This window comes from Populus nigra, chromosome 14 (genome assembly GCF_951802175.1).
Source record: "Populus nigra chromosome 14, ddPopNigr1.1, whole genome shotgun sequence".
In the NCBI taxonomy this organism is placed as follows: domain Eukaryota; kingdom Viridiplantae; phylum Streptophyta; class Magnoliopsida; order Malpighiales; family Salicaceae; genus Populus; species Populus nigra.
Window position 1 is genome coordinate 6,297,419 of NC_084865.1, and position 143,243 is coordinate 6,440,661.

Consider the following 143,243-nt stretch of genomic DNA (forward strand, 5'->3'; position numbering starts at 1 on the left):
AATCAAATTATAATTTGGTGAATGTGTGACAGTTACAACTTCACAATAATGCAGACACCTGGCTTATTGGAAAAAATTCAGCCAATATATAAGCAAGCAAATAAATATGCAAATTCAAAATGACTAAAAATACAAGAAACTAAATGAAAATGTATAGACCCAAGACCCTGTTTGATACAAGTAAATAGTGAAAGGTGAATAGAAATTACCAACTGCACCGATTGCATCAAGCCGATCAGCATCCTGCACAACCCTGAATTCTGGAGAAAATTCACCATTTGCATGCCCTGCAAGTTCCTCCTTAAAACCTGAAAATAGGAAAGCAACTGCACTAATTACTTTCAACATTCACTAATATAAGATCCCACTTTAACAGGCAATAGAATCAATAGACTGAGAAGTATGAAATCAATAAAAACCTTTCACGCTTGCAATCGACATCATAAATGTGTAGTCCATTTAGAGGTGTTTGGGATTAAAATAGTTTGTTAATTATGCTATTGTAGTCTTTAAAGCTAACATAAATTATAATGTCAACATAGACTGAGAGGAACCACAATTAAAAATTCATATAGATTTTCAGTACAACAGAAGCTATATGAATACTGCACAACATATGGAAGCAAAATTTGAAAAATCTGTAACTAAGTCAAAGGATCAATAGATAAGTAAGTAGAAGGCATGATTAAGAAATATACAAATTCGATATCTAACAACACCAATAATGAGTTTCAAAATCAATTAACTTTGTGTTACATAATAAATTAATCAAAGAAGTAATTTAAGTCAAAAGGTAAAAAAGATGAAATAATGGGCTGGACTAGATAAATGTTTCCATGTTAAACAAAGTCTAGGCCAAATAAAAACAAAGATAGACTTGGTTATGGGCTGAACCAAGTGGATCATGAAGTTTGGACAAATAAATGGAAGGATATAGAAAAAATGCAATCCAAACTTGAAAAAACAACTGCAAGTGAAGTTATGCGGTTTCAGTCGTTCATTCTCAAAACAAGGAGAAATAGAAGTGGATAGTTACTGGAAGTTATTTTGAATTTTCCTGTTTAAATAAGGATGCAAAGCACTTCAAAAGAATTCAACAAATCAACAATAGTTGCTACGCAATTCAACTAAGTTTTCAGGATCTTCAAAACCTGTTTATCAGTAGGCTTGTAATCACGTGGGCAATAATCAATAGGCATGTAATTTATAGGCAAATAGCTTGTACACTAATAGTTTATAAGTGATAATTAGTAGGCTTACAATTTCCATTGTAATCCAGTAGGCTTGCAATTTTCATTACCAAAAAAAAACAGAAAATACCAAATATATATATATTCATGTCAAGGAATTCCAATGCGTGTTTGTAATCAATTGAAAAATCATCTAATGAATGTAAATTCCTTAATCTTAAGTTGTAAAGTTATATTATACATTCAAAGCATTAGATGATTTGATTACTCCACATATTTTAATTTTCTTTTGCATATTAAAATACCATAACAATTTGAATACATTGTTACAAGTTTGGAACTATAAGTCTAGAGTTCTAAGAATAGTGTTTGGAGTTCAGATCATTAACATTAAATTTAATGTTTGACTTTGAAATTCAAAGTCCTCTTAGTTGAGACAATCACAAAAGAATCTGAAACACTTTGTGACAAAAATCAAACAGTCATTTAAGCTTACAATAATCAGCTTTGAAATATCAAATAATCATCTTGAATTATACTTTTAAAGAATTTAGCTGCAAATGATTAGTTATCTGACTGAATTTTACTACTGCTAAGAAGAATATGAGCATAAAATGAACTCAAACAAGAACACTGCTTCAGAACCATGATAATAGCTATCAAACTTACCCATCCCCTTAATGATTGCCAGGATCTTCATCTTTTTTACTTCATCTACTCCCTCTTCCTCCAGAAAATTCTCAACAATTTTCTCCTCAGATGGATCTCTACATGGCCAAATAGAAGCTTAAACCATCAGGGAATCAAAAAACAATAAGAAACGGTAACTTGAAGAGCAAAAAGAATATAAAAAGTGTTTTCAGAAAACAATATTGAAAGAGACAGGATTGAGTCGAAGTCAAACCACTATTAAATAGTCACTAAGTTCGACAGTTCTTGGACATAGATATGGGTTGCACTCTGAACTAATATCAACAAACAGAGTTGTGTGCAGGTGATATGGCTATATATGTGGCAAGAAAATAAGTCATGTCTATATAAGCACCTATGTGACGCAGCTATATATAGGTCAGTAGAGAATGAATAGAATTGAGAGTGGGTTCATTTTGTGTAAACCCAAAAATGGCATCATAAGTCAATAGAACAAAACATAAAGAACATGACACATCTGAGCATTACTTCATCAGGAATAGCTACACTACTGTGATGAAGATCTAATTATTTTAAAGGCATAAAAGCATAACACAAATATTTTGGCACCATATTGAACGGAAGGCAACAGAATCCAGGAGAATTACGAACCTTAAGTATTTGTAGTCACCTGCAGTAAGTGGCAAAAAACAAAATGATTAATTGTTTCAAAACCATGTTCAAAATTCACATTTACATTATTTTGAACTTATTGGAAGCCAGATGATTTGCAAGTCTGAAAGTAGAAGTTGGAATGAGGATGACCTATATCATGAAGAAGTGCAGCAAGCTCTACCTGCCATAGAAGACAAAATTTAAATAGAATCACAGAGATCAGGGGAAAAAAATAGTGGGAACAGTAAGTGCCCAATCTATTCAACTAACAAAACCAGTGAAAGTCCGATAATGAAAAGCTTTTAAACTATTTTCAATGTCCAGAAGACAAATTAACAGAAATCTACTCCTGACTACTTGCAACTGCTCAAGACATCTAACCCAAACTTGAGACATCTTTAAATGTCCCCGTCTCTAGATAAATGATTTTCCATTGTGTCATAGATAGCAATTAAAATTACGAAAGTGTATTCAGAAATGGGATTATCAAAGGAAAGGAATCAAGAACTAAAATAATGACACTGGATCAAATTACATTCTTTTTAACAGAACTCTTAGTTTCTCACTATAAAATTTTCAATCTATTCTCAGTATCCAGAAGACAAATCAGCAGAGCCTTACTCCCAACTAGCCGCAGCTATTCAAGACATGCAATTCAACCCCAATGATTAAAACTTGAGGGCATCTTTCAGTGTGGCAACGTCTTATATGATTTTTCTGTATCGTTATACAGAACAATTAAAATTTACAATATCACAGGAAAGGAATCCATGACAAAAAAGCGATGTCAATGAAATCAAGTTGAATTCTTTATGGCATAAATCTCAGTTTTCTATTATTAGTAATCAAGAAGATGGCTCTCCTTTCCCGTTCCATCGCTATTATTAATAATGGGATCACACCAAAAAACACCATCTTATACAAAAAGCTAGCTTTTTGCAAAATAGTACTTGAGCATAACAACAAGTATCATCCTTTGAAGGATCGTTTAATCACTGAAAACTCCCTCAACTGAACCACCTCATAACAAAACCAAAAACCCAAAATCAAAACTAGCAGCAAAAAAAAAAGCCAAATGACTCGTTTGAAACTAGAAATGCCAATCACAAGAAAAATCAAAAACTGGGTTCCACAATTTATAAGCGCCCAAAAGTAAAACAGGTCCAGACAAGTTCTAAAAGTAGAGAGAGAGGTTTAGTTTAAAGGGCTTTACTATTTCCATTGAATCAGAAGAGAGGCCTTCTTCTTGAGCAAGAGAGAGAGCAAGGTCTCTCACTCTCCACACATGAGCTGCATCGTGAGACGCGTCGTTTCCTTTCATGGTTCTTTCCACTAATTTCTCTGCATTCTTCACTGTTGTCACTATACTTGCCATCTCTCTTTCTCTGCAGAGACAAACTGATGTCTTCAAGAACAATTCTTTCTTTTGTACTTCGGAGCTCAGAGGTTTTTTTCAGTGATGCAAAATTCATGTTATAAAATATGTTTTTTTTTCCTACTTCCAATCTTCCATGGCTGCGGTCAAATTAATTAATTGACTGAACCTAAATTCCACGCGAAAACCAATGTAGAAAGCCGTAATTCATGGTAGATTGAAACAGCTGGGTAAATGCGTTTTTTAACATGTTACATTATCATTGTTATAATACTACCTAATTATTGTATCCTGCACACAAAGCACTGTAGATTAACAGTAATTTATGGTGCTTTCTCCTCTTTTGTTTTTACTAATTTTTTTTTTTTTCAAAATTACTTATTTTTTAACTTTTCTATTTTTTTTCATTTTTTTTTTGTTTTTTTAAAAATTATTTTTGTTGATTTTACTTTTTAAATATTGACCTGATTAAAATTTCTGCTTTGTAATTTTTTTCTTTAAAATACTGTGGATTGCTGTGATGTTTTTCCACATAGTTTTTCTATTTTATTTCTTTATTTTTTAAAATTATATTTGTCGATTTTTTTAATATGAAGCTAATTAAAAATTTAGTTTTGTAATTTTTTTTCTTTAAAACATTGTTGATTGCTACAGTGTTTCTCCGCATGGTTTTTTTATATTTTTCTCTGAAATTATCTTTTGTTATTTTATTTTTTAATGTTGAGCTGGTTAAAAATTACAGTTACAATATGTGAGGAAAGCACTGTTACTTTCCTCGAAAATTACTGTTGATTGCTACAGTGTTTTTTTCCATATGGTTTTTTCTGTTTTTGTTATATTTTTCCCCAAAATTATCTTTGTCAATTTTATTTTTTAAAATATTAAGCTGGTTAAAAATTACAATTACAAGTAAATACAAGTTTTTCCTCACAAAACACTATAAATTGATACAGTTTTTCCTCACATGGTTTTTTTCCAGTTTCTTTTGTGTTTTTTTTTAATATTTATTTTCAAAATTATCTTCGTCAATTTTATTTTTTTTAATATTGAGTTGGTTAAAATTTAATTTTGTAATAAAGCTTAATTATGTGGGGAAAGCAATGTAGCTTTGCTCATAAAATATTGTGGATTGCTTCAATGTCTCTCCGCATGGGTTTTTTTGTTATAATTTTTTTCAAATTATCTTTTTCAATTTTATTTTTTTAATATTGAGTTGTTTGTGAATTATAATTACAAGTCATTACAAATAAGGCTAAACATGTAGGGAAGCACTGTAACTTTCATCACAAAACACTATGAATTGCTACAGTGTTTCCAACATGATTTTTTTTCCTTTTTTTGGTGTTTATTTTGTTATTTTTTTTCTAGAATTGTCTCTGTCGATTTTTTTTTAATATTGAGCTGATTAAAAATTTAGTTCTGTAATTTTTTTTCTTTTAAACACTGTGAATTGTTGCAGTGTTTTCCCATGTGATGTTTTTATGATTTTTTCAAAATTATCTTTGTCGATTTTTTATTTTTATTTTTTTTTTAATATTGAGTTGGTATTAAATCATAATTACAATAAATCTAAATCATATGAGAAAAGCGTTGTAGTTTTTCTCACAAAACACTGTGGATTGCTACAATATTTCTCTAAATGGTTTTTTATTTTATTTTATTGGGAAAAGCGCTATAGTTTTCCTCACAAAACATTGTCAATTGCTGCAAAGTTTTTTCTCATGGGTTTTTTTCCTTCCAAAATTATCTTTGTTGTTTTTTTTTAATATTAAATTGGTAGAAAATTTAGCTTTTTAATTTTTTTTGCTTTTTATTAACTGAAAAGCTAAATCATGTGGTGAAAGCATTGTATCTTTCCTCACAAAACACTGTAGATTGCTACAAATCATTTTGTTCAGTCTCTAAGTTTTTTATCACCACCATAACTTTTTTTTCGTCATGAAATATTTGCTCCATTATACCTTTAATTTCTACTACTTATCTAACGCTGGTTCATAATTATAACACTATCAAGTGCATTTGTTTTATAAGCTTGCGGCAGCGCGCGGGCATGTTATCTCGTTTGATTGACTCGGTGTTTTCGTTGGTGTAGGGATCTATATAATATTTCACTTTGACATCAGTCATAAAACATTGTATCACATTTAAAGGATTGAAGTGAAGACCAATGATCTCTCCAAACACTTTATATTTCTTTCACTTCCACATATACCATTATATATAGCTTTTAAAAACTAAAGGCCAAGGGTGTCCTTCATTATTACAACTATTGGATGATAAATAATCAATTATCTATTCCAAACATTTTGAGGTAAAAGATAATCCCGCAAGGCATGAAACAATGTCTCTATATCCATGTTACAGTGGTGACAATAGGGATGGTCCACAATATGTCGTTGAAATCTATTATCATTATTCATAAGGCTATTGTGTGCAACAATCCACATAAATACCTTAATCTTCTCAAGACCATTTCATTTCCATAACATTTTCCAAAGTAGATCCACTTTAGAATGTTTAACTTTAGAAATTTTATGAGATTTATAAGTTGACCTCACATAAAAAGTTCCATTGGCAAAGTTACGCCAATAAATGGAATTTTCACCTGAACCAGTAGATTAAAGAGGGTAGCTTGCTTACACTATAGTCACTTGCATAAACAGAAATCTAGCAAAAGCCTCTCAGTTCCATTACTTATTATAAAAGCACCATGTCAGCAACTGATAAGCATTTCTCACTCTCAAGAACATTTTGTATAATATGCTGAAATAAAAGGCCAAACACGTTTACATAACTATCTATCCAGATACTAATCTTATTTACACTCCCAATTGCCCAGTCAATCCCGCTAATAACTTAGGGGCAAACCTTCCAAATAGTTTTCCATTGAGGAGAATCTTTCCCTTCAACTTGAACTTGAGGAATATTATCTGTTGTTTTGATATATTTTCGATGCAAAACTCTAGCCCAAAGGCTACTGTTGTCATTAATAATTCCTCATCTGAATTTCATGATGAAAGCTTTGTTCATGGGATGTATACTTTTATACCTAACCCTCCATCTATCTCGGCTTGATAAATTGATTGCCATTTGATAAAATAGATCTAGTCATTTCCATCATTGTTCTTTATATGAATCTATGACAAGTTTTCTCAATCTCATAGCAGATAGATTTTGGTATGAGAAAGGACTGCATAAAGTATAAAGGAACAATTGTAAGAACAGATTTGCAAAGAGTAATTCTCCCTTCAAGAGATAAGCTTTTCCATTTGTAATTGGAAAATTTTTATTGCATGTTTTCCAGGATATAGCTATAGGTCTTTTTAATGATTCCTTGATGCAAAGTAGGAACACCAAATAACTTCCTAAGGTTATTAGTTTTGGAGAAACCACTAGCACGATTAATTTGTCATGATAAACTGGCTAAGACATTCTTTGAGAAAAATATTTTAGTATTCACATTGCTCACTTTCTAACCATAAGCCTCATAGAAAATATTCAAACAGAATAGCACTTGACTAAGTTTCCCCTTATTAGCCTTGACATCAACTAAGCAAATATGGGAAGTAGAAGGACCTTCATTGGCAACTTGAAAGGGCTTCCATATTCCTGCCTCTATGATCTTACAAATAAGTTAAAATAGTTTTTTAAAACATGACACAAAAATACAAAGGGATAAAGGATATCCCTGACGAATTCCTCTCGTAGGTGTAAAACTAGCTGAAAGGCTACCATTCCACAGACCTATAAGAGAAGCTATCTTAATGCATTTTATGATAAAGATCATCATTATCTGAGGGAAACCTGCATAATCTCATCTTAACTGATCATATGCTTTCTTTAAATTAATTTTGATGGATATATAACCTTGCCTACCTTTCATATTTCTCATAGAGTTGATGGTTTCTTATGCCACTACTATATTATCTGTAATTTATCATTCTGACACAAAACTATTCTGATGTTGCGGGACCAACTTCAACATGAGGCTCTTAAATCTGTTAATGAAAAGTTTAGTGAAGACTTTATAGTTAATATTACACAAAACAATAGGGCGAAATTGATAAATGAGATCAGGTGTTGGAATTTTAGGGATTAACACCAGATATATCTAATTGATATCAATAACATTAATTGAATCGCCTATCAACTGCCTTATAAAATTACAAACTACTTTTCTAACAATGCTTTATTAAGACTTATAGAAACATGGTTGAAACCTATTTGACCCTAAAGCTTTAAAAGGTTTCATATCAAACAAGGCTTTTTTAATCTCCTTATCTGACATTGAATATAATAAATGGTCTATATGGCATTGATCAAGCATCAAGAAAACACCTTGAAAAGGAAAACTTTGAATTGTATCCGTTACTTTAGTGAATAAAACCTTGTAGAAATATACAACCACAAGTTTCAAGGAGTCATCATCTCATACATACTGACCATTGTTATCCTTGAGTGTTTTTATTATATTCTTATATCTTCTAATCACTATCTTAATCAAAGTAAGATGAATTTTTATCTCTAAAAATAATCCATTAGCATCTAGACTTTTAAAGCCAATGCATTTCCTCCTAAGTTAAAATGAAGATTGTATTCCTTCGTCAATGTCTTTTATAACTCATAAAAAAAGATTATCCTCTTTAATTATGGCTCTTTAAACTTCTCCTAGTTTATCCAAAAACCTTAGAGCAAAAATGTTGTCAAAGACCTATTTATTCCACTCTAATAGTTTAACTTGCAGGATACTAAAAGAAGAAATTAAACTTACTTTATTCGACCAATTAAATTATATGAAATCACTAAATGTATCATGAGAGATCCAACCAGCCTCAAATCTGAATACACAGTACACAAATTTTCTCCTGTTATCCAAACTATTTAGCTCAAGGGAAATAGGGTGGTGATCAAACTTAAGTCAAGGAAAAACATTGATACACTTATCAAAAAACTAAAGTCTTCATGCTTGATTGTCGAAGCCTCTATCTAATCTCTCATAGAACTTTCTATATCGTCTGTAAATCTAGGGTTAATATTTCTAAGATCAATCAACCCAAAATCTTGAATCTAATTTTCAAATCAAAGACATCTCATCATATTTACTAGAACACCTCCAATTCTTTCTGAATTTGAGATAATCTCATTAATGTCCTTTATCACAATCCAAGAAGTCGAAATGGAATTAGCAAGTAAATTGATCTCTTCAAAGCATTCATGTTTTAGTTTCTTCTAAGGGTTTACATACACCACTTTACACGGCCATGAAACTCTACCTCCATCATCTATCCTATTCTTTTTTCATAGTAACTATAGTCCTCGAGATTTACCATTAGCTTTTACCTGAAAACTAGCCTTAAATTTAAGTTTTTCCACCATTTTATTTGTCGTTTTACCACTCATCTTTGGTTCAATGATTAACTAGATTGTTTAAAGTACATTAATTTCTGGAAATTAATTAAACTAGTCGATCAGTTGGGAATAAGTTGACCAGTTGAGACAAAAACTAGGTAAAATAAATTGAAACAGGTTCTAGTTGAGAAATGGTTGACCAGTTCAGTCAGCTGAATATAATTCTTATTCAGATTAGGATTTTCTTTACTAGTTTAATTTCTTGATTGTCTAGGACTTTGTGTCTATAAAAGGCTTGTAATTCAGCATTATTAAGTAGCATAAAAGAGAGAGAGAGAGAGAGAGAGAGAGAGAGAGAATAACTAAGAGAGCTTAGAGAGAAACACTTAATAAAAGTATATCTTCCTCTCAATCTTCTTCTTGTTCATGAGTTTTTTACTTTGCATTACTATTTTAATCTTATACCACCCCTATCCTTCTTCCAACAAGTTATATCAGAGTTTAGGTTTGATTATTTGACATGGTCAATCCAAACTTCTCACTTCAATATCATAGGTTGACAAGACGACTATGAAACTTGGTGTATTCTAGTAAAAGCTTGGCTAAGTTCCTAAGATATACGAGAGATGATTGAAAAAGGCTTTGAGGAACTTATAAAAGGACCAACGTTGACTTTAGCCTAAAGGGACCTACAAAAGGCAAGAAGGAAGTATGAATAAGCACTCATAATCATTTGTCAATGTCTTGATGATGCCACTTTTAAGATAGCGGCCAACATAACCACCGTCAAGAAAGCATGAACAGTTGCAACAATCAAATCAAGGAGCCAATAATGTGAGAAAGGTATGCCTACAAAGCCTACATGGTGACTTTAGAAAGTTACATATGCTTAAATCAGATAATATTTCAAAATACTTTACAAGAGTATTAGCTATATACAATCAAATGAAAGATGAAAGAGACACGTGTGGTAAAAAAGATCATACGTTCGCTTCAAAAAAAGTTTAATTAAATGGTGGTCGTGATAAAGGAGTCCTAAAATATGGATGTTTTTTCAATGAGATTTCAAGAGGATGTGGGTGTACAAACACTTTTATCAAAGTAAGATGGTTCTAGATATTTTTAAAGAGGTAAAGAATGTGGACAAAGTAAAGGAAGAGGAAGAAAAGGTAAATTTGAAAAAGAAGGTCATAGTAGCCTTAACAGGTTAACTGGTTAACTGTTTAAAGTAAATCGGTTGCTTGATTCAGTTGACAGTGGCAATTCAAGACCCAAGTTTGACAAATCAAAAGTTAAATGCTATAATTGTCAAAAGGTAAGTCATTATATTAGGGATTGCTGAAGTCCAACCAAAGAGGTTAAGGAGGACGCAAATCTAGTGATAAAAGAGAAAAAGAAAGCCATCATATTACTAATGCATGGTGAGAAAATACAAGACAAAAAGAATATATGGTATCTAGATAATAAAGCCAGCAACCACATATATGGAGACACAAACAGGTTCATAGGGCTTGATGAAGCAATTAGAGGTAATGTCACCTTTGTGGATCATTCAAAGGTTGTCATCAAAAGAAAAGTTACTATTTTGATTAAATTGAAAGATGAAAGTCATTAATTTATTAGTGATGTCTATTATATACCAACGATGAAATGCAACATATTGAGCTTAAAACAATTGTTGGAAAAGGAGTATGAGATTAAAATGAAAAATCATACTTTGACATTACTTGACAATAAAGGAGTTATGATTGCAAAGACAACCATGATAAAGAATAGGATGTTCTTGCTAAACATAGAGACTGGTGTGTTTAAATGCCTAAACGCATGTATGAATGATGAGACTTGGTTTTGGCATATGAGACTTGGGCATATAAACTTTGATAGCTTGAAGATGATGGCACAAAAAGAGATGTTGAAGAGTCCATCATCCATTATACACCCAAATCAGTTGTGTGAATGATGTTTAGTGGGTAAGAAATTTTACAAGAGCTTTTTAAATGAGTCTACATTAAAAGCAAGTCAACCCATTAAGAAATACATGTTTATGTTTATGGTCCTATCAAACTATGTTTGTTTGGTAAAAATCAATATTTTATACTTTTTATTGATAATTATTGTAGAAAAATTTGGATATACTTCTTAAAATGATTCAGATTCAATCAAAATAATTAAGATGCCTTTGGGTAGTTATAGTTAAAGGAAATCGCAGAGATACAGGATTTCAGGTCAACTAAACTGAAAACAAGAGTCACTGAGACGACAAAACCACCAAAAAAACAGTTACATAAGAGAAGAGTTGTGAGAATATGATTCTCCTAGTAATAGCAAAACCAAAGCTCTAGTTGAAGTGAATCGCTGAAATACAGAATTTTAGATCAACTAAACTAAAAATAAGAGTCATTTAAATTACAGGACTCTACCAGAAATACAGTTGTATATGAAAAGAGTTATGAGAATATGGTTCTCCTAATAACTACAAAATCAAAGTTCTAGTTTAAGAGAATTACTGAGATACAGGATTTCAGGTCAATTGAATTGAAAACAAGAGTCGTTGAGATGACAAGACTGCCAAAAAAATTGCACATGAGAATAGCTCTAAGAATATGGTTTTTCTAATAACTATAAAACCAGGGTTTTAGTTGAAGAAAATCATTGAAATTCAGGATTTCAGGTCGACTGAACTATAAACAAGGGTTACTAAGACAATGAAACTCTTTTCTAAAGAGGAATAGTTGAAAACAAGGTTTTAGTTGAAGGAAATTGTTGAGCTTTAGAATTTCAGGTCAATTGAGCTAAAAATAAAAGTTACCAGGATGACAAAATTCATCTCCCGATTAAAATAGTTGAATCATAATTCTTGTTGAGGGGGATCGCTACGAAAACAAAGTTTCAGGCCAAACGAATTAAAGCTTTAAGAACATCATGTTTGAAGATAAGTTTTTTTGTCTTTACAAACTTACTAAGAAAAGCACTTGACATGTCTTTACAAACATATATAAAAAATTATAAAGGAGAAAAAAATCATAAAATCATAAAAAGGAAATAAAAAATAAAAAAATATATAAAAATATGTTAGTGGAGAAAACATGAAGAAGTCCTATAAAATTGCTAAAGATTGTTGAGAAGGATCTAAATATACAAGATTAGAAAACTTGGTAGCCTAATATAGACTGGTGAAAGCCCTTTAAATTAAAATTTTGAATTTGGGAAGGAAAATCTAAAATTAGATGTTGACAGACTCAATTGGAATTTTTCAAGGTTTTATTGAGTTATTGAGGGTTTAATTGCAAGAATATTGTTTTTTTAGTTCAATTTAGACTTTAATTGGAAGACATTAAAGTTTGGGGGTTAAATCGCAAATTTAAAAAGTTAAGTTGGTTAAATGAGGGATTTAATTGCATAAATATTACAGTTTCATAAGGAATTAAGGACTTGATTGAAAAAATTTAAAACCAAGGATCAAGACGTAAAAGGTACTAGACTTTAGGGACTGATATTGGTTTTTATCAGGGATTAAATTGAAGAGATTTAGAAGTTTGATTATCAATTAACGGTCAAAATGCACAAATTGTTAACCAAATACTGAATTGGAAAAAGTGTTAAACTTTAGGGTTGCCAATAAAAGGTACTAGACTTTAGGGACTGATATTGGTTTTTATCAGGGATTAAATTGAAGAGATTTAGAAGTTTGATTATCAATTAACGGTCAAAATGCACAAATTGTTAACCAAATACTGAATTGGAAAAAGTGTTAAACTTTAGGGTTGCCAATTGAGTTTGGTATGGGAAAAATTGCATGAAATTAAAATTTATAAGGCAATTATGGATACAATTAAAAGAAATCAAAAGATCAGGGATTAGATTGAATTTTGGACAAATCTCAAATTTAAACCATAATTTCTCAAAGGTTAAGCTAGATGAAACATTATCTAGTTCATGTTCAAAACACATTGTTTGGAATAGAGGGCGAACGACATGTCGTTTGCCAACTATCCATCTTTTGTTTTAGGTAATTTTAAGCTGATCGAGTTAGCATCTTCATACGGATAAATATGAAGCTACAAACCTTTAAAATAAGTAAGGTTGGTTCCAAACAAAAGGTGGGAACCTCCTCTACCAACTTCAGATAGTCTTCGATGATGTTAACATCAGAGTTACTGAAGCAAAGCCTAGAAATTGATCAACTCAGTCAACCTTAACTGTGACATCTATTTTGCAAAATCACTAGATTTTTTATATGTTCACACCTCAAGCTTTCAATAGGTTCTTGTTGAGGGCTAAACATCTTCCTCTCAAGTTCAGAAGGCTAGAAATGGATGTTCGGTCTTTAAGTTTAGCAAAACCACCAAAATCTTCAAAACCAAGTTTGTTGCAAAACCACCATTGAAAAACCAACAAGGTATAGAGCTTTTAGCTATTAAAACATACCCAAAACCCTTCTATTTGGATCAGAAGGTTAAGTATTGATCAATTATGATCAAACCTTGATCAAAATCCTAGCTTGAAACCCCATAAATATCCCCTGAAAATCAGAGAAAGAAAAGGAAAAGAGGAGAAGGAAAATCTTAATAAGAATGCTAAGTGTGAAGGTTTAAGAGCCTAGCATAAAGATTTTTTAAGCTTTAAGTGTGGTAAAGATAAGCTTTGTAAAACAAAAGCATAAAGGGGTAATAGTCATTAGTGAGCTTTGAAGATATAAACTCCCACTAATCTAAAAGGTGATGTCCATGAGGCATACCTTTAGCTCTGTCGCGGGGTGCGCGACGTCGCGGCGATCGTCCACCCTTAGGTGTGTATGGGGGGATATATCTATCTGGTAAATATGGAGAGACAAGGAGTTCTTTGTCTCTTAGCAATAAAAAAATGGTGTGGGAGTCGCCACCTAGTATTTTGGTCACTAGGAACCCTAACTGGTCTCAGAGATCGGGCACGGGGACTGGTTGCGTAAAGGGAAGGTATTAGCACCCCAAATACGCCTTACCTAGGGTAAGCTGCTTTGTTTGTTTGTCTGATAAAATCAAGGTCCCGTTGTGTTTCCTAGTTGTTGGTCCATCTATGGTTCAAGAAAAGTCCTCCTCAATAAGGAGGTCCTTATCTTATCGGGTAAAACCTAACCGTGCTAATGTCTATGACAAAAAAACATATTTAATATCAGGAAAAAGTTTTGTGTACAAATTCATAATCCCATATCTAAAAAATAAAACAAAAAGATTTTTTAGAATTTTTGAAATATTGGCCTAGTTCTCATGGCTTGAATAAACTGGTTATTAAAGCCAAAATGCATGCTAATACATATATCGTTTTGAATTTTTCTTTGTTGTATGAAAAATATGATGTTGTAATATTTATATATATATATTGGAGAGACTAGGCCGTATTTTAAAACAAAACATTTTTTAATTATGTATATATATTTTTTTTTGTTGTTTTGACGCAAATCGGGTACTTTAATACCGGGTTGATATTCTTACGGTATAAAAATATAACCAAATATTAATCCACTTTGATAAAAAAAAAATGCTGAAAAATCAACAATATTTTTAAAAATATTTAGGAAATTTTTGAAAAGTAAAAGACATTTTTTTGAAATCTTTGACGCTTTGACGAAACCGGGTATTTTAATACCGGATTTGTATCTTTACAGTATAAAAAACAATACAATGTTGGTCAAACTACAATAATAAAATTACAGAAAAAGAAACATATTTTTTTAATAATTTTTGCAGAATTTTCTCAAATTTTTTCATATATATATATATATATAACTAATATAAAAGATAATATATATAATATTAAATCGGGCTGGGCCGGCCCAACCGACTGGGTTGGGCCGGTCTCAGCCCCAAGTGTTGGGCCGATTTCGGCCCAGAATTTACTGGGCCGATTTCAGCCCAAAAAAACTATTACTTTCTTCTGGGCCGGACCCGGCCCAGAAGATTAGGCTGGGCCAGGACTAGCCTGGCCCAGCAACAATGCTGGCGGGGGGGAATTATTTTCCCCTCCACCCTCCTGCATGCAGAACGTTATTCGTTCTGCATGCAGGAAACAAACACCAAATGCAGCAACGGAGGAGAAGAAAAATTACCTGGCGCGGAGCAGGCGGCGGCTTGCTGCGTTTCTGGCGGTGCTGTGGCGGAGGCCGGTGGCGGTGTCGTGGCTCACGGACGGCGGCTCCAGGCAGCAGCGGCGGTGCTCTGTTTTTCGGTATTTTCCAGTGACCCTCCCCGGTTTGGTTTCCCTCAAGTTTTCAACTCTTCCTTTGCTCTTTCAATGTTTCGGTCTTTTTTCTTTCTTCCCTTCCCTCTCTTCTCTCGGTCTGTTTTCTTCTTTTTTTTTTCTCTTTTTTTTTTTCGCCTCTCTTGGTCCTCTCTCTCGGTCTTCCCTTTCTCTCCTCTGTTTTTTCATTTTTTCTCCCTCTTTCGGGTCTCTTCTTCCTCCTTCCTCCCCTTCGGTTCAGCGTCCTTGGATCCCATTTATAGAGCCAAGGGCATGGCTTTTTACAGCTCACATGGGGGGGGCAGCCGGCTGGTCGGCCATGGGCGCGGCTGTCGAGGTTCGGCGGGTGGTGCGCGGTGGGTGGTCGGCCATTGTGTTCGGTCGGTGGGCTCCAGGCGAGAGAAAGAGAGGGGGCCGGCAAAAATTCAAAAAAAAGCATCGTTTTCCCTCTTCCCCGCTGTCTGTTTCGGGGGGAAGAAGAAAGATGAACAGTGTCGTTCAAAACGACACCGTTCTGCCTTCTTTTTTTTTTTTTTTTTGAACGGATGAAACGGCGTCGTTTTGGAGAAAACGCGTCGTTTCATTTAAAACCTGCAAAACGCCAAAACGCGTCAATTTACAAAGCAGCCCTCAATCATCTTTTGTCCCTTCAATTGCATCCCTGCCGAATTCGAACCCCGTCCCTATATTTGGCCGCGTTTTTCACTTTGGTCCTTGGCCTCTGAATTATGCAATTGAGCCCTTAATTGATCAAATAACTTCCAATTTCTTCAATTAGGCCCCTGAATCAATTAATTCCAGCCCCTATACTTACGCGCCTTCTTCAATTTGGTCCCTGGTTTCGGATTTCTTCAATTAAGTCCCTAATTGGCCCTTAAACTTCAATATTTATGCAATTAAGCCCCTGATTTGACTTAATAAATTCCTAAAAAATATATTTTGGCCCCAGAACTTAAATTTCTTCCAATTAAAGCCCAAATTGACTTAAAAATCAATTTTTCTTGCAATCAAATCCCCTATAAAATCATTTTGACGAAACCGGGTATATACATAATTAAAAAATGTTTTGTTTTAAAATACGGCCTAGTCTCTCCAATATATATATATAAATATTACAACATCATATTTTTCATACAACAAAGAAAAATTCAAAACGATATATGTATTAGCATGCATTTTGGCTTTAATAACCAGTTTATTCAAGCCTTGAGAACTAGGCCAATATTTCAAAAATTCTAAAAAATCTTTTTGTTTTATTTTTTAGATATGGGATTATGAATTTGTACACAAAACTTTTTCCTGATATTAAATATGTTTTTTTGTCATAGACATTAGCACGGTTAGGTTTTACCCGATAAGATAAGGACCTCCTTATTGAGGAGGACTTTTCTTGAACCATAGATGGACCAACAACTAGGAAACATAACGGGACCTTGATTTTATCAGACAAACAAACAAAGCAGCTTACCCTAGGTAGGGCGTATTTGGGGTGCTAATACCTTCCCTTTACGCAACCAGTCCCCGTGCCCGATCTCTGAGACCAGTTAGGGTTCCTAGTGACCAAAATACTAGGTGGCGACTCCCACACCATTTTTTTATTGCTAAGAGACAAAGAACTCCTTGTCTCTCCATATTTACCAGATAGATATATCCCCCCATACACACCTGAGGGTGGACGATCGCCGCGACGTCGCGCACCCCGTGACAGAATGGCGACTCCACTGGGGAAAAAGGTTGTGGACTAAGCTTTGTTTTTGTCTGATTTATTTGTGTTTTCATGTGTTTATTGTTAATTTGCCTTTCCTTTTGTTATCTGCTTATATGCTTTAAATACTTTTACGCAATATTGTTCATGCATTTGTATAAAACTATCACATGCATCACATATTTTGATTATTGAGAGCACACACAAACTTTAAGTTAAGTGGGGGACTAACAGCTTACCTTACGACTTTTAGTCAAGGTTTAAGTTTGTGTAAACCCCAACTCTTCGCTGAGTGCTTAGACTGGTAATGGTTGGTACATGTGCCATCTCATTGCCTACAAGCCCCCATATTGCCTCCACGAGGGCAATCACTGGGATAGCAAGAGACCCTTTTTAGAGACTGAATAGCCAAACTACCATTATCAAGCACAAAAGATTTAGAACCGGCTATAGGGTGTATGCTCCACAAAATACATTTTGCATAAATCAATCTAAACCATAAAGCATTTGGTTTTCAGGTATTTTGAAACGATAAGATGACCATCATTACCAAATTTTCTACTGTGGAATATGGGCAGAATTCTGAATTGTCACAACTATCAGAAGGAAACTGCTCTAGATATAATGCAAGGAAGCTTCCAGTAGTCAAAGATCTGAATTGCATAGCATATGAGATGAAGAAAATATTGGGCCATAGTCAGAGCATTGATGAGGCAGCATTTTTTGGGAAGTATGGGCGATTGTTAGAAATTGCAAGGATAGAAGTATTGAACCCAGCAATCAAAGCCTTGATTAATTTTTGGGATCCCGATTACAGATGCTTTTCCTTTGGAAATGTGGATTTGTGTCCCACTATAGAGGAGTATGGAATGTTGATGGAGTTTCCCAAACACCTACACCGGGTTTATTTTCCTTTGAAAGATGACAAGGTGATTCCTGAATTGTCGAAATTATTGAAGATTCCACATCTGAGCAGATTTTTAGAGAAGAATGGCAGCGGTTTAAAGTGGAAATTTTTGGAAGTTGAATTAGAAAGGAAAAAAGAACAATACGACTCAGTGCTGGAAAGAGACAGGTTAATCGCTCTGGGGATCTATGGTCTTGTGTTGTTTCCAAGCTTAAAAGGGGTTATAAGTCTAGAAGCTGCTGCTACATTCGTGGAATATGAAAATACTCATGTCAACCCTACAACTGCCATATTAGCTGAGACTTTGCTGACCCTCAACCATTTTAGAAAGACAGGGAAAGGCGCAGTAAGATGTTGTACTCAGATATTATACATTTGGATGGTAAGCCATGTTGAAACCAAGAAGCCGATCTTTAATAATTTTTGGTGGTTTAACCAAAAACCCTTGAAGATGGTGGAGGAAGAAGAATGGGGAATCCTGGGTGATCAGGGTTGGATGAAAAAACTGCAAGAGTTACCCAGTAGCAGCTTCAGTTGGAAGGCCCCTTGGGTTAAATCAGTTGATGTCATAGTAAGTTGTGGACAAAAATGCTGGGTACCTTTAATTGGGATCACAGGTTATGTCAGCTATGCTCCGGCTCTGGTGATAAGACAATTAGGTGGCATACAACACATCCCAAGAACTGTGGGACTTGCTGAATTTTTTGGGTTTTTCAAGGATCAATCCGCAAGAGAAGTTCTTGAAACCATCAAACAAGATTGGTGTCATTTGACTGTAATTCAAAAGGAGTCAGAAAGTTTGAGATACCCAAGCTCAAGTGAAGGATATGGAAAATGGAGGAATTTGACCCCGATTGCCGCTCTGAAAAAACCATGTCCTGAAGATGGGCCTTCACAAATTGAAGAAGGGTCATTAAAAAGAAAAAAGATCAGTAATGAGGAAGACCTTATGGAGCAATTAGAAAGGCTCCAAATAGAATTGGGAAAGAGTAAGGGAGATAAAGCAGCATTAGAAAGGATGATGATGGAAGGAGATAAAAGCAGAGTGTTTCTAAACGAACAGCTCGAATCCAGAGATGCGAAAATAGGGGTGTTGGAGCTGCAATTGAGCAAAGGAAAGGCCGTAATAGAAGAATCCGAGAAAGAAAAAGGAAAACTGATTTTAGATTGGATGCAAAGCAGCTCTGAATTGGAAGCATTGAAAGCCGACTTCAACGGCTATCAAGAGAATATCGAGGACAAATTCTTGCATGTTCAAGCGGAGTTGTTGGACCGAATTGAGAAGTATGAGGAGTTAAACAAGAAATACGTGATGAGAGAGAGTCACCTAGCTGAATTACAAGAGTTCGGAAGAAAGGGGAATGAAGAGGAGGTTTTGAAGGCAGGTTTGGCAGCTAAGAAAATTGAAATTAGAACGCTGAAGATGAAGTTTGACAAAGAACGAGAAAAGGTGAAACAATTGACCAAAAAGTTGGAAGTTTCAGAAAAACATAAAGAACAGATCGACACCAACAACCATACCTTGAATCGTAACAACATGTTGCTTATAGAGAAGATGGCCAAAGTAGATGAGCAAATGGATGAAGCTGCCATTCACGCACGGATTATTAGAGCCAATGCTCGAAGGGTAGGAAGGGACATTTTTCGTTATCGACGAAGCTTGGCTGAGACGGACGCCTTCTTAGAGAAAATTGAGAATCGAGGTCTCGCTTTTCTACCAGTGGCTAGAGATATGAATGAAGAGGAAGATTGATGTATTTTTCTTTTTTATTTTGTACCATCTTTTTAAGAGATGTATTAGCCAATATTAATGAAAAGGGGCTTTGACCCATCTTTTGTAAAAAATATAAGCCTACCAAAGCAGCAGCTTGAGCAGAAATTACTCCTGATAAGGAATGCGACAAAAAGAGTCCATGCCCATTACACAAGAGGAATGTTGGCCATCGATCGTTTTTTTTGAAAAAAAAACTCATATGCATTCATACATTGTTTCTTTATCATACATTCATTTACATTTCTTCATACATCCCAGACCGTGAAACATAGGTCCCACATCCAAAATCCACAACACCCGGTCTCGAGCAAGAATGGAGAACGAAGAGAGAGCTCACTTAGAATCACATTATCAGACCGAGTTAGAGTCCGTAAAGAATGAAGTTTCTCGGCTAACCGACTTACTAGAGCAGCTTCTAAGAGCTAAGAATGGGGAGGGAACATCAGCACAACAGCTTGAAGGAGCACCAGCAGTTCACATTCCTCAAACATCTCAAAACCAGGGGGCAAACTCGGCTAATGGGCAGCAGTTTGTGCCTATTACTCCTATTCTACCAACTCATGCTCCAATCACTGTTGACTTAACAGCAGAAGGAACCCCGGATAATAGGTCTCCCAGTCTGATGGACCAGAACAAGTTGTTTGCTTTGGAAGAAAGATTAAGGGCAGTTGAGGGTAATGATTGGTTTGACCCTATGCGAGCAGCTGAAGTGTGTCTGGTACCAAACATCGTGGTACCAAAAGATTTCAGGATACCAGAGTTCATTAAGTACACTGGTTTGGAATGCCCAAACACTCACCTTCGTTCCTACTGCAATAAAATGGCAGAAGTGATCCGCGATGATAAGCTGCTAATCTATTTCTTTCAGGATAGTCTCTCAGGGTCCGCATTGAGTTGGTACATGAGGTTAGATAGTGTCAAGATCAAAAGCTGGAGAGACTTGGTGGAGGCTTTCCTCAAACAGTACAAGTTCAACATGGAAATCGCTCCTGATCGAACAAGTCTAATGGCAATGGAGAAAAGGAGCCAGGAGTCGGTAAGGGCTTATGCGCAAAGATGGAGGGATGAGGCCATGCATGTCCAACCCCCTTTGATAGAAACAGAAATGGTGAGCTTGTTTGCCAATACCTTCAAGGCACCTTATTATGAGCACCTAATGGGTAGCTCCTCTCAACATTTTTATGATGCGGTACGCATAGCTGAGAGGATAGAACAAGGGATTAAAGCTGGGCGAATAGCAATGCCAGTAGAAAAGAAGGGTTTTATTGGAAGAAAGAGGGAAGGTGATATTAACCACTTGGAAGGCGGGTATAGGGGCAAGAAAGTAGATTCCCACAATCCACAAGTACCTACCTCTCAAATCTCACACATGAACTTTAACCAACCTTTTTCCCCCAATCGAACAAATAACCAGTCAAACAACCAAAATCACTACCAAAGACCCTATATAAGATACCCTTCAGAACAACTACCACCACTACCCATGCCTTTGAAGGACATGTACGCCAAACTATTGAGCATTGGGCACATCGCTCCTATCCTTACACTACCATTACAACCACCATTCCCAATTTGGTACAAGCCCGAGTTGACTTGTGAGTATCATGCGGGTAATCCCGGGCATGGGATTGAAACCTGTTACGCTTTCAAGAAAAGGTTGTTGGAGCTTATTAAGATAGGATGGGTATCCTTTGAAGACAAGCCCAATATTAATTCAAACCCGTTGCCTAAACATGCCTCAAGCAGTAGTGGAATAGGCATGATAGAGGTGGGAAATCAATGCAAGATGTTGAAGGTGTCTATGGAAAAGATGTACGACATGTTAGTACGATCAGGATTTCTAGAGGCGAATGTGGGAAGCCATCCGGCGGGAGGTGATTATTGTGAGTTCCATGGAAGAGATGGACACCATATTGAAGATTGCATCGAGTTTCGTGAAAAGACTGCAAAAATGTTAAAAATGGGGCAATTGAGAATTGAACCCATGGAGAGCAGGGGTGAGGTGAGCATGATGGAAGGTCAGGATGAGATGACAGGAGTATGCAGGATCCAACAAACGGCTAATGGGCCCCCAAGGCTAATCTTGGTCAAACCATCTTACACCAAAGGGAATCACAATGCCATGCCTTATAATTATGGTTATACCTCTAACGTTCGAGCCCCTCTTCCTTTGTTCCAGACTGAGATAACTGGTTTGACCAGGAGTGGTCGTTGCTTTACGCCTGAGGAATTGAGGAAGGCAAAGGGCAAAGAAGTGGTAGATTTGGACAAAGCACTAGAAGTTAATAAGCCGGTAACGGAAGAGGAGTCGAATGAATTCTTAAAGTTGATCAAGCATAGTGAATATTGCATAGTAGATCAACTAAAGAAGACTCCAGCTAGGATTTCCCTAATGTCCTTGATACTCAGCTCTGAGCCGCATCGAAACGCCTTGCAGAAGGTACTGAATGAGGCATATGTACCCCAAGACATTGAACATAAAACCATGGAGCATCTAGTGGGGAGGATCCATGCAACTAATTACCTATACTTCACGGCTGATGAACTTGATGCTGAAGGTACCGGACATAACAAGCCCTTATACATTACGGTTAGGTGCAAGGACTGCCTCATAGGAAAAGTACTCATTGATAATGGCTCGGCCCTTAACATGTTGCCAAAGCACATCCTGGAAGAAATGCCGATCGATGAATCCCATATAAAGCCGAGTACTATGATGGCCAGAGCATATGATGGCTCACCTAGGCCAATAATTGGGACTTTAGAAGTGGAGTTATATGTGGGACCATAAATTTTCCTGGTAACACTTCAGGTTATGGATATCCACCCTTCCTATAGTATGTTGTTAGGAAGACCTTGGATTCATGCAGCAGGGGCAGTAGCTTCGTCATTGCACCAATGCCTGAAGTATATCATGAACGGGATGTTGGTAACTGTCAAGGCCGAGGAGACAGTATCCATGATAAAGAATGTGGTTGTGCCTTTTATCGAAGCAGGTGATTGCAAGGATAACAATATCCATGCCTTTGAGATTGTGAACACTGACTGGGTGCCGGAGAACACAGTGTTAAGAAGGCCAAGGATCTCAGAAGCAGCAAGGATGGCAAGTCTATGCTTTTTGGACCACGGGATCCCATTTCAGTATAACCTCATTATCGGGATACCAGGAGGGGTTAGTCCGACAATGATGAAAAATGCTGCTCAAAGATTTGGGTTAGGGTATCAACCTAACCAGGAGGATTATCGGTGGGTTGCTGGTCGACGAAGGGCAAGAAGGATGGCTAGAATTAAAGGAAGAGAGCTTGAAGAAGAAAAGCTAGAAATCCCTCCCCTTAGTATGTCATTCCCAAAAGCTGCATACATAATGCAACATGATAAAGAAGCCGAAAGCCTTGATCAAGAGCTATCAAACATGAGCATAAATACCTTGGGAGAAAACAAGGTAAAAAGAAGATGACATGAAGACGGTAGCAAGAAGGGGAGATGAAGCACTCCCACAACTGACGGTCTACACCATAGAAGAAGTCTCCGCCAAGACCTTTGTGCGCAAGTTGGCTCCGGACGAGAAGTTTCAGAACTAGGTGATCCAAGAAGCTCCAGTAGTTTTTAAAATGTAAACCCACTTTGGTCGTCTTAACATGCTTTTGTCATTGCTTTGTTTGGTTTTTTCTCTCTAGTCGACAATCAAGGCTCAATTGTCGGCTAGATTTTATGTTTGTCATGGAGCCCACCTTTTCTTTAAATAAATTATAAGATCATGCACTTTTCACAAATTGCCTTCTTTTCTTATGCATTTACACCAAACACTTCCCGCTTTCAGGAATCCTGAAAGCGGATCTCCTACAACATCACATACATTTAGCATCAAGAATAAATGGCCAAACTTGAACGAACATGTGATAGCTATGGAAGAAGAAGAGTTGGATGAAAGCAATATCAGTGAATTCACCAAGCTAGTAGAACAACAGGAATAGACTTGGAAACCTGCTGCAGAGGAACTCGAAACCATCAATGTAGGCAGTGATCAGTTCAAGAAGGAGTTAAAAATAGGTACCCTAATTACTTCTGAGCAAAGGATAAAAATGATTGCCCTATTACAAGAATATTCAGATGTCTTTGCTTGGTCCTATGAAGATATGCCTGGTTTGGATATAAATATTGTAGTACATAAGATACCGTTGGAGGAAGGTTGTAAACCAGTCAAGCAGAAGCTGAGGAGGGCCCACCCGGATGTCTGGATGAAGGTCAAGACAGAACTCGAGAAGCAATGGGATGCTGACTTTCTAGAAGTAGTTAGGTATCCACAATGGGTATCTAACATTGTTGTGGTGCCTAAGAAAGAGGGGAAGATTAGAGTGTGCGTGGATTTTCGGAATTTGAATAAAGCTAGTCCCAAGGATGATTTTCCTCTACCACACATAGATGTTTTAGTGGACAACGCTGCCCGGAGTTCTACATATTCCTTTATGGATGGTTTTTCAGGATACAACCAGATAAAAATGGCTCCGGAGGATAAGGCGAAAACAACTTTTGTCACACCTTGGGGAACATTCTGCTACAAGGTCATGCCATTTGGATTGAAGAATGCAGGAGCGACCTATCAAAGAGCAATGGTGACTTTGTTCCATGACATGATGCACAAGGAAATTGAGGTGTATGTAGACGACATGATTGCCAAGTCTAAAAGGGGAGAGGATCATGTTGAAATTTTGAGGAAGTTGTTTGAGAGGTTGAGGAAATATGAACTAAGGCTTAATCCTGCAAAATGTTCATTCGGAGTTAAGTCGGGCAAGCTGTTAGGATTTGTGGTAAGTGATAGAGGTATAGAGGTGGATCCAGATAAAGTAAGGGCCATCCAAGCCATGTCATCCCCCAAGACGGAGAAAGAAGTAAGAGGATTCTTGGGAAGGTTAAACTACATTGCTCGGTTTATAGCTCAGCTAACAACAACGTGTGAACCTATATTCCGACTACTAAGGAAAAAGAATCCTGGAACCTGGAATGAGGAGTGTGAGGAGGCATTCAATAAAATCAAGCATTATTTACAAAATCCACCTTTACTGGTTCCTCCGGTATCAGGAAAGCCTTTAGTATTATATCTCACAGTAACTGAAGCAGCCATGGGATGTGTATTAGGACAGCATGATGAAACCGGAAGGAAGGAAAGAGCCATTTATTACTTAAACAAGAAATTCACCGAATGTGAGTCTAGATACACGGAGATAGAAAGACTTTGTTGTGCATTGGTGTGGGCGGCAAAGAGGTTGCGACATTATATGTTATACTATACCACTTGGTTAATTTCAAAAGTGGATCCTCTAAGGTATATTTGTAACAAGCCCTTTCTCTCAAGTCGAATTGCAAGGTGGCAAGTTCTATTAGCAGAATATGACATAGTATATATGACAAGGAAAGCCGTGAAAGGAAGTGCAATCGCGGACCATCTGGCCGATAATGCTGTCGAAGATTACGAACCGTTGGATTTTGACTTCCCTGATGAAGATATATTGTCAATAGAGAAAGAAGAAGAGAAGACAGATTGGTGGACGATGTTTTTTGACGGTGCAGTGAATGTATATGGTAATGGGGCCGGTGCGGTAATAATCTCTCCTGATAAGAAACAGTATCCAGTTTCGGTTAAACTGCATTTCGAGTGCACCAACAATACAGCCGAGTATGAAGCTTGTATCCTCGGCTTGGAAGCGGCATTAGAGTTGAAGATAAAGAAGATAGATGTATACGGAGATTCAATGTTGATTATTTGTCAGGTTAAAGGGGAATGGCAAACCAAGGAGGAAAAGTTGAGGCCGTACCAGGAATACCTATCCAGGTTAGCAAAGGAATTTGAAGAAATTAGATTCACCCATCTGGGAAGGGAAGGGAACCATTTTGCAGATGCTTTGGCCACGTTAGCTGCTATGACTACCATTGATCCCAAGTGCAAGGTACAACCGGTACACATTGACATTAGAAACGACCCAGCTCACTGTTGCTTAGTTGAAGGAGAGATGGACGGACAACCTTGGTATTATGATATCAAGAACCTTGTGCAAAATCATGAATATCCGGTGGGAGCTTCCAAAACAGATAAGAAAACCTTGAGAAGGTTGGCTATAGACTTCTATTTAGATGGAGAGATTTTGTACAAAAGATCATTTGATGGAACCCTGTTAAGGTGTTTGAATGAGGAAGATGCTAGAAAGGCATTACGGGAAGTTCATGAGGGGATTTGCTCAACCCATGCTAGCGGACATATGATAGCGAGGAAAATCCAAAGGGCTGGCTATTTTTGGATGACACTAGAGAAAGACTGTATCGACTATGTCAGGAAATGTCATAAATGTCAAGTTTACAGTGACAGGGTCAATATGCCGCCAGCTCCTTTATTTAATCTGATATCTCCTTGGCCGTTTGCAATGTGGGGAATCGACGTGATCGGTCCTGTTAACCCAAAAGCTAGCAATGGTCATAGATTCATCCTTGTAGCTATTGACTACTTCACAAAGTGGGTGGAAGCCAGTTCATATGCCCACGTAACACAGAACGTAGTGAAGAGGTTTATAGAGAAGGACTTGATTTGTCGATATGGTCCTCCAGAAAAGATAGTGACAGATAATGCGCAGAATTTTAATGGCAAAATGATAGCAGAGTTGTGTACTAAATGGAAAATCAAGCATTCGAATTCTTCACCATACCGACCAAAGATGAATGGTGCAGTAGAAGCCGCCAACAAGAACATCAAGAAGATTATTCAGAAAATGGTAGTCACATATAGAGATTGGCATGAGATGTTGTCATTCGCCCTTCATGCATACCGCACTACAGTCAGGACCTCGACGGGGACAACCCCATATTCTCTGGTGTACGGTATGGAGGCAGTGATGCCTTTGGAAGTAGAGATCCCGTCGTTAAGAGTGTTGATAGATTCAGAATTAGAGGAGGCCGAGTGGGCCAAAGTGAGATATGAGCAACTGAACTTGATCAGCGAAAAGAGGATAGCTGCAATATGTCATCACCAACTTTACCAGAAACAAATGGCCAAGGCATATGATAAAAAGGTTAGACCGCGGTTGTTTCAAGAAGGGGATCTAGTACTGAAGAAAATATTGTCGTTACCTGGAGACGATCAAAGCAAATGGGCACCGAATTACGAGGGTCCTTACGTAGTAAAGAAGGCATTCTCAGGAGGAGCGCTGAAGTTGGCTAGAATGGATGGAGAAGACCTAGCTCGACCTGTGAATTCTGACTCTGTAAAAAGATATTATGCTTGATGTAGGCTCCTAAATCAATAAAGCAAAGTTTGGCCATTGACTTCTTTCTCTTTTGCATTGATCTCACAACAATCATTTTTGCATTAATCCCAATAGTGCATGTCTTGTTGTTATCACACCTAAAAAGTTTAGCATCGGCTGAACGAATTTCTTCTCCATACAAAAGCCTAGGCTATAATCACACCCCTACACTGGGGGCAATAAGAGATGTTTTCATGAAATTTTTTCCGTGTTTAAAATGTACGGAAGCCTATAGATTTGAAAACCAAGCTAAAGCATTTGACAAAAGCATGACAAAGAGGCAACGACAAGTCATACGGACTACTTGAAGAAAGTCAGAGACAACACTAGAGATGAATCCAGCATACGACGTCAAAAGCAAGCGGCCAAGGAGAACAAGAAGAAGAGGATGGGGCCTATGTTTCAAAACCAGGTACGAATGCATGCATGACATCTAATCATAAATCATTGCATATATGCTTTCTGGATCATTACAGGAGGAGTTCTTAATACATTCCAGCAAGATTGGAGACGAAGAAAGAATCATAGTGGGCGATAGCAAAGAATCACGGTTTCGAACTATAGTGGATTCTGGGACAACAAGAAGAACAAGACAAAGAGAGAAAATGAAAAGTTTTGAACCCTGCCATCAGGAAGAACGACATCGACATCAGCTTTGGTAATAGGGAATCGCCAGACGGGATTCCAAGTTGTTTGAGATCGCCAGAAGGGATCTCGTATTTCGATATTTGTCAAAGGAGGTCGCCAGAAGGGACCTCATATGTCAGCTTTGAATAAAAGGAATCGCCAGATGGGATTCCAAGATTGAAGGAGATCGCCAGAAGGGATCTTGTGTTTTACTATTTGGAGGTCGCCAGATGGGACCTCGTATTTCATTTGAATAAAAGGAATCGCCAGATGGGATTCCAAGTTAAAAGAGATCGCCAGAAGGGATCACGTGTTTCGCTATTCAGAGGTCGCCAGATGGGACCCCGTATTACATGTTGAATAAAAAGGAATCGCCAGATGGGATTCCAAGTTGAAGGAGATCGCCAGAAGGGATCTCGTGTTTCACTATTTGGAGGTCGCCAGATGGGACCTCGAAAAAGGAAAAAAGAAAAAAAAAAGAAAGAAAAAAGGGGAATCGCCAGATGGGATTCCAAGTTAAGGGAGATCGCCAGAAGGGATCTCGTGTTTCGCTGTTTGGAGGTCGCCAGATGGGACCTCGTACTTCGTTTAAATAAAACGAATCGCCAGATGGGATTCCAAGTTAAAAGAGATCGCCAGAAGGGATCTCGTGTTTCACTATTTTGAAGGTCGCCAGATGGGACCTCGTTTTTTAATAAAAGGAATCGCCAGATGGGATTCCAAGTTAAAGGAGATCGCCAGAAGGGATCTCGTGTTTCGCTATTTGAGGTCGCCAGATGGGACCTCGTATTACATGTTGGTTAAAAGGAATCGCCAGATGGGATTCCAAGTTGAATAAAGGAGATCGCCAGAAGGGATCTCGCATTTCACTATTTGGAGGTCACCAGATGGGACCTCGTAAAAAGAAAAAAAAAGAAAAAAGGGAATCGCCAGATGGGATTCCAAGTTGATTAAAAGAGATCGCCAGAAGGGATCTCGTATTTCGATATTCATCACAGGAGGTCGCCAGATGGGACCTCATATTTCATGTTGGTTACAAGGAATCGCCAGATGGGATTCCAAGTTGATTAAAGGAGATCGCCATAAGGGATCTCGTGTTTCGTTACTTGAGGTCGCCAGATGGGACCTCATATTACATGTTGAATAAAAGGAATCGCCAGATGGGATTCCAAGTTGATTAAAGAAGATCGCCAGAAGGGATCTCGTGCTTCACTATTTGGAGGTCGCCAGATGGGACCTCATATTTTCATGTTAGTAAAAAAGAGAAGATAAATAAAGGAATCGTCAGATGGGATTCCAAGTTGAGATTGTTATAAAAGACAAGCATCAGATCAATCAAGCTTCAACCAGATCAGTTCTGGGAGTTCTGTTTTGGGATTTATCTTTATAAAACTTACTGCGCAAAATCTCTGCTCCGTAAGCATTATAAAGAGGGGGCATCTGTTGTAACCCATTTTTGGGTCCCCCACAAAATATATATATATATATATATATAGCCAAAGGAGGTTAAGAAAAAATAACAGGAGGCAGAAGCGCTCAGAAAATTGTCGGAAAATTGTTCAATGAGGTTAAAAATACGAAGATTGGATTTTTGACAGTATATTATTGAAGGAGGAGAGCCCTGTTGAGAAGGAAAATTTGGATTGGAGGAGAAAAGCCCAAATTTGGATGTTTTTGGATTTAATTGGATTTTTAAATGATTTTATAGGGAATTTGATTGCAAGAAAAATTGATTTTTAAGTCAATTTGGGCTTTAATTGGAAGAAATTTAAGTTCTGGGGCCAAAATATATTTTTTAGGAATTTATTAAGTCAAATCAGGGGCTTAATTGCATAAATATTGAAGTTTAAGGGCCAATTAGGGACTTAATTGAAGAAATCCGAAACCAGGGACCAAATTGAAGAAGGCGCGTAAGTATAGGGGCTGGAATTAATTGATTCAGGGGCCTAATTGAAGAAATTGGAAGTTATTTGATCAATTAAGGGCTCAATTGCATAATTCAGAGGCCAAGGACCAAAGTGAAAAACGCGGCCAAATATAGGGACGGGGTTCGAATTCGGCAGGGATGCAATTGAAGGGACAAAAGATGATTGAGGGCTGCTTTGTAAATTGACACGTTTTGGCGTTTTGCAGGTTTTAAATGAAACGGCGCGTTTTCTCCAAAACGACGCCGTTTCATCCGTTCAAAAAAAAAAAAAAAAAAAAAGAGGGCAGAACGGTGTCATTTTGAACGACACTGTTCATCTTTCTTCTTCCCCCCGAAACAGACAGCGGGGAAGAGGGAAAACGATGCTTTTTTTTGAATTTTTGCCGGCCCCCTCTCTTTCTCTCGCCTGGAGCCCACCGACCGAACACAATGGCCGACCACCCACCGCGCACCACCCGCCGAACCTCGACAGCCGCGCCCATGGCCGACCAGCCGGCTGCCCCCCCCATGTGAGCTGTAAAAAGCCATGCCCTTGGCTCTATAAATGGGATCCAAGGACGCTGAACCGAAGGGGAGGAGGGAGGAAGAAGAGACCCGAAAGAGGGAGAAAAAACGAAAAAACAGAGGAGAGAAAGGGAAGACCGAGAGAGAGGACCAAGAGAGGCGAAAAAAAAAAGAGAGAAAAAAAAAAAGAAAACAGACCGAGAGAAGAGAGGGAAGGGAAGAAAGAAAAAAGACCGAAACATTGAAAGAGCAAAGGAAGAGTTGAAAACTTGAGGGAAACCAAACCGGGGAGGGTCACTGGAAAATACCGAAAAACAGAGCACCGCCGCTGCTGCCTGGAGCCGCCGTCCGTGAGCCACGACACCGCCACCGGCCTCCGCCACAGCACCGCCAGAAACGCAGCAAGCCGCCGCCTACTCCGCGCCAGGTAATTTTTCTTCTCCTCCGTTGCTGCATTTGGTGTTTGTTTCCTGCATGCAGAACGAATAACGTTCTGCATGCAGGAGGGTGGAGGGGAAAATAATTCCCCCCCGCCAGCATTGTTGCTGGGCCAGGCTAGTCCTGGCCCAGCCTAATCTTCTGGGCCGGGTCCGGCCCAGAAGAAAGTAATAGTTTTTTTGGGCCGAAATCGGCCCAGTAAATTCTGGGCCGAAATCGGCCCAACACTTGGGGCTGAGACCGGCCCAACCCAGTCGGTTGGGCCGGCCCAGCCCGATTTAATATTATATATATTATCTTTTATATTAGTTATATATATATATATGTGAAAAAATTTGAGAAAATTCTGCAAAAATTATTTAAAAAATATGTTTCTTTTTCTGTAATTTTATTATTGTATTTTGACCAACATTGTATTGTTTTTTATACTGTAAAGATACAAATCCGGTATTAAAATACCCGGTTTCGTCAAAGCGTCAAAGATTTCAAAAAAATGTCTTTTACTTTTCAAAAATTTCCTAAATATTTTTAAAAATATTGTTGATTTTTCAGCATTTTTTTTATCAAAGTGGATTAATATTTGGTTATATTTTTATACCGTAAGAATATCAACCCGATATTAAAGTACCCGATTTGCGTCAAAACAACAAAAAAAAAAATATACATAATTAAAAAATGTTTTGTTTTAAAATACGGCCTAGTCTCTCCAATATATATATATAAATATTACAACATCATATTTTTCATACAACAAAGAAAAATTCAAAACGATATATGTATTAGCATGCATTTTGGCTTTAATAACCAGTTTATTCAAGCCATGAGAACTAGGCCAATATTTCAAAAATTCTAAAAAATCTTTTTGTTTTATTTTTTAGATATGGGATTATGAATTTGTACACAAAACTTTTTCCTGATATTAAATATGTTTTTTTGTCATAGACATTAGCACGGTTAGGTTTTACCCGATAAGATAAGGACCTCCTTATTGAGGAGGACTTTTCTTGAACCATAGATGGACCAACAACTAGAAAACACAACGGGACCTTGATTTTATCAGACAAACAAACAAAGCAGCTTACCCTAGGTAGGGCGTATTTGGGGTGCTAATACCTTCCCTTTACGCAACCAGTCCCCGTGCCCGATCTCTGAGACCAGTTAGGGTTCCTAGTGACCAAAATACTAGGTGGCGACTCCCACACCATTTTTTTATTGCTAAGAGACAAAGAACTCCTTGTCTCTCCATATTTACCAGATAGATATATCCCCCCATACACACCTGAGGGTGGACGATCGCCGCGACGTCGCGCACCCCGCGACAAGCTCTACTTTGTATGTTTCAATGATATTGTAGACTTGTTTTGGTGTTATATTGTATTCTTAGATTTTGATTAATGCATAAAAATAGTTTTTCTTTGTTCAATCTTTTTTTAAGTTTATATGGCTATATTATTAGATGTTAAGAAGATATGTTTCTGATTGTTTTTTATAGAATGAAGTAGTTTTTGAATCTTTCAAAAGTGGCAATAGGCTTTAGAAGTTTGTTTTGATGCATGCCCTTGTTTTTTCTAGGTTTGTGTAAGTTCTATTAACTGTTAAAATACAAATTTAAATATTAAATTATTAAATATACCTGTTTAGCTTTGATGGTTTTAAAAATTAAAACCTTATACATGTTTTCTATAATTTGTTTTTTATTATTATTTATTTTGATTTAAACATGTGTAACTATGGCAACGTGGTTTTAGGAACAAAAGGCCAAAGGTTAAGAGGCCAAAAAGGCCAGTTCTTGGTTGAACAACATTTCTAAGCAGATTCTGTGCAATGTTATTCGTATGAACATTGTCTTAGCTACTTGATTTTTACCATTTTTTCTTTGCTTATTTACATCAACGTCTTCGCATGAGTTCATTAATCAATAATTTAGAGTTAGTTTGCATCAATAATCATGATTTTTTAGTTTTAATCCTAGGGTTTTGTTTTTGTATCGAAATCTGGTTTTATCAAATCGTGATTATTAGGTGATAATCGTTTATGTTTGATACTTTATTATTGTTCAGTGATTGATTTCAAATATGTCTATGTCTTTAGTTTATTCATACGTAGTTTGGATTTTCGACTTATGTTGTTGGGCTTGTTTTTTATGTTCTTCATTTGTTATTCGTGTTCTTGAGTTTTTTGGGTTTTGATTCATTTGTGACAAAAAATTTCATGTTTTTTACAAGTTTGATTTGTTTTGCGTTTTGGTTTTAGTTCTGGTTCGGTTTATGGTCCAACCAAAGATTTCAAGTTAATCTGATTAGGTCAAATTCAGGTTAGAAGGGTAAGGCTTTGTTTTGTTTTCAACTTTTTTTATAAAGGAATTTTTTTAGCTTAAAGGCGTATTTGACAAACATGCTCATATGCCTACTTTGACAGTTTTATTTAAAGAAAAATGGTTTTTTATCAAACAAAACTTTAAAAAATAATTATAAAATATTTCTTTATTAAATAAATAAACTATTTTCTTGCATATGGCTAAAAATCATTAAAAAAAATAAATATTTAAGCATGTCTAAAAAATATAAATAAACAGTTTTCTTATATATGACCAAAAATCCTAAAAATATATATTTAAGCATGTCTAAAACATAAAAATAAAAAATATTTGTGCATGTGTAAAAATACACAAAGTATTGTATGGATTCAAGAACCAGCTTGTAAAATCCCAAAGAATTCTAGCCTATATTTTAAAATATTAAAAACTTATTTTTGGCAAAGAAATATAATATTCACTTTTGATATAAGAACAAAACAAACCTATAAAGGGTAATAAACAGTATATTTTTAGGAATAATAATTTATTATTCACCTTTAATATAAAGATAAAAAAACTTAAATAGAGATTAATATCCAAAATATTATTAGAAGTAATACAACTCATTCACTTCTAATATATGGATAAAAATTACAAAGAGTTTTATCTGAAATATTATTTGGAATGACACAATAGCCAAAATTTCCAAGTTTATCCTAGAAAAAAACCTCAACAATAATTGGAGATATTTTAACTTGTGTCTCATAGTACAAAAGTCATAGACATCAGAAATACCAAAGATAAATGAAAAAAAAAATCATTGAATCTCTTTGGATTAGTAAATATGGTTTCATTTGTGGTTAATAAGCTATGAATAGACTTATTTTCTTTAGACATCTTTCAGACCCAAATTCTCGACCTCAGAAACTAGAGTTTATTTGTCATAGCAATCTCATCTACACTTATAGAAATAGAAACATCATTAGACTATAGCAACCACAAACAAAGAAAAATAACGCAACTTACCTCATGTAAGGTGTACTATGGGTGCTAATACATTCATTTTACGTAACCAGTCCCTTGCCTAGAATTTATAAAGACCAGTTAAAGTTTCTAACAATCATAATATTAGATGGCAACTTCTTATCCAGCCAAAGACCTCTTAACCAACCTAAAAAGGGTTGTCACGACATTGTGCTCTCGCGAAGGGTACGACATAGAGCAAGGCTTTAAAAGCAAATTACATCCCTTTATCTTTTAGTTTTTATGTTATTTCACCATTGTCATCATCTAGAATCTAGTTGCGATAAAATTAAAAATAAACAAGAGATTGGTTGATTATTTAGAAATAAAACTTGTGAGAAAGAGTTTGCTCTTACTTGGTTTCTCATGGAACTACTCTGACTTATCGAAGAATTAACTAGGCTTCGTGGTTGATTATTTTTTATACTTCTCGTTCGCATCTGTTTATAGATGTTAGGTGGGGATTTGTTTTCTATAGTCTCGGTGCCTCAATACAAGTTTGTTATATCAAGCTCAATTATAAGCCTGGATTTAGTTTTCTTGAAAAAGATTGATTTGACCATGAGTTTTTGAATTTTCATATCCACATGGTTCGCATCACTAGATTTATGGGCAACATGGCAATGATATTTTACTATGGCGGAGTACAAATTACAAATCACTCAATCTCTCTACCATTATCACAAAACAATACCCAGAAATATACTATTACTCTTGTATTTCAAGAATTTATACAAGAGTTCACTTTATACTTTTCACTGGTGTTTTTCTTTCCTTTTCACTAGTGATTTTCTCTTTATTAACAATACTCTAAAAGGTGTGGGGAAAGTATTGTAGCTTTCCCCACGCTTTGTATTTTCGTTGTAAATGCATCAGTGTTTCACTATGCACTGCACAGTGAAACTTGAGCTGTATTTTTTTTGTTTGTTTTCCAATTTTTTTTGTTTTTTATGCCTTTATGTTTTTTTTTTTGCTTTTTTCTGTGTGTTTTTTTCTTTTAATGAATTTTTTTTGTTTAATTTAGTTTGTTAATGTTAATTTTTTTATTTAGTTATTAAACTTTCATGATACGGATCTCGGGTTTAACGGGTTAACCTGGTTTGATGAGTTAACCTGGAATTTTTTTTATTTTTTTATTTTTAATGAATTTTTTTCTTTTAGTTTAGTTTGTTAATGTTAAATTTATTCCTATTTAATTATCAGACTTTCATGACACATATCCTGGGCTTTACGGATTAACCTGATTTGACTGGTTAACCTAGTTAATTCTGGATTAACCCATCAATTTTTTTTTTCTATTTAGTTATCAAACTTTGATGACGCGAATCTCAGGTTTGACAATTTAACCTGGTTTGAAGGGTTAACCCAGTGAATTCAGATTTTTTTTCTTTTTCTTCATTAGTTTTTTTTCTTCCTATTGGTTTTTTTCTTTATTTTTTTCTTTTTAATTGATCTTTTTAATTATCACACTTTTATGACACAACTTTTTAGCCAAACCCACATCCAAGGCTCTTGGGTCCGGTGTTGCAGCCAGACTCGCTTCAACTTGAGTCATATAAGTTTAATAATATTATTAATATTATAAATATTACTCTTGGGTCAAGCGTTGCAGCTAGACTCAAGGCTCTTAAGTATATCTTTAAAAAAAGACTTAACACTCTTAGATTTTAGCCTTTTATATTTTTTATGCAAGAAAAAAAATTAACCCGTCGCGTATGCTTTTGTTTTTTTTCCTTTCTTTTTCTTTTCCTTTTTAAACCTTTTACTATGGATTACACTGTGCAGTCCACAATAAAAAAAACTGATGCCTTTGGTTTTTTTTTCTATAGTTTCTTAATATTAAATTTTTTCTATTTAATTATCAAACATTCATGACACGAATCTCAGGTTTGACGGGTTAACCTTGCTGATTCAGATTTTTTTTCTTTTTCTTCATTAGTTTTTTTCTTCCCGTAGGTTTTTTTCTCTTTATCTTTTCCTTTTTCATTAATCTTTTTTTTTAATTTAGTTCGTTAACATTAAATATTTTTTCTATTTAATTATCACATTTCCATGACACGAATCCAAGGTTTGACGGGTTAACCTGATTTGGCGGGCTAACCTGGTTAATTCAGATTTTCTTTTTTTTCCTCATTAGTAAAAAGGTTGATGCCTTTTGTTTGTTTTTATTTTTTTTTCATTTTTAATTAATTTTTTCATTTAATTTAGTTTGTTAATGTTGAATTTTTTTCTATTTAGTTATCAAACTTCATGACATGGATCTCAGGTTTGACGGGTTAGCCCAATTAATTCTGGGTTAACACGTCAATTTTTTTTCTATTTAGTTATCAAACTTTCACGACACGAATCCAAGGTTTGACAGGTTAACCCAGTTAATTCAGATATTTTTTCTTTTTTTCATTAGTTTTTTTTTCTGTTGGTTTTTTTCTTTTTTTTTTCTTTTTAATTAATCTATTTAATTATCACATTTTTATGACACGACCTTACAGCAAGACCCACATCCAAGGCTATTGGGTCTGGTATTGCAGTCAGACCCACTTAAACTTGGATCATGCAAGTTTAATGTTATTATTAATATTATAAATATTACTCTTGAGTCAAGCGTTACAGTCAAACCCAAGACTCTTGGGTATAGTTTTGTAGAAAGACCTAACACTTTTAAATCTTAGTTTTTATATATATAAAAAATTAACTTACAACATCGCGCGGGTCATATAACTAGTTTTTTACGAAAACTTGTTGCTCAAAACAATAAATGAGTGCTCTGTAAATAAGAGCTTCACGGACTTGGCACAGGGACGAAATTTATAATTGTACAGATTTGTTAGGTGCAAAAAAAAGGTAGATTTCATGGTTCGCCGCTGCATTAAATGGCGGTGGCTGTTGGCATAACATGGCTCCATTGGGAGCCAGTTCCTAACAAAATTGAATATTATGGATTATGGATTACGACACCCATTCCTTCCTGCTCATCCCATATCCTTATCGCTGGAAAAAAAAAATTAAAAAAAAATCAATTAAAACACTTAAACAATCTTGAGAATTCTTTTTTCCGATCTGGTCAAAAGTAAGCCATCGTTACATATACTTGAGAATTCAGAAGGCATTAGTTTTCTCTTGCAATGGCGGATCTGACCAGAATCTAGGAAGGCAATGTCAATAATATTGTACTATTCATCGTATTGTTCATGGACGTAATATTTTATTTACAAATTGATCATTTTTTAATCAGATCGAAAAGATATTTGATGTGCATTAAGTGTTCTTAAGCAGTATATGACTATCATGTTTCCATAAAGTCACCTAATTAAATAAATTTGGTCACCGCTAGGAACAAGATTGTAATTTTTAAAAGTCTATGGGCCAAAATGTAATGTTATTCAAAGCACAGAGGGGCTACCGACCTCCCGTCTTCCGCTGTCCCTTCAAGGATCCGCCACTGTTCTTTTGACCTAGCTTATTTTAATTTACTAGAGATTTTGGTTAATAATTTACAGCATAAGACAAGTATTTAAAACTTGTTCTGCGTATCCTTCACAGATAATGGATGTCGAACCCTCGTCACCCTGGTCGTCACGTCGAGGCAACTTTTCCGGACAGGATTTGGAAGGCTTTTTCTTTATTTAAGGTACTGGTTTTCTTCAAAGAATCTAGGCACAGAATGGGTCATATAAAAGAAATATATTAACATTTTTCATATCCCTTACTTCATATAGGTTACATTGTTTTTTTTATTATATGGTATGATCCCATTATATTTATTTCTACTAACCTACTATAACAGGTTTTTTATGATGAACAAACCCTAGTTTTATAAGTCAAGAACTTGATTTGAAAAGGTAAAATATCCTCTTTTATTGTTAAGGATTTTTTAGGGGTAAAATTAGAATTTTAAAAAAATAGACCACAATTCTTTGAAATTTTAAAAACTTGTTGTAAAATTCTTGTAATTTTTCAAAAAATATGCAAAAATATTTTAAATTTTCGTTGAAAAAAATGCTCAAATAACTTTAGGAATTTTTGGCCATATGCAAGAAAAAAAAATAATTTTTATTTATATATATATATTTTTTAAAATTTGTTTGGCAAAATCCCTTTTTTTTCTTGTAATAAAATTACCTAAAATAAGCCTAATGGGTGTTCGTTAAACACACCTTTAAACCAAAGACTCTTTAATAAAAACATTACTAAGCAAACAAGGTATTAAAATCCTTGAACCCAGATTTTTTTTGCTAGGTCAACCTGACCGAGTTGACCTAACCAGGTTGACCTGAAAGTTTTTGTTAGACCATAAACCAACCCAAAAATCTTAGTTTGACCCCAAAAACAAAACCAAAGTTTTTTAAAAAAATAAACAGCAAAAAAATCAAAAATTCTTGAACAAAATGGATCAAACACAAAAAAAATAAAAAAACACGAAGAACACTAAACATAAACCCAGCAATGTCAATTGTAAATCAAACCAGATTTGGTCAAAATGAAGGTATATGAATATTGCAAATCATACAAAGATTAATAATTTAGCATCCAATCACTTTGATTTTCACATAAACATCACGATTTTTTACTTGATCTTGAGGGAAGTGTTGTAAACCCTTGATAAGGACACCTCGAAAAGGCTTTGTATGTTAACACACAAAAAATAGATTGGTTTTTACATAATAATTGCATTGACAGGGCTAACTAGGTTGCCCACTTTCGAGGCCTCGTCACAGCACTTCTGATGTCATCGTCGCCTGAGACCACTTGAAATTTGTAGAGAGTATGCACATCTTTTATTTAAATCCAACCGTGCTCAATTTGAAGTTATATAGCTCTACATTCATGCGTTTGAAGTTGTCAACTCGATTAACCAAAATAATCAAAAACAAGGGCATGTCAACTGAATAACGTGTCACTCACCTTCTCTTCTTTAAGCATGAATGATGCGTCGTATAAGGTTATTGATTTGGGATTGAAACAATTGAATTCTTCCAATTTCTCTTAATTGAACTCATAATCGCCTCCAAACTTTTAATTTCATGCAATTTCACCAGTGACAAACTCATTTATCAGCCTCTAAGTTGGCTGCCCTTTTCATTTTGGTTCTTAATCCTGAATTTGTGCATTTTAACTCTCAATTGACCAACAAATTTATAATTTTTTTCAATTTAGCCCTTGATTTGGTCAATTTAAAGCCCCTATATTCACGCACCTTTTTCCAGTTTAGTTCTTGGTTTTGGATTTCTCTAATCAAGTCTCCAATTGCCCATAAAACTTTAATATTTATACAATAAAGCTCTTGATTTGATCAAATTTACTCCTAAAAGTTGAAATTCAACCCCCAAACCTCAATTTCTTCCAATTAAAGCTTAAATTGATTTTAAAAATTATTTTTTCTTTCAATTAAAACCTCAATAAATTCAAGTAAACCTTGAAAAAATTAATTAAGTCCTTAAACATCCAATTTTAAATTTTCCTTCTCAAATTGAATTTTCGTTGCCAACAGGATCTTCATCAATCAAAAATACATTGCTAAATTTTTCAATCTTGTATATTTGATGTTTCTCAACCAGTTTTCAGCAATTTTCTAGGCATTCTGACACACTCTTCCCACTAACATATGTTTTTTATTTTTTTTTAATATCTTTTGATTTTTTTGTACTCTTTTTTTTTTCTAGAGCTCCAGAATAGATAACAACAACCATCATGTCACAATTAAACAGTAGGATGGGGTCTGTCAAATAAATGCTATGGTCATGTTTTGTCTGAGATACAATATTTAAAATGCATGATACCCAGAGTAAGCACTGCCTGCATCCATTAATTAATGTTCGCTAAATCCTTCAGCTCAAGTATGAATTTATGGAAGCCTATTCTTCCATGTTTTGTTGATAATTTCTACTTGAACTAGTCTTTGTTGGGAATAAATAAATAAATAAAGGTTGAGATTCAGGAAGTTGAAGATCTTCCCTTCTCTGTTTCACTTTGATTATTATTATATTTTTTCTGTGGCATCACCTGACATGGTTGCTACTACCTTTTCATTCTAATCTGGCGATTGACGATGTCTAAGACTATTATCTAGTCTTCAGAATAAAAGGAAATTGAAAGGTTTTTCTTTTATTATTAGAGAAAGAGAGAGCGTGTTCGAGTAGGTAGAAACCAACCAAATTAATACGTGATCAACACTGGTTTGGATGTCAAATCATGCACGCATATTATAAATTTTTGGTGAAGGGGTATAATTTAACTAGTAAGATCTCAAATTTACTTTTAAAAAATTATTAACTTGAGTCTTATAAATCTTACAATCACTGAAAATTTATATGATCATTAACTTTAGAGCTTATGTAATTAGTTAAAATGCGTGCAAGCTCACTGGATATATATGTTAATCTATATAAAAAAAATCAATAAATCTTAAATTTAAAAGTAATTACGTACCTATCTTATTTTTTTTTTAGTTTAGCGTGGATGTCCGGTCCAGCTTGCGCGCACCTCGACTAATCCCACGGGCCCTGAAGTTAACGACCATGTAAGTCTCTAGTGGCCATCATATGAGCAATTACAGGGCTCGAACCTGAGACCATAAAAAAAACAAACTTTTTGATTCTAAACTTTTATCACTGAACCACCACGTTACGTACCTATCTTATTTCCATGGCAGCATGTGAGTCACGTTTCTATCAACTGTGCAGAACCTGATCTTTCCATTGCCATCATTGTCTAGTGTAACAGAGCCTGCTTAAACACAAAATTATTATATATTTATAATTGGAATATGTGGGCTATGAGAAGACAAGGAAAAGATTCATCATATTTGTTATTGTTAATCATTTTTTAGCTAGATCAGCGACTTCGCGTGCTCCGGATATCTTTTAGTGCCCATCAAATATGCATTCATACCTCCTTAAATTTCTATATACTATCTGTCATGTTTCAATGGGCCACTATGCTAATAATTAAGATCCTTCATTTACAGCAACATTTAATTATTGATTAACCCTAACTGGATTCAACTAGTTTTTTACTCGCAGTAGAAAGTTTCTTTTAACCTTATAAAATATAAACACGTTAGAAAGTAAAAAATTAGATGTCAATTGGCTAAAATACTTTTAAAATATTTAAATAGTGACATGTTAGAGAATATATTCTTCTAAAACAATTTTTATGATTTTTTCAAGAGACAACAAACAAATCAAGAAAAAGAAGGAAAAAAAAAAAGCTAATTGACACCAAACCAGACTAAATTACCATGCACACGCCATAAAAAAAAAGATGTCTAAACAAATCAAATGATACAGTAGAAGCATGATTTTGACCACCTGAGTCATCAACATATACTGTTCGAATGAGACAAAGCAGCTCACGTGTTGACGCATGTCACACACGTGTTAGTAGTTTTTTCTTATTTTATTTTATTTTATTTTTAAAAGCATGAAAATACCTCTAGGATTAAATGATAATAACAAAAAAAAAACTATCATGAAACTACCAATAAACCCTTGAAGTCAAAGTTTAAAAAAAATGATGGTAAGGTCAATTGAGTCATTACAATATTTATAATAAAATGAAGTTCCTATAAAACCTCTCGGGTTACTTTTTTTACTTTTAAAGACAATTGATTTAATTGTTACAAAAAATTAATTGCAAATTAACCTAGTTAAAAAGACTATTTCACCCCTCAAGTCTAATTCATCTTAATTGTTTTTTATTAAAGACAAGATTGTAATTTTATTGTCATAATATTCATTGCAAATCACAGAGGAATATGTACAGTGCTTTTTCCATGCAATTTAAGTTTATGTAATTAATTACATATGTCAGCATTACTAACCAATCGTTGTCTACATTAACTAGCAAATTAGTTATGCTCTCCTCTCGAAAGCTTTGCCTCTCGAAAGATTTGAATTTTAAGTTTGGATTATTATAAAAATAATTTTCTCCTAATCATATAAATCCAATGTAAAAAACTGTCTAGCATTAGAGTTGGTTTGGATATATGGAATTTAATTCGAAACTATCTTTCATGGCAGCAGTAGTGTTTCTTGATGCTAGAAAGGATAAATTCTTCCCCTTCCATATGAAATCTATAGAATCTCTTAACTTATTTTTTTATTTAACTCGGGTTTTAAATTGAATTGAGTGAGATTTTCTCTTGCATGGCTTAGTTAATTTGATGAATTTAAAAATAACCCGAACAATCTGTAAAAATATAGTTTGGCTTTAAAAAAATTCAAGATGATATATTATTTTTAATATTAAAACTGTAACTAGATTAACTGGGGTTAACTCATCAAACTCACAAGGCTTACGGACTCCATTTAGTTTAATAAATTTGTTTTTTAGAACTATTTTTTATTTAATTATATGAAAAAATAGACACTTGTAAAATCAAGCATTAATCCAATATCGTGATATTTGTTTGAGACAATGATAACCCCATAAAAAACAAATAAAAAAAATTATGAAACACTATTTCCAATCAATCAAAGTTAACCCGCTAAATTCGTTATCTGAGTCATGCACTCCATTAGGTTAATAACTTAGTTTTTCATGAAACTATTTTTTATTAAATTATATGGCGCCAAGAATATAAGCTTGCAAAATTAAGTATCAATAAAATGTTGAAATGATTTTTTGAGATTGTAATAGCTTCATAGAAAACAAATCAAAATAAATTATAAATACCGATTCAAAATTAACCAAATATTAAATAATAAAATTAAAAATAATAATTAAAAATTTAATAAAAACCAAACAGTAGAGGATAAAACAAAAACAATAGTCCATGTGTACAAGCCTACGTGACCAACACGCCTAGACCTTTACAACTAAACCCAAGACCACACACATTAAACATATTTTTTCATATGAAAAATGGCTGAAAAATCAAAGTTGGGTTGGATATGAAAAATCTATTTTTTTCATATTTTGATCCAAAAACACCAAATACACATTATTAACACCTAAATAAATCAATCTCTCAACCCTAGAATCCTAAATTGCTCCAAAAACACTAAATTAAACATAAAAAAATCTCTTCCGACATAGATCTACCTTTTTAGATAAGTGAAAGGTCTAAAAACACCACAAAAAAATTTTCTTTATCGAATGAAACCTGTTGACACAAAAAAAAAAAATTAATGGTCGGATTGTGGTCAAACAACAATTTCCTCTCTTCTCAATCGTTTTTCGATAAATTTCTCTCTCATCTCTCTAACTCATGGGCTAATAAATGAATAAAATAAACTTTTAAATGAAAATAAGAATTTAAAATTTTTGAGAAATGTCATGAATTTTCTCCATATTTTATATGTTGATCCTCTCACTTTAAATTTTGACTTTGTAAGATGAAAACTTCATCTCATTGAATTATTAGATCCAAAAATAATAAATCAAAAAATAAAATAAAAAAACTCCTTGAATGTTTAAATAAAAGGGTTTAAAAATTACTATTTATATAAATAGTGAAACACCATAAGAAAACCCAGATAATTTAGTGTTGTAAGAAATGATCAACCTAAGAAATCTAGTTAAATAACATTTTCTTGCGGTCTTTCTTTTTTTCTTCTTATTTTTTGTATATTCTATGGACTATGATGTCACGTTCTGTTTAAAAATAAATCTACCCTCCAAAGACAACATGCAGCAAATTAAAGAGTTTATACAGAAAAAAAATAAATAATTGGAGCTGATGATCGCATCAATTTGCATAGAAACTAGTCGCCGTGGACCTGGCAAAACCGCGTCCTGTGCCACGAAGTCCTAGCCATCCAATGAAAAAACCATGCATACAAATTGCTAATACAAGAAATTATACCACCAACTAATTAATCATATGATGTAATTGATGATGTCTTTTTCCTTACAGACCTATGGTCATCAGCCACCTTTTTAATTAATTAATAGAGACTTTAGCTAATAATATATATATTATTTATAGCCATCTAAATTAACTCCTTTTGTACATTAAACATAACTAATTATATCATGTTTGTTTTTATGTTTTAAAATTTTTTTATTTTTTTATTTTAAATTAATATTTTTTTGGTATTTTTTTAGATCATTTTAATACGCTAGTATTAAAAATAATTTTTAAAAAAATAAAAAAAATATTATTTTAATACTTTTCTGAATGAAAAGCAACTACAACTATACTTCCAAACAGCCGTTTATAATATATTAATTTGCATGCTTTGCCTATTAATACAAGCTCTTCCATGAACTAATTGTCTGACTGTTGTAACTACCTTCTAACTATAAATCACTCGACTATAACACGTGCTTATTAATCCAACTAGCTTCTGTTATTTACATGATCACGTGATTGATTTATTTGCGAACCACTTCATCTCTTTCATCACCATTTCCAATTGTGACTTTTTCATCCGAACTCGCTGCTGCACAGTTTCCTCCACAGTAGCCATTTTAGGCTGCCATTTTTCGAAGATAACCTAATCGTAACTCGATCGGCAGATAGGACGAAAATCTAGCTAAGATGTTTGTTCGAAGAAACGTTATGGGCCCACCGATCGATAACGGTGGTCCGACACTCTCATGTTTGTTCACTTCGTCGAGTGAGCTTGTGTTCATGTCAGGACACTGTGCTTCTAGGTTTGTTGATTTCTACGTATCCTGTGAACTCATCCGTGAGGATATTTTTTAGCATCATTCCTACCATACGAAAGTCTCTTCAAATATATGTGAGTGTTACGAAAATAATGTGACTTGCGATACATAGAGGTATAAAACTCGGACGAACTTGACAGATTAATTAAGACTTAGTTGATTAAGTTGTTGGCTAAGTCAAGTTTTTAAAAAATTTATATGAAATTAACTTGTTTTTGACTCATTTAATTCAGTGGGTTAGTTCCTATGTTAGCTAAAACTTAGTTTGATTTTTAAAAAATTAAATCAAAATAATATCATTGTTATTTTAAAAAAATAAAACAGCTTCATTTTAATTAATTAGTGTCTGTATGTATGTCTATATATATATATATATATATATATATATATAAAAAAAAAAAAGGGAGGATAGAATATAGTTCCTGCGGGCAAGTAGCTAAACTGATGAAAAATAATTAATAAGGGAAGCCGTATCTGAAGTTAAAGCTCTTTCAAACCGTTATATACGAATGATCAACCAGCCGTAATCAAATGAGAGTGAGAAGGCATGTGATGATGGCTTCCAGATTAATTAATATCCTTATCCTCTTCCGTCGAGAGTTTGACAAGATAAACAAGACAGAATATATATATATATATATATATATATATATATATATAGTGCTTTATTTTTATTTTGGAAAAAAAAGAGACTAGTTTGTGTTTTTTTTCCCCACAGAAAGAATAATTATGTGTAAAATGTAGAATATGTGAGTGCTAGCTAAATTAAAAATTTAATTGGTAAGTAATTAATATAATATGCATGTATCCTAGCTAAGATTATGCTATTGTATTGTTTATTTTTATATTTTAAAAGCGTTTTAAAAAAAGTTTAAATTTTATTTATTTTTTTCTTTGCTTCAAATTAATATTTTTTTTAGTGTTTTCAGATCAATTTGATGTAATGATGTCAAAAATAATTTTTTAAAAATAAAAAAATATATTATTTTGATATATTTCTGATTAAAAAACACTTTGAAAAATAATCGTAACCACACTCTAAACACGCTCCATTGGTTGATTCTCCATGGGTAGATTACTGTGGACTTAGCTTTAGTATATTTAATTTAATTTTTTTTAACTATTCACATTTAAATTGATAAATAACAGAAATTCTCAAATTATGTCCATGCCATGCCCATTAAATTATACTTAGAGACAAGTGCAGTGTTTTTCAAGGCAACGTAGAAGGTGAAAACGTGCAAGACCAAACCACTAGGCACGGAACCCCATACCAGATAGGATAAAATTTGGAAACAAATATTTAAAATTATTTTTTATATATTTTTAGAATATCATGATGGCCTGAAATTAAAAATATATTTTTAAAAATAATAAAAATATTATTTTAATATATTTTCAAGTAAAATATATTTTAAAAAACAACAATTCTCCCAAACACCCTTAAAATCTAAAGTCATACCAAACAAAACGTTTTTATTAAGAAAAAAATCATCAAAGATTTCCTTAACTACTAAGATTTAACTATTATATTTGTTTCTTTACTTGATCATCAAGGTGCGCTACTGGAACAATTGTTTAGAATAAATTTGTAATCACAGATATAATTATATTTTGGGTATAATTAATAAGGATACATGAGAAGGATTTCCATGTAATTAAACCAATCAGTTTAAACTTTATATACTAATTAATCTTGATGTCTGTAAGAACGAAAATATTTGGAAATAAACAAAAAAAAATGATTCATACTGTTCCTCGAGCAAACTTTTAGACACTAGACTAAGATTACAAAGAATTAAATAATGAACAGCGTATAGATTTAATTATTTTGACCATTAAAGATTAATACGGTGATTATTTAAGTAACAGTGACCCAAGAAAGAAACCACCCATTCCAGCAGCATTCAATCAATGTTCGAAACTCTCCACATGCCGACTTGATCTTGTCTCCGTCTCTCCCATGGAGCCCGCCTCCTGTCAACGCAAACCCAAAAAAACAAGAACAAAATTCACAAGTTTTCTCGGTTGTTTTGGATTTTCCAGGAAAGCCATTCCATCTCCCGAGAAGAAACCGCAAACAGGTTTGTTTTCTTGGTCTTGGGTTTGCGTCAAGAACTCAGGCGCCAAAACTGTCCCCATAGACTCTACCGTGCCTGGCAGTGACCGAACCTCTGGTGCCTCGAAGCCAAAGCGTCAAAAATCCTTAACCAAACACGAGACGCCACGTCAAACTCCTGCGAGAGTCAGTTCAGATCGAGCACCCAAAGAGATGCCTGGAGAGGTATGTGAAGAATACTGCTAACAAAAATTAACATTTTTGTTTATAAAGCGTATTTTAGCATAATTGAGCAAACTTTAGCGTATTTTAGCATAATTGAGCAAACTTTGGCGTAAGTTAGCATCACTTGAAGGTAGCTGATTATCGTCCTGTTTCAGACATGGTACAGGTCTTCTGAACAAGACATCATCCTCGAAAATGGGAAACTCTCGGATCACGTGGAAACTACAAAGGACGCCACGTGCAAGAAACGATTGTCCTTTTGCCGGAAAATAGACGCTATAAGAACCGGCACTAACCAACCCAGCTCGCCCGAAGTCAAGGAAAAGCCCATTCGAACTGTGTCGATAATAACCCGATCAGAATCCTCCCCCTCACAGCCAGTTGAAAGACAGGCAACAAAAACACCAAACACGGCGGCGAGGTCCCGGGTCACGATTAAGAGGCCTCATAAAGAAAACGATCATCAAAATGGGAAGAAAAGTGACCACCCCTTCGTTGGTATGTCAATCATTATAATGACCATGGTTTTAATGCTGGTATGGGGTAAATTATGTGCCATTCTCTGTACTTCTGCTTGGTTCTACTTCGTTCCTCGACTAAGGAGTGAAGACAGTGTGAGCAATGGTTTGATTTCGGCGGAATCATTTTATGATTCGGAGGAATATAAGAAGAAAGTAGTCATGGATGGATTCCTCGAACGAAGCCGCCGCTCTATATCATGAATTTTGATGTCGTCGACGAATTATCGAATTCTAGATAGCCGCATCAATTATGATTGTTCATATTAGTAGCCTTCAGATTTTTCAAATGTTAGTAGTTATGGCCTGTTTTTTTATTCTTGATGGTGGCATTTTGTGTAAATCGCTTATAGAATATGTCTAGATTTGGCAAATAATCAGTCAAAGTTCTGGAAGTCTGGATAGTTTCTCCATTTCGCTGTTTTCTGATTGGCTTTCACAGGTGTCCCGTGATATGGTTTTTGTCCGTATGGAGAGCATGCTCGCGGCTAATAATAATACATGGCGGTCAGTTCCTGCTGTTTCTTCTTATCGCCAAGCAATTACAAGATGATTTTTTCCGGTGAATGACTCCATTTTAGTCCTTTACAGGTTCCTCTATGATTGATTAGTTAACAAAACGTAGGGCATGGAGATCAGCCCCTGTTTTCCCCTTCATCTTTTCTCTACAAGCTCTTAGAACAAACACAAAATCTGGGTACTTTTACGCATCCATATACTTAGACTTGAGATTCTTAAAAGCATAGGACTTGCATGGTAAGGTTTAAAATATGGAGCCGAAAGAATAGGTTTCTCAATATTTGCATTATTTTACTGCGTTTGAGCTTTGATAATTATATATATAGAAGACACGAGGCAATGGCTTCTCCGCTATCCCTTTTCATGTCATCTTGATACAGAAATCAAATCAAATGATCAGAGAGATAAGAAAAAAAGCCTGCTGACCTTTGAAAGCTAAGCAACGTGACGAGGGAGATGAACAAATTAAGACAAGAAATTAAGAAATGCAACTGCGCGTACAGGTGGAGTCTTCTTCTTCTTCTTTTAATCTTTAGCTGGGATCTTAAGTGCCTCTGTGCTCTTTGCTTATAATGATCAAGATATAACCTAAGATGGATCTTTAAAAAAATATTCTTAATCTCGTGCTATCTGAAGTCACTCTCTTGTCTCTTGCATCTCTTGTAAATAAATAAATTCTATGAAAAAAAAGTTTTCACGTGCAAAAAATTAAATGAAGAAAGAGTCTTCAATTAATCGCTTGTAAAAGAAATGAATACCCTAAACTGATATATCTGATTCCTGTTTGCAAACAGAGAGAGAGAGAGAAGAGTTTGTCGGTAATATATATATATATATATATATATATATAAATATCATATTTTTTTCTTTTTTTAAAAAGAAAAACACCATTTTTTCAAGTGAACCAAAAAAACTGAATTGGTAATAATTTGGCCCAGGCCCAATGGTCCCTTTCAATTCAGGATCCATGATTTGGCCCATAAGTTGCTGTTTAAAATAGCTCTAAACCCTAATCTGCTCTTTCCATTCACCTCCATTTCCTTCGCAGCCGAAGTCTACCACTTCTCTGCCAACAATGGTAACCTGCTCCCTCTCTCTGATTCTCTGTACTATAACATCTTTTTTTGTCGATTTTTACATCTGGGTTTTCTGTTTCTTTCATTTTTGAGGTGGTTTACGGTATAACGATGGAAGCTTTAGTTTTGTTTTGTTATGATTGAAACTGCGATTTATGAAGTTTAGATTCATTGGTTTTAATGTCATCTTCTTTGTTAGAGATTTAGTTTTGTGAATATTTGTTTCTCGATCGTTAACTGTATTGTCTAGTGAGTAGTGCGTGTTGTTAGAGATTTGGTTTTATACACATTTTACTTGAAGATTAGCTGTGTTTATAATGATTTGTGTGTATGAAAGTTCTGATGTTAGTGAAGGTTTGGTTTTAAGATGAATGGAAACTTTTGGAAATGGAGGGCTTGTGGGATTGGAGGTTGCGAGTATTATGAGTTGCGTGATTGAGATGAATGGGTGGACGAGAGAGACATAGCCGGTGGTTTTAGCTGACCTTTAATATAGTAAGAGAGAGTGAATTTAATGTTTGAGTTCCTGCTTGTTTGATGGAAGCATGTTTCAGTTGCATATTGTATTTGTTATGGTACTTGAGAATTTTTCCATAAGGTAATTTATTTATTTTCTTTGTTATTTTGATTGATTAATGACATGTGTATTACAGGTGAACGTTCCTAAGACAAAGAAGACCTACTGCAAGAACAAGGAGTGCAAAAAGCACACCTTGCACAAGGTCACTCAGTACAAAAAGGGGAAGGATAGCCTTGCTGCTCAGGGTAAACGTCGTTATGATCGCAAGCAATCTGGTTATGGAGGTCAGACAAAGCCAGTGTTTCACAAGAAGGTTTGTTTTCTTATTCCTTGCATAAACTTGGTATACTTAAAAGTCCCTCGAGGATTTAGATCAATATTTGAATTTTGTTTGTCACTATATTGTAATTTGCATGTATTCAGTGGCTGTAAAAAATACTGCTAAATGTTTGATTGTGAAGTCTTGATAGTATACATGTTATCACTACCATAGAACATCCTTTTGTGGTTTCAGAGTATATACTCTCAGGAGGCCTATGATGATTAAATTTGCCTACATTGTCTGATCATCTAATGAATGACAGAGACATATAATTAGTTCTGAGGCTTCCTCCTTTCTTTCCTTGTCCTCATGGTTGATATTAAAATGGAAAGCGCTTGCATTTTACTTGTTATACCACCATAAATTATATTTTTGCTATTTCTGAATTCTCTTTTTAGAGGCCTGTGATGATTTGAATTTGCCTACATTGTCTGATTGTCTAACAAATGACAGAGACATATAATTAGTTCTGAGGCTTCCTCCTTTCATTCCTTGTCCTCGTGGTTGATATTAAAATGGAAAATGCTTGCATTGTACTTGTTATACCACCATAAATTATATTTTTGCTATTTCTGAATTCTCTCTTTAGAGGCCTATGATGATTTGAATTTGCCTACATTGTCTGATTGTCTAACATATGACAGAGACATATAAACTAGCTCTGAGGCCTCCTCTTTGTTCTTCACCTTGCATGGATATCTAGTCTTCATGCGTAGTTGAATTTTGATATTGATTTCTCTTTTGTTAACAGGCAAAGACAACCAAGAAAATTGTATTGAGGCTGCAATGCCAGGCATGCAAACATGTGTCTCAGCACCCAATCAAGGTTAGCCATGCAAGCCTTTTTCTTGTTGTGATTTTCGTACCATTTGATTTCAACTGTGCTAATGTTTTCTGTTACTGCCAATGATTTCCACAGAGGTGCAAGCACTTTGAGATTGGTGGAGACAAGAAGGGAAAGGGAACATCTCTGTTCTAAGTGCATCATTTTGTTCTTTCAGGATAATTTTTAGGTGTGTACTGTTTCTAGAACTGAGAAGGCATTGTGGGATAATTTTGTTTGATTTGTTCTGTTCAAGATTATGTATTGATGAAGTTTAAGTCGTTGTGGAAGATTGATTATGATGTTAACCAATGTTGGCCTTGTAGTCTGCCTTTGTTGCTTAATGAAATGGACCCAGTCGTTTCTTGAGTGCTGATTTGGAAAGGTTCCAGTTGACCTCGAGACCGCTAATCCTTTCAATTCTGCTTGTTAATGTGAGAGTCTTGACAGGTGACCCTGAAGCTTGTTCCTCCCATAAGGAAGTGGTAGAGGAGAGGAGCCACCTGATCTATATATCATATCCGATTGCATTGCCGTGCCTATTATTACTGTATTCACTGTCAGTAAAGAAACTGGGCAAATCTGCACAGTTATGAGCTCTGGGCTTCCCATCATTTTATCATGGAAATCAAAACCCTGTTCCCAATCCCATCTGACAAGGGCCTAAGCGCCCCCCCTCCTTCCCAATTGCGGGTTCAAATCTGAGCTCTCATTTTCACGAACAAACCAGAATAACCAGCCTCTTGTAAGTTAGATTTGCTCCCATTTTTCAAAATAAGCTTCACAGATTTACGAATTCCAAGCATCAACCATGTAGAAGATGAATGCAGTCCCGTAACCCATGAATGCCGGAACAAGAACTTCTTAACCTTGAGGAAACTGATGGCCATTAATCTAGACTCTAGTGTCGAAACTTGCTCCACCAAAATTATAGGGTATTTTAGGAAATATATTAAAATCATGTTTTATTATTTTAAAAAAGTTATTTTTTATATCAGTATATCAAAATGATTTAAAAATATCAAAAAAATATATTAATTAAAAAAAATTGAATTCTTTTAAAAATATTTTTAAAACAAAAAAAACAAATAGGTTATATCCAGCATGCTGATTTTGCTCATAAACCATGGAAGAAAAGCTAGAAACAATTCTCCCGTGAACATGTAAGAAATCGAACTAGTATGAAATTCTTTGTGGTCAAATTCTTATAATCGAGATTCCAGCACCAGAGGTAACAAAACGTAGCCTATTTCTGCTAGGATTATAAATTGAGAGACCGTTTGGGAACGCGGCTGCGGCCGCGTTCCCAAAAAATTTGAAAATTTTTTGTTTTTTTTTTTTGCTAAAATTTAATATGGTTTGTACGTTTTGGATCGTTTTGATGTGCTGATGTTAAAAATGATTTTTAAAAAATGAAAAAACATTGTTGGCATGCATTTTGGCATGAAAAGTTATTTGAAAAGCACCCGCAACCACACTGCCAAACACGCTCTGAATCAGCAATAAATATTACACCGCGATTATCATCTTGGACACCATTCTTAGGCATTGGCAACCAATAGAAGGGCTAAAAGCCTAATATTATCCCTATTTTCAGGTTTAATAGTATAGAATTTTATAAGTTTTGTAAGTAGATCAATTTAACCTATAATGATAGATTTATAAAGATTTTTCTTTTCAAGAATATAAATATTCTTTATAAAGATAAAATATTCAGACTTGATAATACTAATATTGCCCAATTTATTTAGCTTGTGAAATAGATTCTTGTATTTTTTTTTTGTTCTTTAATGAATTAAACTGACTTATGAAAAATTAACTGGTTTCATGACATCTTCATTATACTTCTCATTTACAAATCGATATTTGTAGGGTGAGAGTTATTATTCCAATAGTGCTAGTGTCTTTGAATATGTTTTTATAGTGTCACTCTCTTATTAAACATGTTTTGGCTTTTCAAGATTTGTTCTCAATTTTGTCGTGGGTTGCGTGATCACGAGATTCACATCACAATTAACATAATTTAACTCATCAAACAAGTGATTCATGTCATGGACTCTAGTAAGTTTAATACAGTTGTTTTACAAAGATTGATGCTCAAAATCTTAAGCTCCAACCATATATCAAGATGTTTTATTTAAAATTATGATAACCTCATAAAAAGTAAACCAAAACAAATTATGAAAACCAATTCAAATTAACTAAATGTTAAAGGATGAAATTGAAAAAAAAACATGCTAAAAAATTCAATAAAAACTCAATGTTGAAGGAAAAAATTATTAAAAAAATATAAAGAAAAACTTGTGCCTTTAAAAAAAGTTATGGCGCATAAACCTTCCTCCCTAGACTCGTTTTAGTTTTTCTTCCTCCTCATAATCAAATGACTCTTCGTCCTTTACTCTTTTTTTTTTAATAGGCGACATTTTCTATAGTGGAGGTAAACGACTTGTCAGTGCTTGAGCCTCCTCTCCAAAATCCATCAACCATTATGGTGGTAAGAAAATCAAGAGAAGAAAATCACTAAGAAAAATAAAAATCAATTACATAAAAAAATCTAAAAGAACCTCGGTATACTTTTTAGGCATCTTTATAGGTAAAAAAACATTATCATCAAACTTCTCTTATCAAATGAAACCTCTTAACACCAAAACCAGTTTTTTTCACTATAATATGGACAAATTGACAAAATTCTCTCTCTTTACTATTTTCAAGCAACTTTCTCTCTCCTCTCTTAAATCTAAGAATTGGAATGTTAAGAAAAAGAATTTTCATACCTAGATTAAAATTCCAACAATTATGTCGAGGTCTAAACAAAACTTTTTTTCTAAATATGATATTAATCATAGAATTTCTTTTTATTTTATACTTTGGTCATCTTTTGTTTTTTTTCTTAACAAAATTTTAGAAATTGGTCATTAATTTGGACATTGAAGGCTACAATTTTTTTAAAAAAAGTTTGATGACAAAATTAAAAAATATAGATATTATGGATTGTTGTAGTAATTTATCTATTTGTTTTAGTATATTTTATATAGAGGGCTACAGTTTTTTTTAAAAAAAATTTGAGGATAAAATTAAAAATAAAATAGATATTGTGGATTGTTGTAGTAATTTACCTATTTTTTAGTATATTTTATAATGGTCATTTTATTTTCTACGTTATTTATTTTTTATTACATTGAAAAACAAGATTTTTTTATATACTTTTGAAAAGCAAGAAATCTATTTTCATTACATACGAAGAATGCCCTATAATAATCTTACTTACTTGTATATATTGAGAAGTGATTTCTTTTTGTACGCAAGTGTTCATGTGTGCGTGTCTAAGAAACTCTAAAACCTGTGTGCATTTCGTTGTAGCTAAAAACACTATGGAGTCTCTCACATTATCACCATGGACTCACAGTTCATTTTTTTTATTTTTTCATTTTGATCCTATAACTTTTTTTTTTTTGAGTGATTTCACCTTTTTATGGTCAAATTAAAGGGCAATTGCTTCAAATCGTTGAGTAAGGGCAAGATTGAAAGCATGAGACCAAAGTGAAAAGGGTACAGAAAATAGGTGGTGATTTTAAAATTTGGTCAAGAAGTTTAGTTTGATCCTCGTACTTTTAGAATTATAAATTTTTTACCCCCAAATATTTCTAAATTTTGCATTTACAATAAAATAATGTTGAAAGAGCGTATTTTTTTGTTGAAAACATTATCTGGCTCATGGCAAAGCATGAGTCAAATTTCTAGTATTAACAAAGTCTAAAAGGCGTGGGGTTTTCACTAAAGGAATCCATAGTGAAAACCCCATTTTGCCCTTCCAAAATAGAACCAATTAACTTACTATTAGATGTAATTCAATAATTTAACAAGAGTTTATTTGTCATTGTCAAATTTAAAATGAGCAATTAAGTATTTTCACTTTTAAAATGACTATTCTATCGTTGGATTAATTTTTTTAAAAAAAAGTTGATGTGGGCATTTTGTATTTTCAATTTCTTAGGAACAATAAAATGACTTAAATGCCCTTTAAGGTTGACTTTTCTTTAGCTTAAATGCCCTCCAAGGTTGACTTCTCTTTAGCTTAAATTTAGGGGTATTTTTGTATTTTTGCTTGGTTTTTTTTGTTATTATTATTGGTGTAAGAGTAAATTTATAATTTTAAAAATATAAATATTATTAAAATAAATGTGTCACATTTCAATGTGTCGGCCTTTGCACATTTCAAGTGACGTATATGAGGTTGTTCGATTACCAAACACTACTATTTACAACAATGTTGAAACTGTCTTGGTGTCCCCTCCATGATGAAACGGTGTGTGTGGCTAACAACCAGTCGGTTTGGCACCAATGCTTTTTCTTTTTTTCTCTCTTCTTCTCAATTCTCCCGCATTTCTTTTCAAAGTTTCAAAGCATCCCTTCAATATTTTATTTCATTATATTTGGTTTTTGTTTTTTTTATTATTGTTTATTTTATTTGGAATAATTTATAATATTATAATTCTTTTTCAATTTCGTCCATTTTAATTTTTTTATATTTCAAATTTGATCCTCATTCTTTTGATTGCTATTTGTTTTATTTGAAATAAGTTTTAAAATTATTTTTTTTTTACAATTTCATCTTCTTTAAGTTTTTTTCCAATCAAATTTGATCTCTATTTTTTTTATTGTTATTTTATTCACTTTGACAATTTCTTTAAATTGTTTTTCTCCCTGATTTCATCCTATAAGGATAATTTGGTTGGGAATTGTGTTTCTTAATTGATTGAAGGTCTAGAATTTCACAAGTTATGAATTTTAGAGATTAACTAAATTTTAAGAGGTTTGTTCGAGTTTGGTTTTTTTTCTTTTCTTTTTTTTTAAGATAATTTTTTTTTCCAGTTTCAGACTTTAACATTTATTTAATTGAAAATTGAGCTATGTTGTTTTTATTTATTTGCTTTATATAGAATTTGTCACTAATTTTGAAAATGATCTAATTTATCCCGGTTCTTTTTTTTTGTGGTTCTTTGTTGAATTTACTTTGACAAATCTTCTAAATTGATATATTTTTTTTATTTTATCTTTTAACATTAAATTGACTGAGAATTAAATTTTTTTTTAATTTTAATCATCAAGGTGGAGTTTTTTGATATTTAGCTTCATGATTTTCTTCAATTTTCTTTTTATTCATTTATCTTGATGCCATCACTTAAACCGCATATATGACGGGTTAACTTGAGTTGACTCAAGTTTTTTTTTAAGATTGTTTTTTTTTTAATTTAACTTGTTACATTTAGTCCTTAAACATTGGGTTGTTTTGATTTTGAATGCCATAATCTTTTTCAATTTGCCTTTGCAATTATCTGTCTTATTAGGATTTTAAAATATTAAGTGCCCACGTGCGTGGATTGTTTTCGAATCAAATATCTTGATCTATATTTGTATTTTGAGTTTTCTAATTATATCTTGAGTTATCATTAATGACTTTTTATTTATTTATTAATATAAATGATTTTCAATTTATTTAATTAGATACATATATAAGTTTTTTAATTTGCATTTAAAATTTTTATATAAAATAAGTTGGAAAAATCAGCATATTTATATTTTTTTATTAAAAAAAATTGGTATGTGTCAAAGTGCATTTCAGGTGTGTTTGGGAGTGTGGTGCAAACCGCATTTCTAAAAATTTTGAATTTTTGTTTTGCTTAGAATAATTTTTTTATATTTTCAGATCGTTTTGATATGTTAATATTAAAAATAATTTTTTAAAAATAATTTTTTTTTATTTTAATATATTTCTAAATAAAAAATACTTTAAACAATTATTACAATTCTAAACATGCTTTCAAATTGCTTTTACAGATAAATCTTGTTGGAACTCTCTGTTTTTCTAATATTTAAAAATATATTTTTTAATGGTGTTAAAAAAACAAAATTTTAAATATACAGTAGTAGATTATAAAATAAAATAAACTTTTATAAATAAATTACACTCTCTCCTAAAATCCAGTAATCCCAATACTTGGACAATCATTTCTTACAAAACCAAACATACCCTGATGGCCCTCTCCTTAACCACAGAACTCAATCCCCTAAACGCCAGCAAAATCCCCAATTCCTCTCAAACCCTAAAACCCCGTTATCCCTCTCTCAATTTCTCCAAATCCAATCCCAAACCCAAATCAACAGCCATGAAAGCCCTCTTCTCCTCCGCCAAGCTCATCTCTTCAACAACTAAACCAAAACCCTCTTTTCTTTTGACCCCAAAAATCTCAACCACTAGAGCTTACAGTCTAATCCCAATGGTCATCGAACACTCATCAAGAGGAGAAAGAGCTTATGATATCTTTTCTAGGCTTTTAAAAGAGAGAATTGTTTGTATTAATGGTCCAATCGATGATGATACTTCTCATGTTGTTGTTGCTCAGCTTTTGTTTCTTGAGTCTGAGAATCCTTCTAAGCCTATTCATATGTATCTGAATTCTCCTGGTGGACAAGTCACTGCAGGTGACTTGATACTTAAACTTGATACAGTTTTGATTTTTCGAGATGGGTTTTGTTTTGGTTTTTGATTTGGGTTTAGTGAGCGTTTTTTGGTTTGTGGGGGCGGGGTGGGGGTAATCTTGGTGTTTAGTTGCAAAGTTTTTATTTCTTTTTTTGAATTGCTGTGAATTGATTGGAATGGGTTTTGATTTGGTCTTTGTTTAGAGTGTTTGTCTGCATTGGATTTTTTTACATTTTAGTGTGATAGATTCATTTTGAGTAATATTGTGATGCATTTTAACATGGATTTCGTAGGATTTTGATTCTGTTACAAAAGTCTGATATTTGGATTATTGTGGAGTAATATGGAAATTTTGAGCTGTAGATGCCTGATTTTGTTAATAAGCGAGGAGTTTGTGATTATGCCTTGATCATTGAGATGGAGGTTGTGCAGAAATGGAAGTAATTGAGGTGTTTAGTATGATGAGCTTGGGATTTGGGGCATTTTGTGAATCATGGAGGCCATTTATGTGTGCTTTACTTTGTTGGTGGCTAATAGTTCTTTCTCTGGTCCTGTGGAAGAAAATGGAAGCATATGGTAAAATGCTATGTAAATTTTTGATGGACCAGCATAGCTTCAATGATATATGTTTGATAGATTGAATTGATCTTCAAAAAAGTGTAATTGGGCTTTTAGGTTCTTTGTTGAGTGGTTAATAGGGTTAGTGAAATGGCTGACTCATTTTTTGAGTTCAATTTAGTGGGCGTTGCTAAGTGAATGTAATCATTCCTGATTTCTTGGATGAAGGGGGTGACGATAAACAGTAGTCAGATATTATAATTGGAGAGGATAGCAGGTCATTTTTTGGGTGTACACTTTATTTGTTTGCTTTACAGTGTCCATAAAGAAAAGAATTGTGATAGTCAAGAGCTTGTTTCTGGGTAATTGTTAATATTTGAAATACCATTGAAAGTTGTATTATCCACTGGAGAAAGATTCTTGATGTGCTGTTGGATGTGCTCAACTGAACGATTCAACACTATATGATGTCGGCACAGCCTTTCTTATTGAAGCCAATTAGTTTTGTATCATTATTCAACTTATTTTTCTCAAGGTCCTTATGGTTATGGTTGTACAGAAGATATTGAAATTATTTGCATCCTGTCTATAGATTTATGTGCAAGTATATGGTTATGTTGAGGTCACTGCAAGAGCAGTTGAAAGGGACAAAATCTTACTGTTTGCAAATCCTGAAGTAAATGAATATTATCAGTTCATGTGTTTTCATTTCCCCTTAAATCCCTCCCTTGTGAGAAAGAACTGTTGAATTGCTTCTTAGAATGCTCTGTTAATGTTTGTAATGCAATAATATGTGAATGCCAATCACTCTAAGACATGCAGCACATGCTGATGACTAATTATTTTTCTCAAGTTTTCTTGTCTCTGGCGCCTTTCAATTTTGAAGTTAAAAGTAGTCTTGACTATGATGCATATCATTAAGAGCATACAAAGCAAAAGGACGAAGATTGTGTTGAAAAGCGGAAGATCAAACATTGATAACTAATTGAACTCATTCAATTTAATTACAAGCGGTTGACAATTCTATCTAGACATGGCAATGAAGAAATACTGAATGCCATCCAACTTTACAATAGACTATAACTGTTTTCTTATAGCAGGTCTATGCTGTTATATGTGGTATTGGATTACCTGTAGTGGAATCTAGTGTTATGCTTTTGTCGATTTAATTTTGCCTGGATTATGTATCTTGTTTAAATATTTTAACTTTCAAGTCAGTTAATCTTTTAAGGCATGGTTGAGGTTATAATGTCAACTGTTGTGCTGTTTTATGCAGGCCTTGCCATTTATGATACAATGCAGTACATAAGGTCTCCAGTTACTACCATTTGTTTGGGTCAGGCTGCATCTATGGCTTCCCTCCTCTTGGCTGCCGGGGCTAAGGGCGAGAGGAAGGCACTACCAAATGCAACAATCATGATTCATCAGCCATCAGGTGGGTACAGCGGACAGGCAAAGGACATGACAATTCACACAAAGCAGATAGTTCGGGTCTGGGATGCTCTGAATCAATTGTACTGCAAGCATACAGGGCAGCCACTTGATGTAATTCAGAAGAATATGGATAGAGATTATTTTATGACCCCAGAAGAGGCAAAGGAATTTGGAATTATTGATGATGTGATTGATCAAAGACCCATGACTTTGGTGACTGATGCTGTTGACGATGAAGGCAAACAAAAGGATTCAAGCTAGGACTAGAGGGTAAGATCTCAGAAGAAAGGCATTGCAGTCATGTTTTTTTGTTGAAACTTTTCCTGATTTATCTGATTTTACATTTCTGGATTTTGTTGATTCTGAAATATGTTAGGTTCTTTGTTTATCATGATTCCTGTTTTTGTGTTTGGATTTGGTGACAAAAGAAGTTAGTTAAATGGCTATTTTAGCTTTTAGGTACATAAATCTCGAGGAATTCAATTTTCTCCAGTATTTGATGTGCATAGAATGATCTTAAATAATCTTGTGCTTGACTGGTCATAGAAGCTACCAATTCTTGTTGCATCTCTCTCTCTCTCTTCCTCTTCCACAGTTTCTGTCACACCTGTTTTTCTTGGCTTTGTTATGGTGCATTTTTCACACTCATCCATCATTCTCACGTAAATTTAGATCATTGATTATATGAACCAGAAGACAAGCTTTTCAAATATGAACGTATTATGCCGCAGAAGTTCAAATGTGATGCCAGTTCTCTGAGTTCAGCATTAGATGATTAGGGAATCACGGATCTAGTATGAAGAACCAGGTCATACTAGCAATTCTTTTTGTGGCTGTTCACTAGAATGCTCATTGGGCTATATCATAAAGTCCGTTGGGGTCAGTCAGTTAGCTGATTTCATAATTGAAGGGTTGGCTCTTGTTACCTACTACAAGACATATTCAACTTTCTAATGAACCGATAAAAAGATGAAAAGTATGCAGGCAATACGCACACATGCATTGGTGAATAAATATATGATGAATTAATGGAGTAAAGTTTGATGGATTAGCCTTCTTTGATCGCTAATTTCAAGGATTAGTTTGAATGATCAAGGATAGAGGTCGCTTCTTTATGGTTATCCGTTCAAGTTTATGATCTAGCTGAATACAACGTGGCAAATTGTTAGTAACCTTATTCATGTTGTGCCATTTGTTAGAATTAGACTATTCCTCAACATAAATTCTTAAGAGAAAATGTTTGTTTGTTAGATTTTGGTTCATGTATGTAGTAAGTTGATTCTCCATGTTGTCATGTTCATTTCGAATCTAATGAGAATCTTGATGTTTTATAAATTTAAGGATTAAAATGAGGATGTCCTGTGAAAAATTGGACTTAATTTTGATGTGATGGATGCCCACCTAAAAACAAGGAAATTTTTTATAAATTTCATGCTGCTTAGAGAGTAATTATTGATATTTTATGCATGTTTAATATTGTGATGCATGGTATATGTTTTGCTTGAAAATAAATTTAAATAATTTTTTTTATATTTTTGACATTAGCTTTGTTGCACCTGACATCGCGACGCTCTTAAAAAATAATTCAATGAAAAGAATAGATTTTGACATCTTGTTTTTTGATGGAAAAAAAGGTGGTGTTTAAAGAGTCGCCACTTAATATTATGGTCATTAGAAATCTTAACTAATCCACAGAGATTTTATGGTACGGGACTGATTACATAAAATGAAAGATATTATCACTCCTTAAATGTACTGCATGAGGCAGATTGAATTGATGGTTTTGTTTTAAATTGTTAACAGTTTGTTGGTTTATGTTATGATGGTTTGCTTGTAATATTCTTGACTCTGACGTCAGTGAATATTCAACTACAGATACTTCCAACTTTGGCGTTGGTAAATATTACGTAGCCAAAAATAAAATAAAAACGAACAGTATTCCTGATTTTGATGGAAGTGAATAAACCAATAAGATGAATTTAAATATATGCATGAATATTCTTGACTCCTTTTCCTGGTTTTTTCTGTGTTCTCCCCTGGGTTTCTCCTCCGATTTTTTCTCTGGTTTGTGTTCTTTGGCCCCCCCTCTCGGTCTCTCTCTATATACTCTCTGTCTATTCTCTCCTTCCTAGTATGTGTGTCTGTCTCTCTTCCTTTTTTTGTCCTTTTTTTAAGTCTGTCTACGTGTTACTAAGTTTTTCTGTTCTCTCTAGTTTTCTTGCCTTTTTGTTCGCTCGTTCTTGGTTCTCTGCTTTCTTGTTTTCTCTCTGTCTCCCCTCTGTATTTTTACTTTTCATCTCCCTCTCTCTCTACTGGTTTATTTCACTTTGGTTCTCTATTTTTGTTGCTCTAGTTCTTCCTTGGGTTCTAATTGCCTTCTCTTTCTTTCTTTGTCATCTCTTGTCCACCCCGGGCCCCCGCGCAATTCTCTGTGGCTTTCTCTAGCTTTTAAAAAGCTAGAGGATGGCCTCTGTTCATGTGTTCGTGCCTCATGATTGTGTGGCACAAACTCCTCTGTTTCTTTGAGAAGAAACAGGAAAATAAAAGTTCTGCTATTGTTGGACTGCTCAACATGGCCTCTAAAAGATAATGGGCAGCTAAGGAGACGAGGTCCAAAATGGTTTTGGTTTCTTGTTGAATCGATCCTTGGTTTGGAAATGAAGAAGGCGATGAAAAGTGGTTCGAACGACGCCGTTTGTATCACTGGAAATGGCCATTAGCCCCTGAACTTCTGACATTTAACAATCGGGTCCCTGATTTCATTAATTAAATTGATTGCAAATTCAATTAAGTCTTTAAATTTATCAATTCTTTTAATTTTTGACCAAGTTGACTCTCAAATTTATAATTCAATTCTTATCAGTCCCCAAACTTTCAATTTGTGTTGTCTTAATTTTTTGTTCATTCATTTTTATCTTCTTATTTTTTTTAGAATTCAAAAATTAAGTTATGACAAGCTTATTAAAATCATAAAAAAATCAAAAGATAAACATCAATTTGATATTTTTTTATGACAAATATTTTTTAAAAATATTCAAAAGTAAAAGTTACTGTAATTCCAAACAAGGTTTTATATTAGTTATTTTTTAGGATTTATTTTTTTAAAAAGATAAACGTTAAAAAATATATATATAAAATTCATGATTTAAAATTGAGAAGAATATTTTTATATAATTGATTTTTTATATTTTTATTGTGAAATTCAAAAAATAAACAATAAAATATCACTAATTATAATTTAATAATCATTCAATGGTTTCAAAAACTATTTTTTTAATACCTATTGTTTTCAATTGGCTTATTACCTAATCCCTTCATCAATTATTTAGCATTTGTTTTTTCTTTTGGAAATACTAGAACGAAATTTTTTTTTTGATATTTTATAAGGTAGTTTTAGATTGTTTTTTTCATAAAAATATCAAGACCACACAAAAGCACTTGATTTTTTTTTTAGAAACATTTTTGTAAAAACGCATTACCAAATAATTACTCACGTTAAAATGACAAAAAAATTCTCGAAAAAGATCCTGCTATAATGGAAGTGCATAATAATCTCTCAAGAAAATAGGAATTTGATTAGGAAAGGCTCAAGAGAATATTTAATTATTTACTTATGGGGACTAATAGATTAGTGTTAAACAAATATAAGGACTAAGCTATAATTAACTCAATTAATTTCGTGGAGAACTAAATTTATTTCTTTATTATAATAATAATAATAATGATAATAATGATAATGATGATGATATGATATGATATGATATGATGGTGGTAAATATTAATGCATTAAAATAATATGCTTTTTAAAAATTAATTTTTAATATTATTATATTAAAATAATATAAAAAAAGTATTTAAAAAATTATTTTTTAAAATATTTTTGCACCGTAAACGTAAAAATAAAGAAACTGTTACTAACTCAAAAAAAGCCCCAAACTCTCTCTATCTCTCTCTCGACCCCGCCACACCGCCTCAATCTCTCTCTCTCTCTCTAAAGCCTCCCCAAAATTGCCAAATGCACGACCACAGCACTCTTCACTATCCTCCTCCGATACCGTAGCACCCCTATCGCCGGAACCCTAACGGCACTCGCCCGCCGGCAAATATGCGGCGAGAATTTTTCGTTGGACGTCCTTCTTTGTTGGACTCGATTCGAATTCTCCATTCCAATTGGCTCCCTTATTCCTCCTTTTCAAATTTTAGGGTTTTTTCGTGATCAATAACCAAACCGCTAAGAAGAACTAGAGCGACACAAGTAACCGCCTATGGCTCCGGGGCGTAAAAAGGGAGCGAATAAGAAGAAACTTCAGTTGCGTTTGGGTGATCTTGTTCTTGCTAAAGTCAAGGGTTACCCTTCTTGGCCTGCCAAGGTTTTTTCCCCTAATTTTCGATTCATTTTTTTTCTAACTTCACTATCTGTAAATATATTATATAGTTAATCTTATGAATTTGATTCATTCTTTCTTCAGTTTTTTATGTTTTCGGATTAGTTTCGTGGGTTTTAGTGATGGGTTTTGAAGATTGGTGGGTTCAGTTTATTTTGTTATGTGAATCAATTTGTTTTTCGTGGTGGGTTTTACCATTTTAGTAAGTCGTAAATAATTACAATTTAAAGATGGGCTCAAATATTGGTGAAGGGGGTTGTTTTTGTTGCTTTACTGATTTTAGTTTAACTTGATTTGGTTCTTTCTGTTGAGCTCTTAAGTTTTCATGCTTGTATGTGTATACTTATACTTTAATTCTTTCTTGTAATTTGATTAGTTTTGAGGGCATGAAAATTAGGATTAATTGATTCACGGGTTGGTATATATGTGTGCATTTGATTAGATGATGATGGTATAATGGTTTTTTTCTGTGTTATTTTTTTGTGGGTTTTAAAGTAAGGCTCAGTTGGCTTTGATTTGTGTCTTGGTTAATTTTGGTAGTAAATATGTTGTCCCCCATATATTTGCTTCTTAGCTATTCTCTTTTAAGTGTTTATACTATTGTTAGGTTGTTTTTGTTCTTTGGTAATTGATTGATTGTTGCTGTAATTTTTGTGGGTTGTGGTAATGAAGATGTTGGTATTAACTGGGTGAAGGCTTCTTCCTGCAACGGTTGTGATTTATTATGTTGAGCTTTTGACAGTTTGTCCTTTTGGTTGTGTTTGAGCGATTTCATGGGTTTTTGAATTTCAGATTAGCCGGCCTGAAGATTGGAAGCGAGTCGCTGATGCTAAGAAAGTTTTTGTCTATTTTTTTGGAACTCAAGAAATGTAAGTTTCTTTATGCATTTCTTGTTCAAAATTTGTTCATGCATGGTGAAGGGTTGAGAATGTGGTTATCTTATTGAGTAAACTGTGCAATAATATGGGCCTTTATATTTCAAGATACGTAGAGTACACAACCTGTGTGGTATTTCTCAGAAACATGGAATTGACAGTTTTCTTCCTTCTAAACCATTTTGGTGTGATTAATAACTGATAGTTTGAGGTCTTTGAAAATGAGAATTTGGGACTGACTGTTGGTATTATTACTACACAACCTGGGAAGCTTGTCTTCAACTAAGAAATGCTCAGTTGAGTACTATTTTGGAGTATGATTTAACATCTAGACCTATTGTAGCTTGTCTTCAACTCTTTGCTCTAATGTAGTAAATAACGGCTATTGAGAAATGAAGGAAAGTAATGACTAGGTTTTTGGATGGGATGGCAATAAAATTTGCTATGTTTATTTGCCACCACACTTGACTTGATTGAGCCAGAGACTTGATTGTGTGCATGGATTAAGTTAGTTGCAACTTGTATTAGAGCTTATTACTTCCCATTTCTTGTTTTTCCTCTTGCAGTGCTTTTGTTGCCCCTTCTGATATTCAGGTATTCACAAATGAAGTGAAGAATAAATTGTCAGCTCGGTGTCAGAGTAAGAAAGATAGGTTCTTTTCCCAAGCTGTGAAGGAAATCTGTGCAGCTTTTGAAGAGTTGCAGAAGGGAAAGTCAAGTGGATTGGGAGATAATACTGATAGATCAGCACTAGGATCTGAGGGTCAATCTGTTGACTCAATGGAAGAGGATGGGGCAGGGGATAACTTAAATGAGAGGATGGGTAAAGTTGGACAAAGTGGAGTGATGTGGGATTCAGGACGTGAATTTAATTCTAAGTTAGAGCATTGCTCCAGTAGACGAGGTGAAGCGGGCTCTGAAGGTATGAAGCCTTCTGTTTCATGTGACACTGATGACAGTTCATCCCCAGGTATTTCTTCTGAAAATAAGGTTAAAACATTTGATGGTGAACAACCACAAGAGGTATTATCTGCTTCCAGTTTGGATAATGTTTCCTTTGTAAAGGATGAAGCCTCTTGTAATGGAAATCTGGATGTTAATTGCATGAATAACCTGTGTAATGGTGAGGAGGCAAGGACAGATCCTCATGAGTCTAAGACAGTGGTTTCTGGGGCAGACAGAAAATTGGAATGTGATTCTAGGGAGCAAGTGAAAGGTGGAGAAAAAGGCAAGCATGCTAGTGGCAGAATAAGAGATTCCCCCCCAGGTCCTCCTAAATCAGATTCAGGAGCCAGTGGTGGTGGAAAAGCAGAACTATCAAAAGCCAAAAAGGATACTATTATGGTGTTCAATGATATACATGAAAATAAGGTCTTTCAAAAGAAAAGGCGTGCCCAACCTGAACATGGAAAATCTGAGCTTGAAACGACTGAAACTACAAATCCTGCTAAGAAATTAAAGCGTGTAGACATGGAAGATGATGTTACCAAGGGACCCCTCTTAGAAAACATGAGCATTTCACCAAGCTTGAATGTAGTCGATGACAAAGCAGTCAAACAGCCTGTGGCACATGGGAAAAGAGAAATCCTTTTGGCATTAAGAGCCCAAAGTGGTAAAGTTAAATCTGATGCTTTTGCCCAAATAGGTAAAGTGAAATCTAATCTTTCTTCTCAATTAGGTAAGTTTAAACCTGGTACATCTGCCAAGACGAGTAAAGTTGATTGTGATGCATCTGCCCAGACAGTTAAAGTCAAAAGTGATGCTCCTGCACAATGGGGTAACACTAATACTGATGTATCTGCACAAATAAGCAAAGTTAAACTTGATGCATCTGCCGAAATTGGCAAAGCTAAACCTGATGCTTCTGATCCAATGAGTAAAGTTAAATCCGATGTTTCAAATGATGAAACTGTGCTGCCTGTATTAAAACGCCGTAAACGGGCAATGGAGGCAATGTGTGACGCTGCTGCTCTCAATTCCGATGACAGAATGGAGAAAAATGCTCTTGAGCTAAATAGTGATTTAGCTTCTATCAATACGAGAGTTTCTGTCACCCAACAGCCCAAAAGGCGAAGAGCTGTTTGCCTTTATGATGGCGACAATGAAGATGAAGAACCCAAAACTCCTGTTCATGGAGGAGCTGACAAAAATGTCAGAGCACATGTGTCTGTTTCAGACACTTCCAAGAGAACTAATGTGCACGTTGAAAGTTCTGTTAATCAAGAACACAGAAGTTCTATTAATGCTCAGACAAGTTTGAGGGATTCTACTGGATTAGAGAATAGCCATTCCAAGGAATCATCTTTGCTGATGCAGAACTATCCTCTTTCACCTAGCTGTCCAAAAACTGCAAAGAGGAATGATATTCGTGTCTCTCCAAGTCCTGGCAAATCAGAGTCCGAGCAGATACTGACCAAGGAGGCCAAACCAATCATAACTACTCCTAAGAGGTCTCCTCATCTGCTTCCTGCCACCAAACCAGTTGTGGAACAGCATAAAGCTACCAAGCCCTCCATTAAAGTTTCCACACTGGGCATTCAAAAGAGGGCCCAGGCTGGACCTGGCAAGGTTTCAGGTCCTGTTTTGGATAGTTCAAACACCTCTCAAAATCATGTGCCAAGTCAAAAAAGTAGAGCAGCTTTTTCTGGGGATAGGCCAAAAAGTACTCCTAAAGCAACTTCACAAATGAGTGATCCTACTGTTTCAATGTGTGCTCCATCAGAGTATGATTCTTTTCCTGTTGAAATGTATCTATTTTTACTACATTTTTTGATTCATTTTATAGAGATATTTTCTTGCATAATTGCAGACTGGAAGTTGGTATGGATGATAGAAGCAGCTTTTTGGTCGATTCTAAGACTCTAGATTCTGTTACATCTATGAAACATCTCATTGCTGCTGCTCAAGCAAAAAGGAGACAAGCTCACTCACAACCTTTTCCTCATGGAAACCTTGCTTTTATAGCTCTTAGCGATGCTCAGGGAAGGAGCCCAAGCTCCTCACCGGGCCAAATTTTTTTATCTGGTACTAGCAATGCTGTACAGGCAGATATGCAAGGCTTCTATCATAATACAAATTTAATTTCTCCATCTTCACATGGCCACCAATCAGCGTCACACAGCCAAGTGGAAGCTGAAGAAATTGAGGAGCAAAGAGTTAGTTCAGGACAGAGGGCTGCTGGAGGTTCATTGAGTGGAGGTACTGAAGCTGCTGTGGCTCGTGATGCTTTTGAAGGGATGATAGAGACTTTATCAAGGACAAAAGAAAGTATTGGACGTGCAACTCGCCTTGCCATTGATTGTGCCAAGTATGGCATTGCAAATGAGGTGGTTTGTTATCCTTCCTTTTATTCTGTTATTTTTCTTGATTGGTTCTCAGAAAAAGAAGAGTTGGTTATTTAAGCTCCATGATTCTTGCTCTTAGTTGTCTTTTCCTCGAAATGTTATTTCCATTGTATATGCTTGTAGTTTTATTCATCTCTCTGCAAGAAGGCTGCTTCATATTTTCTTTTCTTTGAGCAAAAAGACTGCCAGATAAATTTGCCTCCCCTTATATATGGGAATTGTTATGGTTGGGATACAGTTATCCTTTATGGTATTCTTTACATTGCAGTCAGGGGTTCTTAGATGCCCTCTGTATAAAATGAGTTAAAAATTGTCAGGACAGTTATAAAATAAGTTAAACTTAATTCATTTTTTTTGATTGACTGATTCTTTAAAAATTATATTTTATAATGATTTTCCTAGGCTCATGATGTTGTTGTTCTCTTGCCAAAGTTTAATTGAATCAGCTATGGAAGGGTTCCATGATTTGGTGCTGAACAAGCTAAAATGGTTTTGCAGGTTGTAGAACTTCTAATCCGAAAATTGGAAAGTGAGCCTAGTTTCCACCGCAAAGTGGACTTATTTTTTCTTGTAGATTCCATCACCCAGTGTTCACATAATCAAAAAGGTTGCTTTCTCCTGCTCAACAAGGACTCTATCAATCTTGCTCTTTCAACCCTTGTATATATTAGAGGATCAAAGAATGTCATTCATTCTGTATCAACAATAATGACAGCTGCCGTGGTTATGTTTCTGATTTTTTTCCTTCATTCAGGTATCGCTGGAGCTTTGTATGTCCCTACGGTGCAAGCAGCCTTACCACGCCTTGTTGGTGCTGCTGCTCCACCAGGAGCCAGTGCTCGGGAAAATCGTCGTCAGTGTTTAAAGGTTATTTTCCTTTTTATGTCACCATAGAGCTGGTTTGTTTTCATTAGAATAAAAGTTGATCTATTGTTGCTGTCAGGTTTTAAGGTTGTGGCTTGAGAGGAAAATCTTTTCAGAATCTGTTTTAAGGCACTATATGGATGGTATTGGAGGTTCAAATGACGATGCCTCTGCTGGATTTTCCCTTCGACGTCCATCCCAATCTGAGCGAGCTATAGATGATCCAATCAGGGAAATGGAAGGCATGCATGTAGATGAATATGGCAGGTGTGTTTTCTTCCATTTTTATTAATTTTGTTAGTGGCATATTTCTTGTCCCTTGAGGAACCGTTTGCATGGTCCTACACTGTCATGGAAATTTGATACAGGTATGGTCCATGACATGGTTATATTAAAGAAATAGTTTTAGAATTGGAACAAAACATTGGAATCGACTATTTCTGTTGGAAAATGTAATATGCACAAATGCATGTGAATGTTAACACAATTATTGCCTAGGGAATTGAACTGGATCCTAGATATGTGATCTGCAGTGTGCCACTTTATGATAAAAAAACATAGGGAGCCATATATTTTCATGCATTTCTGCTTTATTTTTTTTCCTTACAGAAAGGACTGTATTTATAGAACAGATGTTAAGCATTTGCAATAAAAAAAGGGGGGGGGGGGGTTCTAGAATAACTGTCAATCATAGGTTAGTCTTTGCACAATACCATGTTGAGTACTATTGGAGAGTGGAAGCATGTGTTTCCACTTGTGTTCTTTGAATTATATGGCAGTCTTCTTGGAGGCTTTTAGAGGTGATACATTTGATTGGACTCTTCCTCTTTTATCCCAATGCTTCAAGGGTTATACTTTGCTGTCATGTGTTAGATCCATTTCCAATTTGTGGTTTTGGGTTTGATAAGTTGCCTTCTGCTTGTCCCTATTGCTATTATTTATGAAAATTGTAAATTTGACCATAAATCAGCTTTGTTTTTTTTGTAACTTCACAAAAGAAGGGCAAGTATGATTGCCACAAGTATAAATGAACCACAAGCACAAAATTGACTGAACTTATAACTTTTCACTTAAGTTGATACTCTTAAAGAAATTAAATAATCCTGGAGTATGAGGTGATGTAGCAGATGTTAAGGTGCTAGATGTCATTCCTAGAGCCTAATGTGTAGAAGTGTGGAAGACAATTAATACTATAGGTAGTTTTGTATGATTTTGAATACGCATGAGCTTTTGCTCTTTATTTTTGTTTGCTGAAGTCATCTTATTATGTTATGAAACCTTCTGTTATTATCAGCGCAAATTTGTGGCTTGCCATATTACATGCATTTCTTTGGTCAATAGAGTTTTATTTTTAGATGAAATTTGATTTTGATCAATGGAGAATTTCTTTAAATTTGGGTATTGACTTTAAGATCCATATTGGTTTTCTTGGCTTTGGTACCAGTAATGCCACATTTCAGTTGCCTGGGCTTTTATCTTCTCATGTGTTCGAGGATGATGATGATGATGACTTTCCGAGCAGTCCTTTTAAGGAAGTTAATGTTGTGTTAGGAGTTACAGAATCAACCCATGCTCTAGGAGAGAGAGAAACATTTACTGCGACTGCAAGTGACAGGCGCCATTGCATCTTAGAGGATGTGGATGTTGAACTTGAAATGGAAGATGTGTCTGGACACCCAAAGGATGAAAGACCCTCATCCATAGGTGTTTTTTTTGAAATGGAAGCACAGCAGCATTACTCAGATAGGTTACCAGAACCAGCATTAAATGATTCTGTCCATTTGTTGCCTCTACCAGATGGTTCTCCACCACCGCCTCCTGATTCTCCTCCTCCACCTCCGCCTTTGCCTTCCTCTCCACCGCCGCCGCCGCCGCCACCACCACCACCACCACTTCCACTTCCACCTCAACTCTCAACATCTTTGTCACCGCCGCCTCCGCCTCCACCTCCACCTCCACCTCCTCCGTCACAACCACCACCTCCTCTTCCCCCAGTGCCACCTTCAGCTCCTCTTCCTACTGTGGTACCACAACCATCTGTACCAACTCAATCTTCGTTACTAGCAAAACCAATACGACCATCTCAGTCATCTGTACAGTCCTCTCCTCATTTGGCATATCAATCAGCTGTACCTCATGAATACTGTACTACACCCAATGTATGTATTTTGGCTGTCCATTTACTTACATGCGAATGTGTTAAGTTTGTTTATTGTGACCTAAAATTTCTGTTCACAGAGTAATCAAATTGTCCAAATGGCTGGAAGTACTTCTCATGGGAATCACATGTTCTTAAATCCTCAAGCTCCTCAACAAAACCCACATTTTCAGCCAGTTAATGCACCTTTTGCACAAAGATCGCCGCATTCAAACCTACCACAAAATGCATCAGGTCACTTCTCATTCATGGCGCCTCCAATTCAGCAGCTTCCTTATCCCTGTCCATACTCTATGCCATCACATCCAGATGGTCGGCCACGATTTTCCACTGATGAACAGTGGAGGATGCCTTCAAGCGAATATGCAGATAATCATCCTGGTGCATGGATGGGTGGAAGAAATCCATCTTATGCAGGCCCTTCTTTTGGCCAGGAAGGTATGTGCAACTGTATCCCTGTAATTATAGAAACACTTGATCTTGTATTTTTAAATCCTCTTGCTACCTGTGCTTGCGTGCATATGTATTGCTTAGACCTTGATCTTTTTTAGTTTTTTTAAAATAAAATTGAATCAGACAGGAAAGTTACCAATTCATATTCTCTCTGTAATTATACTGAACAGCCTGCACAATCCATTCATGCTCTTATCTGGGTGGGATTGAATGATTATGGTTTGAGGAGGTTATTGTGGATGCTAAACCATATTACAATTGATGAATCAATATTTTATTTTAAAAAGCAAATTAACTTCTTGAAACCTATAATTATGAGAGACAAAATGATAACTTACCGTATACTGTTTCTCTCTCTTTTTCTAATTCATTATTTTATCTTTAATGCACAATGTCTCTTAATGTAATGATCTTGTATCATTATTTACCATTAATGCTATAGATATCATACTATATATTGAGTTTGCACGTGCATACTTAAAAAAAAGAAAAGAGAAGAAGAAGAAGAAGAAGAAGTGATAGCAGATGCTTGCTTTCCATCTTTGCTCATGTAGGTTACTTTTCCATGTTGCTTCCCATATTAGTGATTCTTTTGGAGTAACCTTTTTGATTGGATGCTTGATTAAGCGTTCAAGTTATCATTCACTAAGATTTGTGGTCTGGAGAGAAAACATAGTTGTAAGGAAGCTTGATTGATTACATGTTATGAATTATTTTTTACCAATTTAATTTAGTTTTGTCTTCGCTTTAAAACTTGATACCTAAAGTTCACAATCAGTGCTTTGCAGAGCGAGGATGCAAAATGCTTTTACTAGTTTCTAGCTTGTGCACATTATATGTATTTAAAGTTGTTTGCCATGCTTATGTGCAAGCATTGCAACTGAACCCGGGAGCTTGTTTATTTCTCATTTGGCATGTTTATGCATGTCCTGCAATGTGAGTTTAGGGAAGTTTGTTTTATTTTCTGTGTTTGCTTTGGGATGTACTTTTTCTTTGATACACAGGCTAATAGATCATAAATTTTTTTCCTTGGCAGGTCACTTTCGGCCACCACCTCCAAATAATATGGGTTTTCAGGTTGCTCCCTCCAACAAGGTACCTGCTGGAGCTTCCATTCCAGGTGAGCTTGCTTTGTAAAAGATTATCTCATTTTGCTCATAAGGGACTTTTGTAGTACTTGAGTAAATTGACCTCCAATTTGAATCTAATAATTGATTTCTAATGTTGTATTAAAGGTCATGGTGTTACACAGATGTTGCCATGTAGACCAGACATGCCTGCCCTTAACTGCTGGAGGCCAGCATAATAAAGAGCCTAAGGGCATCTTAAGTATTTGAGTAAGTTTATGTTCCTTCTCATTTGTGTTTTTTGGCTAAATTTCTGAAAAATGTTTATGGTCCTCATAAATTTGCATTCCAATTCATTTCAAGAACAGGTCCTCAGATATTTTGCCATAATTTCTGTCACTTATTGTGATAATTGAACCGAAGTGGCATCAACATTAGCGAATCATCTGTCATGTTTGGTGTGATTATAAGTTGAAGTTTATCCTGTATTTAAAGGGTTTCAAATTCATTTCTTTCCTATAATTTCTCACTAAACTTCTAGTAAAATGTTTTTGATTGATCATTCAGTGCAAATTCTTGTGCAATGGCACCATCTAGGGACTGCAATTATTATGATAGTTTAGTGAAGCTTAGTACATCTCTCTCTCTCTACATATATATATATATGTATATATATATGATGGGAGGATAAATCTGTGGTTAACTTTTCCAGCTCTGTGATCCTGAAATGAGAAAGTGCGCTTGCGTTATCATGCGCCTCAAGGAAGGTTCCCATTTTGGACAAAATACAACTACCTCTTGAAGGCAGTGTTTGAACCTTGTGGAGACTCTTGGCAGGGCTCTGTATAGTGTAATTTCGTGACAAATGTATCCCAGGAACATCTGCTTCTGAGTGTAGGGCCGTGTTTCTTACTTGGTTAGTATATCTGTTTAATTACACTGATGTTAGTATATATAGAGATTTTCTAAACCACAAGTTTGACAAGTAGTGAATTGATTGATTCTTCTAATGCGTAACTTTTTTATCTTGTTTTTCTTCTCTATATAATATTTTGTTCTGTAAGGTTCATTAATAATACAGCAAATGCATTCACTTTCATTTCCATCTTCCATCTGTGGGGGGCATGCATGGTTCAATCAGAGAACTGGATGGATAACTGAATGCCTTTTGGTGCATTGTGTCGCTCATAGAGCTTTTTATTTAGTGAATGTTGGTCTATCATCTACCCAAGGCCTTGTGCTTGGGAGAATAAGAGACTTATGTAGGACAATTCGGAAGTCCATTTGGTTTCCAAGGCAGTCAAACAGGGCTTCTTTGGTCAATTTTTGACGATGACAAAGAAATTTGATTTGGTTGGGTGTTTCCTTTTATTTTGGAGGAATTGGGACATGGCTGTAAATGAGTGGCTGGGTTATGTTTTTCATGAATTGACCTCTAGATTATTCCTTTTTGTTTTTTATTTTGGTTTGGTTATATTATGTAAATAATTGAACTTACAATTGAAAAAAAATTGTATAATGTGGTGGCAGCATGAAAGTTGCAGGAATCCTTTTTCCCTTTCTACTTTTATTTCATAGGTGAACTTTTAACCCCCTTTTAATCATAAGTGTCAGCTCCTTTGTTATTTGAGTCCTGCTATAAAAGAAATTTCCATTTAGTTCTATAAGCACCATACTGTTGAAAGGCATTCCAGCTTCAGAGGCAGGTGAGCCTGGAAACTTTAGAGATTCAAAATTCTTTCATGTTTGATAATCAAGTACTCAAATTTCAAGTTTCGCATCTAAAATCAGCAACTTAAATTTGGTCTAGTTGTTAATTAGCTAAATTCATATGTGGGCTGTATCTACTGATGTGAATACTTATGTGTAAACAAACTGATGCGGTATTCACTTCAACCAAGTAAAAAATCGAGTGTTGCATTATCTTGAAAAGATTTAGAGATAAAAAATTATGAATAACCAAAAAGAAATGAGATCCCAATATAACACAACGAAGGGAGTAGATTAACACAATGAAGGGAGTAGATTGAAATTGATGCATGGATCATAGCATGAAAATTATGATCTTAAATTTAAACTGACAGACTAACAACTTGCAACATGCGAACCTGAGCTGTCTAGTACTTTATCATACTTTTTACCCTTAAATCTCTCAGATTTTTTTTTTTTAATTTTCCCCCAGATTCTCTGTTGCTTAACTTCTCTTCAACTCTCTTAAGACCTGACTGCTTCGTGAGGCTTTTGATCAGTGATATCTCTCTCCTCATGTCTTCAATTTTAGTTCATAACCCAATGGTTTGAATAGTGAATGAAAATTGGAAAGGAATACAGACATGGTTTTACTGTGGTTCAAAATTAGCCATTGAATATTAGGGTGAGCTTCCTTGGTTGGTGTTCCATGAACAGATAATTCTGTTTTTTTTTTTTTTTTGCTTTGTGGATCAACAGATGTCGAAGATCATTCTACTAGCAACACATTTCTCTTCTATTGTGTTTCTTTCCCTCAATTTCACAGACTTCATATCTTGTGCAATGCCTGTATTTCTACCTTTTCTTGGGAGACTGATTTGGTTATTGGAACTTGCTGTTTTCTGTTCATATTCTTAATTCTTTTTTCTTCTCCCTCGGGTCTTATATTAGATTCTGGACTTTAGAGGGGTAAATTTTCTTGTAGCTCGCTTTTTTTTAATCTTGCCAGGCCTTCACCTCCTACTTGTTTCCTCTTGGTCATTATATGTGGAAAGCTGAGTTTCCATCTCAGATTCAAGCTTTTATCTGGAGAGGTTTTTTCAACAAAATTAAAACTAATGATTTAAAGCCAGCTAGGAAGGCCCGCTGTTACTCTTTCTCCTGATATGTGTTATGGGTGATGGTGGTGGAGCCGCTTCTTCTTTGTCATTCATAGGGGATAGGTGAGGTAGTTTCTTTGGGATTTGTAGGAGACTACGGGTAGTTTCAGGCTCAATGGATGACATTTCTTCTTGATGTTCCTGGAAGGGTTTGCTAAGAACAATGACAGCAAGATCCTTTGCAATCATGCTATTTGTCTGTGGGGTGTGTTATATGGCAGGAGCGGGGTGCAATCTTTAGCGACCACTAATTTTGGAGCAGATCTTGCATGGTGAATAGTTCTTTTAGCTTCATTACACTCTTCTGCTCATAGACTCTTTAAGGGAGTCACTAACTGATATCCAAAGAGACTGGAAAGCTCTAGTGTTGCTGAGTTTAGTTAGCTTCTAGTCTCTCGTTCTCTCCACCTTCTGGAAGGTGCCTCATCTTCCTTTTTATAAACCTCTTCTTTTATCCAAAACAAACAACAATATATTTTCTTTGCTGATTGATTTAACTGTATGTTAATTTATGATAGATTTAGAATCACTTCTTTGATGTCTTGTTTGGTTGCTTAGAGAATTTGTGGAAACTGACCTACTGAAAAGTGTACGTAGTAAACCTTTTAACACTGGGTGATTAGAAATTGTGGTGGTTACAGCTGTGTTCTCCAGAATCAGAGAGTACTGATGGTTTCTTTGGTTGTCATTTATAATCTTAGGTTGTCAAGAAATGTACTCCTTTTAGAATTCACATAATTAGTAAATGGCATTCGCTCCATCTCAGATTCATGCACAGTCAATATATGCAATGTATGCATCTTGACAAGTGACATCTAACTAAGGTTGAGAACTAAATTTGGACTATTTGATTTGCGAGGCTTAATGACTTTATATGTTGCTTTTTTTTTGGTGTGGAGGTAGGCGGATTTGACTATAGACCTATATGTAACTCTGCCCCTACGTTTGACTACCAGTTTGAGCATGATTCTTAAACTCAGTTCTGATTTTGTGCATAGAAGCTGCCTGCTGCAAGTTTTCTTGGTAAAGGTGGTGAGTTTCTGCTGTCATCATGGATGCCTCAAATTATCTGTAAATCTTTATTCTTGCAGAAGTGGCTAGAAGTTATGGGCCTCTACCTCTTCTTGATCATGTATATTATAGGACGTTCTCAAGGTCTTTTTGGATCTATGCTCACCCCTGTTCATTTGAATTTTATGTTACTTTTAGCTGGGTGGCTTTAACAACTGAGCTACTCTAGGTCTGTTGACTCTTTTCTTCTGGAATTCTGGGTTAGAGAAAATGTTGCAGACTTTTTCATGCATGTTAATCCAATCTTAGCACCTATTTAACAGCATCACTTGAATGTTGCCATTTATTTTCAAAAATAATTTCACAAAATCTTGCACATTCAGAGTTTGATTTTGTCAGGTGAGATTCCTGTGGAGACCTAGAAGTTAGAAATCATAAGAAGGAATTGGCATTTGCTTTCTTCTTGAAATTGTTCATTTTATTTGTAAATAATTCTTGTTTATCTTTACTTAAGATATTCTGAAAGCTCCCTTGACTCTTATAAAAGATGCCACAGGTTTCTTTTAGCAAAATTAGCAGTCCCCAACTAGCCATTATTTTAGATGTTTTTTTTTGTAACTATGGGTACACATTTCAAAATGATTCTCATGGATGTAACAAGAAAGAAGGAAAGAGTTGATACCGTGACTGCTGTGTCTCTTTGCTGCCTTCTTTTCTTCTTGATTTTGTAATTGGAATCCTCATAATGCCTCATAAGGCTTGGACTCGTTCTGGCTTTCTGCTGCTGGTGAAGGGGATTAGTCCTCTGAGCATAAAGCCTATCTGTAATCTATATCATGCAGTATAATTTATCATGATTGTTTCAGGGGCTGTTCAGTGTTAGAATTAAATGATAACTGCAAATTGTACTGTTTCAGGTTGAGGCAAAAAATTAAGGTGCATCTGCTGTCATTCATGACTTACTCATTTTGGGGAATAAAGATCAAGCTATATCTGGTAGAGAACTTCTGCAAAATCTGAGGTAAATATTTGACGTAGACTCTCAAAGCCTACAATGCTCATAATTTTGAAATTTTTAGTTAGGGATAGTTTTTCCGCCAAGTATCTTTCTTAAAATAGTAAAAGTGTTCAACAAATGCTTCAAATTTTTTTTTTTTTTTTTGAAGAAATAGCTTATTAGTTTACAGTGGTTATTTCCATATGTGAATATATTTATGACCCTTACATGCTGTATCATCATCACATTGTGAACAGTTGATCATCTTGAGAATTCAATTCATTTTTTGTTACAATCATTTATTTCTAGTTATAGTACTTTTTCACCGTGATTGTCTGCTATTAGTTGTTTTCTATGCTTGCTTACTATCTCTCACCACCAGTTATGAACATCAATATTACTACATATGCCCCCAACGAATTGCTGCAATTGCCAAAATTCACTCTTTACAATTAGAACGTTGAACTCATATTAGGTCATTTCCACGAGTTTGGAAAAGTAATGTGATTTTTGGCTATATTTTAAGGGTAATCCCAATTTTGCAGTATGGAAGAGTAATGTGAACCTGATATTTTCTTTATTATATTCAAGGGTGATCCCTATTTTGCAGATTTTTAATATATGCTTGAAGTTTGATTGTTAGGGATTGACAAAAAAAATAAAATGAAAATAACAGAGAGAGAGAGCTGAAATGCAAAGTAAAATGAGGAATAAGTAAAATTTAATAGCTTGATAGGTTTGTAGAGATGTTTATTTGTTAGCTGGTGAAGGTCACAACTGGTAGTGCCATGATTTCCATGTTAAGATTCATGTTGCGAAATAGAAAGTGGTATATAAAGTTGATTACAAGATACTGTTATGATTGCTAGAATGAATGGATCTAATCAGCATATTGTTGAAGATGGAGAATTCTTCTTGGAGATACAGTGAACATCAAGTTTCTCTCCGTGAAAGTCTGGGACATAGTCATGGATGCCTGTAATATTGTATAAGCTAATGTGCGAAACAAAAAAATAAAATGAGAACCATTCTGGGACTTTCATGGTGTTAGGTTCTGTCGGATGGGGGGATAGTAGGATAGTTGATTTGGTGGTGAGTATGATACAATTGTAATATATTATGGATGTATGCGGTAGAGAGATTCTGGAACAGCATCTACCGGTGGAGAATCTTGAATTTATGCTCAACAGTAAGGAAGTGCGTGTATATGAAGAGATTCGGATTTTAGCTTTCTTTTTTTTTTCCCTTAAACTCTTATTTCCTGCCTTTAATCCTCGGTCCCTCTGCGTCTTGGGCTTTAACATGCAAAAGAGATGGAAAATTTGAAGAACAAGTACAGGGACCAAACCTTAAAAATAGTGAGAACCTAGTTTTACCCGAATGAATATGGAATGATATAAATATTGAAAAGAGAGATGATGGCTGGTAACTGTTAGCTTATCTGGGTTTCGTTGTGATCTTGCTTTACCCGCAAGAACTTGATTCTATTGTTTTGACAGGTAAGGAGTTAGTCTCCTTGGCCGTTGGGCAGATTGTGAGATGTAAAATTCACATGAATGTTCTAGTCCTGACAATAGAACAGGTGACTTGTGGATTTCACTTGAAGATGAAATCAAAAGAAAAAATAAACTTGCTCAAAATTCCCTTTTTAATTCGAGGTGCAGCAAATGAAGCTTATACCACAATGCTTGGTAACTGAAACAGCAGAATATGATAGCCAAGTTATGTGTGTTTGTCATTGTTATAGCCTTTACTGTTGCGGTCTGAAAAAATAAATTACTGTCACCTCACTACCTTTTTGTCAAGGGCTGAATGAACTTTAGTGTTATGACTTCTAGTCAAGTCAACCAAATAACACTAATCCTTGTACCACTGACCAATTCCATTGGCTCAAACTTTGGAGGGGAAAAGAAGCAATTATTCTGACATGACGTAGTTGCGGGGACTGTAACCCTCTTTAAGACAAATCAATGACAAAAAGCGTTTGTGCTGTATTATCACATCCATTTTTCAGGTACAGAAGGGTGGATTTTGATGCTTCTCACCAAGTTAACAAAAAATGAGAAGTACAAGAGTGAGAAAATGTATCAGCAGTTTTTTTCCACATAAACTAACACGATCCCCCCCCCCCCCCCCCCCCCCCGTCCCTACCTTCAAGAGCTAGCTAGCTAGTCAACAGCAGACAAAATGTTGGATCCAAAAATCGAGTAAATTGAATGTGATCTCATATACTGAACTAATCGAGCGCTGTTTTGTTTTTCCGACCAGTTGGTTTTGGCAATCCATCAAAGATTGGTCTCGTTATGGTTGAAGCAGACAAGGCTTGCAAATCTGGCTTCAAACTCCACTTCGATGTTGGCCAGATGGAAGAACTAATACTGTCTTGATCATTCAAACTAGGCGTGCTTGATGACTTCCTAACCATGGGAAATCCATCAGCCACATCTCTGGGATCTGATTGTGCAGAGATCAAACCAGCTGCCTCAACATTTTTTGTGGCTCGGTTTCCTGCTTTGGGTCTGAGGGCTAAGCATTTTCCAGTGATTGTCGAGAAAGCAGCCCCGCTGTTTTCCTCTCTAATCAGCAAGTCAGAGTAGATGGAAGTGAAATCAGTTTCTGATTTCTGACGACGCCTCACCAATTTCTCAGACTCAATTTCCTTTGCTTCATCACGGAATAATTTGTTAACCAGTTCATTGTTCTCGTCAAGTAACTCATTAACCCAGCTTCTAGTTTTCCGATGGAGGCACAAAGGCGGGTGGGAAGCTGGTGATGGTTTAAGATACAGACCACCTTCCAGATGATGAGAATATTCATTCCTGTTGACTGCCATCTCAAAACCTTTAGATGTGTTCTTTTGATCTTTCGGCTTAAGCCCGTAGTAACCTTGTAAAGAGCTCATAGCTGGAGAAACCTTAAGCTGCGAAGATTTGGGATTCAAATACTGGAATGAATCAAAGAGATCAGACTGCAAACCTCGTGGTGGGGTCTGTTCATAACTGCTCTGCCTGCAGAAAAAGTTCAGTGTCATAATCCGTAGATTTTAGGCTAAATTTGGGGCTGATCTCCACCCCAGAAGATTCTCATGTTGAAAAATATTGTCAGCTAATCAAAAGGAACACTGAATGCTGTAAGGTTTTTAGCTTTAAGTGCATTTTCCTCTCAAATCTAAAAACCATCTAGAAAGACCAACTACACCAGCTGACTTAATCAAACTAATCTGGAACAGGCTAGGAGCTTGGATATTAAATTACATCCTCCATTCAATTATTTTGACTTGTGCTAATTATATTTACTATACTAGCCAAAACTAACTAAATATATCAAATGAATAAAAGTCATGGAGATGGCATATCCTTTTATCCGTAAAAATAGAATTACCATACACAACAAAAGAGACCACAGAAATCTTACTCAGTTTTACGTGAAAACCGTGATAGAAAGAGACCACCAGAGACTCCAGACTGCACAACACCCTCCCTCTCATTTCTCATGAGATTCTCACATGCATTCCCTCGCTCCCCTAGATCTGACATTGGTCTATTATTTCTCCATATCCAATCCTTTGCTTTCTCCGATCTTATTTGAATTCAATTCAATTAGAACACAAATTGACATCTGATATTCAACTATTTCATTGTCTTACATGGATTGGATTAAATTCAAACATACAGCAGGGAGGAGGAAAGGGTCCGGAAATGCTTGAGAATTACATCCCAATCAATAGTCCATACTCCCCAGGCCCCCTCCCACCCCCTTCTCCCCCCCTTTCTCCCACCGGTCACTCCAGCACAGCACACACCTAGATCCTAGTCCAGCACTTCAGGCTCCTCCCAGTGCCACTTATTGCAACAAACCTGATGAGTAGAGCCCCGTCTTTTAACACCACTTCCTTTAAACGTCACAACCACCACTACCACAAGAATAAAACTCTCCTCTCTCCTACCAGCCAAAATGTACATTATTGCATCGCAATCAGCATTACCACATCATGGCATCACCTTTATATCCAATTCTAGCTTTTCGCATACACCAAATTTGCTGATACAAACTTCTAGGTTCTCACGTGATATCCTCTTGAACATGTGTGCTTTGAAAGTCCCACATAAATCAGAGCCAATATATATATAAAGGTTTCTGCCTAGTCATGGTTTCGTCCAAGCAAGGTCCTTGGAGGGTAATCTGAAAAGACCATTTTTGCATGAGGTTACCTTACTCAAGAATTGGACCATCCTAATATTTTCATTTGTGCGTTGCAAACTATATAGCACTAAAATTCTATGAACAGATCATAAGAAACTCGAATGAAGCTGTATAATAATAATAATAATAATAATAATAATAATAATAAATCAAGGTAAGTTTGACACATAGAAGCCCACATTTTTCAGCACAATAACATGATGGGGATATTCAAATGAAGCAGAAATGAAAATTCAGAACAGGCATGAGTTTAAAAGGAACGCATGAATACCGTGGAGTATCAAAACCATTTGATAAGAACAACGAGGGTGGATGTCTTCCAGGTAATGGAATCTGGAGTGACTTGAGAGCAAACATTTGAAGATCTGTAACCAAGCCATTCATCTTTTTTATGTCAGCCACCTAAAAAAATAGTCACAAACAAGAGAAAAGAATATCAACTGCCTTACCATCTAGTTCATAGAAGTTGTCTAAAAGCAAAAAAAAAATGTCACCATAAACTGCTGTGCAATTGTGATCAACATTTTGACACCCAGAAACTCCATGTATCAATAAATTCAATACCAAAAAAAAAAAAAACCCGGATATCGCAACAAAAAAAAACTAAGTTCCAAAAAGATGGGCTGTTCTGGACAGAAAGGGTACAGTTACACTAATGAAAATGATTATTCTGCAACTCTAACCAAACAAAAATCACATGATACAAATATCAAAATGATACAGACCCACAACTACCTTTCCACAGACCCACAACTACCTTTCTTTTCCCTCCCTTTCTAATTAAATGTATAAAACCACAACTAAAAAATATCACATTTTTAACATTACCCAATTCAAGATAAAAAGAACCCATTAATATGAGAAAGCAAAATCAATGGATTAATAAGAATTTTTTTTTACCTCCACCCCGTATTTTATAGCGACACCGGCAAGAGTATCCAGCTTGGAAACCGGGTGTTCAATAAATCCGCTGCCACCATTTGAAGAGGTAGAAGCAGACGACGTTGCTGAGGTAGTTGATGGTGGCGACGGCAGTGTAATTCGACCCTTCCCTTTGCCATTAATTTCGCTCTTGTTATAATTACTATAGAATTGCAAAACTTGATCTATCTCATCGTTGTGATTATCATGATAATCATAAACGCCGCCGTTTGAAAACTGACTGTACTTGAAATTCTGATCCTGATGCAGATGGTGATGCTGGCTCCCGTTACTTTCCATCTGAATCTTCATCATATTGCCCAAAAAGAATCACGACCGTAAAAACTTCGGATCATATTTTTTGATTAATTCATTGATTCGGAGATGAGTGAATTGAATTCCATTTGAAATCAGATGAGAGAAAATTAAGAAGAAGAAAATAAAATGGGATTTTTTCAAACAGAGAGAGAGATGTAGCGAAGGGAATGCGCGTGAGAAAGAGAGGAAAGGTAGGTATGATGTGATGTGGTGTTTTTTTCCTTTTCTCCCTCGAGGTTTTTCAGGGACAGCGGAACATTATTTTCCTAGACTGGAGCTGGACTGTTAAAAAAAGAAGAAGTGTATATATATATATATATATATATATAGAGAGAGAGAGAGAGAGAGAGAGAGAGACACACACACACACTTCTTCCCGCGAACCTTGAGAACAACAACATTGACTTCTCTAGGTGAACTCAAACCCTTCAAATAAAAAAAAAGAGGGACGCAACGCAAGTTGTTTTTGAATGCCAAGCAAACTAGAAAAGTAAACTCATGCAAGACAGACCAGATCAAATTATTAGTTGCTTAATAAAATAAAGGTTTGTAAACTATGAATGAAACCAGAATGAGTAATTTAGCCTAACACAACTAATGACGACCAAGAAACGGAAGAAGAGTCATCTCCTCAACACACAAAACAACCAAAAAAAGCTGAAAAGAAATGGAATTGTTTGCCCAACCCACCAAACCCAACCTCAAAACAATGTAAGGGATCTGTTATAAATCATGAGAGTCAAAAGAAAGCTACAAACACATCAAACCCAGCAGGTTTCACAGATATATAGGTCACAATTGAAAGGTAAAATATTCATCGCAAACAAAAAGATCCAGAGCTCCTCACATGTTACATGACTTGAAGAGAGCACTAAAGCTCCAAGTTCCCAACGTAATAAGCGCACAAAAATATGCATAGACAAAAGCAAAGGCAACAATGATGAAAGAGCAATGTTTTCAATTCGAAAGCATAGTCGATCAACATAGCTCCAACATTGCATGCTAAATTTTGCATCTAGTTCAGCTATGACTCCTAAACATGCACTTGAGATTATTTTGAAAAGGCAATGAAATAAATTGAAGATTAACAATATTAGTTTTTTTTATATCTAATCTCGCGAGTGATACTAGTATATATATATGGAAGAGAGGTGACAATATTAATATGAACTGCAAAAATAATAGGGAGCAAATGATAGAAAAAATTGTTGCTTTAGAGAACTAGTTTTACAGTAAAATAGTAATAGTTTTTTTTTATCAAATTTGGTCCCTATTCTTTTAATTATAATTTTAACTATTAAAATCTGATTTTTCAAAATTAATTTTTCAATTAATCTTTGAACATTGTTCGAAAGTGTTATACATGAGGTAAAGCAAATTGAAAAAAATATAAAAAAACCATGATAATGTAACATGAGAGAATGAAATTATAGAGATTAAAAGCTTGAGGACATAAATGAAACAAAAAAAAACTACCCTATTCATATGAGCAGACTAACTACAATGACCTGTGTCTTGTTGAATAGTGAATGTTGCTACATTGTAGGTAGGAAATCAAGTTAATTTTTAATACAAGTGAGGAAATTTCTTGCGTTATAAATGCATTTTGGATATCATAATTGTTTTTTAAATGAGACATAAAAAGATGTTGTTTATGCTTAATAAAATAAATAAAAAATAAAAAAATGATAAATAAAAAAAATTGTTAATGCTAATTAAATAATAAAACATGAATCTAACCTTCCTAGAAAAGAAATAGATAAACTGATACGATCTATTCAAGGGTTGAACAATTAAATTTGAATTTTAGCATAATGTTACATGCTATTCAGTTTTATGCTATCAAACATAATTTTCAATTCGATTGTTGAATATGGCTAAAATCTTATAAGGGGTTTTTAGACATATTGTTCAATATTTTTTTAAAAAAATTTAGGTTAATTGAAGTTCAAAAATGCCTTTCGATACAAATCAGCTGATGCAATATAATTTTTTTTATTTAATGTCTTTTGACTTATAGACTTCTTGTTTGGAGATGATTCTTTTACTAATAGTACAGGGATATTTAGGAACTTATTTTTAGGAGTTTTCTAATTCTACAAGGATTTTTAATGGACAACAAGTGTATCAAGAATTTCGTGATGTTCCAAAATCCTTTTCTTACAATGATTCTTTATTTATCCTAACTACACAATAAAACAAAGACTGATGATATTTAATGACACATTACTTTTTTTTTGGGCTATTTAAGTTTGTTTCATGAAGAACTATATTTATTATTTGGGTTTTGTATTATTTTTATTATTTTGGACTTGTTTTAGTTTCAGTTTGGTCTTTCACTTTAATTTGGGTTCATGACAGCTTATTAGTCATTGTTTAGAGTTTATCAAGTGTTTTAGGTATTAGGCTTGTATTAGCTGATTATTAGCTTAGATCCATTGATTTTCAACTCAATAAGGATTCATTAATATTATTTAGAAGGACTATATATTGTTTTATTTGCTGTAAAATTCGGTAGCCATTATATTTTGAATAAACTTGTGTTTTGTGTGATGCAACACTTTCTCTTTGCTAGGACAATGAATAAATTTGATTTATCAAGATATAACTGACCTTGTGATGTTTTTGCATACTTCAAGTTCTTGATTCTCTATAATCAACTAGTCAAGTCTAATTTTCAATACCTTTTGTTTTTAGGTATATGGTTACCTCTAGGTCAAGGTTTATCTATCATAAACTTGATTTTTGGCTTTCCGGGTTTGTCATCTACCTCGATGTGGGTTTTTTGGATCTTCATATCCACATTTTGGTTTTTTGATTATCTATAATCAATCTAAATTCAATTTTCAATACCTTGATTTTTAGGTACAAGATTATCTTTGGGTCAATGTTTATATATCACAAACTTAATTTTTGGCTTTTTAGGTTTGTCATCTACTTCGTTGTAGGTTTCTAGATCTTTTATATTCACCAGGTTTATATCATAAATGCAAATACAAATGTCTGACACCAACTATCCATTTCATTCCACATGTTTTCAATTATTTTATGTTAGAGATTAATTCTCATTCTTAATAATAAACTGGCTTTTATAAATATTTCATACAAATACAACTCGTTTATATAAAATATAGAAGGAGGAAAAATAATGATAAATTATAATAATCTATCAAAGCATTATTAAATTAAAAATACATTAAAAAAATCAATCACTATTTTAGAAAAGAAAAGGTCTAACTAAAGAGTTAAAAAAAAATAAGAGAAAGGTATTAAGTAATATCTAAATGGAAAACAAATTATGAAAAGAAAAGAAAATTAAAGCTAGGTCAAGTGCTTAGCCAACAATAAAAAAGCTTAGGCTCGCTTAGGCATGGAAGCCTAGGTCTGTGCACTTGCTAGAGGTTTTTTTTAGTAAAAGAGTGGACATGTGTCATTCACTTCAATTTCTTTTTATAATCGGGTGATTGGTCATCTTTTATGGTAGACAACATGTTGCTTGCTGGATCATTTTCTAGTCACCACCAATAATTGAAAAATTAGGATTCAAGTTTTATGGATCATTAAAAGCTATTTTTGACTCGTTTTTATCTAAAAACATCCTCGAAATCTCAATAAACTCATTTCCAACTCCAAAACACCTTAAAATCACTCTAAAAGATTAAATGAATATAAAACATTTTATGAAACCCATCTACTTTTTCAATATTGTTATAGGAAAATACTACCTCTATTAAACCTTTCATGAAAAGACAGACTTATTAATACAAAAATCGATATTTTTTATAGTCAAAATATGGCTATCCGAGAACTCTCTCTCTCTCTCTTCTCTCAACATTCATGAACTTAAATGTGAGAAAATAAAGTTTAGTATCGAAACATGAATTGCAAAAATAAAAGACACCAAATGATAGAAAAACTACAACTTAATTGTTGTTTTTTTTTACTATAATTAAAGTACAATTCTGCAAAATTGTTTCTCAATTAATCTTTGAATATTGTTCAAAACTTTGTATAAGCAAGGTAATGTAGATTGGAATAAATGTAAACAAAAAAACCATTTTACTATAATGTAGGGGGATGAAATTGCAAATATTAAAAGCTTAATGATTGAAATTTAAAAAACTACAATATGCATATTAATAGTGAGGCCCACGATGACTAGTATATCTTGTTGAATAGTGCATGATGCTAAAATGATTAACCATTCTGTTTTAGTTATAGGTCTTATACGTTTTGATTAAATAATTATTTTAAGATAAACAAATATATAAAAAAAGAAGTTGGGACAATCTCTTTGCAATTACGTAGTTTGTTTGATATTGATTTTGTAGTTGGTTTATTGAAAAACATTAAAAAAAAATATTAGTTATTTTTATCTGAAAAATCAGATACATATGAAATAATTCAAACTTAAAGAAATTTTAAGATATTAAATATTGTTGTTCCTGATCATTTTAAAAATCTTAAACTCAAATTCTTGAGGACATTAATATTCATGAGAATTGCATTCTTTATTATTTTTTTTGAATATGGATGGCATGTTCTTAATAAAATCATAGTTGGTGAAGAATTTAATATAATAAAATTGATGTGTAAAATAGTTTAAAGATGAATTTATAGTAGGAAAAAAGCTTTACAGACAGAAAACACAAATTCAGTTATCCTGTTTGTTTTAGTGTTTTAAAAGCGCTTTTTAAAAAAATTAATTTTTTTTGTTTTAAATTAATATATGTTTTAGTATTTTTAAATCATTTTGATGTACTAATATCAAAAATAATTTTTTAAAATAATAAAAATATTATTTTAATATTTTTATAAATAAAAAACATTTTAAAAAATAACTATAATCACACTCAAACACAAATCACTGAGTTAATTAAGCCTTCATTCATTATGGTATAGTTAAATAGTACTAATCTTTTAGTCTAATCTTTAAATGACAATTGGCTTGAACGTGGTTTCTATGAGGTATGCTTTGATTAGCTTCGACCGACACGTATAAAAGGTTGACTTTTTATGCAAAAGTATTGCTGAATAGGACCCAAGATCTCTCCAATTGTAGTCCCACGATAAATATTTTTTGTTTGTGATTTTATGGATAAAATAATCACAAATAAAATATTAACATTAATAAACCTGTTAAATCCAATGATGCAAAGAGAAATAGCATTCTTTAACACTAGAAGGAAGAATCATAAATGATGGCCCGATCATAGAATCAAGCTGGTTGTGATAGCTAGCGTACGTGAGAATAGAAAATAATTGGGGTATTTTAAAAAAATCTTTTTTAATTTGATCTCCTTTTTACTCCTTTATATATATATATATGCGCTAAAAACCTGTAATCAGCATAGCTAACCTTTTCTTTTCCTTGCTCTTCCGGCAAGATACCAAGGAGTACGAAACGGAAGAAGGAAGGCTTACTTCTTGAAAGTATGAAATAAGAATAAAAACACACAGGGTTCTTTTCTCGTTGCATGAAGTAGATGTATCTTGTCATGTTTCTTTGCAGAAGACAAGGCAGCAGGCAAGCCATGGCGAGTGTCTTTGCAGGTGGCATTAATTAAGTCTTTTTCTTGCCAAATATTGTGCACTTAATTCTTCCATATCATGTGCAGCATGTGAGGTTTACATGAGTTTCGGAGCTCATCTTGTAATAAATAGTGCTGCAGCACCTCTCTGTAAACTTGGGTTTTGTAGATCCACGCCGACAATAAATCAACTGTGTTTCATTTCTAATAGCATGTGGCTGACCATGCATGCATGCATGTTGCTCCGAGCAGTGCAAAACCCTAAATTCACGTGGTAAAAGACTGGAAGCAAATCTAGTGATGCATTAATTATCCCATTCATGCCAATTTCGTTCAATGATTTTCTTGAGAATGATTTTCTTGAGAATCATGTACGAAAAACCTCAAGCACTTAAAGTGTGGATGCCATTAATGCTGAACTGAAAGGTTGAAGTTCTTCCAAATATATATATATATATAAAACTTGGGAGAATCTTTTATAGATGTTAGGTCACAATTAAGGATCATAATCATATCGGTAAAGCATGTGAATTATGGCCCAGCTGCTCATGAAGTCAATTCCCGAGTAAACGCTCAACCTGGTTATTGGTCAACTACAAGGCTATTTTCTTCAACAATTTCAATCCACAGAGCTTAGGATAATGCATGCTTCTTGTATCACTTTGCCTAGGGAAGGATACTGCTTATGATGGTAATGGATAATGGTAGGGAAGGAAGTCAGGAAATCCACACTTGACAGTCCTTTCCGAGTGGAAATGTGGAGGAAGACCTTCATGAGAAACAGGGCACACTGACACAGGCTCAATCATTTTGTTCTGTGAGATAGAAATTTCCCCAAGAAAAACTAATTCTTTCATGTAAAAATCACAAGTTATAGCCCCAATCTGGTGCTTTTCTTTAGGTTTTCAAAATGGGGACAGAGGCCCAAAGAAACAAAATAATACGGTGAACCCAAACATATATTGGACCTAAATTGAGAGAGGGGAGACCATCTCTTTGCAAACAACACAACAAGAGCCTTCTGGTTCTTAATGGCATTTCATTTCTAAATGGATGGCCATATATGCAATTCAAAGCATTGCAAAACACAAAATTCTCCTCTCTCACCAATTATCTTTCTAGAAAGAACACATCGGTAAACCTGCACCATGCTGCGGGTAGGAAAAAAATAATTCTTGAGCATAAAAAAATTCTTCAGTATAGGAAGAACTACATAGTACCAATGAAGGCCGTGTTTGTAGGTTAGTGGCTATCACACGCGCCACCGACGACCATTCTCACACGCTAGAGCATTTGCTACACAAGCAACACACTTTTTCCCCTTTTATTTAATTTAGTTCCTTAACACTCATTTCAAGTTCACATTCAGTACCTCAAGCTTAAGTTATTCTAAATTAATGAAATTAAATTTTATTTTATCAAATTAAATATCGATTGAGTGCTAATTTTTGCTAATTTTTTTTCTCAACACCAGGAGAACCCGCATGAAGCCATGATCATAAATCAATTCAATTTTAAAAGAGAAAATTAAAGAGAAAAAACTTGAGTGAAAAACATTTATTACACTTTTACAATCCACAAAGTAATTTTGTGCCTGTCTATAGTGAATCCCAAATTAATGATCAAACATTATATGGCTGCACAATAATTCTTCCCATTTGTTAGAAAAGGTACATATGCTTGCAAAGTTGGCCCAAACCTGAGCATTTAAAGCCGCAATGTCTAACCAAATCAGAATAAAGTATGACTGGTAATAACTTTGTCAGTTTAGTTGCACTAACGAGTTCTATCAATCAGTAATGGCTGTATTCACGACAATAGAAAAGCAGAGGAAGCTTCGGATTGTTTTGGATGAAAAGAATCCATCATGAAACAAAAATGGAATTGCAATGTAGGTTCTAGATACCACTATTATTAAACCCGAACCGGCCTAGCAGGTTGACCCGGGACCCAGCCGACCCGGTAGCTGGACCGGTCTGGGCAAGACAAAAAACCAGCACAAGGAAAAAACCGGCCAGACCCGGGTGACCCAGCCTAACCCGGCTAAGACCCAGTATATATATATCAACTCACCTGACTCGAGGACTTTGGGAAAGCAAAAGAAAAGCTTAAGTTTTTGCCCTAATTTCTTTCTTCGAAGTTTGAACAATCAAGAGATTTTCTTCTGCTGATTGCTGATTGAATCTTCTAGCCCCTTACTGTATCTCCAATTTCACTACTCACATCATTCCCTTTTTGTCATTTTTTTTTTATCATGATCTTGTAGAACTCTACACCAGTGGTCCGAAAGAGAAGCTGGATTCCACTGTTATAAGCCAGGTACTTCCTCTTTCTGCTTCACAATGTTTTATTTTGGGTTTAATTGTGCTAGCAATAATCAATAATCTACCATTGCTATAAGGAAACAAGCTCACCTAATGCGACATGTGTGGTTGAAGAGACTCCTTTTTTGAAAGATATCAACATCTTTTTAATTAGCAGCCCTGTTCCTATCTGATTGGTTTACTAAATCACCATTCCTATGTGATTGGTTTACTAAATCACCAGTTGGTTGGGTCCCTTGATTTTATTTTTTAACCTGGGGTAAACACTATACCACTTATTTACATCCTTCTCTATTTTACTTCTATTTTGCTGTTTTAATATTCCTTTATAGCTTGTCTTATGGAAGCCACTTCTTTCAACTTTTTTTTTCTTCTAAATAACTACATTAATTTCTGGTGCAATTGATGCTTAGCCGCTATGCATCTGATGTTGTTATTGCATTAGATTTCCAAGTGATGGTTAATAGTGAGCATCTGATTTTGTCATTGCAACCTGCTATTTATGTCACAAGCTCATGTTCCTATTTTCTTTTTCCTGTTTTTCTAAATACTATCACCTACATTGCTGTTGCTGCCATTTGTTTTTCTTGTTGGTTTTCAAGTGGTTTATGTGTCTTCCAGAACAGGACATTCCATTTGCAATATCTCCAGTGAGACTAGCTTTGATTTCTGAGAGTTAATGATCTTTTAGTAGATTCACAAAGAACATAAAAAAAAGGTGTAAGAATTTTAAATTCCAAGTCAACAGATTAAATGTTGATGTTTTGGAATTTTGGACCGAGAAACTAGAACTGTTATCCTTAAATCCGGGCTGACCCACAAAACCCGTGACTTGGTCATTTTACCGGGTCAACTACCGGGTTGGGTTTTATAACTATGCTAGATACTTGCAAGTCATCACTAAGGTAATATAATGTAACTTTAGGCAAGGTGATCATCCAGAGCAAGGACTATGCTGTCTAAGAACACGTACCTAACAACATTCATTCAGCTGTTTTGCTCTTTGTTCCCAAGTGGTCCGAAATCTTTGGGTGGCCATATCTAGAAACAAAATGAGCACAGACAAAAACAAGAAATTTAGAGTACGAAGGATGAGCTTTTCTGAAAAATAATTGTCCAGCAGTTGTGAAAGGAGCAAAAATTCATTGCTGTCAGCTCAGAATAAGAGTATAAATGGTCTATTTCCTATCCCAATCAGTGAATCATTATATGTACAATAGTGGTCGAATGCGAATCAGTGGCCCAGCTGCTCATGAGGTTAACCTGAGCTTTGATATAATCATTCCATTCACACCACTTGGTCACTGCAACTAGTTAAGGCTGTGTTTGTTTACATTTCTTCAACAATTTCATGAATCTTGATTCACAAAGATCATGCTAATGATTGTACTAGATGCCCCCAACCGCATACTAATTACATCACAGTGCCTATTGCCTAGGGCAGACTGCTTGAGACGGTCAAGCCTTCATGGGCAACCATGGTTTGATAATGCATTTTTCTCCACAGTCCAACACCATTTATAGGATTCCAAGTTAATATCTAATACAAGAAAAGAAGATACTAATGTTATGGATGTGTTTTTGAGCATCATCATTTTTTAAATTGAGAAGCAAAAAATATTGTTTACGCTTAATAAAATAAGTTTAAAAATATTTAAACCAATAAATTAAAAAAGAATTATTAATACTTATTAAATACTAAATTAGAAAGCTAATCTTTCTAGTAAAAACAAGAGAGAGATGACATGGAAATATTTAACCTCAACATTCTTTTTTTATTTTATATGTTTTTATTTATTTTATCTTAAAGGTTATTTTTCATTGCCAAGAACAAATGATTTTCATTTTTATAAATACATTATGCAAATACAATTTATTTATATAAAATATAAAAGAAAAAAAAATAAAGATAAATTACAATAATCTCTTTGAAGTATTATAAAATTAAAAAATAATTCAAAAAATAACTACTATTTAAAAAATTATGAAATAAACAATTCAGAAAATAAGAGTGTATTAATTAAAATTTAAATCAAAAAACTAATGCAAAGTGAAAAAATAAATAAATAAGAGGGAGGCAATGCACATGGGATCCAAAAATTTTCAGGGTTCGAGCTTTAGGACCTGAAAAACCCCAATTTTCAACTTGTTTTCATTTGAAAACATATAAAAAAACACGATAGAAACCTTAACAACCCCGTTTTCAACACCATAACAGCCTCTAATCTCTCTAAAAATAAAAATTAAATGAATCCCAAAAAACTTTAAGGACCCCAATATACTTTTCCTAGCACAGTTAAAGAGCAACACCACTTCCACTAAATTTTTCTTGATGAGACAAACTCAATTACATTAAGATCAACATTTTCTGGTGGCCTTAATATCGATATTCAATCACTTTTTATCTTCAATATTTTATGGTGACTTTCTCTCTAACATCTAGAGATTGAATCATGAAAAAAACAAAGTTTGAAATCAAAATATAAACTACTAAAACAACAATTACCAAAAAATAGTTGAATTGAAATTTCAGAGAGAAAATTTAAGTATATTTTCATCTACATCTAAACAGGGTCTTTTTTTTTATTATTAAATTTGGTTCTTCTTCTAGTTCCTTTTTCAAACTACAAATAAAGTTTAATTTCACAAAATCAACTTTTAATTTATCGACACTTTGTATATGCAAGAGAATGCAAGAATATCAACATATAAAACAATGCTAATGTAACCTGGAAGAATAAAATTGCGATTAAAGAAGTTTGTTGATCGATGTAATAAAAAAAGAAGCACTGTTCAGAGTGCGGTGAACAGTGCCTTCAAAGGCACCCCAGATGATACAGTCCAACACCATTTAAGTTCTAATAAAACCTACATTTCAACGTGATGATTACTAAGAGTCTAAGACAGTCCAGGAATGACTTGTCATATAGCATATTGGTTGTAATCAATATCATATCATTCTTAGCAAAATTAAACTAAGTGTATGATTGATATTGAGGTGCAGATGCTTTTTAAAAGCCTTTTAATTAATATCAAAATAATGTTTTTTCAGATTTTTTTTTTATTTTTGTTATCAGCACTACAAAATCATCCATAAACACCTAAAAAACATACTTTTTCAGTCAAAAAACAATTTGAAAAGTAGGTTGTAATGCAAAAACAAACACTCACTAAGCTTGTACCTACTGCTTGGGCTGCCATGTCAATCCCAAGTAGATGCTGCCTCGTCTTAGATGGCCTCCCTTATTCCCCATCACTCTTCCATGTGGATTGGTAAGACATATTTTTGGTTTACTACCAACATTCTTTACAATAATATTGGTTCATATTACTTGATAGAATTTTTCCTACACCTGCCAGGTCTAGTTAACCAGCCTGCAAACTCATGGACATTTTGTGCATTAGCGCAACATACAGATCATTTTCAGTCTATTCTAATGCCTTGGAAAACAAGAGATAAATGGTCACTTCCTAGGTCTTAACCTCTTATAAAACATACTCCACTCAACCATTACTAAAGTTTCATTTTGCACAGTTTTAATCCTACAGCTCAAAATTCCTCGAATAGTGTTGAACAAAAAATCTCAGTTGCCCTCGACTGATGCCAGCTACGTCAAAATAATTATTTTTAACATGATGCGAACATTACTGTTGATAGCCCACATATTCTTCATAGAAAAACCAGAACAATGTGCTCTATGAAAGGTAAAAAAAAAACTCTCAAAACCCAACAAAAGTACGCCAAGGAAGAAAATAGGCTTACCTTCCAAAATATTTTCCCTTGAAGAAGGCCATAAGAAACTGCCCCGAAGTTTCTTGAATCCTTGCTTTTATATATGTTATCTCCCTCTACCCAAATATGGCCCTTAGGAACCTAAACAAAAAGAGCAAACCTTTTCATTTCCTAAGCTAACAATCAACAATCTTTAAAGCAAAATAGAAATAATCCACAAATCCAGCAAGCAAAAAATCAACAATTACCTAACCATACCACACCCACCAAAACCCATTAAGAAAAGCATCAAAATCTACCAAACAAAGCATAATCACTAAAAAACCATCAACAAAAAGACATCACGCTTAGCTTTAACAACACTAAAGGCAAAATCTTCAAAACCCAACCAAAAAAAAAAAACACATACCACAATAGTCTCAGTTCTATCACTGTTTTGGGGATCAACAACATAAGTAACAGAATCACCCTCAACACCTATAACTCTTTTAGTCACAATTTTTCTTGGCTCCACGGGTGATGTAACAAGAACAATATCTCCAGCACCCACTTTGCCAAGCTTGTGTGAAATCTTCTCAGCCAATGCCAAATCACCACTAATGTTAAAGGTAGGGAGCATACTTGGTCCATAGAGCTGCAACACCCCCCGTCAATGCTTAAATACTTAAAGAAACAGATAAAAAGCATTACTTTATGCTTATTTATACTTACCGAAGCAACAGTGAAGACATAGGTTTTGGTGACATGGAGAAAGCAAAGAGCTTTGGCTACTAAGAAGGATCCGTTGAACGCTTCTTTAGCAATAACGGTCCACTCATTTAGATTTCTCAGGCTCATTTGTTTTTTTTTTTTTCCCCTCTTCGTCAAGAAGATTGCTGGTTTTTATTTGAGACTTGAGAGGGGAGAAAGCTTGCTGCTTTAGAGTGAAATAGGGGAAGGCCAGAAATTTTTGCAAGTACAAGTTGGGCTAAAGGCCAGAGCAGACTAGAAGGTTGAATAGTGATGAGCTAACTCAAATATGTAGTAGAAGGCAACTCAAGTGAGAGCAATATCTAACGGGTCAACTATAGGGTCCATTAGTCATGTGTATTGAGTGTTTTTTAAAAGTGAATTTTAATTAAAAATATATTAAAATAATTTATTTTTATTAACATGGATGTCCGGGTCAGTTTGCGCGTACCTCGACTAATCTCACGGACCCTGAAGTTAACGACCATGTAAGTCTCTAATGGCCCTGAGATTTGTGTAACTCGAACTAGTAATCTCTAAGAAGCAAATTCAGAATCAGATATTAAAATGATATTTTTAATATGGCATGAGGTGTTTTTCAAAATATTTTTTAATTAAAAATACATCTAAATAATATTTTTTAAATTTTTTTTATATTGACACATTCAAATTATTAATTTTTTTTTAAAAAAATATTAATTTAATATTTTTATGAACCAAAAAAAAATTAATGGCCCTCTCTCTCTTTGAAAATGACATTTCATATAATTGAATTTAACCATTGAAGTTTTATACATTTACCTTTGGTATTTTATACGGGTGTGTTTTTTAAAAATAATTTCTAATTAAAAATATATTAAAATAATATTATTAATGTGGTATAAAATACATTTTAAAAATGCTTTTTTATTAAAAATACATCTAAATAATATTTTTTTAAATTTTTTTTTCACATCAGCACAATAAAACTATTAAAAAGTAATCTAAAAAACATTAATTTAATATTTTAATAAGCTAAAACTAATTTAAAGCTACATTTTCTCTCTCTCTTTCCTTCTCTCTCTCTTTCTTTTTCGGTGAAAATGATGTTGCATATAATTGAATTTTATCATTGAAGTTTTATACATCTAAATAATGCTCGACTAGAAGCGGTTTTTAATTATTATTAAGTTAATAATTATAAGATTTAATTTCGCTCATTCTTTTTAATCTAACTCAGATATGTAATAATGATGGGCTAACTCAAATATGTAGTAGACGACAACTTAAGTTAGAGCAATCTCTACTGGGTCAATTATAGGCCCATTAATCATGTTTTCAATATGTTTTTTAAAAGTATTTTTTAATTAAAAATATGTTTTTTAAAAGTATTTTTAATTAAAAATATATTAAAATAATATTATTACTATAATGTAGAGTGTTTTTAAAAATATTTTTTAATTAAAAATATATCTAAATAATATTTTTTTATATTTTTTTTCATAAAACATTAAAACTATTAATATTTTTTAAGTATAATTAATTTAATGACACTTTTTTTCCTCTTCCCTTGTCTCTCTCTCCCCCTTTCTTTTTCAGTAAAAATGATGTTGCTTATAATTGAATTTTATCATTGAAGTTTTGTACATCTAACTGCAACGTACTTGGTATTGTCTACTTAAGATATGACAACTTCCTCTAATTTTCAAAGAAACTCAAGCCCTAGTTTTGCAAGGAATGAGAATAAGAACATCTCATTATCCATAGCCAGGACAAGTATGAGTCGAGCGAACAAATCTGAATCCTTCTCCGAATCAAATCTAAATTTGTCCAACGATATCCTATTGTCTTTGCACAAACTTTACTATAAAGAACACCACCACTTGTAATGGAATGTAGCAGCCATTCACATATTATAGTTGCATGAAAAAATACATGCAATATGAAACTTTGTTCCTCTCTTCACAGCATGGAGTGCTTTATGCATACAAAATCGCAGCATCATTGAGAAACCTGCACACAGAGGAATTCAGGAATTTGATCCAGCCATTCAGAAAGCATTTCTCCTAGATCTTTGCATGGCAAAATTTTCCATCAAATATGTGGAAGCCTACACAAATTTACATGTTCATTTTACACGCCCTCTATAAAACTATTAGAGTAAATGAAATGGGAGAATCCATTCAGTTACCATGAGACAGCAATGTCTTTATCCAAGATACCGAAGCAGGACTCCATCATTTCCCAGAACAAATCCCTTTTTGTCATCGATAAACCTGCAGAAAAAAAGATCATAGGTATGAATAGTTTATGATTTGACTGCGTCTGAGTGCAAAGTTAAACAGGTAAAAGCATTGGTCATTAATGCTCATTTTCTTCCTCAACAAAAAGGTGCATTTCAAATCAGAGTGAAAAATGAAATATGAAAGGTGTTGGGGTGCAATCCAAGACCACAAGAAGACATATACATTGCATTTGGAAACCTGCTAATCAATGTTGGAGATTATCTATGCTAGCTGTTAATATAATGAGACTCACTTCACTGAGTAAAGATTTGCAGCGATATTATCAGCTGCTTTGTCACGGGTCCATGTCTTGCCACCATTGGTAGTTCTCAACAGAATCCCACTGCCCCCTGCTGCCCAAGCCTCTTCCTGCACAAAGAAACCATTTACAGCATGAATGTAGAAACTTGGAAAGTTGAGAGGCCCATATAAAAACTTGACAGTGGAACAAAGTTGCATATGCAAGACACAAATCACTTGTCAGTAAATGCAGATGGATGCATATTCGTGACACATAGGACAAGCATGGTTTTGTTGAGCAACACATGTTACAATGCAGAACTTCTTGAAGTGAAGCCATTTATCAACACATCATTGTAATGGAACTAATTCTGTTGCGGTTATACCGTTGCATTAATCAGAAAACTGTTACCTTTGAACGGTACCCTACATCAAGAATGCCAAACCCCCTACTTTGCACTGGAATTTCTTCAAACTCCTCTGATATCTGAAACATCAAAAAGTAGCTGAGCTTCAACACCAATACATAAAAAAAATCTGGTCCTATTCTATAACCAATTAACCAATGCTTGTAAACTGACAGTAATCTACATTGAAAAAGATATGACATGAAAAGAGAAAACACGGATTATATAACTGGAAACACTATAAGGACATATAATAAACAAATAAGTAAAGTAGACTGCAACGCAATAAAAATAGGTGAAAATAAAAAGACCAGTGATTATGAGACATTCACGTGTTATAATCCCTATGATAATCATATACATGTCCAGATGATGCTTTTTTTGTCTAGAATTTTATGTGTATTTAAAAGTCAAAATATATCAAGCAAATGCAAATGCAAATCCATTGAAAGCATCAAGTCTTGCTTAGTTCACATTCACAAAGGAATGAATAATTGGGTGTTTCTCGACTGATAAGGACTTCATCTAGTGGGATGTCAAGTCACTGTTGATATACTAGTTTCGAAGGGTGCAACAACTAATGTTGATATAAACTTACCATCTTATCATTATGTAACCAATTCACTGATTCAGGATCATCACATGCACAGAATAATAGTTTCTTCACATTCTTCTTATCAACTTACCCCAGTGCCTTTGCTAAGATAAAGCCCCCCTCCACGAACAAGAAGCCAGAGCCCACCATCCGCCCTCCATCCCATGTTTTGAATTCTTCTTGCAATTGCTCTGTTATGCGGCTGCCAGAATGCCTGAAAATATGAAAAGTAATGAATTGCAGTTAATAAAGTGTACATGCCTGTTAGCACTTATGCATGTGTCTACACACGCAAACACTAAAAGGTTTAAGAGCGGGCATGCCTCATGAAGCCAATTAATAAGTTACAGATGTACACATGCAAAAATCTAGACAGCAACAAGAAAATGAGCATGACCTGACCAGGCTCCCACGTCAGATAGAAGTTACCACGGCTTGAGACGGCAACATAGTTTCCATTTGGAGAGCGATTCACAGTATTAAAAGTCCCTGTATAGTAACTTGCACCACTAATACCACTAGAAACTGTTCTGCAAAAGCAAGAAGCTATGTGAATATCTTGCCCGCTTGAAATTAAAAACTTGTGATCTAAAAGAATTCCGATGATCTTGACTCCGTAGTGAATAGAACTCTTAGCTTTTTAGAGAGGATGCAAAGTGGTTGTGTAACCATCTCAAACAAAAGGAAGATGGCCCATAAGATAAACTTAAAAAGATATCCTTTGCTAGATCACATTTTCAGAATTGAACTGTTTTATCTACAAATCCAACTCTTTCCTACAGCTAAGCAAATACTCCTCACTATATTGCACTATTTAGATTAACTTTTTATCTCAAGCAAACCAACCTGTTTAGAGTTGCCGAAACAGACTCCTGAACTGCAGCCCTCCAGTTATAACCCCTATTTGATGTGATATATATTGCACCTTCGTCTGTTACCATCTCCGCACTCTTTTCTCCAGTTGCCTTTATATAGACCTGCAAAATGTGGGAAGGGAATCAACTACTTTTCCCTATCCATACCCACACGGAACAACTAAAAAAGGGGTAAAATATCTGCAAAATTCAAGTTCCTTCATGAAACGATTCTCTTGTCTTTCATATCCCTTGAGAATTAACAGAAGCACTACAAATCCCAGCCACTAAAACATCACTAATTGATACTCACTACTACAAGTACAAGCTTACCATATCACCAGGGAGTTGAGCACTTAATGGTATTCTCTCCCATGTTTCTCCGGAATCTGCAGTGTACAGCAGAATTGCAGGCTTTCCAACAATCCATCCTTCCTTCCCCTTAAAACTAATGGAATTAAACCTATAGTTAAAATCCTCATCTTCTGCCGAAGGTATTGACCGCTGGACCCAAGTATTTCCAGCATCTTTAGTTTCCATGATTGTCTGCCTTGTCCCCAACAAGAAACCTACAAACCAAAGAACAAGTCTTCAAATTCTCAAGTACCAACAAAAATAAGTTAATTCAACCAAAATGATTCCACATAAGGTTAATTAACCCAACTAATACAAAATAAAGTTCAGGTCAAAGTCTTCAAAGCATTCATCTAATCTATGTATCTACAAACACACCACCCCTCCCTCTCGCCAATAGCCACAAAAAGGTAATAATTATAATAGGTGGGAAATGAAAAAAAGGGAGGTTATGCAATGTCAGAGACATTGTATATACAGCAAGAGTAGTGAAAAAAATTCTGTTGACGAACTTACTTACCATGGTTCGGGTCATCAGGAACAAAGGCAATGTCAAGGAGCACAACACCGGGATCAATGGGAAGGTAAACTCTTTCCCATTCGGAAAGAGAATCTTCAGCTGCAGCATTGGCTTGTTGGGGGTTAAGAATGAGAGGAGAAAGTAAAGGGAGTGATGAAAGTGAAGCTGTTTGAGATATGAAATGCCTGCGGTTCAGTTCTGGTCTTTGTGATAAACGAGGTTGTTGAGAAGGAGAGTGAGAATTCTGTGGTCTTTGAAGACAACGTGTGTTGGTTGTGAATGTTGGAGAAGTTAAGGAGGCCATGGTTTCCTCTTTCCCTCTCTCTCTCTAAAGACGCAGAACTCAGAAGTACTTTCTCTGTTTCTCTGTCTCTCTCTCTCTTATCCAAACGGTGGTTATATCAACGGCTACGCGGGCGTTTTCGGGCGTCCAATTCCCATGCCAAGTGGATATTCCTTTCTTGAAAGAGAAATAGTTTTGAAAAAAATTCTACAATTATTTCTTTCAAAAACGACTTGTCACTCATGCTCATGAAGCTTGAAATGGATTAATTACTTGGGAAGACCATGCAATTTTAGGCTGCATGTAAATTGTGTATATACCGACAGATCTATCTTTCGTTATATTTTTCTTAAAAAACATGTCATGTAAGCTTACTTCTTTTAATAGTATGAAATAGAATTGAAAGCCTAACTCACTTTATTAGCATTTTGAAAAACATAAACATTATTATTAATGAATTAACAGGCAAACCATGCAAAACTATTATTATTATTATTATAGATCAATTTCCTGTTATGTGAGTACCAATGAGCTCTTCAATTCTTTTTTTTTTTTTTTTTGCTTGGCCATCATTCTTTATCGCATGTTTAGTTGGGTTTTGGATTGTTGTTGATGTATTAATTAGTTATCAGTATTGGCTTTTTAACATATTTGTTCATTTCTAGCTTAAATTGTTGTGTTAGGGACAATTAACAACATTTTCTAAGAATGATTTGCTACCTAAGTTATTTGCTTGTTAAAGTTATTTGTTGTTGGTGATTTTATTATTGTTATGTTTTATTGTTGTTGGAGTTTGTCCCAAAAATAATTAAATTCAATAGCTTTCATATTTCATTGTTTAGTACATGTTTAGTTTCATGCGATAAGTTTATCTTGCTAAATGGCTTTCAAAACATTTTGTTTACTGGTTTTTTTGTTTCAAAGCTGTTTAATCGCCTTTTGTTTTCTCTTGGGGTTGGTTTGGATGAGTTTTCTTTGTTTTTATGCAGCATAATTTTTTTTTTGGATTCTTTTTAGATTACTGTCTTTGAATTTTTAAATTCTTCTTGGTTTACTGTCTTTTGAGGTATTATTAATTCCTTTTTTTCAAACAAAAACTTTTTGTTTTTGCTTAATGGGATGAAATAATTTTGTTGTTCCCTTGGTCTATGCATGACAGTTTATGGTTTGGATGGGATGGCTTTGGATGTTTTTTCTCAATCTTTGCAATGTTGACAATTGCTTATGGCTAGGGTATGGGTGGTTGGGTTTTAAATGTTTTCTCTGTCGAGTTTAGAAAAGAGTGTTCTTATCATAGATGATTTTTTTTTTATTTTACTTTGTATAAAATCTAAATAGCAAACAATCTAAACATATCAGACTATATATATGTAAGAAATAATCCCGAGAATAACAAATATAAATGCAAGTCATATTTTATAGAGAACAACTATAAATGTAAGGCTAGCCGAATGCCAACTAACCTGAAACTAATTAAATAATCATAGGGAGCCAAAAAAGCAAAGAGCTCATAAAAAATGAAGACTTGACTAACCTATAGATTAAAGGAGAAGCTTTGTTTCCCAAGCTTCAACAAACAACAAACAAATAATGGTGGTTTCTTGTAGATATTTACAAAAAAATAAAGATAATAAAGCACCATATCAAATAAATAAGCCAAAAAAAGAGGCAAAAAGCTCATAAAAAAAATAAAGACTTGGCTAACCTATAGATTGAAGGAGAAGCTTTGATTCCCAAGCCTCAATGAACAACAAACCAATGCTAGTGGTTACTTGCATAATTTATTTATTTAAAAAAAAAGATAAAAAAACATGATATTAGATGAATGAGCAAAGGCTAACAATAACTGTTTAAGTAGAACGTAAACTAAAAAGACTTGTTAAAAGTTAATTAATAGCAAGGACACCTAACTAGAGAGATGAAAAGGCAAAAGCAACCAAAAAAAAAAAGGAAAGAGGTGTGTAAAAAAAGATCAATTTTAGCTAACTAGAAGAGGCAAGGAGAAGCCCTGCACCGCAACCCTCACCAGATAACCATAAATATTGACAATTATTGCAATGAAAAAAAAAAGGCAAGTTAGCATTATAACAAACAAATAAGTAAAGGCTAAAAGTAGCAGACAAAATAGAAGATAATATTGTGCCTGGAAATAGAAAAAAAAACATAAGAAAAACCAGTAAGATCAAAGGTTCAAAATATAGATAGACAAACCAATTTCAAAGCATTCCCAAAATAGCAAAAAACATAAGAAGAACCAGGTTTACTAATTTTGGAATTCAATAGAGAAGATAACAGAAAGAAAGAATGAAAAAAAAGGGAAGAAGTCTGATGTTTTATTGCAGAAAATAAAGATTACAAGGAATAGAAAACAAGTAGCCTCACACCACTCAAGAAAATCACTCTTATTTTGGAATCACACCAAATACAAAGAACTTTCATTAACATCTACCCAATCCAGACATATATTATTCATTAAATAGAAATACATATTACAGTTATTTACTAGATAACTACCAACTAAGATAAGAACAAACAGTTATAGTTAACTTCTCTTGCCACTTTGAAATATAAAATGATCTTCATCCATTATTAATTAACTGCCTCATTGTCAACCTAATTTGCTGGAACATTCACGTCAACATGCTTTGTTAGAATTTTAGCTTGCACAGAATACTTCAATCTTCTGGAGTCTGTGAAATTTGTAGTTGCTACAACACATTGCTTCTTGTTGAAATCTTGGTCCCTTTCACTGGAATCTTGGTCCCTTTCATTTGCATCAATTTCCTCTCTTCCTTAGTAACTTGCCTCAGGCTAGTAATGTTCGACATAATCTTTATAAAGTTTAGGATTAAGACGATGGACTTCATAACCTTGTACTCAGACTGCTTCTGATTTCAGCTTGGATGCCCACTTTACCAAAAACTTATAATAACCTCCCCTTTTGGTAGAGACAAATTGATGGGTTAATATTGAGTCAACAGTTTATGGTGTAGGTTGAATTTGTGGAACTATTGAAGGAAGATCCTCTAATTCTTGAGAAGACATGGAACTTTGACATGCCGTAAAGTCTTCTACATTGAAAATTGGACTGAACTGGAAATCAAACGGTAAGTCAATTAAATAAGCTTTAGATCCCAACTTCTTAAGGATCTTAAATGGACCAATCTTCCTAGTGTGTAGTTTATGATACATTCCAGGGGGAATTCTTTCAGGTCGCACTCTGATCAAAACCAAGTCCCCTTCCTTAAAATGCAACTCCCTCCTTTTTTGTTAACCTGTGCAGCGTATTTAGCAACCTGCTCTGCCATCTTGCTTTTAACTTCTTCATGTAGGCTCGACATAAAGGCTGCAAAGTCCACTCCTGCTTCACTAACTTTTTGAGGTAGAGGCAAAATAGTAACATTAGTAGGAATCTTCAGTTTTAACCCATAAACTAATTCGAATGGTGTGGTGCCTATTGTCTGATTGACAAAATTATTGTATACAAATTCAGCCTGTGGCAAAATTAGATCCCAACTCACAACATGTTCATTAATTAAACATTTGAGGAGATTACCTAGGATTCTGTTGGTCACTTAAGTTTGGTCATCCATCTATAGGTGGAAGGCACTAGGAAATAGGAGTTTGGTACCTAGCTTAGCCCAAAGAGTCTTCCAAAAATAACTAACAAATTTAACATCTCTGTTAGATACAATGGAGACTGGAATGCCATGTAAATGCATAATTTCTTTCAAGAACAATGAAGCAATAAGGGAAACATCAAAAGTCTTACGACATGGAACAAAGTGAGCCATTTTAGAAAATCGATCCACCACCATCATGATAGAATCATTACCTCAAACAGTTCTTGAAAGGCCAAGTATAAAGTCCATACTCAAATGAACCCAAGGTCTTTGTGGAATTGGTAATGGTGTGTATAGGCCAGTATTGTGCTTACCACCTTTGTTCATTTGACAAATTCTGCACCTGCTCACAATAATGTTAATGTCCCTCTTCATATTGGGCCAATAGAAATGATCAGCAACCAAAAAATATGTCCTATCTTGCCCAAAATGACCTATCATTCCTCTTCCATGTAGTTCCTGAATAAGGAACTCCCGTAAAGATCCCTTAGGAACAAAAATTTGATCACTCTTCACCAAATATCCATCTATTAGTGTATAATTTGCAACTGTAATGGAAGGGTTAATGTGCAATGACTCCTAGACTTCCTTAAAATCTGCATCATTGTTGTAGTGATCTTTCATAGAAACCATTCCTGAAGAATTTATTGTGAGGAGCAATAATGGATGAGGTTTGCAGCTAAAAGCATCTGCTACCTTGTTTTAGTGATCTTTCATAGAAACCATTCCTGAAGAATTTATTGTGAGGAGCAATAATGGATGAGGTTTGCAGCTAAAAGCATCTGCTACCTTATTTTCTTGTCTAGTTTTGTGTTTAATAACAAAACTAAATTGTTGCATATAGCTAAACCATCGAGCATGCTTGGCACTTAACTTGTTTTAAGACTGTAGATACTTTAGTGAATCATGGTCTGTAAAAAGAACAAACTCACAATGAATAAGGTAAGATCTCCAGTGTTTCAAAGTTTGCACTAGCGCATAAAACTCCAGGTTATGCGTTGAATACTTCCTCCTGGTTTCATTCAACTTCTTGCTAAAGAATGCAATTAGATGCCCTGCTTGACTTAGCACCCCTGCAATACCAACATTAGAGGCATCACAAGAAACTTCAAAAAGTTGAGAGAAATTTGAAAGTTGTAGAACATGGGTATTTACCATCTTCTGCTTAATGTCATTAAAAGCACTTGTCATGATAGGAGTCCATTTAAAGCTTTTGGCTTTTAAGCATTCTGTAATGGGAGCCATGATAATGCTGAAGGCTTTGATGAATCTGCGATAAAAGGTGGCTAAGTCATGGAAGCTACTGACTTCAGAAAAAGATTGAGGTTCTGGCCACTATGTGATTGCTATAACCTTCTCAGGATTTGCTTCTACTCCTTGTTGAGATATGACAAAGCCTAGGAAATTTATTTTGGATTGAAGAAAAGAGCACTTATTGTGGTTGGCATAAAATTGCCCTTGCTAAAACACTAACAAAATTTGCTTCAAGTGATCAATATGTTCTTCAATATTATTACTAAAAATGAGTATATCATCAAAATATACTACATCAAACCTGCCCAGAAATGGCTTTAACATTTGGGCCATCACCCTCATAAAGGTGTTTGGTGTATTGGTTAAACCAAAAGGCATTACAAGTCATTCATACAACCCTTTTCTTGTTTTAAAAGTTGTCATCCACTCGTCCTCAAGCTTGATACGTATCTGATGGTAGCCACTCCATAAGTCCAATTTAGAAAATATTTTGGCACCCCCTAGTTGGTCAAGCAGATCATTTAGTTGTGGGATTGGAAAACAATACTCAACTATGATCTTGTTTATAGCTCTACTGTCAATGCACATTTTCCAACTTCCATCTTTTTTTTAGGTGAGTAAGGTGTTGTACAGGGACTTAAGCTTTCCTTGTTAAATCTTTATTTATAAGGTTATGTATCTGCTACTGTAACTCATGATGTTCAATTGGACTCATCTGATAATAAGAAAGATTTGGTAGAGTAGAGCTTGAGACCAAATTGATTGCATATTGTATGTCATGTAATGGTGGTAATTGGGAAGGAAGTTCTTCTGGGAAAACATCTTCAAACTATTGCAATCATAGTTTTGAAACCCAACCCGGTCATCGACCCGGTCAAGTGATTAGGTCACGGGTTAGATGTGTTGACCCGGGTCAACCCAAAAAAAACCTATAAAAAAACACATAACTAGTTACAATGCAACACTTACATAAATCAAATTTAAATTATAAACCAACAACATAAATTTAATTCAATATCCAAAACACAAACCAAATATAAATTCAAAAATATTTAAAACAAAACATCTAACCACATAAATTCAAAAATATTTAAAACAAAACATCAAACAACATAACTTTTAAATCAACAACACATTCACTTTTGTTGAATGAACACATTAAGTTCTTCTATGTCCATGGGAGCAAAATTTGGATCTAATATCGATGAAATTGAGCCAATCCCGTCAACACCTAATAAATCATCAGCATGCTCCTTTGAAACTTTATCATCACAACCATCTTCAATATCATTAACATTTATGACATCTACATTTCAAACACAATTAATAAATAAATATTATGTGTTAAACAAAACTTTATTTTAAAAAATATTTATCACTAAATAATCAATCATTAATTACCATCATCTAAAATATCTTGTATGGTCATAGTTGATAGAGCTTGGTGAAAACTCTCTGCTTCTTCAATTGTCAAGATTGACGGGTCATCTTCTATTACCCAATTTTCAATGTCACAAATTGTCTCAACATTAATTGGATCATAATTTTGTCATTTCCAATAATTCTTCTCTATTAAAAGTGAAGGTAAACACAATATAAGTATTAATAATGCTACTAAACAAGATAAAATAATATTTAAGGAATTAGAGAAAAGAAAAATACTTTTGTTTCAATCTTATATTGCAATGGACGTAAACAAGGTCATTAAGCCTTTGGTACTCCAATCTATTTCTCTTCTTGGAATGAACATGTTCAAACATACTCCAATTTCTCTCACATCTTGAAAAACTACAAGTTTGACTTAACACTCTATAGCCAACTGTTGTAGATTTGGAGCGCTGGTTCCATATGTCATCCACCATTCATCTATACAAAACAATAACAAGTAAGAGTGTAAGACTATGCAAATAATATTTTTAAATATAAAAATTATATACCTGGAGGCATAAGTGTGTGATTATTTATTGTGGATGCTCGACCAAAGTCATGTTCAGCATTCCTAAACAACTTCATCTCACTTATAATCTTACTTTGCAATAGTAGATTTCCATGTGCATACTTCTCAAGAACATCTAGAAGTCCAGAAATGGTGCTCATACGTTTATCCATTATATTTGCATCATATTAAAATCGAGGATTCAACCAAAATACCGCTGCATAAAGATTTCTATAAAGTTATCCATCTCACCGATTATTGATAATGTCTATAAAAGGTTTCACTCTAGCCTTTCTCTTTTGAAATCTCCTCATCATTTCTTCTTTTGCATGATGAATAGCATCATACAAATATCCCATCGAAGGTCTATCATCACCATCAACCATTCATAGAACTTGAATTAAAGGCTCACTCATTCACACAATTATTACACATTCTTCCCAAAACAGAGAGTCTAGCACACTCTCAACAAACTTTTTTCCTTTGTTATCTTTAGCATAAGCAGATGAGACCCATTCCCTAGATGTCACCATAGCTCTCAACTCATCTTTAGTAGTTAAAATGCTTTGCAATGCAATGAAATTGGTAGTAAAACAAGTATGAGCTGGACAAAGTATTTCTTTTCCTCTAGTGAACTTTCTCATCAAATAAAATAGATAACAATGATTATAAATGTACTTTGTGATACTAGAAGCATGCTCAACAACACAACAAACTGACTACAATTTACCAATGTCCTGGAGTATGAGGTTGATGTAATGAGCAGCACAAGGAGATATAATAAAGGAAATTCTTCCATCAATAACTTGCAGTATTATCAATCACTATATGCATAATGTTTTCTACCCCAACATATAAAACAACCTCTCTAAACAATTGATACAACAATCTAGCAGTCTTTAAGACATCTAATACATCCATAGTTTTCAAAAAAAATTGTTCCTTTAGGACAATATACTAAGAAGTTAATTAAAGTCCTCCTCTTCTGATCTGTCCATCCATCAGCCATTAATGTGCAATCAGTCTTCTTCTAAATCTCTCGATAAGTTTCAACATAAATCTTGACTTCATCAATCATTTTTGCCAAGTAATAACCACGAATAGCATGCAAGTTTGGTCCTTTATAATCAGGACCTATGGCTGTTACAACATCTATGGCATGCTGATAATACATAGAATTAACAGCATTAAATGGCACAAATGCATCAATCATCCACTTCGCTAAAGCAAGATCACACCGTTCAACTGCTTCCTTTCTTTACCAACAATTCTGAAGAGACTTTTGAGCACTAGGAGTTATTCTCGGCATGAAACATTTCCCTAATGTAGCAGATTTCTTCTATTTTCCATAACTTGTAGTTGATTGTTTTATAGTGCTGGTGCTTTGAATCTTTTTCTTTTTTGCAACCTTCGGTGGTAACATATGTTTTTAGTATTGACATCCTCATCATCCTCATCATCACCACCATCACCATCACCATCACCATCACCATCACCATCATCTTCTAATTGCTTAATCATTATCTCTTCATGCTCCCTTTATCATACATTAAATGGATTGAAATCTGCTTGCATTTCTCTAACTCTTTTTTTTTGTTTAAGCATTTTCTTTAAGATTCAAAAGCATTTGATGTCGAACATCAAGAGGACATTTACGACATTGTTCAACTGCTCCTTTAGCTCCAGCTAAATGTTGCTTAAATCGATTAATGCCACCACCTGCAAATACTTTAACACAATATAAACAAACTAATTTAATTTTTTTACACCCAACACTAAGTTCAGGAGCTTCTCTACAATAACCACATGCCAAATCTGTTCTTCCTCCACTACCACTTGACATGGAAATTGAAGGTTGAGATGATTGGGCCATTGAAGGATCACTACTTAGAGTATTACCATCATGTGAAGACATTTTAAGGACCTAACATAATTTATAAGAGGGAATATAATTTCAAGTCAAATCACTTTGTAATCCATTAATTAGATTAACAATGACAGCCCCATCAATCACACATAACAGAAAAAGATTATGCTTCCCAGTAAATTTTGTCAAAGCTATTTTCTTATCCTGGACTAATAACAAGCAATCAGATGTGAAAAATCAACCAGTAGTCAACATGAGAAAGCATTGAGAAAGGAAAATTTGATGCCACAGTAACTCTAGCAAAAGTTGATAACATCAACTAACTAATCAATGTCACAGTAACTCCATGAAACACAATTGACTAACTCCATGAAACACAATTGACTAAACACAACCAGCTTAAATAAAAATCTAGGGAAGAATCGATGCCACAATAACTCCAACAAAAATTTGTAGAAGCAAAAGCAGAACAAACGAATAAACACTCTCTACAACTTATAGGCCAGCATATCAAAATCTCTACAACTTATGTTTGCTTAAATTTACAGTCAACTGTAAAACCAAACAAACATTACTAGCCAAAACATTTTAACCATAATCAATAATTCTTAGAACAGTTTCAATCTCTGGCTATAACAGTTCCAGAAGCAAATGCATCGAACAAAACTAGTTTCCTCATCCATTTTCTACACTTATTAATAGCAGAGGATATATTATGCTGTAGAAAATAAAAGAACAGAGAAACATACCTGAGGTTAAGATGATTAGGTTGCGAATGAATCAATACGACTTAATCAACGAACAACAAATTGATGCCAGAACTACAAGTTCAAAACACGGCCAAGAATAAAGAAAAGATAGAGTGAAAGAAGGAGATTTGTGAATAGAAACAAGAGTCTAACCTTTTTCACAGTGAAACAACAATGATCAAGACGTCTTCTGCTCTCCTTTGCTCCTCAGCGATTGAAATTGGTCTTTTCGTTAATTAGGTTTGCACTGTGATCAATATGCCCAATTCTGCTTCATTGTTCTTCATCATTTAAAGTCTATTAGTATATATATATAAAAAAAGATCGGGTCTCAGCTGGGTGGCCCGGGTCGACCCGCCGGGTCGACCGGGTTTCACCGAGCCAACTCCCAAGCGGGTTTTTGCCTCCACCCGGACCGGTCCCAGGCCCAGGTTTTAAAACTCTGGCTGCAATAGTTGTTGAAGAGCAACATGTAAGACATTCACTATTTATTGCATTCTCCTCACCACAACTTTGTGAACTAGTATAAACATAATCGGAGTTTCAAGTAGAGCTTGTTGAAACTTCTGAAGTGACAGTATCATGGTTGAATTCTGTTGAAATTCTCTGAGGGCAAGGGCTCCAACACCAACTTCTTATTCTTGACTTTTAATGAATAAGTATTGTCATACCCATTGTAATTCACCATTCTGTCAAATAACCAAAGTCTGCCTAAAAGTAAATGACATACTGTCATAGGGAGCACATCACACCAAATTTCATCTTTAAAGTGACTGCCCAAAGAGAACTGTATCAAACAACGATGTTGTATCATAACAGGATGGTTGTAAGTGATTCAACTGACATTGTATGGGGTATGATGCTTTTTCCTTCTGTAACTTCAGTTTATCCACAACTTCAGTAGAGATGACATTAAGTCCACTGTCATTGTCAATGATCACATTAAGTGCCTTGCCCTGTGTGCAACTTTAGTATGAAAAATGTTAGTTGTCCTCCAATCATCTTCTACTTATGTTATGGGAGTAGCGTGATTGGAAAGTATTATGTGGACCACGTAATTAAGTAAATCAGCAGCTTGCACCATGTCTTGGTCTTCATTAGATGATTTTGGTGCTACTTCAGTATTTAATTCAAAAGCATGTATAATCTTCTTCTCCTTTGTAGGGCATACTGTAATAAAATACCCATGTCCTCTGCACTTATAACACTGCGGTCCCTTAGTGCTTATTTTAGGCTTATTCGAATCACCATACACTCCTGGAGTTCTGACATTGTTCATGCTACCCTTCACATTATTATGCACAGATGTAGGTCGAATCATACCGCGCCACTCTTTTACGGACTTACTTCTATTAAATATTTATTACTTCTCTATCTACAATGCAAGTTGGTAAGCTTCATCCACTACAAATAGCCTGACAATATACATTTCTTTCCTAATATCTCCTCGTAGCCCCTTTAGATAACAAGCAAGAGTTTGTTGATCAGTTTTTATAATTTGGCTCCTCACGGTCAATTCATGCAATCTCTCTGTATATTGATCTACAGACATGTTAAATCCTTGAGCCAATCGAAGCATGTTTTCATACACCATTTGTTCATAGTTGATTGACAGGTATTTCGTTTCCAATTAGGCCTTCATCTCAGCCCAATCTTGTATAGAAGGCTAGTTTGTGCGTCTCATATGTTCTTATACACTTCCCCACCATACACACGTAACACCCTTGAGTTTCAATTTAACAAACCTGACCCTTCTGTTTGCTGGTACTGCAAACCATTCTAAATAGTCCTCTAAAGAAACCATCCAATCATGGAAAGCATCAGGATCAAACTTTCCATTAAAGTCGGCCACTTCAACCTTCATGTTTCTAGTAAATTCATCTATCATTCTTCCATTGTCTTTGTATCTATTCCCGCCCAGGTGTTCTCCTACTTCTTCATCATCCATACCCAAATCTCCTACATGATTCTGTCTAATTTTACCCCTTCTATTCTCTCCATTATTACTCCTCTCTTCTATGCCATCTAAACGAACAACAATGGTGCCCAAGGTGCAGGTGACTAACTCTATTTGTTATTGCTGGTGGTGTAGCAAGGAAATGAGGTCATTTTATGAAAGAGTCTGTTGTGGGGGATTAAAAATAGGTTGTGGAGATGTTTGATGTGAGGGATTCAAATTGGGTTGGGAAGGACCAGGATCCTGCAATCCCTTATTGGGATTATATGAATTGCCACTACAGGTTCTAGGCATGGGAGAACATAAATCAAAATGTCAGCTCTAATACCAATTAATGTCAAACCAAATCAAGAAGAACCAGGTTTACTAATTTTGAAATTCAGTAGAGAAGATAACATAAATAAAGAATTAAAAAAAGGGAAGAAGTCTGATGTTTTATTGCAAAAAATAAAGATTACAAGGAATACAAAAAAAATTGCCTCATACCACTCAAGAGAATCACTCTTATTTTGGAATCACACCAAATACAAAAAACTTTCATTAACATCTACCCAATCTAGACATACATTTTTTATTAAATAGAAATACATATTACAGTTATTTACTAGATAACTACTAACTAAGATAAGAACAAACAATTATATTTAATTTCTCCTGCCATTTGGAAATACAAGATGATCTTCATCCATTATTAATTAACTGCTTCCTTGTCAACCTGCTTTGCTTGAACATTCACGTCAACATGCATTGTTAGAATTTTGGCTTGCACATAATACTTCAATCCTCTAGAATCTGTGAAATCTGTAGCTACTGCAACACATTGCTCATTTTTTAAATACTTCAACTATGAATTTAAAAAATAAAAGACTGAATTATCTTCGATCAAACTCATAATAACTAATGGCCTCTATGAAAAAAGTTATATTGCTCCTAATAGCAAGTTTATTGGTTTTTTTGTTGTTGAAATGACAAAATGATAGTTATATTATTATGGTGGATAATAATTGGTATCTAGGAATACAAGAATTTTCTATGCCAATCAATTATTTTTAATGCTAAAATAACTAATAAATAAGGACAAACTTGTGAAAAAAGTTTTTTAAAAACCTAAAAACAAAAAAGATAACTAACCAAATAGGTCTTAAATAATGGAAAATAATTTGTAAATATTTGCACAATGCTGAATTTCATGAATGAACTCTCAAAAGAAAAACAATCTTATTTGAGGTTCATTAGCCTCTTTTTCTGTTTTTTTCACCTCCTTATGGGAGAATTTTCTTTTTACAGTTAGTGTAAAATTTATTAGTTTATACCTTATTGAGTGTATAGTAAATGTTGTATTTTAAAATTTTTATTTGAAAATGTATTAAAATAATATTTTTTTAATTTTTAAAATTTATTTTAACATTAACATATAAAAATAATTCAAAAATATATATAAAAATAATTCAACTATGCTTCCAAATACAACTAGTATACTAATTAAAGAGGCTTTCATAGACTAAAAATCCAAGCCAGTCAAACTTCTTTGCAGAACCAGCCCATTTTTTAGCCCACCTGTCACCAGCTTTGAAAAATCTTCGGAGTTCCGTTTTAAATGGTGAATGAATTTGTTGCATGCAAGTCTGGATGGTTAGTTAAGAATAGTCTCGTGGATTGAATTATTTTATTATAAAAATTAATATTTAGGTGTTGAAATGGGATAAAAAATAATATAAAAACCAGTTATTACAAACTTGTAACCTGGTAATTAGGACCGAGCTAACCCTAGATATCTTATCAAACCTGCAGTCTAGATAATGATATTTGAATAACCCGTTAAAATAATAAAGAGTATTCTAAAGTTTTTTTTTTAAAAAACTCATGTTAACTTTTTAAACATGTGACCTGAGTCATTAGACCTTAAGTATCTAATTTAAAAAAAAACTATGAAATTCAACTCTCAATCAATCAAATATTAAAGGATAAAATTGAAAGCAAAATCTAAATTATACAAAATGATTTTAAAAAATATTAATTAAAAGAATGAGAATCAAAATTAAAAAATCATAATTTTTTTTAATGGTGAAGTTGAAAAGAAAAATTAATTTAGCAAAAGGAAAAAAAATCAAAAGAATGAGGATCAAAATTGATATAAAAATTAAAAATAATATTCTAATTGAAGGGTGAAATTGAAAAGAATAATAAATTTTACAAAAGAGCCAAGATAAAAATTAGACATAAAAACAATGAGGACTAAATTAAAATATATAATACCATCAATTTGAATTGAAGGATGAAATTGAAAACCACTAAAATTTACAAAAACAAAACCAAGGAAAAAAATTAGAGATCAAAAGAATAATGAAGAAATTGAAGAATATAATATTTGGTAAATTACGATTGAATGATAAAATTGAAAACAAATAAAACTTCTACAAAAGAGTCAAGATAAAAAAAAAATAGAAATAAAAAAAAGAACTAAAATTGAAATACCAACAACAAAAAAGATCAAGTTATACTATTCAAGGAAGGTGAGTGAAAAAATAGAAAAAAAAAAAAGGCTAATCGGCAACAAAACAAATCACCACTAGTGGCATGCACCACACTAACATGAAAAAGACATAGTGACGCTCCCAACAACAAGGCAGAAAGGTATTTTTAGATGTAAGGAGTATCCCACTCATTGTCTGAAGGGCGAGGATGCCTCCCACACGCCCATCTTTTTGGTTTTTTTTTTATTCAAATATAAAATTATTCATGTGTTGACTTTGTAATTTCAAAAAATTCATTGTAAGAAACCAAAAACACCACTTGATATCTAGCTTAATTTTTTTATAATTTAAAGGTATTTTTGTTTCATTGTGCATTTTAACTATCTATTATTTTTTATATTTAATTAAATATCAAAGTGCCCCTCAACTTAAATTATAATAACAAAAATACCATCATAAAAATACAAAAATACCCTTCATGTTAGGTTTAAATTTTTTGCTTTTAATGATATTTTGGTCATTTAACTATGTAATTAATATGGAAAATGATAAATAGACTATGTATTTATACCCTTGTAAGTCAATGTGATTTTTATATATATATATACAGGGAAAAAAAAAAGAGCATTACAATGTTCTGGTAAACCGTGTAAATGTCACTACTGTTTTTGGAATGACAATCAGCTCTTTTAATTGATATTGACATGCAGAATATACAATAGGAAAAAAGAAAAGAAAAGAAAAAGGTCTGAGGTTGGCCACCAATTATAAATGAAGAAAAAAATGATGGAAGATTAAGATGTGTAAATTACAGGTGCCATGCCTCTCCGCATTCCATTATTCCATAGCATACATGAACACCACCATCTATTTTATGCGCTTCACAACGTGGGAGGCTCTCCTTGTGTCTTCAACACCCTTGACATTTTAGAACGTGAAGGCTACCACACCACACCATGCTCGTATTAGCTAGTAAACCAATCATTAGAGCAGAAAATCAAACCATTTTCTTATTCTTCAAACTGTTCAACTTCCCTCCCTGCTCCCTCTTCATATATATATACGCCATTCACGTTGACACAGCCACACAGGCAAGAGGCAAGAGGCAAGAGGCAAGGCAATTGTTGTCCACCTTTCTAGCAAGCCAAACCCATAGTCATGAAGAGCTTGAATTTTGGTGGATTATGTCTCTTATTAGGCGTACTTGTCCTAGAGGCACTCATTGCAGAAGGATTCAACTATGGTGATGCCCTTGATAAGACCTTAATGTTTTTTGAGGCACAAAGGTCAGGTAAGCTACCAGCCAATCAAAGAGTCAAGTGGAGGGGTGACTCCGGCCTCAAGGATGGGTACCTTCAGGGGGTAAGTATCTTCTTTTTTTTTGCACTTCATTTTGTAAAGTAAAGCTGATTTTACTTGCCGGGAAATCTCCACTGTCGGTATAATTAGTTATTGAAAAGGATAACAATTACAAGGTATGTGCAGGTAAACTTGGTGGGAGGGTACTATGATGCAGGAGATCATGTTAAGTTTGGACTGCCAATGGCATATACTGTGACAATGCTAGCTTGGGGAGCTATTGATTTCAGGAAGGAAATCACAGAGTTAGACCAGATGGGAAATACTTTGTGGTCTCTTAGATGGGGTACTGACTACTTCATGAAGGCGCACACACAGCCTAATGTTCTCTGGGCTCAGGTAAAAATAAATTGAGTTAAAAATACATATAGTAGGTCACCTGTTTTATATGCATCCATAACTGGAAATTAGTGATCGTTTAGGTGGTCTAAAAGTTGATAAGTTTGGTCTCAGCAACCGTATTTCCTTCCAGCTATCTTCCTTAATAATCTCACCAACATAATTGCACTAGGATATGCTGCAAAAGAAATTTTTGATCGGCTGATTTAGTCTGCAAAATCCAGGTTGGGGATGGTGACTCTGATCACTATTGTTGGGAGAGAGCTGAAGACATGACTACTCCTAGGACTGCTTACAAGCTCGATCAGAATCATCCAGGTTCAGACCTTGCTGGAGAAACTGCTGCTGCCTTAGCTGCATCAGCTATAGCTTTCAAGCCTTACAATTCTTCCTACTCTAATTTGCTCTTACTTCATGCAAAACAGGTGAAAATAACTATTGCTACATGATAGTAGGCAACATTTTAGAAAGTTCTGGACATTATTAACAGATAATTTGTAATCTACTGCAGCTTTTCACATTTGCTGATAAATATAGAGGTCTATATGATGATTCTATTCAGAATGCTAAGCAATTCTACACTTCGTCAGGTTACTCGGTATGCATTATATTTGCTCTTCAGCCAATCTGTTCTTAAGTTTTAATTATATCATTTGCGGTATATGTTCTTAAATAACCTTTTCTCTCATTTTAGGATGAGTTATTGTGGGCTGCTGCGTGGCTGTATCGGGCAACTGATGATGAGTACTTCCTAAAATACGTCGTAGACAATGCTGTATACATGGGCGGAACTGGATGGGCAGTCAAAGAATTCTCGTGGGACAACAAATATGCTGGTGTGCAAATCCTTCTTTCCCAGGTAATTTCATTCAAGAACCTCATCGTCATGAGAATCAGAGCCTCTAGCTAATCGAACTGTGTTTTTCTATGAAAACGTTGTGATTCTACGTATTCAGATTGGGAACTAGTAACGGAAGTTTGAAAAACTGACTGCAGATACTTCTGGAAGGCCGTGGTGGCGCATACACTTCCACCTTGAAGCAATATCAGGCCAAAGCCAATTACTTTGCCTGTGCTTGTCTGCAAAAGAATGCTGGCTACAACATCCACAAAACTCCTGGTTAGTCTTAAGTAGATATATAATATAATATCTCTATGATCCCTTTTCGATCATATAATTGCTTTTATCGATTCGTGATCCTCCTTAATATAAGGCCTTATAAAGTACGCTCGGTTGTGGTTTTGTTTCTGTATCAGGGGGCTTAATGTATGTCAGGGAATGGAACAATTTGCAATATGCCTCCTCTGCTGCATTTCTTCTTGCCGTCTACTCTGATTCTCTTTCTGCTGCAAATGCTAAGCTTACCTGTCCAGAAGGGCAGATCCCACCTCAGGCGCTCCTCGATTTTGCTAGGTCACAGGTATTCAAGGGACTCTACTTCAAGTTTGGCCGATCATAGTATTCACGTTTTGATGATCTTTGCTGGCAGACAAAATTCCATTTTTCCTGTGCATCAATATTTACATCTTCCGGTAAATGCCCTGTGCTGATTTCTCGTTCATATTGAATTTTCAGGCTGACTATTTTCTTGGTAAAAACCCCAAGTCTATGAGCTACTTAGTTGGATATGGACAGCAATATCCCATCCATGTTCACCATAGAGGTTCTTCCATTGCCTCTATATTTTCTCTTCAATCAACGGTTGAATGTGTTCAAGGATTTGAGAAATGGTATCGTCGTCCCGAGGGAAATCCTAATGTCATACATGGAGCTCTTGTGGGAGGCCCTGATCAGAATGATAACTTCTCTGATGACCGTTCCAACTACGAACAAACCGAGCCTACATTGTCTGGCTGTGCTCCTCTTGTTGGCCTCTTCTCTAAGCTGCAAAGTGTATCGGAAGCCGCAGGTAGGAAATTCACACAGAATGTTCCGTCACTCCTTCCCTGGTAGCTAGGCTTACTTCATTTCAGGAACGTTGTGAGCTACCAAGATGTAATCACTAATTCCCATGTCTCTCTTCCGCTAATATTTTCAGGCAACTATCCTAAGAAAGCACCAGTTCCTCGTCCAACAACACCACATTCCTATCAAGAAACTCAAGAAACACAAGAACCCTATAGAAGTCATGGTAAGAATAAAATTCAATTCTTGAAAGAAACTATATACTTCTCCATGGTTCCTTAGGGACAATGCCCTCACTATTTTGCAACTTTGTTTGATTTTCTTGGATCCGTACACTGCAGAAGCCCCGGTGGAATTCCTTCACTCAATAACCAAGACATGGACAGTTGGACCAACAACATATTACAGGCACAAGGTGATAATCAAAAACAAGTCTGAGAAGCCAATAAAAGACCTTAAATTGGTGATAGAAGACCTTTCAGGATCTATATGGGGTCTCAATCCAACACAACAGAGGAACACCTATGAGCTTCCTCAATGGCAGAAGGTCTTACAACCTGGCTCAGAATGCAGCTTTGTTTATGTCCAAGGCGGCCCTCAGGCTAAGGTTACAGTTCAAAGCTACAACTGAACGCTTGAAGGAAAGAATCGCCAAATATATTGAAGCCAAACGAGAAGCTTATAATTTCAAAATACAGGGAGAACCCATTTTTCTTTTACCTTTTGACACAATTTTCACCCGGTAATCTTACAAATGTTAATAACTGTTGTATCTTGACGAATCAGAATTCAAATATACCAAGCTTCTTATCTAAGGCTTCGTTTATTTGCAGGAAAGTTGTTTTTTTTTTGGAAAGTGAATTCCAGAAAAAGTAAATTCATGGAAAGTGAATTCCAGAAAAGTATTTTTCGATGTTTGGTAGTGTTATGGAAAATGAACTGGAAAATATTTTCCAGTGTTTGGTTATGTTATGGAAAATAAACTGTAAAAATAATTTATTAATAAATTAATTATTTTTTCAAATTTATCTAATATATATAAAATATTTAATATAAATATTTAATCACTTACAATAAAAGAATGAAATCTAAAAAGTATAATGATGAATTTTTTTTATTAAAATATATATTCATACATAGCTTATTTTATAAAATATAACTATATATGTCATATCATATTATATAGAAATAAGCTTGTGAAATATTTTTTAAGTAAAACCTATTACTATATTTTTTTTCAATTTTAAAAGCTTAAAATAAGTTTTTTTTTTCCATATGAAAAAAGCCAAATTAGTTTATGGTAAGAGTTAAATATTTGGGTTCTTTTTTTTGGTATGAAGTTTTTTAAAAAAGATAAATAGATTCAAAAAATATTTTGATGGGTTTTTTAGATAAATATTTTTTTTAGGGTAAAGGCAATTATCCCTTTAATATCTCTTTAATATATATCGAATAAACATCAAGAAATAAATATAAATATCTAACATCAAACAAAGTCATGCATAAATATTAAGTTTCGATGTCATATACATACATATTAGTTCAAATTACAAACATAAACATGCTAGACCGAATTAAACAAGTAAACATACTTGTCAAATAACAAACATAGTTTGAACCCAAATTTTAAACATAGTCAAACCATCTTAGCAAACAGGTCTGTAGTAGTGTTGGTTCACAAAATTTTGAACCCAAATTTTCCTCAAATTAGCATTTTTTGCCATAAATGCTTTTGCCAACATTTCATTTTGGACCAAATGATCAAATGCCTCCCCAAGAGTGATCTCATCAAAGCCTTCAATTTTCATCACTTCCGCATATAATGTATTAACATCAAGTTGATTTTTGCTTAGGCTTTGAATTGCAAGTGCTACATCTCCAATCTATTTAGACAACTTTTCAACACCATCATCTTCATACATGCGATTTCTCTTCCTATGTTGCCTCTTTTGTGTACTAGAGAAAGATGTCTCTTTTCCCTTAGAAGTTTCTTCATATTCCCTTTCATTTTCAATTGAAATTGATTGCTCTTCAGTGTTCTCTTCCATATTGACATCAACATATGATTTGGTATAATTTCCGATTGTCATATCTTTTCCAACAATAATTGTCATTGCCTCGTACATATCAAGTTTTTTATTGAGAAACTTGTCATGATTGGGATGTGCATGTTCATAAAGTTTAGAATATGCAATTTTTTAGTTCATTGTATAACATTTTAGAAACAAAAGTAAATATAAAAATTACAAAAAGTATAATATTTATCATACCTTTACTTCTTCATCATATATATCTTTCGAAACTGTAATCATCTTCAGACAATCATCTCAGCCAAAGCCACTTTTATTTTTAAGTTTGGTTATTATTCCCCATTCTTTTTTCACAGTCTTGAGATGATTGTCCACATGCTTAGGCTCGCATTGCACGTTGAACTTTTGACTGATTTCTGTAGCCACCTTAACAAAAGATTCTGCTTGAAAGGTGGAAGAAGATTTGCTTCCTTTATGTGCCTCCTCAGCTAATATCTCAAGCAACATGTGAGACATAGGCTTAAACCATGTGAAGTGCTTGCCCTTGCATTTTTTATTCTGTGTGGAACTCATTTCTACAAAAAAGAAATTATAAATTTATACAAAATAAAATCATACAATATTTAGATTTAATAAATTTCATATAAAAACTACAATTAATAATTAAAAGAGAAATTATAATAAAGTCAACATCTACTCTAAATACATAACAAATATAATACAAACTCAAGCAAGACCATAATAAAAACAAACACATAATTAACACTCAATTACTAGTTTCTTTGAGTGTTATAATCATTCTACATGGTTGAGGCAATCATTTCTCTTTTTGTTATCCACTCTCGTTGACTTAAGTTGATTGTTCGTCTAATTGGTTCACTATCCGAACATATTTCTTTCATAAGAAAGTCATAAGGATCAACCCCCATTATGTGATTATGAATAATACAACATGCAAGCACAACATCTACTTGTGTTTCATAAGACCAAAACGATTTTTCATCAATTGATCTAAAACGATTCTTCAAAATACCAAACCCTCGCTCAATAACGGTTCTCAATGAAGAGTGTCGAAGATTAAATAGCTCCTTTTTATTTTCTGGTGAACGTTCTGTAAACTCATTCAAGTGATATCGAACTTCACGAAAAGGAGAAATGATTCCTTTTCGAATACCATAACCAGCATCACCGAGATAATATTTCCCTACAAATTTTAAAAAAAAAACCTATTACTATCTTTATGTAATAAGACATTTTATATGTTTATTGCATATAATACATACTTTATTGTATACCTTCTGGAATTTTTAGACCATTAGGTCTTGATAATGCATCACCTAAAACCCGTGAATCATGGGCACTTCCTTCCCAGCCAGCTAAAACATATATAAACTTCAAATCAAAAGTTATAGCTGTTAAAACATTTTGTGTTGTTCCTTCTTTTCGACCTCGAAACTTTCCTTGAATCTCAACAGGAACATTTGCAGGAACATGGGTACCATCAATTGCTCCTACACAATCCTATATAAACATGAAAAAATAATTTATAACCTTTTCTTCTAGATGTAATTAATTAATGTATAAAGATATTGGTATTGTTTTCATACCTTAAAATAAGGATAGAATCTTCGATTATTCATTATCTCTGCTGGAACTGTATTCTCTGGATTTTTAATAAGGTGTTTGTATAACTTAAGAACTGTTTTTAAAACAATTCTAAAGTAACGATGGATAGTTTCAACAGACCTATAGTATATACCATTAATAACACGAAATCTTTGGTTTTAGCCTACTATTTGTAAGAACACAATTACTTGTTCCCTAATAGACACATTTTGAGTTGATCGTAATAGGTCACGACTTGTGAGAACATCACACAATCTATATAAGACAACAGGTTTCATACGATTTTGTTCAACGCAATGTCTATCATCTCGATTCAAAATGCTGTCAATATAGAATTCTCGTTGAGCAATTGCATTTATATGTGGTTCTCTTGGTATATAAATTCTATTTCTTTCTTGTTCAATAATAGCTACCCCTGTAGCTATCACAGTTACAGCTGCTCTCATACATGCTGCATGAATTATCTTACTATCCATATCATGAAAGTGAAGTTTTCTGATAACAAAACCTAAAAATTTGAGGAAATAAATATTAAAAAATGCATATAAAATACTTCCACAATCAATACAATAAATTATGCTGAAAGAAGCTAACAATGTATAATAGTTATAGCAATGATATCTGATTCCCTAAACAAACAAGGTTTTAAAATATATTATTTAAGACCATAAAAGTAAATTTCTCGATGATAAAACCGTTTCAAAATTATACAATTCATAAGTTCACAGCGATCAATAAACATTGCGCAATGAAATCCATATAATTACCGGTATAGTCCCACAAATTTATCCATATATAAGAAATATAATCAAACACTAATCATATATTAATCAAAGAAAACTAAAACACAAATTTATATTTATTGTTCTGTTATAATTCCCCTTATTAATTCTGTATGTAATTCCCCTAATTAACTCTCGCACAAACACATGAAAAAAAATAGGAGCTCACATTCTCTGGTTAATCCTTCAAAGCTTCCTTCCCCTGACTTCACAAGTATCAAATTAAACTTATAATTCCATTCCCCTATCCCATTCCCCCTCCTTCTCGGTCGATTCCCCTCTCCCATTCCTCTGTTCACTGTTCCCTGTTCCCTCTCCCTCTCGGTCGATTCCCCCTGTTCCCTCTCCTTCTTGATCGATTCCCCTCTCCCATTCCCATGTTCCCTGTTCCCTCTCCCTCTCGGTCGATCCCCCTGTTCCCTCTCTTTCTCGGTTGATTCCCCTCTCGGTTTCTCTCATTCCCCCTCCCCTGTTCCTCTCCCTCTCGATTTCTCCCATTCCCCTGTTCCCTATCGGTTTCCCCGTGTTCCCTCTCTGTTTCTCTCGCCATTTATGAACAAAGAAGCAAATATTGAAGACATAGAAGCAGGACAAAGATTCAAAGGGCAACAGGGCTCCTCCTTCCCAGTTCTCCTCCCTCTCCCCCCTCCGGCTACTGTTCAAAAACAAAGAGAGCAAGGGTTGATTTTCAACGCTTCCACCCGGGATATGGTGGCTGGATCCAGGGATAGTGTAACAGGGAGGGGCTGCTTTTTACTGGGGAAGATTGATTAACACAGTTTGGGGATTTTTGGCGTGCCTTGAATTGGTTTGTTGGGTTAGAATAAAACTGCCGAATGTGAGTGATTTTTGAAGAAAACTGTCATGGAAAAATTGTGTTTTTTGTGGCTTTGCTTGATGAATTTTAGTTGTGTTATGGAAATGTTATGGAAAACATATGACAGGTAACAGATTTATGGAAATGGAATGCCATACTTTTTACAGATCTATGAAGAAGATAAGAACATAAAGGAAATAGAGGAAAAAAAATACCTGAAATTGTGCAAGCGAAATGCTTCAATTGTCCAGAGAATGCTTCTGTAATTGTTCCTGCTTCCAATCGTTTTTGACGAGAGAGAGAGATCGTGATTTTTGAAAATAGGTGTATTGAAAAAAAAAAGTGTTTTCCTTTCTTTATCCGGAGGAAAACACTTTTCTTTGATAAAACAGTGTTCTTTTGTTGACTGGAATTAAGTTTCCATTTACTATTTTTTTGTAATGTTGCCAAACATGGGAAAGTAAGGAAAATGAATTCTAGGAATTCATTTTCCTTGAAACAAACAAGGCGTAACACACTTGGCTAATTCTAAGCAAATGAAGCTTCGAGGTCAGAGGCCTACACGAAAGATCAATTCACTAGCCTATTGGGGCCCGCCCTCTTTAAACACAAAAAAAAAACAAATTAATGTAAAATCGTTGCTAATGTATTTTTTATCATAAAAAAAAAACCTTGAATTTGATATATGTTATAATAACATCCTTTTTAAATATAGAGATGTAAACAAATCAAATAAATATTAAATTAATCCGGATTAATTTTGATTAATTTATAAAAATCATGAATTAAGCTATGAGTTCGTGATAACCCTATAAAAAGTATATCGAAACAAATTAGAAAGTTCAATTCCTAATAAATCAAATGTTGAAGGATAAAAGAAAAAAATGTTCAATTTTTTTTAAAAAAAAAAAGTTACTCAAGTCAACTCGTAAACTTACAACTTAAGTCATGAAAACCGGATTACCCCGTAAAAAACAAATTGAAAAAAAATTACTAAGCCAAGTTTTCAACTAACTCATTATTGAAATGCGATATAAAAAAACATGAAAAAAAAGCTTAGTTTCCAATTAAATCTAGGAAAGAAGAAAGAACTGAAGTTGACAGATCGAGATTGGATTGAAACAAGAAAAAAGAAGCTTACCAGCACCCGCAGTAAGGCATGAATCAATGCAAGTGGACAGGCAGCAGCCATCTAGCTTTAAAGAAAAGAAAGATAGAGGCATTATGTGAATAATGAAATCAGAAAAGAAACAATTTAAAAGAAAAGGGAAAAAAAGTCAAGCTGAATTAACCCAACAAACATGCAACCCGTGTTATGAGACCAGAATAACTTTGTAGAAAGTAAATAAAAAAAATCACGAAACTCAATTCTCAACGAAATAAACTCAAGATCCGAGACCTGAGTCATGAAAACGAGATTACCCCATAAAAAGTAAATATTAAATAAATTATAAAGTTCAACTATCAACTAATTCATTATTAAATGATAAAATTAAAAAATAAAAATTTTCATTAAAACAAACCTAGCTTTGGTGTAAAAAATAAAAATAAAAAAATAACATTTTCAATTTCATCCTCATTTTTGTTTAAATTTCAAATTTAATCTTTATAGCTTTAATTATTTTAAATCAGTAAAACTTCATTTTATTTTCCAAAACACATCAACCGAGTGCTAATTTTTTTTTTCTCAGCATCACAAGATGCTCAAACTCCTATCTTATTCATTCCTATCTCTCTTGAGCTTTTGCTCTTTCCTGTGGACCCTCTTTCTAGGAAGAATTTCTATGACTGCCCCCCTATGTCTAGGAATTCAAAAAAAAAAATTAGTTCAATCACACACTCAATATAAAAGAAAAAAATTGAATAATAATGATAATAATAATAGACCCAGAAAAAAAAAGAGGTAGCCCCTTCCCCCATCCGATGCATTTCAAATTTTCAATTGCTCAAATCCAGTTCCATAGCTTTAATTGATATAAATTAATAAAATCTCATTTAATTTCACCAAACCAAGATCAACCCGAGTGATTTCCTCAACGCCATGAGATTCAAAACAACGTCAAAGATCCAAATCAAAAGGACAACTCAAGGAACCGAAACAATAAAAAGAAGCAGCTAAAGGGCCACTATATAAAAAGAAAGCACTGTGGAACACTAATGTACATTACAGTGTTTTTTTCTTTTTCTACAAAGAAAATGCCACACTTTGTTTTTATTTGTAATTGAAGTCATTGTAATTGCCAAAGGCAGCATACACCAATGAATGCTTCAAAGTTCAAACCCTAATGGTCAGGAACATGGTTGCACTGATCAAGACGATCAAAACCAATGGCTGCCTCCTTCGATAATGCCTTTAAAGGAACTGAAGAGGCATGCTAGTTTATTATCATACGGCACGCAGTTGATAATGAACGCCTGGCCGCCATACAAGTAAAATCATACGGCAGCACAGCACCGTGGTTAAGAATTATAGCAGTCAATACTAAATAATTTTAATAGAAATCGGGAACCAGAACAGATCCAGAAACCTATGTGAAAATTTCAAGATATGATAAACTTTAAGTCATAATGGCCCTCGAGAGCTTGCAAGAAAATAAACATCCCCTAAATAACGCTTGAAAACAAAAGCAAAAAATCTCTTCTACAATAGCACTACCAAAAATAATAATCTTTCCAAGGAGAGAACAGGTGCAGAGATCCTTCGAGATCTTTATCTGCTTCACTCAGTAGTCATCATTAAATGTCTTCTTTTTTCCTGCATAGGATAAAAAAACAAGTGGGGGTTTAGCAGCACAACTCGAAATCTAAGGCTTGTTTAGAGTTAGGGTTGATCAACCATTTCATTATTTTTTGAGAATTTATTTCTCTGAATTAATCTTTTCTTGTGTTTTTGAATGTTTTGATGTGGTGACAAAAAACATTTTAGAAACACAGCATCTATCACTCCTAAATAGGCACTAAATCTACCGAAGTTGCCTAAAATAATTGTCAGGCCAACATCCAAAGCTACAATTCATTATTAAAACATTATTCACGGCTAAGGACAACAGTGTTACCAAACACAATCCTCACTGTTACCACAGTGAATTTGCTAGTCTGTCTATCCCTAGAAACAGAAATTCAGTTCATTCAGGTCAAAAAGGATTTATGAGCAATTACCTGAAGCAGCTGTGGTCACACTGGGTTTAAAAGGAGTCCCACGTCCTCGACCACCTCTGCCCCCACGTCCACTATCAAAACGGCCGCCACGTCCACTATCGAAACGGCCCCCACGACCCCTACCACCACTGCCTCTGCCACGACCTCGGCCACTGTCCCGACTGTCACGGTTATCACTCCTTGGTTTTGCTTCATCCACAGTTAAGTAGTATTCTCCAAGTTGACTTCCATTAAGCTCAAAAGCTTTGCTCAAAGCATCAGCATCATTAAATTCCAAGTAAGCCATCCTGAAATTGGTTTACAATTTAGAACTTGGCATGACTCACTATATCACAAGCCGCTCGGTAAAATTAAAATAAGACTTGACAGAAACCTAGCCATCTATTAGAACATAACAAAAACCTTTAGATAGTACTTAAACATGAAGCACCCTTAATCATCCATCATAACCAGAATATTTACCTAGCAACATAACAAAAGTAGAGAACTTCTCAAAACACTTCTTTTGAAAAAAAAATTATTTCATTCCTCCCAGACCACTGGCTGGCAAAGTTGCAGCCTTGGCACAAGTCTCTATGGACAAATCAGATTATGTAAACTCCCCATGTTTGAAATGAAAAAACAGATCACATATACATTAAGAAAGAGAATAGCTTAATTGTTACCAGCAAAACTACTGAGATTATATGAATGGACAAAACAACGATTCTCACCAAAGAAATCCACATTAAATTCATTCAACGTGAACCAATTAAAAAATATAAACAAAGTAATTCTGAAAGAATCATTCAGAAGAATAATCACATGGCAGCAGTCAATCTAATGTAATCTTGCATATTAGGAAAAAAGAATATAGTAAAAGGGATAGAAGGGGAATGTACCCTTTAATGGCACCGGTATCATAATCAGTTGGAATAGATACCCTTTTAATCTCCCCACAAGAACCAAAATGCTCCTGGAGAGAGCTCCTAATCTGTAAAGATTTGGATTGAACACACGATGAGAAATCCCCTAGAAATCTCAGGACCACAAAATTGACCTTTAAAGCTACCACAGTGGGAAATCATTACCTCATCCTCCCCGGCAGACTTGTCAAATCCCTTGACAAAAATGGTTTGGGATTGACCACTCCCTCCCTTCGGGAATGAGCTGCTATCTTTGCTGTATGGTGTATTTGAGCCCTTCTCGCGAGCCAAATCAAGTCTGACATCCCGGCCAAGTAAAGTTGTACCATGCAATTTTAGAGCCTGTTAAGGGAAAACAGAGAAAAAAAATAAGGACACAAGTACAGTTATCAATGACTAGAAAAAATTTTAGATTTCCCAATGCAGTTAGTACTAACGCAGAAAAAAAGAGTTAGATTCCCAAAAATAAAGCATGTACATGATACTGACCCAGCAACAACGAACATTATACTACAATAAAAAAATAAAGATTATACCATTTGAAAAAAAGCTCAGTGCCAGGGGACAACTGAATTTGAAAATGAAAAGAAATTATAAAACCTAACCTTCTGTGCTGCTTCAGCTGTGGTAAACTCAACATGGCCAAAGCCCCTAAACCTCTCATCTGCATCTAAGGCGAAGCGAACATCAGCAACTTCCCCAGCCCCTTTAAAGAAACTTTCCCTGCAGTAAAAACTTACACAGGTGAGAATTATGCAAAAATCGATCTGGATTTGCAGGAGGCTCAAAGATGAACATACACATCAGCACGTTCAACTTGAAATGATAGGTTTCCAACAAAAAGTGTCTTTGACCCAGTATTCTCATGAGCAACTGGTGTAACAGGCGTCTTGGGCTGCATATAAAGAAATTTATTCAAAAGATGTACTACAAACTTAGTGCAAAAAAGAAAAGTAAAGGCAAAATGTTGAATTACAGTTTTGATATCAGCATCAACCATCTCTACATCAGTGTCCTGATCCAGGAAAAAAAAAACAAGTTATCTTACACTCACAAGTGTGTAATAAAGCATTAATTAACTAATAGAAGCAACTTTACATTTTTCTTTGGAGTCTTTGCTGGCTTTTCATCTTCACTATCTTCCTCACTCTCTGACCCATCGCTGGAGCTCTCCTCTTCACTGCTACTTTCCTTTTGAGCAGTTGCTTTTGCCTGCGCCACACAAAATTATGGTTGTCGAATTGAAAGCAATGAATAAAAAACTACAGAAAAACAACAGATCCTAAGAGAATAAAACCACAAGCATCACCATAATATATATCATGTATGGTAATGATCCAGGAGCTTTTCAAAAGTGATTTTGGAATTAATGGTTCTTTTGGAGCTTTTCAATTATTTTGAAATTCCATTATCAATACCACTGAAAAGCACCCAAAAGAGCATCAACTTGATGCATTTCCAGCCCAAAAGAACTAAGGAAAAGTACCTGCAAACGCATTACCAAACAAGCCTAAAAGCTGATTGTGTTTCCCCAAGCAAAACACCTTCATATTTGAACATATGCAACTAATTCAGCATATGCAAGTGTTTGTAAATATCTAAGCATGTACATGTTTATGCAAAATTACCTGTTTCGATTCCTTTGTTTCAGTTACAGAGGACGGCTTTTTGGAAGCAACAGCCGCCTTTGCTGCAGGAGCCTGCAAGGAGAAAAAGGGAAAGATTTACTGCATGATAAAACAGATCCGCAGCAATCATGGTACAACAAAATAACATTCAATATGATTCTGAGAGAATTTATCTTTCCTACATGAAAAACTGGTTGGAATGACATGGATAAAGACAAGAAAATACAAGCCACATTGTTTTATTAATTTAATTGACCTACGGCAATGATAATATAACTTGTGGTTAAGAATCAGCCAAATCCATATTTAAGATTCTATAAGCATATATGGTAATACCTCATCTTCAGAAGAGGATTCATCGGAATCTGAGTCGTCATCACTTGAATCAGCTTTCTTCTGGGCAGCTGGTGCAGGAACCTTCTTAGGATAAGCAGCCTTTGTAGATGCACCCTACATAAACAAATAGTAAAACAATTCAGTAGGTTTGCTGGCTGTTACCTCTGCTGCAGAATTACTCAAATCTGTTAGAATTAAATATCCAACACATTCACATAGAGATTAGAAACAAGTTAGAAGGGCACCTTATCATCATCAGTGGATTCACTGTCATCAGAATCGCTTTCAGAGTCATCACTTAATTCAACTTTTTTAATGGTAGCTGGTTGTGCAGGAACATTCTTAGGAGCAGAAGCCTTTGCGGGAATTTCCTACATGATTATTTAATCAATGGTCAACAAAATGTAACTCACTACAGATGAAATTACAAAGTTCAGGTAGGAAGGATGAGGAAGGCTACTAAACTAGAAAGCTTGAAAACAAACACCAATGCTAAGGCAATCAGATAATATATTTCACTAACCAAAAATATCCTAGTAGTATGCCAATGGCCTTGGCTTAAGCTACTATAGTTTTCTCCAAGCACAACATAAATTTTACAGCAAATTACAACCAAAGATTTGTATTCATTCAGATCCTATAAATCAGCATCTGAGTCAAAACTCTCATTTGATTAACCATTTTTTGCAACAAATGCTATATATATATATACACACACACACACGACAGTGAAGTCAATTTAGGATTTTTGTCCAGGATATATTGTAGTAATTTCTCTAGAATTTTGCAAAACATATTGAAATTTACCTCATCATCAGAAGATTCATCCTCTGAAGACTCAGAACTGCTGCTGTCATCCTTTCCCTTCTTAGCAGCAGCGCCATGGGAACCATTTTTTACAGCAATTGGCTCCTTGGCAGGAGTAGCTTTCACAGGTGGCTCCTGAAATAAAAATTAAATTTAATTAACAAAAAGAGGGGGGAAAAAGCCGCATCATCTAAACTTTGCTCCAATGCTTACCTCATCAGATTCCAGCTCAGATCCGGAGTCTGATTCAGAGTCACTGGATTCTTTGGCAGGTGGTTTAGTTGGCTTCACTGCCTTCTTTGGCAGAACCTTAACCTAATAATTTACAAAATTGTGAACCAAATCCATACATAAAGTAAAACTTGTTCTAAAACATACATAATTACAAAATTGGGAACCCAAAATACATATATAACGCAAAATTTATTCAAAAAGAAAAAATCAAACACCCTATTTTCATCAAAAATTTGATTCAAAATTCACACATTACAAGTATTTAGACCATGAAAAACTGCATGAGAATTTTAAGTTAAATCTGTATATACCTCTTCATCCTCTGATGAGGAGTCATCAGAATCACTGGACTCATGTTTCTTCTTTTTCAGGGTCTTAGTTTCAACCTTTGCCTTCTGGACAGCCTGAGCTACTCCGTCATTTTTCTTCTGCTTTTTGGCACTCACAATCTTCTCTAAGGCTTCTTCTGCTTCCCTCTTGTTCTTACCTGCAAACACCACAGTTTCAAAGCAAAATTACACGTTAAACGGAACAAATTCCAAATTTAACACAACAGCATGCAGATAAGATAAAGCAAAAAATTTATTTTCTCAAATTTAACCCCTGTATGCATAAACTCGTTGGTAAACGACCGATAAAACTTACACAAATCACGAGCTTCTGTTTTATTATCAAAGTTCTCAAATTCAGAAAATCGAGAACAGAAAAGAGACCAAATCATTGTATAAAAGAAAATCTCCTTTCTATTAAGAGAAACACACAAAAATCACTTCAAAATCCCAATACATAAACCCACGTTCCACAATCAAACCCTAAACAACGCATACCACACTAAACCAGTGGAAGATAACCACACAGAACCACAGCAGTAAGACCTTAAGTACAAACTTTTTACCTTGCTTCCCAGCCTTAGCAGGAATTACAGCAGGAGCTGCTTCAACCTACAAAAACAGCACAGGGCCCTATTAGACAAAACAAACATTAAAAGACTCTTTTTAAAAAAAAAAATCAAAGAATAGAAGAAGAAATAACGAAAGAATCATACTTTGGTAGCTGATTTCTTGCTAGACTTGCCCATTTTGCTTGAATAATTTTAGAGATAAAAATCTGAAGAACGGCTCTACAAAACCCTAGTTTTCCAGATATTTTGTAGGGTTTTGAGAGTGGTGAATATTGCGGGGAATGAAGAGTGTATATTTATAGGCGTGTCCAGTGTGAGTAGGGGTTTGATTAGGGTTTATGACTGCCCGCCAGTGTATATTATGATTCGGTGGAGTGACAGGTCTTTCAAATTTTCACCGTTGGATTTAATGACTTTTGATTTGATGGCTCGAATTCGGAATTTTTGTAAATTCCTTAAAAGAATTTTGTTTATACATGGACTCTGGGAATAAACTAGTTCATCCGCCTACGTTTTAAGTCGAGTTAGGGTAAATTTTCTTTAAAGTATAAAAGAATATATTTAGATTGTTAAAAAAAAATTGATATTGTAATTAAATTCAATACAACATTTAAACTTGAAAATTTTCTATCCAATTTTTTGATTTGATTGAAATTTAAGTAGTTTGTTAATGTTGTAACTCAAATTATGAATTCTATTGCATTCAATTAAATTTTTATTTTATTATATGATAAAAAATATTATTATTAATTAAATATTAAAAAATAAAATTTAATAAAAATCTCACACTAAATAATAAAATTAGCCAAAAAATATAAAAATCTAGCAAAAAAATCTCAACATAACTTTTTAATTACTATTTAATTAACCTACCAAACCTGAAACTAGGGTTATGGACTCCACTTGATCAATTTAATTTTTCTATTTTATTATATAATAAAAATACAAAAAGTGATTTATCATCAACCTAATATTGAAATAGTATTTGGTTGTTGTCTCAAGAAAAAAAAGATGGAGACAAATGAGATAAGATAGAAAATGATATAGGGATAAAATTATGTTTTGTAGTGATATACAAGATAAAATGACTCTCTTTGTATCTTATTTGATTATGGAGGACAAAACATGATAAAATATAAAAAAATATATATTTTACTATTAATATGTATTGTTGTCAAACTTACATATTTAAAAAAAAATTAAATATTTTTTACTTTAGTTTATATTGATTGTTGAAATTAATAATATTATAATAAACCTAGTTATAAAATTAGAACTGGCTTGACGGGTTGACCTAGGGTCTAGACTGGTCCGAGTTTAAGAAAAAATAGAGAAAATGTTTACTCAACCTAACCCGATTAAAAACCCAGGTGAACTTTATATAAAACACATGTTAAAAATCTGTTGATTTTTAAAAAAATAGTTAAAATAAGGTTATTTCGATTATTTTTTAAAAAACTTTTGAGCTAGTCAGGATGATCCTCCTAAACCTTACTTTAAATCGACTCTCAAATCAAGTTTTAAAAATATGATAATAACAATTTTTATCCATACATTAACTCAAGTCAACTTGTGTTGACCCTCGTAAACTATAACCTAAGTCTTGCCCTGGTTAATCCTTGAGTCAGGTTTTCAAAATAGTAGTAGTTTTTAAAATCATATGGTCCTCTACCAAAATCCCTATGGAAGTTTCAGCAAAATTCCTTATATATCTAAGACATCTCAAGTTATCAATAATCATTTGTATACTTTTAAGACCAAAACAATATCATATAAAGATACTGTGCATAATAATACATATTAGAAGTGTTCTTATTGATTAAGTATATATATTCAAGATTGAACTCTTTAGCATACATATCTTCAATTGTTCACTAAGAGTTGTGTTTCTACGGCAAAATTAAATCAACCTTCAAATTTTGTCTAATCTTTTCTTTTATTTAACTTTTTTGATGCTACTAATATGATTAGAGATAGTAACAAGATGAAATATTACTCTCTTTCTTTTTCTTAAATGTCGCATACACAAAGAAGAAGAAGATGATTTCAATTAATTGGGTCCCCGGAGTTCGACGCCTTTTACAGAAAGGTCATTGGCTGCAATTTTCTTCAATTTGACCCCTATAATTGACCCTAAACTTTTGATTTTCTTGCAATTTTACCCTTAATTTCAATCAATTGACTTGGTAAAAATTAAATTTGGTATTCTAAAATTTCAATCTTCTCAATTAAGCTCAAATTGAACTTTCAAACTTATGTTTTCACCAATTAAGCTCCTAATAAAATTAATTTGACCCATTAAAATTATAATTAAATCCCTGCACCTGATTAAATTCTTCAATTGGATCCAAATTAATTCTTAAACATAATTAAACATTAAATACGGGCCATGATTAAATCAAATTGGCCCATTAAATATCTAATTATATCTATGAACTTAATTTTTATGCAGATTCATCCAATAATCATTTAATTAACCTTGAATTAGCATTGTCTTTCCAATTTTAGGCATAACAAGGTACTATTAAGCTCCTAATTTGTCCAAAATTTTAGCTTGATTTTTCTGCATATTTAAAATCCTCTTCAACCTACTTTTGTCAAAATAACAATATTCTTGCTATTATTTTTTATTTTTTATTTTTTTATGGGGAAGGAAAAAAGGTAAAATTTGAAAAATAACCTAAAAATAAGTTATGACACCCACTGTCACCCCATGTAGAAGTGCCACCCAAAATCACATTGATCTCCAACAATGCTTTGTTATGTTAGTTGGACTCTTCCCTATCTTGTTCTGAAAGAGTATCCCTCTTTACAAATTGTTGGATATAACCCTTTGCTATTAACTACTCAATCTCCTTCTTTAAGGCAAAGCATTGTTCGATATCATGTTTATTGTCTCGGTGGAACATATAAAATTTCTTAATGGTATAAGTGTAAAGAGTCATCTTTATTGGGGAGGGATATTGGAATTTGTTTTTACCCTTGATGGTAGTAAAAACTTCAATGATGGTGGTGTTCAAAGAAGTGAAAAACCTTTCGGGGATATCTAGAATGTTCATGGACCAACCTCTTTTTATTATTCCTTGAGTTTTAGTTCTAGTTAAGGGAATAATTCTGTTAGGAAGGTCCCTCCAATTAACTCTCCTTATAAAAATAAAAAGATTCATGTCGTAACATACATGATTTTTCTACCCATATATAATTCTCCAGGACATGTTTCATCTTAAGCAAACTTCTATCTGGAAAGGCATACAATTCTCTTTATAAAGCTTGTTCTTTTACCCCATTTATTAAGGCCTCTGAGGCCACAAACTTAAGCAACTCTTTTACCTTAAGCATCTCCTCATTAAATCTCTTCAAGTATGCCCATGTGGACTTGCTTTCAGTGGGTAATCCCTAAAAGCTTTGTGAAGCTTCACTTGGTGGGTATATTGGTACTAAAATGTGCCACTAATTTAGCACAAAGATCGTTAAAGCCTTTAATAGAATCTGACTTTAAACTATTATACCAGACATGCATGGATCTATAGAAAGTTGTAGGGAGGATCTTGCGCATCGCATCACTATCTTAGATGATGAATTCTAGGTTATTCCGTATATTTTATACGTGTTTCCTTAGGTTAGAAAAACCATCATAATTATCCAAGCTTATTTTGGTAGAGATATAATCCTGGGGAATTTGAGTATTAAAAACTTGCCTAGATAAGAAAAAGTCTCACACTTAATGAGGGTTATACGCATCACTCTAAATGTGCTCAAAGATCGATCGTCTCTCAATCCTTTATTTATTAGGCTTTAAAGAGCTTGAGTAGTCTTGTACGAAACGAAAGAAGTGATAATCGTTGTTCATCCTATGGTATCGAGAATGAGCACACCTTAAACACTCACTCTGTGCAAGGGTACCGTGATAATAAAAGCAACCCCTTGTAGGGCTTGATATATATTGGTAGGGGTGTTCACGGTTCGGTTCGGGTCGGTTTTTTAGCCAAAAAAACCAGGGAAACCGGATTGTTCTATGGTAACAGTGATAACCATTGTTCACTCTCTTCTCTTTCCCCTTTCAGATGATGTTAAGAAATATTTGTATATTAATAATCAAACTACACAATTTTGACACAATAAAATAACTCCTAGAAGCCCTCATTGCCTCTGGGTTACGATCTGCAGGGAGAGCTTGGATAACCATTGAAGCAAAATACTGCTTTTGGATAACCTCTAGGCTTACGATCTGCTTTTGGGGGTGGGGGAGGGGGAAGGGGAAGGGGAAGGGGAAGAAGGTGGGGCGGCTGGGAAGGGGGAAAGGGTGGGGCGGCTGCGAAGGGTGAAGGGGAAAAGGGGAAGGAGAGGGCTGGGAAAAGGGAAGGGGGTGAGAAGGCTGGGAAGGGTGAAGGGAAAAAGAGGAAGGAGAAGGCTGGGAAGGGGAAGGGGAAGGGGGTGGGGCGGCTGAGAATGGAGAAGGGGTAAAAGGGAAGGGAAGGCTGGAAAGGGAGAGGGGAAGGGGGTGGCGGCTGCCGCTGGAAAGGAGTAAATTGATTTAGAGTTAGGGATTGATGCTTTTATACCTTTTTTTTAAACCGGTCCGGTTTGGTCTGGTTCAATCGGTTTAAGCTATTTTAAACCGGAACTGAACCGGACCGGATGGTTTTTTTTATCGGTTCGGTTTTTTTGGTTAATTTTTTCTCGATTTTTTCGGTTTAATCGGTTGATCAGTTTTTTTGAACACCCCTATATATTGGGGCAAAACACTCTCTTGAATGTTGTCTTTCTTAGACTTTTTAGAGTAGTGTTACTTACAAGAACTCAGAGCAGCCAATGATGGTGGCCTAGGGGCATCTAGTGTCACTAAGGCATTTAGTGTCACCGAAAGGGCCAAGACTTGCTAAGGTAGCATGGCTTGATTTTTCTTTTGGGTTGCTAACACTTCCTAAGATAGGAGTTACACCTAATTAATAAGAACTGATTAGGCATATCCTGGTCTAGGTGTGTCTTGGTTGACTACTAAAAAATAGCTTGGAAATATGAAAAATAAGTTCTAGAAAGAAACTAATGACTTTTTTTTTTCATTAGTTCTCATATACAACACTAATGGATGATGTTATAAAGTTCATGATGTTTAGGAATAAGATTCTTTAGTGGTTGAATTATAGGTTAATCAAGTGCTCTTATAATTACTTTTATTCTCCATCATAAAGGAAAGTGATGGCTTTATATAATGCTCATGATACCTACAAGGACTCTCAAATGTTTAATTCAATATCTTTATTGAGGGAAAATGTAATAACTATACAAAAAACCATTAAATTCTAAGAACAAGATTTACTATATTTACATGAGTAATGTAAATATATAATAATATTTAGTACATATAATGGAACATATATAATAATATAACCTCATAAACAATATAATTGATGCAGTTTTTAAAAATAAAAAACCTCAACCAAATCATGTTCTTCCATTATAAGAATATGAGACCATTTATTTACATCATGAACTTGTTGGATTCTCTTACAAAAAACATCAGCTAAAAATGCTCTTTAGATTGGTTAAGATATTAGTTATGCTCTTTACTTGTAGCTTTTCTTCCGGAGACATGTCATTGAACTAAAATCTACTTTGAATTTAAGTATGTGAAAACCTAATTCTCATTTGTTTATCAATGATATTCATTTACTCAATGAATACGAGAGCGAGAACCCTCCCCACTCAAAAAAAAACAAAAAAAAGTGACCTAGCAACCAAAGAAAGAGAGAAAATGTCATTTCATCATGGCAGAGCCACCCATAGTTGATTGTCTCAGGCTGCATAGTAACAACAAATAAGGTATGCAATATCTACCAAATCTCATAAAAAAAATAAGACATGCAATCCATTGTTACAATCCACAATAAATTATCTTTGCCTGCATAGCAATATAACCAGGAATTTATTTTTTTTAATGATAATTCTGCTACCTCATAGATATATTTTTCTCTTGTTAAGAATTGTTTTCTATCAAATCATTTTCAATCTAACTACTTATGGAATCAACCTTTACTTAAAACTCTATAAGAGTAAGGAAAAAAAATTATAAACTCAAAAGAAAAGACCTAGGAGGGTAAGAAAACCAATAAACTAGATATTATTAAATGAAAAATATCATATCCAAGACATAAATCCTCAATATGGGATTATTGAAAGAAAAGTATTGAAAAAAAAAGAATAAAAAATACTATAACTAGTGACCAAATCCTTAAAAATACCCTCGAGACCCTAAAAAGAGAGTAGAAAGAAATAAAGGTTTTATTTAACTCTATTGACTAATTTTCATTCTTAAGATAAATATTTTTTTTATAAATAAATTCGCAATTGAAAAGTAAATTTTTTTATCATCATAGTTTTTTTAATATCCAACTCATGTTTGCTAACAAGATTTTTTAAAATTATTTTTAGAAAAATTATCTTGACCCTTCTATAATTTAGTAATTTTTTTTATTTTTTTTCTATTCTTTTACATATTACAGTTAATATATTGGGTCAACTCAATTTTTAAATTTAAACAAAAAAGTAAATATATCTTTATATATAATATAACATAAATAACTAAAATTTGCTCATGAAAAACTCCAAATAGATTTCATAATCTAATTGATTTCATCTCTTCAACATAAAACCTCACAAAAATCAAAATCTAATCTTATATATTTAATCAAATTGTTTTGTCTTCATGCAATTTCAATTAGGTTGTGAGTTGTAAATTAATTATTTTTATTTTTTTCAAAACTAAAAAAAATTCCATAGTGATTTCAAAACCTGTTTCTTCCCTTTAAAAACTTCAAAAATTGCTTGATTTTTGGATAACAAAAATGCCATTCAACCTTTTGCTTTTTCCACTCAATGAAACCCAAGCATTTCTAATAAAATACTTGACATAAAAATTTGAATTTTTAACTAGAGCTTGAGAACAAGAGCAAGGCTTTTTGTTTTGAAGTTCACACAACATATGAGAGACGGGGGGATAGACTGTGGAGATGTGTGGCTGTTGTTTGTGTGAGATTGCTGGTTTGGTTTTGATTTGGAAGAGATAAGAACTAATCAATGATAATAGTTGTCGAAGGAGGAATAAACAATGTGCAGTGGTTGTGTTGGTTTGTGGGAATTGTTGATCTTTGTGGAGGAGGAGATGTGTTTAGTTTTCATTGGCTGCAATCTCATTAGGCATTAGATGTTTCGCCAAAGATGGTGGATGTGGCATGGTTGGGCTGGCTAGACAGTGGTGGTCGGTGGTAGAGAAAGACAAAAAGGAAGAAGAGTGGTCAAGGTATGAAAGAAGAGATGACAATTTTGTAATTTTATAATTTTAATATTAAATATCTCTTTAATCATTGATTGAAATGGAATAATAATCTTATAAATTATTTAAATTATTTTGTTAATTTTTTTAATAAAAATGTAAAGTGTCATACAATTTTAAAAATTAATTTGAATGTAAACCATAATGTTTTTTAAAAAATCACAACAAAGTAAAAAAAATGATAATCAAGCTATTTTCTTTCCATGTAACATATTAATACCTATTAACTGTTTGAGAATATAGTTATAATTATATTTCAAAATATTTTTTGTACCAAAATACATTAAAATAATATTTTTTATTTTTTTAAAATTAACGCATCAAAACGATCTAAAATATACTAAAAAAATTAATTTTTAATAAAAATTAATTTTTGAATTTTGAAAGAACACGGTTTAGGCGTTAGCAGTTAATATTTTTAAAATTTTTTAAAAGTAATTTTGATACCTTAAAAATACAAAAAAAATTATTTTTAATAAAACAAAATTTAATTTAAAAAAACACAATTTATACCGCATTTAAATTTTGGAGAAAATAGTTCAGATGTTAACTGTTATGATTTAAAATATTTTTAATTTAAAAATTTATTAAAATAATATTTTTTTATTTAAAAAAATTAATATTGGTACCAACACAATTTTAAAATACAAAAAATATATATTTTTAATAAAAAAAAAATTAATTTAAAAAAACACAATTTATACCTCATTCTCATTCAGAACCTTGCTAAGCTAGATGAGACAAATACCTACTCCATACTCAAAGCCCGAGAAGGCATAAGCAACAACGCAACAAATAAAGCGACCCAAGAATCCCACAAGTCTGAAGCAAATCGTTCCCAATCTCAGATAAATTGACTTCTTCATTGTAACCAAGAAAATAAAAACCCATGGAAGGAAGAGAGACCTTAATAATGTAGTGTTCATCTTCCTGAATTCTTATTTGCTAAAACGCCTCTAATTTCATTCAGCACATTTCATATCAGTTCTGCTTTCTGATTTCACAATTCTTTGCTGCTATTTGCACTAGCCTGTCACTCCACAATACAGGCCCCCTGATCCAAAAGATCCATGCACATGCGAGCATGAACTGAGAAGTTATTATGGTTCTAAAGAATAAAGCAATATTAGGAGACAAAAACTAGACATTGATTGTTCATACACATTACTGACTCGAGGAGGGGCTCAAAATGGGAAACCTCGAAAGTTTGGATGCCCCAAATCTGGCAATGTGAACGCATCTTCTAGGAATGAGTTTAATGGATATTTTGTGTGCATGCAAACAACAAAGCTTTGCCCAGCTTTTCGTTCCGTGAGGAACTTGCCATAAGTTGTGACTGAGTAGGAAAAACTCGATTCTTCTTGTCACTTTTGTTTCTGAATAAGCCAATCAAACAACTTCAAAATTCAAATCCTGAAAAAAGATCCAGAAAACCACATTAACTGAAATTTGATATTAAAGCACTGTTTGAGGGGCATCTTAAGTAAGTATATGAATTTTCTGTCCACGACTCTAATAAGATGTTAAAGAACTGATAGTTGTCGGTGAACTGTAGAAAAGAGAGTCAATTTCACATAAATAATTTCAAAGAAAATTCAGTTTGACACCAGCCTACTTAATTCAACCAGTTTTGCAAAGAATTGATTCGCTTCATCATAACATGACCAAGGTAAAAATTAATTATTTAAATCCAAAATTTCCATATACCTTCAAGTACGAACCCACAAAGGTTCTAAGGAAAAACCCTTCTCATTTCGGGAATGGGCAGCTGAAGCCCTAGGTGGAGGCGCATGCACTGTTATAGGAAGAACCCACTCACTTTTGTCTCTACCTTCTATCAGAAGAGGATGCTCATATCTGAGTATGGAAGGTCAAGAGAGTTAAGGAGCAGAGAGAAGTAAATATAATCAAAACTGAAAAGCAAATAACCATATGAAATCGCACATCATATCAACATAGCTAAAAGCGAGATTTTTCACGTATTAACACAAATGAGCTGTAATTTTACACTTATAGATGCAATGTCTAGTCATCTAAGTGTCCTCAAAGAAGAGATCGCAAGCTCATTCACCAGCCTTCAACCTTCAAGACCTTAATCCAACTAGCTGACACAACAGAATTGCCTTTAAAACACTGGTTATCTCCTTTTCAATTGCAAGTAATTTTATTGTTGATGATTCCAACTTCCATTCAATGAATTTTCATGCTTTTTAGTAAGAACAATTTGCCAAAATCTGATAAGTAGTTTTTTCCTCCAATCTACATTTTTGTAGTCCTTCCCTTCTGCTATTTTTTTTTTTTGGAGTCAACTTGTCATCTCAGGTTAGCAACTAAGAGTCATTCAAAACTGAGCTATGAAACCCAAGATAGAATAAATAGCAGCCAGAAAAAAGAAAAAAAATAAAGAATATTAGTCTATAGTTCATTCTTTGCCACCAGCATACAACAATTTGCATTACCAAGTGTATTATCTATGCTATATAAGTAAAGACCATATGGGAATACCTTGTCCAGTCCACATTTTTTGGGGTGGTAAAAAATTCAAATCGTAGAACCCATTGCACAGAGACATGGGATGTGGAAAAAGACATAGGCCCATCCATGGGAATTGAAAACAGGAAGCTCGTCTGCACCAAATCTGCAACAACCTCATGATGATCGCTTTGAACCTACATGAATCATTCAACCAATATGCCAGATAAATTTTTTTTCAGAATGTTCATATTCAGTTAAGAAAGTCAGATTAACACTGGATTCCCCACAAAAGAAAACAAACTCAATAAGTATCTTTTAGTGTTCCACAGTAACTGTTTGGTAATGCTGTTTTTCCTTCATATACACAACAAATATGTACACGCACACCAGAAGACAGTTATGAAAAACATCATTTGCTATTACAAAATTCCATTCGGAATAACTTGACTCTGTCTATGGCTTGTCTCAAGTTACTGAGCACAATAACTCAGGTTGTTAAGTTAGAATAGTGACCACTCAGAGATAAATTTCAAGGGCATTTTTTACAGTGATATATATATGGACAAGGGATGAGTCTTCATTTTTTTTTTGCAAAATAAGTACATCTATGATACATCAACCTCAATCAAGCAAAGCTATATTGCATCAAATTCTATGATGTACCTTAGTAATGGTCGGGGAGTTCTTGCGAGAAGGATGAATATAACGTCGACTTACAGTCTCTGAAGTTTCCAATGTTATTGAAACCTGCAAGACACCAATCCTCAAGTCAACTTCACAACCATTACATCATTAGTAGTTTACAATGGGAGAATTTTTCCAAATAACTGATCCATCCAGCAGTGGATGGTAGGTAATGTATGCATTGACTGGCAGTAATGTGCACTGGAGGGATCAGTTTGCTCTGGAAATACCATTTCCCTTTCACTACATGCTATATATGCAACTGACTATTCCATTGCTTGTTATATGAAGTTACCTCAAGACATTTCTTGGCTCCCTCTTCATGAAAAAACGTAAGAGTTCCACCTATCTGTTACTAAAACAGGTAAATAAAACGAAGGGGAAAAGGGGGGGTGGGGGGGCTGAAAGGAAAATAGATCTCTGCAACTGACGTTACCATATCACTGAAGTAATAAGTGGAATCTGAGTTCCTAGGGGAAAATCTCAACAGAACATGATCATCCATCCTGATATTGTAAGACCTCCCACGAATAAAGCCTTCTGCTGCAGGAAATGTTTGTAGCAAATAAGTTTACAGGTATAACATGTCAACAATAGAGTATTTAGGATACTTAGAAGGAGAAGAAGGTTTGATAATTTACATGCTGCAGGTTCATTGTTTACAGATACAGTTCCTGGTGTATAAGATACCCCTGCCATGTCATCTCTAAGCTGCTGGCTTGGAAAGACCATAGCTGACGATTTATCAGGTTCTGCCATATCTGTTAAGAGATAATTTACAGTTCAGAAAGCCTTTTTTATGACTAACAGATAACAGAAGTCTTGATTATTTCAACAGGCAAGCTGAAAAAATTGCAAAGGAAAGTTTCATTATCATCCAACCAACTTTTATCTGAACTAAGAAATGTAAAGTAAAGCACATTTAATCATGTGCAGCACATATAATCACCAATGTAGCCTCATGACTCACCTGCACCAGAGTCATACAAAACCTCAGCTGCGGACAGGCGAGGAAGTGCCAGAGTTGATAAACTTCTGCGTCCTCCTTCAGTAAATGAAGCATCCTTATTTGAAGACCTTGCCACAGATTGCAGGGACAGAGAACTTCCAAATGTCTTGTGTATGCTTTCTCTATTGGGATTGTAGGAAGAAACAGATGAGATTTCATCCCTTAAGCTTTCATGCCCTTCCTCAACTCCATCATCTAAATCATTTGCTCTGGCCTGTGAAGATCAATTAAATGACTAAATTTTGACAGCAGCTTTCAAAAGTGAATGATGTTAAGATGGCTCCAGTGGAATACATAAAAACACAAACATAAACGCTACATATAGCACAAGCAATGAAAATAAACAGAACAACAGACTGACTACCCATTCATTGTCTCCATCCATCTCTTTCCAGTATATATCCAATTGAATGGTTGTAGGTGGAACAATCCCTGAAACATCGAAGTAAGAAAAGCATTCATGTAAATGTTTCAATAGATATTAAATGAATTAGATTCAGAAAATCTTATCAGCATGCAATTTGTATGCACTATTTTTCAATTTCAGCCAAAGTTGGGGGCTACTGTAGTTTTTCACTTTTTCACAAGTAGCAGTATAAGTCTAACAAATCAAAATCCACTTGGAGCTGCCAGAAGTTTTCTGGAAAGTGTTTTCGCAGTAATTAAGAGTTGAAGTCTCCGACAAGAATGGACTTCA

At 34.2% G+C, this 143,243-nt stretch overlaps 11 protein-coding genes, 3 non-coding genes and 1 pseudogene across 29 annotated transcripts in view; 9 read left to right on the forward strand and 6 right to left on the reverse strand.

The window, feature by feature from the left end:
- The window catches only part of LOC133672505 (uncharacterized), a 4,606-nt gene extending 591 nt beyond the window's left edge, over positions 1-4,015 (reverse strand). Inside the window, exons 1-5 of the mRNA XM_062092943.1 lie at positions 3,709-4,015; positions 2,646-2,676; positions 2,493-2,511; positions 1,860-1,957; positions 210-308 (exon numbers count right to left, since the gene is read on the reverse strand). Of these exons, the coding sequence (XP_061948927.1) occupies positions 210-308; positions 1,860-1,957; positions 2,493-2,511; positions 2,646-2,676; positions 3,709-3,870 (409 nt within the window). The 5' untranslated portion in view covers positions 3,871-4,015. The remainder of the gene's footprint in view (positions 1-209; positions 309-1,859; positions 1,958-2,492; positions 2,512-2,645; positions 2,677-3,708) is intronic.
- A 13,661-nt stretch (positions 4,016-17,676) lies between these two features.
- LOC133673332 (uncharacterized) lies at positions 17,677-27,293 on the forward strand (annotated as a pseudogene).
- Positions 27,294-46,408: 19,115 nt separating this feature from the next.
- Positions 46,409-47,757, forward strand: LOC133672342 (uncharacterized protein At5g23160-like). Its single transcript, XM_062092727.1, has 2 exons — positions 46,409-46,826; positions 46,982-47,757. The coding sequence occupies exons 1-2, from the start codon at positions 46,506-46,508 to the stop codon at positions 47,546-47,548; spliced, it is 888 nt and encodes a 295-aa protein (XP_061948711.1). The 5' UTR covers positions 46,409-46,505; the 3' UTR covers positions 47,549-47,757.
- A 1,040-nt stretch (positions 47,758-48,797) lies between these two features.
- On the forward strand, positions 48,798-50,973 carry LOC133672343 (large ribosomal subunit protein eL42). Its single transcript, XM_062092729.1, has 4 exons — positions 48,798-48,941; positions 49,593-49,772; positions 50,533-50,607; positions 50,701-50,973. The coding sequence occupies exons 1-4, from the start codon at positions 48,939-48,941 to the stop codon at positions 50,758-50,760; spliced, it is 318 nt and encodes a 105-aa protein (XP_061948713.1). The 5' UTR covers positions 48,798-48,938; the 3' UTR covers positions 50,761-50,973.
- Positions 49,988-50,070, forward strand: LOC133673619 (small nucleolar RNA SNORD34). Its single transcript, XR_009835032.1, has one exon. It is a non-coding gene; the product is annotated as a small nucleolar RNA SNORD34 (small nucleolar RNA).
- LOC133673597 (small nucleolar RNA SNORD34) lies at positions 50,178-50,261 on the forward strand. Its single transcript, XR_009835010.1, has one exon. It is a non-coding gene; the product is annotated as a small nucleolar RNA SNORD34 (small nucleolar RNA).
- LOC133673620 (small nucleolar RNA SNORD34) lies at positions 50,369-50,453 on the forward strand. The gene has a single exon (XR_009835033.1). It is a non-coding gene; the product is annotated as a small nucleolar RNA SNORD34 (small nucleolar RNA).
- A 5,611-nt stretch (positions 50,974-56,584) lies between the features above and the next one.
- LOC133673381 (ATP-dependent Clp protease proteolytic subunit 2, mitochondrial-like) lies at positions 56,585-59,644 on the forward strand. The gene is made up of 2 exons (XM_062094139.1): positions 56,585-57,087; positions 58,920-59,644. Exons 1-2 carry the CDS (start codon positions 56,640-56,642, stop codon positions 59,336-59,338), a joined length of 867 nt encoding a protein of 288 aa, XP_061950123.1. The 5' UTR covers positions 56,585-56,639; the 3' UTR covers positions 59,339-59,644.
- Positions 59,645-62,983: 3,339 nt separating this feature from the next.
- On the forward strand, positions 62,984-78,324 carry LOC133672988 (ENHANCER OF AG-4 protein 2-like). Of its 11 annotated transcripts, XR_009834930.1 has the most exons (15): positions 62,984-63,447; positions 64,255-64,331; positions 64,904-67,060; positions 67,147-67,666; positions 68,180-68,288; positions 68,436-68,548; positions 68,625-68,812; positions 69,990-70,704; positions 70,784-71,141; positions 72,193-72,276; positions 72,392-72,493; positions 72,936-73,139; positions 75,976-76,104; positions 77,001-77,104; positions 77,950-78,324. XR_009834930.1 is itself a non-coding variant. In XM_062093568.1 (12 exons), exons 1-11 carry the CDS (start codon positions 63,343-63,345, stop codon positions 72,460-72,462), a joined length of 4,497 nt encoding a protein of 1,498 aa, XP_061949552.1. In that variant the 5' UTR covers positions 62,984-63,342; the 3' UTR covers positions 72,463-72,493; positions 77,001-77,378. The 11 variants fall into 11 exon arrangements, 2 of the variants coding, with proteins under 2 accessions (XP_061949552.1, XP_061949553.1); XR_009834933.1 differs by lacking the exon at positions 75,976-76,104; XR_009834931.1 differs by lacking the exon at positions 77,950-78,324 and having other exon boundaries at positions 75,972-76,104; positions 77,001-77,378.
- Positions 78,325-79,270: 946 nt separating this feature from the next.
- LOC133672989 (uncharacterized) lies at positions 79,271-82,823 on the reverse strand. Of its 2 annotated transcripts, none has more exons than XM_062093570.1 (3): positions 82,184-82,823; positions 81,555-81,685; positions 79,271-80,088 (listed from the first exon to the last, which is right to left on the reverse strand). In XM_062093570.1, exons 1-3 carry the CDS (start codon positions 82,517-82,519, stop codon positions 79,317-79,319), a joined length of 1,239 nt encoding a protein of 412 aa, XP_061949554.1. In that variant the 5' UTR covers positions 82,520-82,823; the 3' UTR covers positions 79,271-79,316. The 2 variants fall into 2 exon arrangements, with proteins under 2 accessions (XP_061949554.1, XP_061949555.1); XM_062093571.1 differs by lacking the exon at positions 82,184-82,823 and adding an exon at positions 81,778-81,954.
- A 5,697-nt stretch (positions 82,824-88,520) lies between these two features.
- On the reverse strand, positions 88,521-95,135 carry LOC133672768 (mitochondrial ATP-independent inner membrane protease subunit 1a-like). Of its 5 annotated transcripts, none has more exons than XM_062093292.1 (5): positions 94,822-95,129; positions 94,520-94,744; positions 94,141-94,251; positions 91,351-91,418; positions 88,521-88,822 (listed from the first exon to the last, which is right to left on the reverse strand). In XM_062093292.1, exons 1-4 carry the CDS (start codon positions 94,945-94,947, stop codon positions 91,365-91,367), a joined length of 516 nt encoding a protein of 171 aa, XP_061949276.1. In that variant the 5' UTR covers positions 94,948-95,129; the 3' UTR covers positions 88,521-88,822; positions 91,351-91,364. The 5 variants fall into 5 exon arrangements, 4 of the variants coding, with proteins under 4 accessions (XP_061949276.1, XP_061949277.1, XP_061949274.1 ...); XM_062093293.1 differs by lacking the exon at positions 88,521-88,822 and adding an exon at positions 89,581-89,752; XR_009834898.1 differs by lacking the exon at positions 88,521-88,822 and adding an exon at positions 93,560-93,752 and having other exon boundaries at positions 91,086-91,418; positions 94,822-95,130.
- A 1,409-nt stretch (positions 95,136-96,544) lies between these two features.
- LOC133672685 (photosystem II stability/assembly factor HCF136, chloroplastic) lies at positions 96,545-100,458 on the reverse strand. Its single transcript, XM_062093173.1, has 9 exons — positions 100,074-100,458; positions 99,533-99,768; positions 99,192-99,322; positions 98,743-98,875; positions 98,437-98,559; positions 97,756-97,830; positions 97,357-97,472; positions 97,010-97,094; positions 96,545-96,831 (listed from the first exon to the last, which is right to left on the reverse strand). Exons 1-8 carry the CDS (start codon positions 100,375-100,377, stop codon positions 97,028-97,030), a joined length of 1,185 nt encoding a protein of 394 aa, XP_061949157.1. The 5' UTR covers positions 100,378-100,458; the 3' UTR covers positions 96,545-96,831; positions 97,010-97,027.
- Positions 100,459-115,311: 14,853 nt separating this feature from the next.
- On the forward strand, positions 115,312-118,635 carry LOC133673469 (endoglucanase 5). The gene is made up of 10 exons (XM_062094297.1): positions 115,312-115,578; positions 115,702-115,914; positions 116,139-116,339; positions 116,426-116,512; positions 116,609-116,773; positions 116,911-117,034; positions 117,172-117,335; positions 117,491-117,824; positions 117,954-118,046; positions 118,162-118,635. The coding sequence occupies exons 1-10, from the start codon at positions 115,375-115,377 to the stop codon at positions 118,449-118,451; spliced, it is 1,875 nt and encodes a 624-aa protein (XP_061950281.1). The 5' UTR covers positions 115,312-115,374; the 3' UTR covers positions 118,452-118,635.
- Positions 118,636-125,542: 6,907 nt separating this feature from the next.
- On the reverse strand, positions 125,543-131,342 carry LOC133673423 (nucleolin 2-like). The gene is made up of 16 exons (XM_062094213.1): positions 131,190-131,342; positions 131,040-131,085; positions 130,456-130,631; positions 130,124-130,225; positions 129,911-130,045; positions 129,349-129,474; positions 129,104-129,217; positions 128,768-128,839; positions 128,238-128,351; positions 128,116-128,154; positions 127,940-128,034; positions 127,745-127,862; positions 127,305-127,481; positions 127,116-127,207; positions 126,235-126,521; positions 125,543-125,830 (listed from the first exon to the last, which is right to left on the reverse strand). The coding sequence occupies exons 1-16, from the start codon at positions 131,220-131,222 to the stop codon at positions 125,799-125,801; spliced, it is 1,758 nt and encodes a 585-aa protein (XP_061950197.1). The 5' UTR covers positions 131,223-131,342; the 3' UTR covers positions 125,543-125,798.
- Positions 131,343-139,201: 7,859 nt separating this feature from the next.
- The window catches only part of LOC133673383 (uncharacterized), a 9,373-nt gene continuing 5,331 nt past the window's right edge, over positions 139,202-143,243 (reverse strand). Inside the window, exons 6-14 of the mRNA XM_062094143.1 lie at positions 142,911-142,978; positions 142,508-142,760; positions 142,179-142,298; positions 141,974-142,080; positions 141,833-141,886; positions 141,517-141,600; positions 140,884-141,047; positions 140,086-140,235; positions 139,202-139,791 (exon numbers count right to left, since the gene is read on the reverse strand). Coding sequence (XP_061950127.1) covers positions 140,088-140,235; positions 140,884-141,047; positions 141,517-141,600; positions 141,833-141,886; positions 141,974-142,080; positions 142,179-142,298; positions 142,508-142,760; positions 142,911-142,978 — 998 coding nt within the window. The 3' untranslated portion in view covers positions 139,202-139,791; positions 140,086-140,087. The remainder of the gene's footprint in view (positions 139,792-140,085; positions 140,236-140,883; positions 141,048-141,516; positions 141,601-141,832; positions 141,887-141,973; positions 142,081-142,178; positions 142,299-142,507; positions 142,761-142,910; positions 142,979-143,243) is intronic.

Bases quoted from the DNA above. Each gene is read 5' to 3' on its own strand.
- LOC133672342 (XM_062092727.1), top strand. From the start codon at position 46,506: ATGGAGCCCGCCTCCTGTCAACGCAAACCCAAAAAAACAAGAACAAAA. The intron at 46,827-46,981 runs GTATGTGAAGAA...GTCCTGTTTCAG, and splicing joins CCAAAGAGATGCCTGGAGAG to ACATGGTACAGGTCTTCTGA.
- LOC133672343 (XM_062092729.1), top strand. The intron at 49,773-50,532 runs GTTTGTTTTCTT...TTTTGTTAACAG, and splicing joins AGCCAGTGTTTCACAAGAAG to GCAAAGACAACCAAGAAAAT. The intron at 50,608-50,700 runs GTTAGCCATGCA...TGATTTCCACAG, and splicing joins TGTCTCAGCACCCAATCAAG to AGGTGCAAGCACTTTGAGAT.
- LOC133673381 (XM_062094139.1), top strand. From the start codon at position 56,640: ATGGCCCTCTCCTTAACCACAGAACTCAATCCCCTAAACGCCAGCAAA. The intron at 57,088-58,919 runs GTGACTTGATAC...TGTTTTATGCAG, and splicing joins TGGTGGACAAGTCACTGCAG to GCCTTGCCATTTATGATACA.
- LOC133672988 (XM_062093568.1), top strand. From the start codon at position 63,343: ATGGCTCCGGGGCGTAAAAAGGGAGCGAATAAGAAGAAACTTCAGTTG. The intron at 63,448-64,254 runs GTTTTTTCCCCT...TTTGAATTTCAG, and splicing joins ACCCTTCTTGGCCTGCCAAG to ATTAGCCGGCCTGAAGATTG. The intron at 68,813-69,989 runs GTGTGTTTTCTT...CTTTGGTACCAG, and splicing joins CATGTAGATGAATATGGCAG to TAATGCCACATTTCAGTTGC.
- LOC133672989 (XM_062093570.1), bottom strand. From the start codon at position 82,519: ATGATGAAGATTCAGATGGAAAGTAACGGGAGCCAGCATCACCATCTG. The intron at 81,686-82,183 runs GTAAAAAAAAAT...CTATTTTTTTAG, and splicing joins CTATAAAATACGGGGTGGAG to GTGGCTGACATAAAAAAGAT. The intron at 80,089-81,554 runs GTATTCATGCGT...CTTTTTCTGCAG, and splicing joins AATGGTTTTGATACTCCACG to GCAGAGCAGTTATGAACAGA.
- LOC133672768 (XM_062093289.1), bottom strand. From the start codon at position 94,947: ATGAGCCTGAGAAATCTAAATGAGTGGACCGTTATTGCTAAAGAAGCG. The intron at 94,745-94,821 runs GTAAGTATAAAT...GGGGTGTTGCAG, and splicing joins ATGTCTTCACTGTTGCTTCG to CTCTATGGACCAAGTATGCT. The intron at 91,918-94,140 runs GTAAGCCTATTT...TTCTTGTATTAG, and splicing joins AAGGGAAAATATTTTGGAAG to ATATTAACTTGGAATCCTAT.
- LOC133672685 (XM_062093173.1), bottom strand. From the start codon at position 100,377: ATGGCCTCCTTAACTTCTCCAACATTCACAACCAACACACGTTGTCTT. The intron at 98,560-98,742 runs GTCATGCTCATT...TCATATTTTCAG, and splicing joins TGACGTGGGAGCCTGGTCAG to GCATTCTGGCAGCCGCATAA. The intron at 97,831-98,436 runs GTAAGTTGATAA...TTGATGTTTCAG, and splicing joins ATCTTAGCAAAGGCACTGGG to ATATCAGAGGAGTTTGAAGA.
- LOC133673469 (XM_062094297.1), top strand. From the start codon at position 115,375: ATGAAGAGCTTGAATTTTGGTGGATTATGTCTCTTATTAGGCGTACTT. The intron at 115,915-116,138 runs GTAAAAATAAAT...TGCAAAATCCAG, and splicing joins CTAATGTTCTCTGGGCTCAG to GTTGGGGATGGTGACTCTGA. The intron at 117,336-117,490 runs GTATTCAAGGGA...TTGAATTTTCAG, and splicing joins TCGATTTTGCTAGGTCACAG to GCTGACTATTTTCTTGGTAA.
- LOC133673423 (XM_062094213.1), bottom strand. From the start codon at position 131,222: ATGGGCAAGTCTAGCAAGAAATCAGCTACCAAA. The intron at 128,840-129,103 runs GTATTACCATAT...TTCTCCTTGCAG, and splicing joins AATCCTCTTCTGAAGATGAG to GCTCCTGCAGCAAAGGCGGC. The intron at 125,831-126,234 runs GTAATTGCTCAT...TATCCTATGCAG, and splicing joins TGTGACCACAGCTGCTTCAG to GAAAAAAGAAGACATTTAAT.